We start from the raw sequence: 112,966 nt of genomic DNA, 5'->3' as shown, positions 1-112,966 counted from the left end.
GTTCGTTGTCACTAACGCAGAGCACACTGGAACATGGTAGTGACCCGGGACACTGATTGAGCTCCTGGATCCTAATAAGTCTTCTATTAATACATGTCAGAAATATACTCTGAGTTGTTCTGCTGAGGCTGATAGATTCCCTGACCACTCGTTCTCTTTTGGATGCAGCCTGGGCAGGTGAGGCGTGAGGGGCTGATGCCCAGGTGGTGTGCTGGTGTGCACCGACCCTGACGGCCCTGCTGTAGCCCCAGAACCAGGTCAGAGTCCCTTTCCCATCTAGTTCAGCCTCTCGTTTGATTGACAGTATAAATGGCATCACTGAACACTGAGGCTCTACGTGGGGACTGAGGCCACCTGGGGTGGGAGTGGTAGGAGCTGATGGAACCCGAGTTTCTTTCTTTTTTTTTCCTTTTTTAAAAAAAATATTTTTATTTTTGGCTGCATTGGGTCTTTGCTGTTGTGCGCGGGCTTTTCTCTAGTTGTGGTGAACGGGGGCTACTCTTCGTTGCGGTGCGTGGGCTTCTCATTGGGTGGCTTCTCTTGTTGCAGAGCACGGGCTCTAGGCGCGCGGGTCAGTAGTTGTGGCATGAGGGCTCAGTAGTTGTGGCTCGCAGGCTCTAGAGTGCAGGCTCGGTAGCTGTGGTGCACAGGCTTAGATGTTCCGTGGCATGTGGGATCTTCCCAGACCAGGGCTCGAATCCGTGTCCCCTGCATTGGCAGGCGGATTCTTAACCACTGCGCCACCAGGGAAGCCCCCGAGTTTCTTTCTGCTGTGGGGCAAAGTCAACCACATGCTGGAATATTCTTCCCTTCACGGATTCAGCCTGTGATATGCGGCTGCTGTGAGCAGGGAAACTTCTGTGCTTCCACGTATTAAGTGTCAGTCAAGAGGACAAATGTATCCACACTAAGATGTCTGTTTCCAATAGCAAGTAAAGGGAAACCAACCTCACGCTGGTTTAGACAGTTAGGAAATCAGCTCAACAAGAAGTGGGAAAGCAGGGCAGGTTCAGGGCTAGAGAGTATCCCCCAAGCTCCAAGCTCTTTGGGTTACTGACCTGTCGTCCATTGTCAGCTTGATTCCAGGGCTGGTTCCCAAGAGGCTGACCGGTGACCGCCCCCAGTGATGCGAGCTACCGCTGGCCTATTCACAGCCCCCAAGGAGGGGGCCCAGCTCCCTGTAGCTTCTTCTTAGAAGCACCCAGAAGACCCTCCACACGGCTCCAGGACCACACTTACTGAGCTGTCACTGCCAAGGGCACCACTATGACTGGCAGAGACCAGTCAGCTGGGGGAGAGGGAGCTGGTGGAGGCGGCTGGGGGGATTCACCCACAGTGGCCACTCTCTGGACCACATCTTCTGGAAAGGAGACTATGGTTTGGATTAGTGTAGTGCACGGGCTGTGCCTTGCCATGGATTTGGGGGATGTTCTGTGATAGAGTAACTTACACAGCCATCATTGGGGCATCTATTATATATTTGCTGAATATTACTGTAAGTGGCATTGGGGAGGCTGGTTTGATGTTATTGGTATTTTAAGCCCCTAATAAACACAATTATTAAATCAGCAGCCAAACAGCACTGATCTCTCATGGGCTCGTAGAAGACCTTTGTGTGATTAACAACAAATGATAGCAAACATCTCGGCACGAAGGGCTCTAAGCACCTTAACCCCGCTCCTCCATTTAATTCTCCCAAGGACCTGTTGAGGTGAGTTGTTTTTCTATTATTATCCCCATTTTGCAGATGAGGAAACTGGGGAATAGAAATGTTAGGTCGCTTGCCCGGGGTCACACACTCACAGTTGGCAAACCCATGCTTGTAACTGCTCCCCTGTGGTGCCTCCCTCGAATGTGTGTGAGCTGATACTCGGCAATTTTCTGACACTTGCAACATGAAGTCCCTCCTAAAATCAACAGAAATCTCTAACTGCCCAGGACCAATCAGTAGGACCTTTTTTCCAACAGTATAACAAACACAATGTTGAGTCAGAGAAAAATTGTGCATTTTTTTCTCCAAGCAGAATCCTTAGATGTTGTCACGTAAGGTACCATCCATGTACATAATCCAGTGTTTTCGATATACTAATTGCAACAATGAATACAGTTCTGTTTTTTCTGCAATCATATGCACAAGATTTACCTCAACTTAAAATGGGGATCTGGATATTTAAAACCCAAAGTACACATGCTTTAAAAATAATTTAACATTTCACATTTCTAGGGTTATTCAATAATTGACATGTTAGAATGCATACTCAAATATGAGGGATTTTTAAGGTAAGTAACCTTGGGGATTCAGCCCGTTTCTCTCACATAATGGAATAGCTTAGAATTCCTATTATGGATTTATAAATAATAACCTAAAAATTGATCAATTACTTGCTATTCTCAAACCCTTTATGAATTTACGTCCTGTGGTGAAAAGACAAGCCCGAAGGTTATAGTTAACACGTTTCCTATGAGAATGGACAAGAAGTCTTATTTTGGGAAGGAAGCCATCATATCCTTGCCACACCAGTTCCAAGGGGAAGAGAGCACGTGTTCACAGAACACTTCTGTGTCCTGGGGGGTTGCACCCCTAAGGGAAGGGGGCTATTTCCAGAAGTGAAATCAAGCCAGTGCAAGCAATGCACAGCCCGGGGTGTGTTGGTCATGTGAAGCCAGAGCAGTGTGTCGGGGTGACAGACCACAAATGTACAACTTGCTGCAGCCAGAACCTGGGCCACTTTACCAAGGCTGCCCCCTTGGGGTGCAGCGGGGAACAGCAGAGGGAGAGCTGGCCCTGGGGACAGCTGCATAGGTTCTGTGGTCTGAGACGGCTGCCCCACTATGCATGTGTGGGTGGCTTCAGGCTCTTCCCGCGGCCCACCCCTCTCCTCTGGTGTGCCCCTCTCTAGGTCTACAACTGCCCTCAGGAAACTGTGGACAGGCAAGTTGGGGATCCAGGGTTGGGAGGGTCTGGGAAGGTTTTCAGAGTAAAAACTTAACTTAGTCCGTGGGCAGGGACCTCAGCTTGTGGCCAGGCTTGGAGTCTGTGGTACCAGTGTACAGGGTCTATCTGCAGTGTATAGTCAGATCCTGAGCTGAAGAAAATGAGACCCGAGAGTGTCTGAAATGATGTTTTAGGCACAAGGGCTGTCACTAGTTATCGTCAGACAGGACTGCAAGGCACCTTTTAGAATTCCACACTGTGCCAAATGTTATCAGGAGGAATACACTACTAAGGTAGTGAACATCTGAGGGGAAACCAGCCTAACCGAGCCAGACGCCGGACTACAGAGGCAGTGCCCAGCATCACAACATCCCCTTCCACCAGATCTCTCTCTGGAGAAGCTTAAGGCCCCGTGGCCACCCTCACAATGTCCTGGTGATCTTGGAGTGATTTTGCAGACGAGTTCTCTACATGGTCTGGGTCTTTTCGGTGCACAGATAATTGACGATGTCTTACAGGGAAGGGCATTCTGTGTTGACAGAGCAGAATGACGGCGGGCCTCTTCTCTACTTTGATCATCTTTCAAGGGTGCCGTTAAACTAGAGCCAGTGTAGAGAGCAAAAGAGAGGCTTGGACAAGAGAAAATCTGTATTAAGAAAGCACAAGACAAAAGAGAAAAGGAAGAAAAAGAAAAAAGGAAGAAAGCACCATAAATGAGTTTCTTTTATTCTTGTTTTTCAAACTGGACAGTCTCCCCCAAGTTCCAAGTGAGTTATGGAATCAATGTAATGGGTCACAACCAGGACCCGACCCCTGCCCCACACACCAAAGAGCGGAGTAGAAGGCAGCAGAATATTCCATCATCCTTAAGGACCATTTTATGACATTTTTGTTTCAATCATACGTTTATGTATATACTATATGTGATATGCTGCTTGTTGATAAAAATGTATTTATACTTATAGATCACGGTCAAAAAATTTTTAAACCACTAGCCTAAGAGTATCAGGTAAGGAAAAAAAAATAAAGAGCACAAAGTTGCAGTCAGACACATAATGAGCCAAAGCAGAAGAACTAAAGACACATATTCAAATGTAATGACACTTCCAGTTTTATTTTTTGAATGCTTCAAAATATTACAAAGAGGAAAACATATAAAATTCATGGAAAAGCTACCCAGATTCTTTCAGTTATTCTGGAAACTGACTTTATATCCTGTGGTGAAAAGACAGACTTTGCTGATTGAAACTCTGATACGCTCATAAACAATGACTTTCCTAATACAGAGAAATGCTGATTTACCTAAGTCATTTCTGAAACGTCTGTGAACAAGTCAAATTTCACGTTGAAACCTGAGTCTCAAGAAACACCTAGATAATCGCGAAACATGCATTTCTTGGCTCCTCCCAAAACCTACTAAAAGGACAGTAAATGAATAAAGAGATATAACCTAAAGGACAAAGAAAATCCAAGAGGCATAGGGTATGGAAATGGTCAGCTCATTTTTGGAAGATATAACATGCGTGGACAGTGGCAGCTAACTTGGCAGAGGAGAAAGCTAATACCATAGTGACCCCTGGGAGAGATGCCAGTGAGACATATCAGCCCCTGCCTCCGGAGAGGCTTGGAAGCCGGAGGCACCGTATCTGGGAAGGCCATGGTGGGACTCAAGGCCATGGTGGGACTCAACAGGAGCACCAGTGGAGTCTCTGTAAGGAGTCATGAGACCCTCATCCCCTGACTCCACCCTACAGACAAGTGACTGCCCTGGAAGGAGACAGGAAACACACACACACTTTGGATTCAACTTTTTTTTTTTAATTTTATTTATTTTATTCTTGGCTGCACTGGGTCTTTGTTGCTGCGCTCGGGCTTTCTCTAGTTGGCAGTGAGTGGGGGCTACTCTTCGTTGAGGTACACTGGCTCTAGGCGCGTGGGCTTCAGTAGTTGTGGCTTGTGGTCTCTAGAGCGCAGGCTCAGTAGTTGTGGCGCACACGCTTAGCTGCTCCGCGGCATGTGGGATCTTCCTGGACCAGGGATCGAACCGGTGTCTCCTGCACTGGCAGGCGAATTCTTAACCACTGTGCCACCAGGGAAGTCCCTGGATTCAACTTCTAAACGGGGGGCTCCTGTTTCCTGCCTGCGAAGTTCCCGCTCCTTGAGATGAAAATGTGTGCTCAATAGAAGGAATCAAAATTCTTGAGTTCAACAGTTTTTTTGTTGGGAGACTACCCCTGAATGACGCTCTAATCTGAAGGTGGCTGAAAAGACCCATTATGAAGGACTTTCATTTGCCCTGACTGAGGAGTCTGTATTTTATCTGATTAGTCCAAGGTCCTAAACTGGTTCTGAGGCCCAGAACCATGCTTAAGAGACGCTGCTTGGCCTGCACAGTTTAAAAACCATTTGCAAATTGCTAACATTTTAAAGTTAAGAAATTTTTATGTTTACAAATCTGGATTTCTGGTTTCTCTTGAGAAATCTGAGATGCGTCATCTCTGGACCACATTCCAGGAGCTGATGAGGGGCTCTACCCCTTTAAGTGGGTACTGAGCTCTCCAGGTGTCACTACCACCATTTAACATACTAACTGTGTTTGTATCAGTTTATTAACCTCCCTTAGATTGTCTGCCAGACTCCTACACCCTCCCCCAAGGCCCCACCTGAGGCATCTGAGGTTTTACTTCAGCCCTAAGCAATGCAGAACTATTAAAGACCTTCATAAATAGAAGAGGGCTAGGAGAGGCTCTGTTTCAGCAGCAGCACAAAGGGAGCAAGGATGAATGAATGAGGAAGGCAGCTAGTTAGACTGGTTAGGAAGGCTAGGAAACTACACAGCGGAACTACACAGCTGCATAGAGATGAAGATAAGACCTAAACTAGGGACCAGTAGAGGAGGGGCCAAACTTGAGGGTAAAACCAAGGGGATTTGTTGTTTAGACCCTCAGTCTTAACAGTGTAACCAGAGGCTCCTGAAAGCCAGAAGCCTCAGGCAGCATCCCATCTCTCCCCAAGGGAAAGGGCAGGATCCAAAGCAAAGCACTTAAGGGAGAGGCTTTTCCAAAGAACTTCTGCTTTGAGGTGCATTCCCTCACCTGCAGTGAACAGGCTGTGGGGTGGAAATAATTTCTTTAAGAAACTCAAGGAATGCTACTATTTAACTTCTAGACTTCATCAGTGAAAGGCTGGTAGTCCCAAGTGGGTTAGCTCTTGAGGTGGTGCTGGGTTAGTAAAGAACTCCAGGCCTGGGCTTCCCTGGTGGTGCAGTGGTTGAGAGTCCGCCTGCCGATGCAGGGGGCACGGGTTCGTGCCCCGGTCCGGGAAGATCCCACATGCCGCAGAGCGTCTGGGCCCGTGAGCCATGGCCGCTGAGCCTGCACGTCCGGAGCACCCGCAACGGAAGAGGCCACAGCCTAAACACTGAGAGTCCCAATTAGACGACATTTAAAAACAAGACATTCTCCTGAGCATATTCTAAAATGGAACTAAGGGCAGGTGCATTTTTCTGATAATCTGATTTTCTATCATGTTTCCAAGATACCTGAGCCAAGTACAACTTACTAAGGCATGGGAAGCCCCAGGTCAGAAACCAAACGGTCATAACTCTCAATAAAAGCCATTCTGGAGGGGCTCAGGACTCACTCTGGCAGTGTTCCTGTGTTCCAGAACCATCCATCCACCGCAGGGTCGGTCTTTCTCTTCCTGGGAAGAACAAGGGCCATTGATACAGAGGTTGAGACCTCCGCAAGTAACCTTCTACTGTGACAGAGCTTGACTGTGACAGAATCACAGAGGTGGGCAGAAGAGGGTTTTCTTCCTTTCGAAGTCCTCAAGGACAAAAGAGAAGAAATAAGCAGAAATAACTATTAATAAACGTTCCACCACCTGCTAGCCACGTGACTTTGGAGAAGTTATTCTTACTCTGTTAAAGGCCTCTGCCTCTTCAGTTGTAAAAAAGAGAAAAAAGATAACACTATCTACTGCACAGGGTTATTATGAAGATTAAACAGGATAATGTGTAAGTGTAAGGAATGTGCAATCTGATATTCAATGATTATGTCTCTTCAGATACCAAATTCATAAAAAAAAAAGGCTAGCAACAATTACGTGAGGTTTAAAAGTTTATTTTATAAACATGTCAATTATACAAATGAGAAACAAGTTTCAGAAACTGATTACTGTATATAGTAATAAAGCATAAGCTATTATAGAAAAATTGACATATAGATGTACGTAAGTACTTACAAAGGTAATTATTGTCTTCCTAGTCTATGAAAATAAAAAAAAACATTACTTACGCTATCACAAAAGCCATACCCTTACAGGTAAAAAAAAAAAAATCTCTACTAGATAATAGTAATTTAAAAAATTTAGCACATCTACAACTATTTAGTCAAAACTTGGTTTTCATTGACTCAACATTTATCATTTAAATGCAAATTCAAAATAAGCTTGGATGGCAAAAAACATTTACTCTGTTAGGTACAAAATGAAACCGCATGATCTAGTTCCTGCTCTCAGTTAATGACTGCAGAACAGACTGCTTAAGTGTTGTGGGAAAAAAGACCTGCCCGAGGACCAGAGGAGGGAACACCTCGATCTCATTCACAAGTACTGTGTAGGGAGCTAGAAGCCCCAGGCTCATATCTCAGCTCCAGGAAGTCACCAAAACCTTTACAGAGTTCATCTGTAAAAATGGGATGATGATATGAACACTGTTTACCATACACTGTTGCTGTGAAAAGCATTCATTCAATAAATGCCCACTGCAGGACTTCCCTGGTGGTCCAGTGGTTAAGACTCCACCTTCCAACACAGGGGGTGCGGGTTTGATCCCTGGTTGGGGAACTAAGATCCCACATGTTGCACAGTGCGGCCGAAAAAAAAAAAGGAAATAAATGCCCACTTCATGCCCATTCTGTACTTCTGTACTAGGTACTGTGTTAAGGGCTGAGACAGAGCAGGACAAGGCACATTTCGATACAGGGCTCAGGATGGGTAGGTGCTGAGGCGATGCACACACAAGGGCTGGGTACTGCTGGATATATCATTCCCACTGAGCCACTGGCCCTGTCAATGAGTAATCTTCAGGCATAGTTAAGGAGTTAAAAAAGATTCTTTTAAAAGGTTAAACAAAAAGTTTTGTCTCTTTTTTCTGCCACACATTTTTGGAATTAGATCAGTGATTTGGGCCTGTAGTGTGCATCAGAATGATCTGTGATGCTCAGTACAAGTGCTGATGCCAGGCCCCACCCAAAGCTTACAGTTTCAGACCCAACGGGGGGCCTGGCAGTTCTGAAGTACACTCTGCAATTAAGAACACTTTATTTTAAAGGCTGATAAAACGTTAAAAGCACTGTTAATGCAAATGTGGATACATCATATTAACAGTCAAAAAGTATAGCTAGTATAACACAAAATGTATAATATTTTTGTGATTATAAAGTCCATCAAGTGTTACAAAGCCATTTAAGAGTTCTCACTAAAAGCTTCTACCAAAAACACAATGGAACAAAAAATAGCACTGTGGCAGTGGTGCCCTCAGCTTGCAGAAGCCTTTTACCTGCTGATACTGTTTGCAATCTGTGTGTGTATGTACATGTGCTTCTGTCCTTCAGGGGACGAAAAGAGCTCAAGCCCATCAAGATTGTGAACTTTGCTATTACTTTTAATATTGAACAACTAACCTTTTAACCCAGTGGTCCCCAACCTTTTTGGCACCAGGGACCGGTTTCATGGAAGACAATTTTTCCACAGAAGGAGGGGTGCGGGGTGGTTCAGGTGGTAACGTGAGCGACGGAGAGCGGTGGGGAGCGGTGGAGAGCGGCAGATGAAGCTTCGCTTGCTCACCCACCACTCACCTCCTGCTGTGCGCCCGGTTCCTAACAGGCCATGGACTGCTACTGGTCCATGGCCCATGGGTTGAGGATCCCTGTTTTAACTGGAAATTTTACTGAATACTACTACGAACAAAGCAAACTGATGCAGCATGGTTTACAACATAAACCTTAAGGTGAAAAGGACTAGATTAGAGCCCTGGCTTCACTTTCTGCACCTGTAGCACTGGGAAGGTTGCTTAACTTATCTGGGTGTCAGTTCCTGCGCCTTAGTAAAATGAAATAACAGTGCCTTGCTCCAGAATTGCTGAGTATTAAATGGAGAAAATTAAGAAAACTATAAGCCATCATAGAAACATTAACTATTTTTAGTATTCATTTAAAAATCTAGAACAATTATAATTTGCCAAAAAAACCCTTAAAACTCATTTAAGTGTGTATTTTAAAACTATATCTGTAAGTATTATATAACATTAAAAACAATTTTTGGGAAAAAAAGTACACAATTACAAAGCAGTCCATGTTTACAAGGATTTACCATCAAAGCACTGTGTTCCCTTAGGCATATCATTTGACCTCTTTGGTCTCATCTGCCTCTCCTGTAAAATCTTTCTGCCAGAAGAGGATTCAACCATATCATCTCTGAGACCCCTTCCAGCTTCAGGATCTGTGGTTCACCACGACATTATAAATTTAACTCTTTTCCCCACTTACTTCCTTGCAAGGTGAAAACAAGGAAGGAAAATGTTTAAAGCATTTCCTATCAAATAAAAATTTTACAAGATTATGGACAAAATACTCAAATCTGGGGTCACACTGATAAAAGCCCAAATGGCCACTGTTTAAGAAAAAAGCTTAAACCATCCACCTTGGAGTCAGTAATCATAATAAAGATGAAAAGTGCAGGAAAAAAATCAATTAGCAGAGGATCTTCGGCCTACAGAGAAAGCATGGTGATCAAGGAGTCTGGCCTAAGCACTTCAGGGCATCCCTGATAAAACAGTGGTCCACACCTTCCAAAGCAAGTCAAAACCACTTAGAAGAGAGAAGTAGCTAATGAAAACCTACAACCCAAGATTCATAGGCTCAAGAGAAGCAATTGTATTTATATAATTTAAGCAATCCTGCAAAGAGTTTTTTAATACACATTTAAGCATGGTTTACTCGTTTCAAATCGCGATACTCTTTATGCACTTGACCTGATACTCTCAGAAACTGGTGCCTCCTCGGACCATCTATACCGAGTAGGGCACAAACAGTTCAATACCCACCCAACAAACCACCCGCTTCCGACCTACAGGCTCTCCGCTCTCTCATTGCTTCCTCAATCAACACAGAGGTTTCAGCTCGGCGGGGGCCGGGGTGGAGGACGTCACAGCGAGAACACAGCCCCTACCCGGCCTCGAGGAGCTCGCGGGCTCCTGGGAGGGACGGGCTGGCCCCTGAATAACGGTACCCGGCGTTCCTGGCCTTCGAAAACGACCAACCAACCCCTTACCCCGACGACCTCGGCATTTAACCTACATGGTGGCCCTGCAGCGGTGCGGACCCAGCCGGGGCAAACACCCCGGCGACTGCGCGAAACCCTGCGCCCTGCGCCCGCCGCCGCCGCCGCCGCCGCCGCCGCCGAGCCGCCAAGGGGCCGGACGGAGCAGCGCGACCGCCGCGTTCCGTTGCGCGCGCGCGCCTCAGCCAATCGCGTGCTCGCCCGCCCCCCGCGGCCGCAGCGAGGCTGGCTCTGGGAAGAGGAAGAAGAACATTCGCCCTCCTCCTACCAGCGCGCGGGCGGCGGCGGCGGCGGCACCGGGGTCACGAACTCTGACCTTTCACTGACAAAAACAATAACAAACCCCTCCTTCCCCGCGACCCCGGCGGCGCCTCCGGGCCCGCCCTCGCCGCCCCACTCCCACCTGGGCGTCTCGTCTCTCGCCCGCTGACCTGCGAGCCCGCGGCCCGGGGTTCCCGCCATCCGCCGACGCCGGGAAGCCGGCCTCCCCGCGCCCTGCCCTCCGCGCCGGGGGCCGCCCGCCGCAGACACGGGACCTGCTTCGAGGTCGCTTTGGCGCCAAATCCTGAGGTAAAATTGAAAAAAGGCCGGGGCGGGCTCGGGCCGGCGGCGGAGGGGGCGGTCCTGGCGCGCGGACATGGAGGCGCCGCGGCGGCGGCTGAACCCGACCCTTTTACCTTTGCCACGGGGCGGCGGCGCCGGCGCCAACCGCTTTGCATAGTGGGCCGGGCCGCTCCCCTCCCCTCCCCGCCCGCGGCCGGCGGAGCGAGCGGGCTACCCCTGTCCGGCCCGGCCGGCACGAGGGTGGGGGCGGAGGGGGATGGCCGCGGCCCCGCCTCACAGTTGGCCCTCCGCCAACGCCGCCATTTTGTTCTCGGCGGAGATGGCTCCTGCTGGGCCACGCTCCCCTCCTCCTCCTCTATCGCCTCCTCCTTTCTGCAGTCCCTCCTTCTCTCGCTCCCCGGCTCCTCTACCCTCCGCTTCCCGCCCGCAGTTGGCGGCCGCTGCGGCCCAACCGCCGTTTTTTCCTGAAGGGGAGGGTGGAGGAAAGGGAGGAAGGCGGGTGCGGGCGCGAGCTTGTGAGCGACAGCTGGGTGGGCCAGTTGGCGCCCAGATAGGAGGGCCGGGGCCCCGCGGCGCCGCCCCCCGAGGCTTTGCTGACTGGATCTGTCGGCAGGGGGCGGTCCCCGTGCGTTGCGGGAGCCCTGGCGGGGTGGGAGCAGAAGCCGGGGCGCGACGTGGGGCCGGGGCGCGACGTGGGGCCAGGGCGCCGGGGGCGGGGCGGGGGCGCGGCCGGGTGAGCGTGAGGCGCGCGGCTAGGGCCCGGGCGCGTCCTCCGCGTGGAACGCGTCCAGAATGAGTGCTGTGGAACAATAGTAATAAAGGTGTTGAAGCATCCTGAACCCAGGGCGCTGGCTCGTGGGAAGGGCTTTTTGGAATCTGGACACCTTAGGGCTCCTGCCCGTATGAGGCTCAATTTCATCGACTGTGAAATGGGAGGATGGGCGTTCTTGCCAGGCCGGACCTCCCTTCTCAGATCGTTTGAGGGGCTCAACTCAGAAAATGGAGTCCAGGCTACTTTCCGAACCTCAGAGTAATGGAAAAATGGTGTTGTTGTTGAAAATGGAGTGTGGAGCCACCCGGAGTGGAAAGCCTAAGGATATTGAGGGCTTGAGAGAACAGAGGAGAATCTGGAGTGTTCTCATCATTCGTTGATTACATACGTATTTGCTTAGTCTGGGGCACTGGGGATACATCCAGAGAACCAGCTAGACCAGGCCCCTGCCCTCCTATAATTGGGGGTAGGGTGAATAGACAATTAAAGAGGTGATTTCGGAGAGTGGTAAATCCTGTGAAGTAAGTGAAGTGAAACTGCATGTGTTGAAAGCCTGACGCAGCTGCGATTGAATGGTCGGGGAAGGGCTCCGTGAGGACGTGATGTTTGAATGGAGGAACCCAAGGAAGGAATAGCGTGAGAGAGAAAACAGCAAATGCAAAGAAAGCCCCAGGAGGGAAGGCGTTTGGTGTGAGTGAGGCTGGAGAGCTCGTTCGTTGTCCCGTCCATTATTCCCCTCTACCTCCAGGCTGAGGTATGTGAAATATGACAGAGGTGGTGGAGAATAAATCTCTAATTTAATAATCAACGAGAGAGTCGAGGAAAATATAGCCGTGAAATGAATACCTGTTGAATACATGACTTGGTGGAAAGCCTCAGAAAATCACTTTACTTCCAGATTCAAATCCTTTGTCATTCCCTTGTGTTCATCCTCAATTCCTCAGATATTTCCTGAACCCCCCTATTACCCAGGCGCTAGTTGACTAAGACATTGGTGGGTGTCAAGTATGTGAATATAGTTCTATACACCTGAGTTCTGTTCTCTCCCTCTTTCCCTAATACATCTGCATACATACACATACCCACACAAATGTTGTAGGCAGAAGCTAAATAGTGTTGTGGGTAACAGTGCCAATATTTACTAGCCCTGTGATTCTGAGTAAGTTATTTAACTTTTTTGAGGCTCATTGTCCTCATCTGGACAGTAAATAGAACCCTCCTTCTAGAATTGAGGATTAAATGAGTTTAATGTAAATAAGGAGCTTAGAAAAGTGACGTATAGTAAATGCTCACAATTGGAGTTATTGTTGTCATGAAGCACTAGCTGTCTGGTAAAGACATTGGACTGGTTAAGTGATGCAAACAATGAGATTTTTAGGCAGTGTGGTGTAGGGGCAAAACACTGCATTAGAACACTGGGGTACTAGTTTTGGCTCTTCTGCTTTCAGCTAGTCACTTGGCATCCAGACCAGAAGTTTATTTAGAAAACAAAGTAGTGTAACTAATACTATTAACAAAAGTGTGGGGTGCTTTACAGTTTACAGAATTCTCTTACAGGCATTATAGTGTTAAAGCCCTAGCAGGATATAATGGTAGAGGTCCTTTGCCTGCTCCCTATTTTAAAACCTTTCTAAGACTTTACGTCATTTTCTTATCCCTGTATCCCTAGCTCCCTGTGCATGAAACACACTGGCCTGCCTTCAGTTTTCTTGAAAGTGTGGCTTACCTTTACCCCAGGCCCTTTCAGATGATGTTCCCTCAGCCTGCAGTCCTCATTTGCCCCCTGCCCCCCCGCCCCCCATACACCTTAGTCCTGCAGATGTCAGCTTAAGCATCGCTTCCTCAGGGAATCGCTCTCTGATGCCCAATGCCAGTCTAGATCAGATTCTTTTTCTTTACATTGTGTTCTTTTCCTTTTTTTTTTTTTTTTTTTTTGCGATACACGCTCACAGGCCCAGCCGCTCCGCGGCATGTGGGATCCTCCTGGACCGGGGCACGAACCTGTGTCCCCTGCATCGGCAGGCGGACTCTCAACCACTGCGCCACCAGGGAAGCCCTTCTTTTCCTTTTTAACGTTTATCTCATTTCATAGTTACACTCCATAATGTGATTGTTTGATTGATACCTGTTCCCCTTACCTTATGAGAGCAGGAATCATTTTGGGCACCATTATATTTCCAGCACTTAGCAGAGTGCCTGGCACTACTTGTTGAGTGAATGAATAGTTTATAATTTATGATATCACTGCTAACTAAGTTGCTGCTCATTGATGGTGCCTTTTTATGTGGGCTTGTTAGCAATTCAGAAGCAGTGCCGGCAATAAAATAAATATCTGTTATGGTATTTGGATGAATTCAGGAAGTGGTTCCTCACAGATATGGCACTGCCTGCAAACTTGAATATGGGTAAGATAACCCACATAAATCCTTTTTTACACACTTAATATGTTGATTTATGGGCGGTCTTTTTGAGACAAGAAATAGATAATTTAATAATTAGTTGTATTACAAGGTAAATTACATGAAAGTTAATGAGTTCGCATGGAACTCATTAGTAAACAGCCAAAAATAATCATGCCATTTACTTTAACTGAAAAATCAAAGCACCAGTGTGATTTTCTTGAAATAAAAAATGCTGGTCTTATTCTATCACAGGAGATCAAAGAACAGAGAAGAAGACTTAATGGGTTTGCAGAGAGTTGGGAGTTCAGCCTCTGTAGCCATTAATTTAAAATAGTTATCTTGGGCTTCCCTGGTGGCGCAGTGGTTGAGAGTCCGCCTGCCGATGCAGAGGACATGGGTTCGTGCCCCGGTCCGGGAAGATCCCACATGCCACGGAGCGACTGGGCCTGTGAGCCATGGCCGCTGAGCCTGCGCGTCCGGAGCCTGTGCTCCGCAACGGGAAAGACCACAACAGTGAGAGGCCCAGGTACCGCAAAAAAAAAAAAAAAAACTTTCCAAAGATAAATTGATTCATGCAATGGAATTATTGAAAATCACCTTGTGATTGCTTTACCAAGTTTAAAAGCACATTTTGCCAGGTATATATCAAGCTTCTGCTTAAAAGCATGGTAAATAGAAAATTTTTGTTGACTTATATAATACAGATTTTACAAATAAAGTGTTGTGGTATTTTTAAAACAACAGCCACCCTTTTATTTATTTATTTTTGGATGTTTCTTTTCTATCCTGTTGAAGGATTTTTTGGTATCACTTGTTCAATCCAACACTTTTGATTCCTTGAACTACCTAATTCAGGGTAACCAAAGAACTGATAGTTTAATGAAAAAGCTAAATATATATATATATTTATATGTATGTGTATATTATCTTATAACATTAAATTACTTATTCATTGCTTTCAACAGTTGTATTTATGGTGACCTTGAAGTTTTGTTTTCATGCACATGCCTTTACAGAAAGAAGGAAAACCTATGTGTAATAACGTCACTTCATGAGGACTTCTGGGAAGTTTTAGCATGTGTCTCCAAGGAGTCAAGTGACAGTGTATCGCCTGTCTCTGGAACCTTGAGTGGGTAGCCTCTCTGAGGCTTATACATTCCCCAGTTGTAAAATGGGGAGGCGGGGAGCCAACACTGAGATTTGGGTCAGAAACAGGGACCACTTGTTATCCAGATGGCATAGAGAGCAAGGCAGGTGGGCCTGTGTGGATCAGCCCACCTTCAACTTTGGCCCTGAACACTGGCCTCATGTGTCTAGCTGCCTGACTGTCTCCACGTATTAAGGGCTTTCATTTGGGATTTTTATCCCTGAGTTTGCTTACCTATGTGCCATGTGCTCCTTTAGTCCCAAAGCACCTCGTAGAGCAGATACTAGTCCCCCTTAATCAATACTGCATAGGGGGAATTTGGGAAGGAATCAGTCTTAAGGCTCATCAAGTCTAGCCTCACACCTGATGCAAAACTCACCTGTCAGAGGTTAGTTTATCTCTTTTCACTTTATTGCTGGTTATGAGCAGCTTAGATGTAGACTTTTTCCCTCCATGTATTATTATCTTTAACCTAATCTGTCACACGTTGTAAAAGATATGCTCTTACCTGTTGGAGTTTCACTTGCCTCAACCTAATAGGCCTGGGGGCTGAGATTCTCTTTGTGACTCTGTCCCATCCTGCCATTCCTTCCCCATATCCCTCGTCACGCACTGCTGCTACTTGCTTCCCATTCTTTCTTCAGGTGCCCTGAGTGCTAGAGCTTTAAGCGGCAGGGGCTCTGTACAAAAAGGCAAGACTCCCTGGGAACAGTCAACTAGCATAGCTCACAGTGATGGTGGGGGGAGTGGATAGAAGACATTAAAGTCCAGATCAGGGCATTGGCATAGGGTACTGTTAGGGGGACAGAAAGAGCAGATTCATACCCCAGCATCTGGGAGTCTTGGAGCAGAGGGATGGGAAGGGAATTGTTAAGGATGGGAAAGGAACAGGCTAGCTCAGATGCTCAGCTATCTTTCTGATTACCCCTGGGCTCCAGGTAGCCTATAATCATGAAACCCAGCCTCAGGGACAGAGTGTGATACCTCTTCCACTCTAATAAGAGGCCTGAAGTCCATAATAGGAGGTGAAACCTTTCATTCCAAAATTATCGACAGTAACCCTGATGATTCTAATCCCTGGAAGTGTTAACATGTTGATAGGGGGGAATTTCTGCCAATGATAGAAGAGCATATCATTCTCTCACTGGATTAGTGGAAGGTATGAGAGACGGTGTTGAGGCCTGGAAAATGAAGTGAATGCTATTCAAAGAGTGGGGAGAGAAATGAGAGGCTGGCAGGGCCAGACACAAACTTGAAGGTTTTATGGTTTTACTGGGAGCCACCTTACTTACCTTTATTGTTCATGTTTGAATAGAAGCTACGCCAAAAAAAAAGTTTCTTACCTGGCTGCCCACACATGCACCTCCAATAAAAACTCCAATAACTGCCTACCTCTATGTGGCAGGCAGGTCTCCACTGAGAAAGATAGACAGCTGAGATTGGATGGCTCTTAAGAAGTTAAACAATGTCAGCAGGCTTCAGGATGCATTTCCCCTGGTGGTATTTATTGTACAGTGAATCTGATTATGTATTATTTGTAGAACATTACAGAAATGTCATTTGTACTGCCCTCATTCTCTTTCTCTCCACTCATCCATTGCTTCTGCAATAATGCTTCCTTCTACTAGGTTGATGAGGTGAATAAGCCTGGAATTACTGAAAAGTCACCTTTTACCAAGATTAAAAGCACAAATCTCAAAGTGCATGTCAGCCTTTGGCTGAAAAGAGTGGTAATTAGGATATGTTTGATGACATAATTAATACAGTACAGATTTTTTTTAAGAAATTTTAAATTTATAACATATGTCTCTTTTCTGAAGAGGTAAAAGACAGTTTTTTAAAGTAGGAAAATTTTCAAAAGGCATGTACAGATCTTCCTTGACTTATGATGGGGTTATTTGTAAGTTGAAAATATATGTCAAGGGGACTTCCCTGGTGGCGCAGTGGTTAGGAGTCCGCCTGCCAATGCAGGGGACACGGGTTTGAGCCCTGGTCCAGGAGGATCCCACATGCTGCAGAGCACCTGGGCCCGTGCGCCACAACTACTGAGCATGCTCTCTGGAGCCCACAAGCCACAACTGCTGAAGCCCGTGTGCCACAGCTACTGAAGCTTGTGCGTCTAGAGCCTGTGCTCCACAACAAGAGAAGCCACCGCAAGGACAAGCCTATGTACCACAACGAAGAGTAGCCCCCACTCGCTGTGACTAGAGAAAGCCCACGCGCAACAACAAGACCCAACGCAGCCATTAATTAATTAAAAAAGAAAATATATTCGAAAATGCATTTGATATACCTAACCTACCAAACATCGTAACTTAGCCTTGTCTACCTTAAACATGCTCAGAACACTTACATTAGCCTGCAGTTGGGCAAAATCATCTAACAGAAAGTCTATCTTATAATTAAGTATTGAATATCTCCAGTAATTTATATTGAAAGTGAAAAACAGAACAGTTGTAAGTGTAGTGGTTGTTTGATCACGTGGCTGACTGGGAGCTGTAGCTGGCACTGCCCAGCATCATGAGAGAGGATCGTAACTTTATACTGCTAGCCCGGGAAGAGATCAAAATTCAAAAATCAAAGTACAATTTCTACTGAATGCATATCACTTTCACACCATGATAAAGTTGAAAAATCGTAAGTCAAGCCACCCTAAGTCAGGGACCATCGGTACAGGAGTGTTCATAGGAACACCAGTCATAAGAGCTCCAGACTAGAAACAGTCTAAATGTTCATCAGCTATAGAATGGGTAAGTAAATTGTGGCATAGTCATATGTTGGAATACTATACAGGGATGAAAATGCACTGACTACTCATGGTTATCACAACAATGAGGAAAAGAATCCAGACACACAAAAAATATATTAACATACAGCTCAAAAACAAGCAAAACGAATCCATGATAGTGAAAGTCAGGAGAGAAGGGAAGTAAGGGACTCTGAGGGCGTACAAGGGAGCCTTTTAAGGTGCTAGTAATGTTCTATTTTCTGATGTGAGTGGTGTTCTCTGAATGAAAATTCATTGAGCTGTTTCATTTATGATTTGTACACTTTTGTATTTGCATGTTATACTTCAGTAAAAAATTTTACTTTAAAAATGATGATAAAATTATCCTCACTGTTTGAATCAATATGATTATTATGTAGGTAAAATTGTAAGGGAAAGGTGTGTTCAAGTTCTAAAGGAACTGTCATGTTACTGTCCTGGTGGAGCTAGATCAGAAATTTCTGTGAGTAGTACTGAAACATCAATCATATATTTAGGAATTAGTGGTTATATAAATGAGTTATTAAATCATCAAGCTTATTGATGGAAGCAGCTTGTTCCTTTGGATAATTAATTGGTCTCCTGTCACTCTTTAAAATTCTCTTCTCTTGACTTCCTCTTCTGGGAAACTATTTTGAAGGGCGCTGTGGTGCAGAGGTTTTATTTTTTATTTTATTTTTTATTTTATTCACTCATTCATTCATTCATTCATTCATTTATTTGACTGCGCCGGGTCTTATTTGTGGCATGGGGGTTCTTCATTGCGACATGCGGGATCTTTTAGGTGCCGTGTACGGGATCTTTAGTTGCCGCATGCAGGATCTAGTTCCCTGACCAAGGATCGAACCTGGGTCCCCTGCATTGGGAGCACAGAGTCTTAACCACTGGACCACCAGGGAAGTCCCTGGTGCAGAGGTTTTAGAGTCAAAGAGACCTGAGTTAGAATCCCAGGTTTACCTCTTTCCAGCTGGATGACTTGGAACAAGTTGATTAAACTTCTGAGTCTCCGTTTTTTTCTGTCTGCATTGGTGCAGCTAATAATACCTACTCAGAAGGTATGTTAAGGATTAAACGATGCCTAGTTTGATATAAGGCACGTTGTAGGTTCTCAGAAAATCTGTCCTGCTTTCCTTCCATCCGTCTACCCCTGGGTCACACTAATAGAAACAAAGAAGGTGCATTTCACCCTTACACTTGGGCCCTTGGTGAAACAGGAAAGCTACCCACACTGTACAATGATACTTTAGGAAAGGTCTCCACACACAGACCTGTAGCACTGCTCTGGTAGCTAGGAACTCCATGTAGATGAGAGCCACTTCTCTTCCCTGCAAGTCACTGCTCACCCATCTCCCCAGCCCCCACATACCATCGCTGCCCCTTTCTCGTAGCCCAGACTTGTAATATGGAAGAAACAAGTTTCCTGTGGGGGCAGGATATCACCTTACCCAAAAGGTAAGTAATCTTTGAGTCTAACTAGTGTCAGGGTTTCTGACAGACAGGATGTATATCTCAACTTGACCTTAGAGACATCCCCGTAAGCATCTTTTATGTTGATGAACATCTACTAAATTATACTAAATCTGTCACTTGATTTCCATTTCCTGTTTTCAAGTCTTGATCTATGATTTCAAGTCTTGAGCTATGTATTTCTCATTTTTTAATTCTTAGGCTATTTATATTTTTGTTTTTATTTTCCCATGAGTATAAAGAGAATTCTGACAATCTTAGCATAGTAAAACTTACACTGAATACCTTGTGCCTATCAAGAAGTTCTGTACCCAGTAGTATTTTGCAAATAGTTATTCGGTATTGGTTTATTTTTAAATATTTGTGAGATTTATCCTAATTCAGCCATTTCATTTCACTCAGTTGTGCAGTTTAATAGAATCAGTTATAAATGCTGTATGAGCATATAATGCATATACATATGTAGTTAAATTTCATGTGGATCTTATGTCAAAATGAGAGACATATTCCTAATTATAATATGCATTTTACAGTTTGTTGTTGCTTTCAAATGTCTTTGAAATTTGTGCTAGTAGTAGCTCCCATGCATTGCATGCCTGCTGTGTGCCAGGCACAGTGTTAGGCCCTTTACATTGTATTAAGATCTATTCTGGGCTTCCCTGGTGGCGCAGTGGTTGAGTGTCCGTCCGCCTGCCGATGCAGGGGACACGGGTTCGTACCCTGGTCCGGGAAGATCCCACGTGCCGCAGAGCGGCTAGGCCTGTGAGCCATGGCCGCTGAGCCTGTGTGTCCGGAGCCTGTGCTCCGCAACAGGAGAGGCCACAACAGTGAGAGGCCCGCATACCACACACACACACACACAAAGATCTGTTCTTTTTTTTTTCCTTATTAATTTATTTTATTTATCTATTTTTGGCTGCGTTGAGTCTTTGTTGCTGCGCACAGGCGAGCGGGGGCTACTGTTCTTTGAGGTGTGTGGACTTCTTATTGCGGTGGCTTCTCTTGTTGCGGAGCATGGGCTCCAGGCGCTCGGGCTTCAGTAGTTGTGGCGTGTGGACTCTAGAGCACAGGCTCAGTAGTTGTGGCGCACGGGCTTAGTTGCTCTGCGGCATGTGGGATCTTCCCGGAACAGGGCTCAAACCTGTGTCCCCTGCATTGGCAGGAGGATTCTTAACCACTGCGCCACCAGGGAAGCCCCATGTATTAAGATCTATTCTTAATGATAACTTCATGCAGTTCAGTATCAGAGAAATTAGTGCCTGCCAGAGCCTCTAAACCCAGTATATTTGTTTAGAAGAGAAACTACCAAGGCAGTAAATATTTTGAATGTTATATGATTATGGGCCACGTAATACGTAAATAAGGATGATGTGAATCAGTTGATTGTGAAGGGAAAGGTAGGCTCACCCATTCCTGTCAGTGAAGACAGAGTTTCCTTGTCCTAGGATTTGTTTATTGTTATTTGAGACATTGGCCTCTCAGCCTGCCCCTGTGGAGAGCATAGCTGGGCTGTTCTCTAACTCACTGGGATTCAGGTGCTCCTGGGCCGAGCCTAGCTTTCACTGCAGGTCACTGGGGTTTGTAGCCCTCCGCTGAAAAGTTTGCAAAGTTTGGTCAGCTGTACACTTTTCGTAAGTCTGGAAGAGTTGATTAAAGTCACCATTGTGTTCTCTGTATCTTTGCTGTTAAGAGTTATATTGATCTACTTGTATTTGAAAGAATTTATGTTATAAAACCTACTGCCACATGAGGCCAAGCAATAATAGTTTTACTTGCGCCATTCTGTGATCTGTATGACAGTTTTTATATACTGTGCCTGTTGTCATTTCTGTGCTATACAGCAAGGACTCACTAGTTCAGGTTAAGTTTAAGAGTCTGCCTGCATCCATAGTCTTTGTTGCCACCACTTTCTAACTGGCCTCCCATAGACCGTCCTTTTCTATCATCTCCACACTGTCGCCCAAAGGATTTTTTATTTTTTTTTGAAGATCCAGATGTGATCACTACATTTCCCTACCAAACTTCTGATAGTTCTCATTGTCTACAGTGTCAGCCTCTCTCCTCCCATGACCTCTCCAACAATCCCCACCAGATTGCCTGCTGTTCCTCTGCTGTGCCATTCTCATAACCTGCAGTTTGAGCTCTGCTTAGAATTCTCTCCCATCCGCCCTCTGTTTGCTTGCTAAATTCCCACTTTCCTTCAAGACCAGTCTAAACAGCTCCTGTCCTGTGAAACTGTCATTGCTCTCAGAGGTGCTTCTTCCTTCGGACACTCTGTAGCATCTACATGGCACAGCTCTTAGTAGTTTCCTTCTTAAGTTCTTCAAGGACAAGGACTTTCTCCTCCTCTTCCTCCTCTTTTCCTTCTTATTGTTGTTACTAATTCTCAGCAGCCAACTTATTGCTTAGTTATTTTTAAAGGGTTGATGGTGGTTGAACTTGATTAGTTTAAAACCACCATAGGAAAATATTCTGTAGTGTTTGTTGTTGTTGTTTTGTTTTAACTTAAGGTACTTGGTTTTATAGCTCTTCGGTTAATGAATTGGGAAACATTGTGGTCGTTGGGGGCAGTCCTTCAGGGTTAGGAGCTGAGTGGGTCAAGCACCAGCCTTTGAAGACTCAGGTTTCTGTTCCCAGAGCTGCTTTAGTGTTCAGTCCAGAGTACTTATGAATACAGTGCCTGGGGTATAGTAACCACTCAGTAAGTGTTAGTTACTCTTTACATTAGCCTGCTCAGCTCTACCAGCAAGGCTGTTTTGAAGTGCTTTGTCTAGTTTGTACTGGCAAAACAATAGGATTTTTCTGTTTTTCAAATTTCAAATGCAAAATTATATTGTGCTAGTGAATATGTAGACACGACCCACTGTTCCCTGGAGCTTTTCATTCTTGAAGGACACCCCCTCATTGATAACCACCTCCCAGTACCCTTTCCAAAGCTTTACCCTTCCTTCTCACTATGTGTCTCAGCCTATGGCTGCGGTAGCCAGTAAAACAGGCTCTCAGGTGAATCTTACTCCCTGATATCCTGACATCCAGACACCCATAGTCTTTGTTAAATGTTTTCCCTCCCTTCTTAACATCACCAGAGGATGTTGTTTTACTTACTTCTTACATTGTGATACCTTAAAACTTGGAGGATCAAGCACCTCTTTTAGGGAAACCCAATAGAAAGATATGCCTTTCTAATACTTTGTTATTTCTGTACTCTAATACTCACTAATATTTCCCTAACAATATTTTTGTAATACTCAAGTTCATGTATTTCTTGCATAAAACTGCAGTTAACAGCAATAGAAATGCTAATAACACCTAAAAGTGATAAAATTAATAATCACAGCTGCATATTTGGGTTTTATTTCTTAATATAATCTATTTGCTATCTTCATCCATTTGATTCTTTAGAGAGCTCTTACTTACTGTTTTGAGAAAAAAAGATTAGAACTCTGGACTTTTTACATGCAATAGTTGTGTTTTTAACAACAGTTGATTGACTTTTCTGGTACATGTGAAGTGATGCTTTTTTCCTCTATGCCTTATTAGTTGGAATCAAACTGTGAGTAGGGGAAAAGACCAGTGTTTCTCTGTGCTTTTTCTTCTAGAAACAAAGAAAAGTAAACGAAAGTTAAAAGTCTTGAAGACTTATTAAAAGAATAAATAGCCAGAAACACTGCCTCCTCAGTCTTGGTCCTAATCCTGTTCTTAGAAGATGATTCACTGGCACTGGTGACCTGGTATCGTTATAGCAGTTGATGCATTATGTACTCTTAGAGGATATTGATCCTTGAAGGCAGGGCCGATTTCTTTTATATTTATATTTATATATTTATATATATATAAATATATATATTTATATATATTATATTATATATAAATATATATATTTATATATTATATATTTATATTTCTTTTATATTTGTCACTCAGGGTTTCCCATTTCTCTGTCATTACCATTTTGCCAATAAAATAATCTGAATAATGATAATAGAAGTGGCTGTCTAATACTGGATAGAATAACGTAGAAAGTTACCAGAGAGTGAAAAAGTTTATAGACATCAGTGCTTATAAATATAATACTTTAGGTGAGAACTATAGGAAAGTGTTTTGTAAAGTTGCATTGCAGAATAGTCCAGTTTGTGATTGAGGAGGGGCCAAGCAAATAAACTGTGTGTGCATTTTATGCATTACACACTTGGAAGGACTATATAGATTTTTTGTATACATGCTGAAAATAAATTATACAAGAGCTTTAAACTCCTATTAACCATAGGATCTGTGCAGTCAATAATGAAGTCTTTGCTTTGTCCAGGAATTAGGTCCAAAGTGGAATCCCTTTATCCTGAATTCTTTGTGGTAGAGTTAATTGGAAAAGGTTTAGGGACTATTCAGGGGATCTTTATGTCATGACCTGAAGAGACCAGGGGGTCTGTTTCATCAACACTGCTTGCACTCAAGTGATTCTGACCCAGGAGACTAGCATGCTTTTTGGACTTTAGATGAACTTCCTCAATTTAAGGCAAATGATGACATAATTTTTCTAATAATATAAAGCTGAATTATCTGGGTTTCTAATTTAATGAGGACTTAAAAATATAAATTGATAAATTTATGAGTACCGTGTTCTTAGCCCACTTTAGTAATGCAGTCTCCTTACTTCTTTTCTTACTTTGTTAGTGATAGTGTTTGCCTTTAAACCCATGAGTGAGGTGTGTTAGCACCTGGGCAGGGTTTTGCTCCTTGCTTGGTCACTAGTAACAGAAGTACAGTTGCTGATAGCAATCTAATGCTCTGTATTGAAGTTGATCTTACACCTTTCTCAGATAGCCACCTTCTTATTCAGCACACTGTGACAAGGAGCTATCCAAAAAGGTGCGATTCCCACCTGCCTGAGAGGTGAACTGAGCTGTTAGAACCCAAGAGAACTGATAAAGTTCCAGATTCATCTTGTCTGTATTTACCAGGGCAAGTCTTGTTTCCCAGTTGAAATGTTACTACTGATTAATATTAGTACCTGTAATTGAAGAAGCCGGTGCAGCCTATCCAGATATGCTTAGTCTGCTAGCTCGTTGTCTGTGGAGGGCAAAATCTACACCAGATGGTACCAAAAAAGGATTTTGATTACTGATGTTTTTCAAGTAGGCTGGTTTCTCTCCACCTGATAGAAGTTGCTACATCTTTCCAAACAGGTTCTCTAATGATCTTGCTTCACCATGGCTACAAATATGGAGGGGCTGGTTCAGCACAGAGTGGGGACCCAGCAGGTGGCTGAGGTGAGTGACAGGGGCTAGCAAAATAGCTGGCACCCTTGCTTTTAAAAGGAAAAGTACATCAGTGTGTGCTGTTCTTTCAAAACAGTCCCAATGAAGTCAGCATGTGAGCCAGATCCAAGCAGGATGCTGCCATTGAAGAAAAATGAAAATGACAAGAACATTTGCTCCTAAAGTTTCTTTGCATGAATAGGGTGGCCTAGCTGCATACGATGAGGTGACTTTAAACATTTTACTTTGAACAAAAACTAAGAGTCTAATGATGCTTGTCAAGCTTGTGAGTATAGTTTTAAGTCAAAGGCTCTTAGTTTCTTGCACAGTTGATACTCTGTTAATACTGTGTATGGTGGAAAGCGGATTCTGTGCATTCTACAGTCATTGTTGACCTTCTTCCATGTACTGGGGATTTTGCTAAGTGCTAAGAAATATGGAGGTGAATGAGCCATTGGTCCTTCCTTTAGTGTTCTCTGGGCCTGGTTAAGGAGTAATTATAAAATGGTAAGACGTGAAACTCCATGTGAAGAAGGTAATCCTGGAGGTGGGTCTTGCATTGCAAGTAATCATTTGTTAGGCAGACCTAAGGAAGCAGGGTTGGAAACTGGCAGATGCTGAGGAGGGTATCCTAAGTCAGAAACCTATGCAAAGACAGGACAGAGACATGAAGTAGCTTGGAATGTTCAGGCAACTCGAGGTGTAAAGGAGGGAAGTAGGGCCAGATCTTTTCAGTCTGTACCAGGCCCTCTGCAAGGACTTCAGTCCTCAACAACCTTTTGAGGTTTGGTGTGATCGCTAATTCCCATTTAATAGGTGAGGAAACCAAGGCTCAAGGACAAGTAACTGGCCAAGGGCACACTGACCCAGTTCTGTTTCACTTCTTCCAGAGCTCCTCCAATAAACCATGCATCATGCTGCAAACAGGAGCCATTAGAAGGATTCAGATTTGTGTTTTTGAACCAATAATCGTATTTCTAAGGTGAAGACACAGATTTATCAAAGGATGGACATTTAAAGAAAGGATTTTTTAAAATAAAAAATAAGTACACGAATGCCAGTTTATACCAGTAAAATTGGTGAGCAGACTTTTCAGATTTTAGATCAACCATTGACTTTAAGGCAGCAGTATAATAATCATCCCTTTCACCCGGCAAATAAGGGTTAGTGTTAACTGAAGATGAAAGCAGATAGATTTTACAAATTTTTAAATATATTTTTGGAAGAGCTAAAGAGCTGTGAAAGTATTGGGGTTAAAATGCTTGTGTTTATAGTTTGTCTTAGGAACAATTACCTTGAAAATCACTGTTGGCTTTTCAAATATTTAGGGTTATTTTGCATTTAATACAGTTTCCAGTTGAGACTGACTTGGAGACTAGTATGTGGATCACTGCCTTAAGAAGTCATCACTAATTCTTTAGGAGAAGAGGTTAGTATAGTAAGTAACCTATAGTACTGACCTATAGTAATTTATAGGATAATACAAGTTTTGTGTATGTATTCAGAAAATTTCCTAGGTAAAATTTTCTGTCAGATGCCTTACTTCCATCAAGAAATGGAATTTCATGTGTTAATTTAGTGCAACTATTGTTTCCCATGGCGAAAAGCACATTTTGAGGAGACATCCAAAATAGTAGGAGGCATTATTAATTTGGAGAACAAAAGCAATCTTCCTATTTAAAATATTCCCTAGATTTCCATGCTGTTATTTTGAAATTTCAAGTTTGATGACTTTAAACTACATGTGGTAGCTGTATATAATATTAAATCAGCGAAATGAGTAAGAGAGCCTACAGTTCATCATGTTGGTGCTAAACAATAATTGAGTGGGAATGAGGTTTTTAAATTAGGGGTTATTAGCAGTCATTTGGGGACAGTTGTTTATTCAGTCAGCAGACAGTGAAGAAACATACCTCTTCCCTGCCTGTTTGCCAGAAGCACACACAGGTGAGTAACAGGACTGGGGATCTGCTCACCAGAGCTCAGTGTTGCAGGGATCAGGCATGAGACAGGCTACACCAGAGGACAGGCTCTCCATAGTGGAAAGGGGGCTCTCTAGGGATCAGACAGATTGGGGTTTAAATCCAGGTCCTGCCATTTGCTATCTGGGTGACTGCCTTGTTCCTCAGTTTTCTCATCTAGAAAATGGGAGTAGTACTAGAACCTATTATCTCATGGGATTGTTTTGAGAAGTCATTGAAATAAAAACATATAAGGAGGGCTTCCCTGGTGGCGCAGTGGTTGAGAGTCCGCCTGCTGATGCAGGGTACACGTGTTCGTGCCCCGGACTGGGAAGATCCCACATGCCGCGGAGCGGCTGGGCCCGTGAGCCATGGCCGCTGAGCCTGCGCGTCCGGAGCCTGTGGTCCGCAACGGGAGAGGCCACAGCAGTGAGAGGCCTGTGTACCGCAAAAACAGAAAACAAAAAACAAAAAAAAACGTATAAGGAGCTTTAGCAGGTCCCACGCTTTTGCTCCATAAATGAGATAGAGCAACATTGTCAATAGTGTAAATGATTTTCTTTCAAGTCCCCAGGACAACCTTTTTCCCTATGGACCAGATAAGTCACATTACCAAAATAAACTACAAAAGTTGGATCATACAAACGAACAATTTGATGTCCCATAATGTGCTCCGATTCATTCAGTTATTCACAGAGACAGTTTAATATAGTGGTCAAGAGTATAGACTCTGGAGCCAGATGGCCTGGTTTAAATCCTGATCCTGCCACTTGCAAACTGTGTGACCTCTCTGTTTTTTGGAATTGTTTATGAAGAGCTAATATTAATTCTTCTTTAAATGTCTGGTGAAATTCAGCAGTGAAGCCATGTGGGCTTGGGCTTTTCTTTGCAGGTAGTTTTTTAGTTCCAAATTTAGTCTCATCACTTGTTATAGGTCTGTTCATATTGTCTTTTTCTTCTTGAGTCAGTTTCAGTAGTCTGTGTCTTTTTGAGAATTTGTTTGTTCATCTAAGTCATCTAATTTATTGTCACAACAGTTGTTCACGGTATTCTTTTATCCTTTTTATTTCTATTAATAAGGTCAGTACCAATTTCTCCTCATTCATTTCTGATTCTATTTAGTAATTTGAATCTTTTTCTTGGTCAGTCTAGCTAAAGATTTGTCAGTTTGTTGACCTTTTCAAAGAACCGCCTTTTGATTTCATTGATTTTTCTCTATTGTTTTTATATTCTCTGTTTCATTAATTTCCACTCTCGTCAAAACCACAAGGAGATAACCATTTTACATCCACTAGAATGGCGGGGGGTGGGGTGGGGGGAAGGTCAGATAGCAAGTGTTGGTGAGGATGTGGAGAAATTGGAAACTTCCTATATTACTGGTAATAATGTAAAATGGTGTAGCCACTTTGGAAAACAGTATGGCAGTTCTTCAGAAAGTTACATATGAAGTTACCACATGACCCAGCAATTCCATTCCAAGCTATATTCCCAAAAGAAATGAAAACATACGTCCACACAAAAACTTGTGCACCAATGTTTATAGTAGTAGTATTCAAAATAGCCAAAAGGTAGAAATAGTCAAATGTCCATCAACTGACAAATGAATAACAAAATGTGGTATATCCAGACAGTAGAATATTATTCAGCTATAAAAAGGAATGAATTACTGATGCATGCTACAGCATGGATGAACCTTGACAGCATTATACTAAGTGAAAGAAACTAGTCACAAAAGACAACATATTATATTATTCCATTCATATGAAATGTCCAGAACAGGGAACTCTATAGAGATAGAAAATAGGTTATAGTGGTTGCCTAGGGCTGGATTTTGGAAGTGATACCTAAAGAGTACAGGGTTTGTTTTTGAGGGGATGAGATTTTTCTAAAATTTTCTGTGGTGATGGTTGCACATATGTGTGTATATACTAAAAACCATTGAATTATACACTTCAAATGGGTAGAATGTATGGTAGGTGAATTAGAGCTCAATAAAAGTATTTTTTAAAAACAATACATAACAGCAACCAGATGCCACTACCAAAATTAAGAGGTATTTTCCAAAATAAAAGAACAAAAAGAAATGGAGAAAAAAAAACTAGAGGAATTTGTGACTTCTACTTTTTAATTAGAATTATATACTTTCTAAAACAGTAAAGCATGATTACATATGCAGTATATACAGTTTGATTCCAGTTTTGTAAGGTATTTATTTCTCAGATGTATCTGTAGCTACATAATACAGTGTGCCAGGTGTTATGCTCAGCTCATCACCTCATTTAATACTTCAGTTAACACTATAAGGAAAGTATTATTTTCCCCACTTTAAGTGGGGGAAACTGAGAGGTAGAGAGATTACTTTGCCATATCTGAGTGACTTAAGAGCCTAGACTTTTACACTACACAGTAAGTTCGTTTTTTATTTTATTAAAAACATTTTTTCTTCCAATTTTTTTTTTAATCAGTGTTAGACATTGCCCTTTTTTGGGAGAGAGGTTTTTTTTAGTTTTAATTGTGGTAAAATATAAAATTTGCCATTATAACCATTTTTAAGCATATAGTTCTATGGCATTAACTACCTTATTCTGTAACCATCACCACTGCCCATCATCAGAACTTTTCATCTCCCCAAACTGAAACTCTCTACCCTTTAAACACTAACATCCATTCCCTATTCCCCTCTACCCCTGCAGTATTTTATTCTTTTTGAGGCTATTGTAAATGGAATTGTTTACTTAATTTTTTTGAGCATCATTGTTAACGGTGTAGAAATGCAACTGATTTTTGTGTTGATTCTGTATCCTGCAACTTCGCTGAATTTGTTTATTGTGTGTGTGTGTGTGTGTGTGTGTGTGTGAGACATCTTTAGATTTTCCTATGTGGAAGATCATGTCATCTGTGAATAAAGATAATTTTACTTCTTCTTTCCCAATTTGGATGCCTTGTACTTATTTTTCTTGCCTAATCATTCTGGTTGGACCTTCTAGTATATTGAGTAGAAGAGGTGAAAGCAGTCATTCTTGGCTTCCTGATCTTAAAGGAAAATTTTTCAGTCTTTCATCACAAAATGTGATGTTAGCTGTGGGTTTTTCACAAATGACCTTTATTATGTTGAGATAGTTTCCTTCTATTCCTAGTTTGTTGGATGTTTTTATCATGAAAGGGTGTTGAATTTTGTCAGGAATAAACCCCACTTGGTCATGTGTATAATCTTTTTTTTTTTTTTTTTTTTTTTTTTTGCGGTACGCGGGCCTCTCACTGTTGTGGCCTCTCCCGCTGCGGAGCACAGGCTCCGGACGCGCAGGCTCAGCGGCCATGGCTCACGGGCCCAGCCGTTCCGCGGCATGTGGGATCTTTCCGGACCTGGGCACGAACCCGTGTCCCCTGCATCGGCAGGCGGACTGTCAACCACTGCGCCACCAGGGAAGCCCAGTATAATCTTTTTAATATGCTGCTGATAACAGTTTGCTCGTATTTTGTTGAGGAATTTTGCATTGGTATTCGTAAGGGATATTGATCTGCAATATTCTTTTCTTGCAGTGTCTTTGCCTGACTGGTATCAGGGCAATGCTAGCTTCATAGAATGAGTTTGGGAGTGTTCCTTCTTCCTCAGTCTTTCAGAAGAGTTTGAGATGGATGGTGTTAATTCTACTTTAAATGTTCGGTATAATTCACTAGGGCTGCTCCAGGGCTTTTTGAGGGGTGGGGAGGCTTCATTACTGATTCAATCTTCTTACTAGTTATAGGTCTACTCAGATTTTCTATTTCTTCATGATTCAGTCTTGGTAGGTTGTATGTTTCTAGGAATTTGTCCATTTCATCTCAGTTATCCAGTTTGTTGGTATACAGTTGTTCATAGTACTCTTTTAAAATCCTCTTTATTTCTGCAAAATCAGTAATAAGTTCATTTCTGGTATTAGACATTTTTTGACTTAGTATATAAATAAACTTTAGTTTTCATTCAGTTCCTCACACGCCCATATCTTCCCTTCATTCTCCCAATAAAAGTGTATCCTCTTTGCATAAATTAATGTTCTGTTACCTAACTATGACATTATCACGTATACTTCCTAGTATCTCCAATATAGTTGTAGAACCCTCTGAATACTATTCTTCATACAAATACATCAGAGGAATTTTCAGTTTCCTTTATTTTCCTGTGAAAACATTCCTCCTAAAGTCCTCTGACCTGCTCCAGTCCCTACTGATTGCTTTTTAAGCCTGCTGCACAGCTGTCATCCTTTATTTGTCTCTTGTTTGGGATTCTTTCCTTGAATTCATGGTTTTTTTTCCTTTTTTTAAAAAAATGTAAATAACATGGTCCAGAAACGTCCTAAGAAAGAGTGCATCAGAGATGAATTGTTTTTAGATCTTGCATATCTAAACGTGTCTTTATTTACATCCACATGCTTGAGTGATAGTTTGGGGATAGAAATCTAAGTTGAAAATAATAATTTTACCTCAGAATTTCAAGGCATCATTTTATTGTCTTCCAGCTTTGAGAAGGCCATTTACATTCTTGATTCTCTTTAAATGTCTCTCTCCCTCTTTCTCTCTTCTTGCCTTTTCTGTCCCCTACCTCCATGGTTAAGATCTTTTCGGGGCTTCCCTGGTGGCGCAGTGGTTGAGAACCTGCCTGCCAATGCAGGGGACACGGGTTCGAGCCCTGGTCTGGGAAGATCCCACATGCCGCGGAGCAACTAGGCCCGTGAGCCACAACTACCGAGCCTGCACGTCTGGAGCTTGTACTCCACAACAAGAGAGGCCGCGCCAGTGAGAGGCCCGCGCACCGCGATGAAGAGTGGCCCCCGCTCGCCGCAACTAGAGAAAGCGCTCGCACAGAAATGAAGACCCAACACAGCCAAAATAAATAAATTAATTTTTTTTTAAAAAAAGATCTTTTCCTCATCCCTTTTGTTCTGAAATTTCATAGTAATGTCTCTTAGTGTAGTTTTTCTTTTATACATTATACTGAGCACTCAGAGGGTCCTTTCAATCTAGAAACTCACGACCTCCTGTTCTATGAAATTGTTTTACAGTAGTTCTCTGATAATATCTTCCCTCAGTATTTTTCCAGTCTCTTTCCAGAACTCCTAATTAATTGGATACTGGAGCTCTTGAACTAATCATTTCTTCATTTTTTCTCTTCTGTTTCTAGCTCTTTCTGCTGCTTCTACTTTCAGGGAGATTTCCAACTTAGATCTGTCTTCAGGTCTTACCAGTTGCTTGAGCATATTATTTAACCTTGCTGTGCCAGTGTCCCCAACTATCAAATGGGGTTAATGATGATACTTATTGTAGAGGATTATCGTGAGAATTCAGTTAGTGTGTCTAAAGCATGTCACATAGTAATAATACAGTGTGGCGAGTAGTCACTGCCCAGCTCCTGCTGCTGTTGCTGCTGTTGTTTCTTCAACATTGTTTTCTTCTTTGCTATCTTATTTTTCATTTTAGAAACTTTTTTCTGTTTTTCTTTTATAGCAACTTTTTTTTCTTTTATTTTCCTTTCTTAATTGAAATTTTATTGGTTGTTTTGAGCATCAGTACACAGACATTTCAGTTTGTACGCAATTTGTGACATATGTACCGAACATCTAAAAAACCATGTAGTTGTCTTTCTTAAAGTTATTGCAGCTTAAAATTTGGCAGCAAATTTTTCTGTAAGAGGATATCAAGTACCAGTATCTTCAAGTGTTGATAAACTGTTACATTTTAAGTCCCATTAATTCACAATTTTTAATATCATATACATACTCCAATTTTCGGTCTTTCACAGCACATTAACAAAGTTACTAGGAAGATGGACTAGCATGATGAAAGATGTTACAGAGAGCAGGCAGTTCTAACAGGCAGGGCCAAGATCAAGGGGTGGTTTTCTTTAGGAAACAATTTTACTGAAAACAACATGAGAACAGAAGTAATTTTAAATGTTCAAGGCGTATTAAATGCACGACTGGGACTGCAAGTTGTCATTTAGTATGATTTGTATAATAGGAAATGAAAAGGACCCCCATCCATGGCATGTTAAGCTGAACATCCAAGACAATCAAAGCCTCCTGCACTCAATTACCCCACTATTTTCTGGTTGTATCGAAAAATAAGCAACAGCAAATGACTCACCTCTCAAAAAAAAAAAAAATTGAATCTTGAAAAATTGGATGTGGTGGGATTTCCTCCTTAGAAATGTTTCTAGATATACTTTAAAAAAACCTTGTGTTTACGAAATAGTTGATAACGTTATTCCTCCGCGTTGTACAAGAAGTGAGACAGGGACCACTCATAAGACTTAGTGTGTGATATTCATCAGACTTGGCTTCTTTCTCTCCTGCTTCATCAGAGGCTGGACTCTCCCCCTTTCAGTTCTGTTTTCTGCAGGTAAACTTTCTTTAGTTTCTTGGTTCTTGAGCCACTTTGACCTGTTTTCCCTTTGCTCCCCTGTTCTCATTTCCCTTTTTGGCTTTGTTTCCACTTTTGCAGGAGCAGGTTTAGCTGATAACCTTGCCCATCTCTTGGGTACCTCCATCCCTGCCCCTTGGGGAGAGCTGCCCTTCCTTTGGGTGGAGCCTGGGCCGCTCCAGATCCCCGAGGAACTGGGCCCCCTGCGCTGTCCCTTCCTGCCCTCTTCCGCCCAGGCCTTGCAACCCGACGTGGAGCGGTGGGAGAACCAGACCAAACCGTGTGGCAACTTTTTGTTGTCTCATGTATGCAGTAGTTTGTCCTCTTTTTGTGAGGGTGATAATTGCAGTTTTTTGCTGTTTTTAGTTTTCTTTTGCTGCTTCCATAGGTGTTGTTTTATCCAAGTTCCTTCTTGTTTCTTTTAGTTCCTTTACTTCATAAGGAAGCTTTTCTCAAATGGCTAATGATCCTTATTGTTGGTTCACATTTTAAAATGAAGCACTTAAAACTGAAAACAAAAACAAACGTTTTTTGTACAGGAGTAAGGCTTGTCAACTTTTGGTTTGATTTTACTTTGGGGTGATTAGATAGGCACCCACACATTTTGTTTGGAGGGTGCTCCAAGTGTCACTATCCATAGGTTTCTTTTCTGGGGCCATTCAGGTTTTGGAGGCAAGAATTCTTTGGGGGTGGGTGTGATTTATGCCTTTTCTCCAGTATTTTTATTGTTGTTGATTTTAAAGTTATGGCACAAAGTGAGGGTTTGAGGTTCAATATTTAATCTACTCTTTGCAAACTGAAGAAGGGTGGCTCCCTCCTCGCTGTGAAGATGTTTTGATGTCTCTGGTCTGGGGCCTGGTAGCTGCACTTTCCCTGCAAGGGAATGAGGAAGTGGTGGTCATGTGATGAGTCACATGGCTGCACCACAGGTATTCAGCCAGCCTCTGGTTTTCAGCCTATTTCTAAACCCAGCTTTCTGTGGAACTGAGGGATCTTACTGAGCCCTTCCAGGGTTCTGGGGGTGGGTGGGGGGGAATTAGCTTGTTTCTCATTAGTATTCCCCTCTATAGTCATTTGGAGTTCAGCTTTGTTCATCCTGCTGAGTCAGTTTCCACTCCACCAACTACTTTCCCTGTTCCTAGCGTTTGTTAGTATTTGTGATCCACTGTCATCTCCTTGACTATTCTTTTTGTCCTTGTGGATCTGTACATTTTCTTAATCCTTTACTCATGCTTAAATGTGATTTGTTAAAGGAATAGAGATAATAAATGCATGTGTTTGCTATGTTTAACTGGAAGTAAGGGAAAGTCTTACTAGTAAAGCAAATTAAAGTTGTTCACTGATAGACTTCAAGGTACTTCATAAGTATGCACTTATCCATTCAACAAGTATTTAAGGAGGGCTTACTGTGTGCCGTGTGCTAGACATTGTTCTAGTTTTTAAGATACTCGGCTCTCATGAAGCTTCTATCCTATTGGGAAACAACCAACATCTAAACAAATGAAAAATGTCAAGAGAGCAGTAAGTGCTATAAAGAAAAGTGAAGAGATAGAAAGTGATAAGAGTATTATCTAAGCACATTCAGGGAAGACTTCTTAGAAGGTGACATAAATTTTTTTAAAAATTATTTTTTAAAATTTTTGGCTGTGTCAGCTCTTATTTGTGGCACGTGGGATCTTCGTTGAGGCATGCGGGATATTTTGTTGAGGCACATGGGCTTCTCTCTAGTTGTGGTGTGCAGGTTTTCTCTTCGCTAGTTGTGGCACGCAGGCTCCAGGGCGTGTGGGCTCTGTAGTTGTGGTGCGCGGGTTTCAGAGTGCATGCGCTTTGTAGTTTGCGGCACGCAGGCTCTCTAGTTGAGGTGCACGAGCTCAGTAGTTGTGACGCGTGGGCTTAGTTGCCCCGTGGCATGTGGAATGTTAGTTCCCTGACCAGGGATTGAACCCGCATCCCCTGCATTGTAAGGCGGATTCTTTACCACCTGGACCACCAGGGAAGTCCCAGAAGGTGACATTTAAATGGAAACCTGAATGAAGTAAGAGAAGTGATTCAGATAAGAGTATCAGGGCGTGGGGTAACATTCCAGGTAGGGGAGAGGGGAGCGTAGGGGAGAGGGGAGCTCAACGTACTGAGCGTTGGCACAGTAGAGGAACCATGAAGAGACCTGTGTGGCAGGAGTGCAGGGGGCGAGGGAGAACGTGGTGGGAGATGAGGTCAGTGGGGTAGGTAGGGCCAGGTCTTCTTGGATTATATAGGCTATGGTCAGGAATTTGTATTTTATTCTATGTACATTGGGGAGCCATTGGAGAGTTAGAGCAGGAGATTGGCCTGTCTTTGAGGGTTGAACTAGGAGCCTGCTGATTGTGCAAACTGCTGCACTCAGACCCTGACCTGACAGACCATACTCTCTTCATTGAAGGTGGGCAGTTTGAGGTACTCCCTGGTTTTAAACCATGGCTACCCATAGTCCCTGCTGTGGAATTACCTGCGTGGCCATGTCCATAGCACATTACCCCTGGTCTCCTTGGTCTACAGCTGATTCAGCCAACCTGTATCCCTGATGGACTGATTGAGCTGATAAGATTCCTACTCTTAAGAATTGGAAAACAAGCATTTTTGTTTTTACACGAAATATGCGTTTCTGGAAAACCTTGTGTTCTACACACTAAAAATAACAGAGCTGGGCTTCCCTGGTGGCGCAGTGGTTAAGAATCTGCCTGCCAACGCAGGGGACACGGGTTCAAGCCCTGGTCTGGGAAGATCCCACGTGCCATGGAGCAACTAAGCCCATGCACCACAACTACTGAGCCTGTGCTTTAGAGTCCACGAGGCACAACTACTGAGCCCGCACGCCTAGAGCCCGTGCTCCACAACAAGAGAAGCCACCGCAATGAGAAGCCCGCGCACCACAATGAAGAGTAGCCCCGGCTCGTTGCAACTAGAGAAAGCCTGTGCACAGCAACGAAGACACAGCACAGCCAAAAATAAAAATAAATAAATAAATAACAGAGCTTATGGAAAAATAGCATCCAGCGTGGCCCAGAGCACTAACAAAAATAATAACAATCCTAATAAAAATGCTAGTATAGTTAAAAAGACATGTTAAATTCCTAATAATCAAACATTAGAGTAAGTATAGGATTTTGTCTTAAAAACAAGGTGAAAGCTTTATGGAAGAGGATATAAGGAGGAAAGGTTAAAGATGGTGAATTATTGAATAAATGCGTAAAGATTAGGGAGAACCATGCAATGAGCTTTTCCAAGACACAGAACACGTGGCCAGAATGAGACAAGAGGATGAACCTGGTTATGAATAGGCATCGTGCATGACACTGAATTCCTGTTAGCTTAGATGCCGATGTGCTTTGCATTCTGTGGCTCTACACTGTGATACAAAGCATTAAGGAATTGGGAGCAGTCACTTGTAAATCAGTGTGATTTCAAGTGTTATACTGCCATCATTTCTCTGTTTACAATTTTGTAGAATCAGAATCGCATTACAGAAATAACGTTGCAACAGAACATACTTTGCTAACAATGATACCTGTTGAACCCTTACTATGTGCCAGGTACTGCACATAAGCTCTGTATCATCTTGCTTAATGTTAACATAATGCCTGTGAAATGGTGCTCTCACTTTTCATAGTTAAGGAAGCTAAGGCACAGGAGAGGGTTAAATAACGTGTCTGCTGGCATATGGTCAGTAAAAGGTGACATTAGACCCTGGAGTTAAAAGATCATACAGTGTCAGGGCTTGAGGTGATGCCATGTGTAAGCCCAGGTTGTTGCAGAACGTAGAAGCAGAGAAAGGTGGTCCTCAGAGAGAAGCCGGAGAGTGACTCTCAGACTCTCAGAAAAAAGCAAAGGGGGAGTGAGCAGGTGGCCTGAGAAAGAGATAGAGAAGCTGCCTCACAGCTCTCCCCTTCCCAAATAGCACAGTCGTACATCCTGAGACTGGGTTCTGTGAGTGTCCTTCCAACAAATTTCCCCTTTCATTTGAGTAAGTTTGAGTGTCATTTGTAACTAGTCACTGACAAAAGCACCCAAACCCTCCCAATTCTATTTAATATGTATCTGGCATGTCCCATTTTGGGGATATAAACTTCAGTTTTCAGTAAGTAGATTAATTTGACTCATTTTCCCTATGAAATTGAATAAGTTATCTCTTGGGGTTCAAGCCCATGGCTCTCAGATACGCACATGGATTGGTTTTGGGTGGGGAAGGTGCTGTGGAGAGGGGGAAAGTCAGGAACAGAGGGAGAGGGCTTGAATTAGCTCCAGTGTTTTGTCTTAGTTTCTCTTTGAAGGGTCAAATGAAATCTACTCTGAAGTAACAGTGTGTGGCTGTCGTCCTGAATTTTATGGAGCCATTTCCTTTTGTCTATGACTTTACCACCTATGTATATATTGCTACATGCTTTTTCATTTTTAATTAATTTTATTTTTGGCTGCATTGGGTCTTTGTTGCTGCATGCGGGCTTTTCTCTAGTTGCGGCAAGCGGGGGCTACTCTTCGTGTGGTGCTTGGGCTTCTCATTGCGGTGGCTTCTCTTGTTGTGGAGCACAGGTTCTAGGCGTGTGGGCTTCAGTAGTTGCAACATGTGAGCTCAGTAGTTGCGGTGCACAGGCTATAGGCGTGCAGGCTCAGTAGTTGTGGCTCACGGGCTGTAGAGTGCAGGCTCAGTAGTTGTGACGCATGGACTTAGTTGCTCCGTGGCATGTGGGATCTTCCCAGACCAGGGCTCAAACCCGTGTCCCCTGCATTGGCAGGCGGATTCTTTTTTGTTTGTTTATTTGTTTTTGCGGTACGCGGGCCTGTCACTGCTGTGGCCTCTCCCGTTGCGGAGCACAGGCTCCAGACGCGCAGGCTCAGCGGCCATGGCTCACGGGCCCAGCCGCTCCGCGGCATGTGGGATCTTCCCGGACCGGGGCACGAACCTGTGTCCCCTGCATCAGCAGGCGGACTCTCAACCACTGCGCCACCAGGGAAGCCCAACCTTTCTTTATTACATGAATAAACATGTTCTTTTTTGGTCTTTTTTTTCACATGCATGTCATCCAGTTGTAATCATCCTGTGCATACAACTTTGTATCTTTTGATTTCACAGAATGTTAATTTCACAGACTAAATGTCATCATCCTTTCCACAGGTTACTACATAGCCTACGTGACCATCATTTTTCATAGCTACATAATTTTGTATCAAGGGAGCATAGCATAATTTACTAACCCATCTCCTAGTTTAGGACATTTAAGTTGCTTTTGACCTTTCTGTATTATAAATTAACACTGATAAATATATCCATGCTTTACCAGTCAAGGAATCTAATAGCAAATAACATCAGAAACCAACTGTTGCTGATGTAAAGAGAAATGAGATTTTTAAAAAACATTGACTTAAAATATATGTGAGGATGGATGGATGGATGGATAGATAACTTACTTGACAGAGTTACCAGGAGAGGTGGAGAACTAGCTTTGCATCTAGGAACTGCACCCAGATCTCACTGAAGAGCTGGTCTGAAGCTGTGGCTGCACACCACACCCCAAGGCCAGACATGGAGCTTCTGCTGCTAGTGCAAAGTCTCCACATCTGATCAAACCCCTGCCCTCCTCCAAGGGAGGCCAGACCTGCAAGTATCTGGCATTTTCTGCCTCTACAGTTGGAGATGGGCTCTGCCTTATCTGAACCCCTGAGAGAGGAAATTCCATATTCCCTAGAAAAATAATTTAGGATTACACACTGATAAAGCCATTTCTGTATTTAGGATAGTTTGTGTAAGGTGGTTTCCTGAAAGTAGAATTACCAAGCCAGAGGGCATGAACAAATTTTTTTGATGAGAGGAGCAGACCTGTTGACCTCAACAGTTGGGCCTTGGAGCTTTTTGCTTCCTTAGATTAATCTTTCCATTAACATGTCATTTACTGGCTGTACTTAGTGAATAGAGTGTTATGTTTCTTAGGACTTTAAGTAGTTGTTGAGGTGGAAGGACTTTTAGTCACTGCTTTAATAAAGGATAATCATCTTTTTTACTCTTGATTAATTTTTCCCCTTTCGGTTGGGGTGCCTAGGTTTGTGCTAGAATCTGAAAAATGGATGGCATATTCTTTTAACTTAGATTGTTTTAAGTTTCCACTCCACAAACTTGTGGAGTGGAAATTCATTACTTACGGCAGTGTGAACTTACTTCTTTTTAATTTCCTTCCTCTTTCAATCCCCTCCTCCCATCCTACATAAAAGTAAATATCCATATATTTCTTCCTACTCTTCCCCCAGGCTTTGATTTGTTTTGTTTGGTTTAGGGTGATTGACCAGCATTCACTCCATGTCAAACAGGAGGCAAGTGCTCTTATCTCCCAGCCCCACCTCTCTGTGACCTCCCCCAGGAGCTCCCTTTCCTCTGTGGCCTTGGGGAAAGGGGGGAGGGCTTAGATTTGAAGCCATTCCACAGTCTCTCATTTGCCCTGACTACCCGTGTTCATCTTCTCACCAGAATAGGAGGCTTTGGAGGCTAGAGTTCTGACCTGTATTCACATGCCTGTTACGTGTTGGGTGGATGTAGTAAAATGTTAAAGGAGCCTGGTGCTGTTATTCTTATGGGTGTTTTTATATGTAATACAGATGGTTATGATGTTGCCTTCCCTTTCAATGAAGGAGGAACTTGCAAAGACCCCATGTCTTTAAAAATATTGACTTAATGTACTGTGAAGTTGAAAATGCTATATGCAGAATGTGGTATTTCTGAGTTCTCCAAATCTTCCCTTTACTCCTTATAGTTTTAAAACTGTTTTGAGTTGGTTGTACTCCAAGGTAACGTTCTCCTGAGCTCTCAGTTCAGGAAAGGTGGTCTGGGGTGGGGGCCAGCATTTAGTAAAGGCAACAATCTAGGTGAAGGGAGAACTTGGTAAAGCAAAGTTACATCTTCCCTGGAAACAATTAATCATATTATTAGACAAACTGCCTCAGCAGCTGGTGAAACAGCAAGAACATGATAATTTTGCTTCCTTAGTTACAAGGAGTGATAGTGTACTTGACCTTCAGCAGAGCAGGGTCATAGAGAGGGCATCTTTAAACAGCTCTGTCTGGTTTTGGTGAATGGAATCTGCACTGACAGTTTGAAAGCACATGCCGATGAGTTCCCCCACCAACCCTGGCTGTTTTGGTTGGACTCTGGCTGGGCAAGTTGCTGAGAAAAAATGTAAATAAAGCTGCAGAGAGCCACTGGCATGGTAAGTGTAGTGTTCTGCAGAAAAATAAGACTAATTTTGAAGCCTTTTCTCGTTCTGTTTCTGGAGGCAAGTCTCCTTGTAATGCAGTATATTTCATAGGCAGTTATTTTTATAGCAGGTGGTAAAAAGCAGTGGATTTAGATGCCTAATATGTATTTGAAGGAAATCAATTTAGTGTCTATTGCTATGCTTAGCACCTAGCAAATTATTTCTTCATGGGAACTTGTATTTGAGTGTGCTGGGTAGACCCAAGTGGAGCAAGAGCTGTTTGTTTGTGGTGGTTGTTGTTGTTTTCAGTAGGTTAACCTGCCTCTGAACAGAGTATGTGAACCTGTTCTTAAATACCTCTCTGTTTTATATAATTGGGGGTAGTAGTCATTGATTTTGGATCTTTGTTTTTGTGCCAAGAAATTTAGGGCTGTAGTTTTATCTTTTTAAACATACTATCAACTTGAAAATTTTCAAACTGGTTAATCAATTCTGATTTAAGTGAGGTGGATTTATTAATGTTGAGGTTTGATTCTTCCACTGGCGTTAGTATAACGAAGAGCTGCCCTTGCCACTCAACAGGAGTAATTCTTTAGGAACATGGACACTTGGCAGTATAAGGTTCTGGTCCTTTGTATGAGGTGAGCGGCCGAGCACTTTCAAGACCAGCAGCCTCCTCTGGCTTCCTCCCTCTGTGGTACAAGTTGCTGCACAAAGAGAGGTTAACTCTTTGCCCATTGACCCTTCACCACACTTATTATTTGGTGGTCCTTTGAAATAAAAATAAAAGGAGGGTGTGGTACATTTCAGTTCAGGCTGGAGGTGTCCCCTGCCTGAAGCCCTTTACCCACTTAGGCAGTTGTTTACATTGTTCATTATTTCACTAGGAATGTTAAGGAGAAGTGGAAGTTCCTGATTGAGATCCTAACATGTTGAGTCTGCAGGATCTGTTATTTCCCCCCCACACACAGGGTGTGAACTTTGTTGCCCTATTAATAACCCATGGGAATGTTGCAGCCAAAAATCAGAATCAGAATAAATTATAGATTTAGAAACTTAATTTTTGCTTATTAGCTGAATGCTTTGGGCATTCTGTTCAACCTAGATGTTCATCCTTTACCGAATGATTGCATGTTAACACAGAAATTTTTCCTAAAAATTATTCCCCCAAAAATGCTGCCAAGGCAGTGGCATGTTATGGTGAAATAGAGAAGGTTCTCACTCCAGGTTAAAAAGGTATGTACTTTCCCATCAGCCACATATACTCGTGTGTCAGTGGAGGCAATATGCCTTGGTTTATTTATATGATAAACTGCCAAGGCAGGTGTTGTGCATACTTGCAGGATGTTTAACTAGCAGATAGTTACAAGAGTGGAGTAAAACAAAAAGAGGTCTAGGCAGAGTCCCAGCATCAGGACTGTAAAAAAGACGACTTCTTTATTCTTGAAGTTAAAAAGTACTCATTCTCTAACTAGTCATTTTGGGCCTGATATGTGCCTGGCCTTAGGAGTAAAAGGAACTGTTCCTTCCTGCCCTCTGAGGTAGACTTGAGCAGGTACTATGAGGGGCCCTGTGGAGAGTGCTAAGATACAGGCACTCTGGGAGCCCAAAGCAGGACTCGTGCACCAATCCGGGGGGTCAGAGACAGCTGACCAGACGAGCTGGTCTTTCATGAACTCTTTAGACAGTAAACATTTGTGTGTTGGGTAAAGCATGGTTAACTTTAGAAAGGATGTGAAATGGAAGTGCCGATTTTACCCTTTAAGTGTGAGTCAGACACCATGCCCTGGAAGACATGTATCCAAATGTATTTTCACACTCTGCTTGCTCATGTTTTAATTGAGTCCTTTGGAGTAGCTGTTTCCGTGTCAAAGTGCAAGCGCTCTGGCCAGGTATAATACACACCTGGGTGTTGCTGGGCGTTTACACTTCACTGTGAACTAAATGAGCGTGTCCTTTGCAGCTGGAGCAAATTGAAGGGGTAGAAAGTAAGCTAAGGCAGAGGGCCAAGACCTACTTCAGGCACTGAAAAGGTAGGCAGGAAAGGATGGAAAGGAGATGCTTCTGCTGGTCAGAAATGCATCTAATATTTTTATGTCATTGACTTTTTTTTTTTTTTTGCGGTACATGGGCCTCTTACTGTTGCGGCCTCTCCCGTTGCGGAGCACAGGCTCTGGACGCGCAGGCTCAGCGGCCATGGCTCACAGGCCCAGCCGCTCTGCGGCATGTGGGATCTTCCCAGACCAGGGCACGAACCCTTGTCCCCTGCCTCGGCAGGCGGACTCCGAACCACTGCGCCACCAGGGAAGCCCCTGTCATTGACTTTTTATCATTGTGCTAAATGATATTCAACAGAATGCTTCAGGAAAAAAAGTGGACTTCCTGCTTTGATGTCTGTTCATAATATTAGGCTCAAAGTTCACACAGCTGCAAGAATTTCTGGGCGATCCCATCAAGACATCACTTTGCCTTCAAGCCAGATCATATCTAAACTGCTCGTGGTGCCAGTAGAACACACCTTCTTTCTAAAGGCCACAGGAGTAGGGGATCCCAGGTATTTTCCCACTTACCTGTCACTTCTGGAGTTAAGCATCCTTCCCTTGAATCCCAGGGATATTTAAGACTGTTCACCCAATCTAAATTTATTACTGAGGGACTTCCTTGGTGGTCCAGTGGGTGAGACTCCGCGCTCCCACTGCAGGGGGCCCGGGTTCCGTCCCTGGTTGAGGAACTAGATCCCGCATGCATGCCGCAACTAAGAGTTCACATGCCACAACTAAGAAGACTGCGTGCCTCAACTAAGACCCGGTGCAGCCTAAATAAATATTTTTAAAATAAATTTATTACTGAGCCCATCGCCAGCATGACCCTTGCCCCCTCTCAGCAAATCTGTGGAGGTCTTTGGGATTCTCATATAAAAGTAATCATAAAATTTGCAAGCGTATTCCTTAACGTGGGGCAACCAGAGTCCAGGGGGTTTAAACTGGAGCTCAGGCAGGGTAAGAAAGCTGGCAAATAGTCTTGGCACCCAACCCGCACTTCCTCCCCTGTAGCTGTCCACCCACCGCCGCAGTTGCTGGAAGGCAGGGCCACTTCTGGTTGCTGTGCACACCCAGTGCGCAGCCCCAGGGTGGCACAGGGTCAGTGCTTAGCAGGTTCCAGTGAAGTGTGGACAAGGGTCACTTTGGCCTACTGACTTAGAAAGTTTCTCTGAGTCCCTGTGAAATACTTTTTGAATACTGTTATTCTTTTAAATAAAGTTTTTATTGTATAACATACATAGGTTCACAATTCATAAGTGTGTAACACAGTAAATTATCATAGAGGGAACATTCCCATGTAACCACCACACAGGTTAAGAACAGAATTTCCTGTCCTCTCCCAATCACTGCCCCCACTCTGCTCCCTAAAAATGACCTTTTTTTAAAATTAATTAATTAATTTATATTGGCTGCACCAGATCTTAGTTGTGGCACGTGGGATCTTAGTTGCAGCATGCATGTGGGATCTAGTTCCCCGACCAGAGATCGAACCCGGGTCCGCTGCATTGGGAGTGCGGAGTCTTACCCACTGGATCACCAGAGAAGTCCCAAAAGTTTTTAATTTTGACAAAGTTCGTTTTATCTTTCGTTTCTTTATTTTGCTTTAAGTGTAATAGCTAAGAAATCATTGCCTAAGGCAAGGTCATGAAGATTTACACCTGTGTTTTCTAATTTTTGTGTATAATGTGAGGTATTCTTTCTTATAAAAAGAAAATAAGAATTTTCCATTCAAGAAGCATCTCACTAGTACAATTAATCATGGTAACAAAGATATTTATACACTGTTTATAACTCAGGCTTTAGAAAAAATTTTCAGAAGTTTGTGATAGTATTAATAGTAACTATGTGATGAATAGAATTAATACTTAACATATTATTTACTAACCCTCTCATCAATCCCATAAAGTAGTAACAATATGTCTATGTTGAATTTGAGAAAACCGAAGTTTAGAGGGTTTAAATGACTTTCTCAGGGTGACAGTATGTGTTTCAGAGCCTAGGTCTATCTGATTCCATAGCCTATGGGTACTCAAATAATGTTGATTCCTTTAAAACTTCTAAAAAATAAAGTGAGTCAGAAAGGCAGAATATTATTCTATCAGTTAAGAATTCAGAATATCTGAAATGGGTGGAATTAACTTGCAGAGTAATAATAGACTCAACCAGAATTCTAAACGTTCATTACTAAAGAAGGATTTAATGCCTATGCACTGATAAAATGACTGGCCAGCCTTTTCTTCTTAATTACAAATAAACAGAGCTAAGAAATATATGTACATGGATGCTGGGAGATATATTCTGCAAGATTTGAGCCTCATCACACCCTCTCTAAAATGGTTTGTGCCTATTCTGCGTATCTCTTAACCAAGAGAAAACTAATATATACAAAGCATTTTGTAAACTAAAAGTCACTATGAGAATATTGCATTCTGTTGTCTGTTTTTTTTTTGAGGTACGCGGGCCTCTCACTGTCGCGGCCTCTCCCGCTGCGGGACGCACGGGACGCACAGGCTCAGCGGACATGGCTCACAGGCCCAGCCGCTCCGCGGCACGTGGGATCTTCCTGGATTGGGGCACGAACCCGTGTCTCCTGCATCAGCGGGCGGACTCTCAACCACTGCGCCACCAGGGAAGCCCTCATGCTGTGCTTTATAAAATTGAGATATAATTCACTTACCGTAAAATTCACCCTTTTAAAGTGTACAGTTTAGCAGTTTCGCAAGGTTGTACAGCCATCACCACTGTCTAATTCTAGAACATTTTCATCATTTCAGAAAGAAACTCCAGGGAATTCCCTGGCTGCCCTGTGGTTAGGACTCCACGCTTTCACTGTGAGGGCGTGGGTTCGATCCCTAGTCAGGGAACTAAGATCCCACAAGCCACGCGGTGCGGCTAAAAATAAAAGAAAGAAACTCCATATCTATTAGCAGTTATCTCCCCTTTCCCCCATCCCTTCAGTCCCTGGCACCCACTAATCTACCTTCTATCCCTATGGATTGCCTATTCTGGGCATGTTATAGAAATGAAATCATACAATATATGGTCTTTTGTGACTGATTTCATCCATGTTGTAGCATGTATCGGTACTTCATTCCTTTTTATTGCCAAATAATATTCCATTGCATAGACATACCACATTTTCTTTATTCATTCATCAGTCTATAGATATTTGATTGTTTTTACTTTGGGGCTATTACAAATAATACTGATGTGAACATTTCTACACAAGATTTTTGTAGAGATATGTTTGTCCTTCTCTTGGGTATATACCTAGGAGTGGAATTGTTGGTTTATATGGCAACTCTGTGTAACCTTTGAGAACTGACCACACTGTTTTCCAAAGATGCTGTACCATTCTGTATTCCCTCCAGCAGTGTATTAGAGTTCATTTTCCCACATCCTTGTCAACACTTGTTATAGTCTCATCTTTTTGATTGTAGCCATCCTAGTGGGTGTGAAGTGGTATCTCATTGTGGGCTTAAATTGAATATCCTTAATAACTAATGATGTTGATCATCTCCTATGCTACTGGTCATTTGTATATCTTCTTGGGAGAAATTTCTACTCAATTTCTTTGCCTCTTTGTTTTTTTTTAAATATTATAATAGTTCTTTATAGTCTATATGTGCATGTCCATGTATCAGATACATGATTTGCAAAATTTTTCTCCCATTTTGTAGGTGTCTTTCCACTTTCTAAATGATGTCTTTTGAAACACAAAACTTTTTAATTTTGATGATGGCTACTTCATCTAATTTTTCTTTTGTTACTTATGCTTTGATATCATATCTAGGAAACCATCACCTAATCCAAGTTCACGAAGAGTTACACTTATGTTTTCTTCTAAGAGTTTTATAGTTTTAGCTCTTACATTTAAATCTTTGATCCATTTTTTAATTGTAATAAAATACATATAAAATTTACCATTTTAACTATTTTTAAGTATACAGGTCAGTGGTATTAAATACACTCATAATGTTGTGCAACTTTCACCACTATCCATCTCCATAACGTTTCATCTTGTAAAAACTGAAACTCTATACCCAGTAAACACTAATTCCCATTGCCCACTTTTCCTAGTACCTAGGAACCACCACTCTACTTTCTATTGCTATGAATTTGACTACTCTCAATACTTCATATAAGTGAAATCATACAATAGTCGTCTTTTTGTGACTGGCTTATTTCACTTAGCATAATGTCCTCAGAGTTCATCTGTGTTGTAGCATGTGCCAAAATTTCCTCATTTTAAAAAGCTGAATAATAGTCCATTGAACGCATATACCACATTTTGCTTATCCATTCATCTGTACATGGACACTTGGGTTGCTTCCACCCCTTGAGTATTATGATCAATGCCGCTGTAAATGTGTGTACAAATCTCTCTTTGAGGCACTGCTTTCAACTCTTTTGTGTATATCCCCAGAAGTGGAATTGCTGGATCATATGGTAATTCTAGTTTAATTTTTTAAGGAACCACAATCCTGTTTTTTGTAGCCGCTGTGCTATTTTATATTCCCACCAGCAGTGCACAAGGGTTCCAATTTCTCTGCATCCTCACCAACACTTGTTATTTTCTGGGGTGTGTTTTTTTGGTTTTGTTTTTGTTTGTTTGTTTTTTGATAGTAGCCATCCTAATGGGTATGAGATGGTATCTCGTAGTTTTGATTTTTATTTCCCCAATGATTAGTGATGTTGAACAGGCTTTCGTGTGCTTATTGGCCATTTGTGTATTTTCTTTGGAGAAATGTCTGTTCAAATCTTTTGCCCATTTTTTAGTCAGGTTGAGTTTTTTTTTTTAATGTTGTTGAGTTTTAGAAGTTCTTTATATAATCTGGAAATTAATGCCTTATGAGATACATGATTTGCAAATGTTTTCTCTCGTTCTGTAGGTTGCCTTTTTACTCTGTTGATATTGTCTTTCGATGCGCAAATTTTAAAAGTTTTTATGAAGTTCATGTTGTGTGTGGTTTTTTTTCTTTTGTTGCCTGTGCCTTTTGTGTCATTTTCATGAAATCATTACCAAATCCAATGTGTGATACTTTTCTCCCATGTTTTCTTCTGAGAGTTTTATAGTTTTAGGTCTTTGATCCATTTTGAGTTAAATTTTGTGTATGGTGTGAGGTAAGAGTCCAGCTTCATTCTTATGCATGTGAATATCCAGTTTTCCTAGTACCATTTGTTGAAAAGAATGTCTTTTCCACATTGAATGGTCTTGGCTCCCTTGTCAAAAAATCATAACGTTATATGCAATGATTTATTTCTGGAATCTTTTTTCCTTTGGTCTGTATGTTTGTCTTTATGTCAGTACCACAGTTTTGTGACTATAGCTTTGTAGCACGTCTTGAAATCAGGAAGTGATCCAGCTTTGTTCTTTATCAAGGTAGTTTTGTCTATTTGGGATTCCCTTGAGATTCCACATGAAGTTCAGGATGGATTTTTCTATTTCTGCAAAAAAAGAGAAATCATTGAAATTTTGATAGGAATTGCATTGAATCTATAAATCACTTTGGGAAATATTGACATCCTAGCAATATTAAGTCTTCCAACCCCATGAACATGGAAAAGGTTTCCATTTATTCTTTAATTCCTCTCAGCAATGTATTGTAGTTTTTAAGGTACAGATCTTTTACCTTTTACTTCTTCTTTTCCAATTTGGATGCCTTTTCTTTCTTTTGCTTGCCTAATTCCTCTGGCTAGAACTTCTAGTACAATGTTGAGTAGAGGTCGTGAAAGCAGGCATCCTTGCTTTTGTTCCTTATCTTAGAGGAAAAGCTTTCAGTCTTTCACCATTGACTGTGATGTTCACTGTGGGTTTTTCATACATGGCTTTTATTATGTTGAGATAGTCTACTATCCTAATTCCTTGAGTGTTTTTATCATGAAAGGGTGATAAATTTTGTCAAATGCCTTTTCTCCTTCTATTGAGATGATATTGTGGGGTTTTTTCCTTCATTCTGCTAATGCAGTGTATTACAGTGATAGATTTTTACGTGTTGATTCATCCTTGCATTTCAGGAATAAGTTCCACTTGGTCATGGAGTGTAGTCTTTTTAATATGCTGCTGATACAAGTTTGCTTGTATTTTGCTGAGGATTCTTGTATCAGAGTTCATGAGGGATATTGGTCTGTAGTTTTCTTGTAGTGTGTTTGCCTGGCTTTGGTATCAGGGTAATGCTGGCCTCAAATGAGTTTGGAAGTGTTCCTTACTCTTCAGTATTTTGGAATAGTTTGAGAGTGCTTCTTTAAATGTTTGGAAGAAATGACCAGTGAAGCCTTTGGGTCCAGGAGTTTTCTTTATGGGAAATTTTTTTTTATTATTATTGATTCAGTCTCCTTAGTAGTTATAAGTCTCTTCATGTTTTCTATTTCTTCATGATTTACTCATGGTATGTTTTGTTTCTAGGAGTTTGTTCATTTTGTCTAGGTTGTCCAATTTATTGGCATACAATTACTCTTTCTTATAATGTTTTATATTTCTGTAGAATTGTTAATAATGTCCTCACTTTGATTTCTGATTTCAGTAATTTGAGTCTTCTCTTTTTTTTCCTTAGTCTGTCTAGCTAAAGATTTGTCAATTTTGTTGATCTTTTCAAATAATCAATTTTTAGTTTCATTGATTTTCTGTTTTCTATATTTCTGTTTTCTCTTCTCCTGCCAGCTTTGGATTCAGTTTGTTCTTTTTTTATTCTAGTTGTAAAAGTTAGTTTGCTCATTTGAGATTTTTTTTTTTTAATGTAAGTACTTAGAGCTCATAAATTTCCCACTTAACACCACTTTTGCAGTGTCCCCTAAGTTTTGGTATGTTGTGTTTTCGTTTCCATTCATCTCTAAGTTTTTTATAATTACCCTCGTGATTTCCTCTTTGATCCATTGGCTGTTTAAGAATGTGTTATTTAATTTCCACAGATTTGCAATTTTTTGCAGTTTCCTTCTGTTGGTGATTTCTAACTTCATCCTGTTATGGTCAGAGAAGACACTTTGTATGGTATCTGTCTTTTAAAATTTGTTGAGATTTAATTTGTGGCTGAACTTATGGCCTGTCCTGGAGAGTGTCCCATGTGTACTAGAGAAGAATGTGTCTTTGTTGTTTCTGAGTAGAGTGTTCTGTATAGTGTGTTCAATCTAGTTAGTTTTTATTGTGTTAAGTCTTCTATTTCCTCATATATCTTCTGTCTAGTGGTTCTGTCCATTACTGAGATTGGGCTATTGAAGTCTCCAATTATTATTGCAGAACTGTCCATTTCTTCCTTAAGTTCTATCAGTTTGGGCTTCACATATTTTTCTGGTTATTAGGTGTGTAAATGTTTGTGATTGTTATATCTTCTTGCTGTGTTGATCCTCTTATTAGTATCCTTCTTTGTCTCTTACAACCTTTTGAAATTTAAAGTCTATTTTGTTTGATTTTAGTACAGCTACCTCTGCTGTCTTTTGGTTTCTATTCGCATGGTCTTTTTCCTTTCATTTTCAGTCTATTTGTATCTTTGGCTCTAAAGTGAGTCTCTTATAGGCAGCATACAGTTGGAACACAGTTTCTCTATAATATTCTGCCGTTATCTCCTGATTAGAGAGTTTAATCCATTTGCATTTAAATATTTACTAATGAGGAGGGACTTCTGTCATTTTGCTCTTCGTTTTATATATGCCTTACAGCTTTTTCTGTCCTTCATTTCCTGCATTCCTGTCTTCTTTATGTTTAGTTGATTTTTTTGGTATTGAAATGTTTAAATCATTTCTCATTTTTTTGTATATATTCTATAGCTGTTTTCTTCATGGTTACCATGGGGATTACATATAACATCCTAAAGTTACAGATTCACTCTAGTTTGAATTTATACCAACTTAACTTCAATCACACAGAAAAACATTCTTGCTTTACAGCTCTGTCCCCATCCCTTTCAGTTGTTGTTGTCACAGATTACATCTTTATGCATTGTGTGCCCAAAAACATAAGCTAATAATTCTTTTAAATACATTAGTCTCCTATGTAGAAAACAAGAGTTAAAGTCACAACAGTACTAGCTTTTACACTGATAATTGAGGGTTTTTTTTTCTTTAAATGTATTTGTAGAAAATAAAAAGTATAGTTGTAAACCATCACTACAATAATACTAGCTTTTATAATTGCCCACGTACTTACCTGTATTGAAATCTTTATTTCTCCAATGTCCTAGTGTTTTTTCCTTTCACCTTGCAGGACTCCCTTGAGCATTTCTTGCAGGGCAAAGCTAGTGATCACAAATTCCCTTGCCTTTTGTTTATCTGGGAATGTCTTGGTTTCTCCCTCTGTTTTAAAAATATGTATTTATTTATCTGTTTATTTTAATTGAGGTATAGTTGATTTACAATGTTGTGTTTCTGGCGTACAGCAGAGTGATTCAGTTTTTTATATATATATTCTTTTTCATATTCTTTTCCATTATGGTTTATTACAGGATATTGAATATAGTTCCCTGTGCTATACAAAAGGACCTTGTTGTTTATCTATTTTATATATGTAAATATATGTAGTATATATATGTGTGTGTGTGTATAGTTTGCGATAAAAGAAATTTTCACGTATTGAGATACAGGGAAGTCATTCTGGCTTATGCATGAGTTAACCTGAATTTTATGCTAACTAAAATAGCCTGTTTGTGGCGTATCAAACATACATTGTACATATGCTTTAATTATTAAAGAAAAGGGCACACTGACCAGAAGTAAAGAATGTCCATGTCAAAAATAAAGATTCCTCTCTTCCTTAGGTGCCAATGCTGGGCCTTCTTTGATGATAAAACTCCCTTCCCAGGTGCCAAGGCCATGCTGACTTACTGATCACTGATCTTTGTGGGGTCTTTTGTTTTTAAACCTTGAAGAAATGTAATGTTCTTTGTTCTGACAAGATATAAAACTGTGCTGGAAATGATGCTTCTCCAGAGGAGCTTCTCAGACTAATCTGGGAAGCTGGCTTTTGGGCTTGTCCTTAGTTTGGCTCAAATAAAACTCTTCTTACTATAGATTCTTTATTGATTATTTTCATTGACACTTGTATCTGCTAATCCCAAACTCCTAATTTATCCCCTTCCCCTTTGGTAACCATAAGTCTGTTTTCTACGTCTGTGAGTCTGCTTCTGTTTTGTAAATAAGTTCATTTGTATCATTTTTTTTTAAAGATTCCACATATAAGTGATATCATATGCTGTTTCTCTTTCTCTTTCCCACTTACTTCACTTAGTATGATAATCTCTAGGTCCATCCATGTTGCTGCAAATGGCATTATTTCATTCTTTTTTATGGCTGAGTTGTATTCCACTATACACACACACACACACACACACACACACACACACACACACACATACACACACTGCATCTTCTTTATCCATTCATCTGTTGATGGACATTTAGGTTGCTTCCATGTCTTGGCTATTGTAAATAGTGTTGCTGTGAACATTGGGGTGATGTTTCTTTTTGAATTAGAGTTTTCACCAGATACATGCCTAGGAGTGCGGTTGCTGGATCATATGGCAACTCTTTCTTTTAGTTTTTTAGCAAACCTCCATGCTGTTTTCCACAGTAGCTGCACCAATTTACATTCCTACCAACAGTGTAGGAGGGTTGTCTTTTCTCCACACCCTCTCCAGCATTTATTATTTGTAGACTTTAAAAAAATTTTTTATTTATTTTTATTTTTGGTTGTGTTGGGTCTTTGTTGCTGCACAGGGACTTTCTCTAGTTGCGGCGAGCGGGGGCTACTCTTCATTGCAGTGCACGGGCTTCTCATTGTGGTGGCTTCTCTTGTGGAGCACAGGCTCTAGGCACGTGGGTTCAGCAGCTGTGGCTTGCAGACTCTAGAGCGCAGGCTCAGTAGTTGTGGCGCACAGGCTTAGTTGCTCCAAGGCATGTGGGATCTTCCCGGATCAGGCCTCGAACCCATGTCCCCTGCATTGGCAGGCGGATTCTGAACCAGTGTGCCACCAGGGCTTCTATTTGTAGACTTTTTAATGATGACCATTCTGACTAGTGTGAGGTGATAACCTCATTATAGTTTTGATTTGCATTTCTGTAATAATTAGCGATGTTGAGCATCTTTTCATGTGCCTATTGGCCAACTGTATGGTTTTCTTTGGAGAAATATCTATTTAGGTCTTCTGCCCATTTTTTGACTGGGTTGTTTGCCTTTTTCTGTTATTGAATTGTATGAGCTGTTTGTATATTTTGGAAATTAAGCCCTTGTCAGTCACATCATTTGCAGGTATTTTCTCACAGTCCGCAGGTTGTCTTTTTGTTTTGTTTATGGTATACTTTGCTGTGCAAAAGCTTGTACGTTTTATTTTTGTTTTTATTTCTATTGTCTTGGGAGACTGACCTCAGAAAACATTGCTACGATTTATGTATGTTTTGCCTATGTTCTTTTCTAGGAGTTTTATGGTGTCATGTTTTATATATGTCTTTAAGCCATTTTGAGTTTATTTTTGTGTAGGGTGTGAGGGAGTGTTCTAACTTTGTTGAGTTACATGCGGCTGCCCAGTTTTCCCAACACCACTTGCTGAAGAGAGTCCTTTCTTCATTGTGTATTCTTGCCTCCTTTGTCGAAGATTAATTGACCACAGGTGTGTGGGTTTATTTCTGGTTGATCCATATGTCTGCATTTGTGCCAATATCATGAGATTTTGATTACTCTTGCTTTGTAGTATTGGCTGAAATCTGGGAGGATTATGCTTCCAGCTTTATTCTTTTTTCCTCAGGATTGCTTTGGCAGTTCTGAGTCTTTTTTTTTTTTTTTTTTTTTTTTTGTGGTACGCAGGCCTCTCACTGTTGTGGCCTCTCCCGTTGCGGAGCTCAGGCTCCGGATGCGCAGGCTCAGCAGCCATGGCTCATGGGCCCAGCTGCTCCGTGGCATGTGGGATCTCCTGGACCGGGGCACGAACCCGTCTCCCCTGCATCAGCAGGCGGACTCAACCACTGCGCCACCAGGGAAGCCCTCTGGGTCTTTTATGGTTCCATAAAATTTATAGGAGTATTCGTTCTAGTTCTGTGAAAAATGTCATGGGTAATTTGATAAGCATTGCATTAAATCTGTAGATTGCTTTGGGTAGTGTGGCCACTTTAACAATATTAATTCTTCCAATCCAAGAACATGGGATATCTTTCCATTTCTTTGCATTATCTTCAAATTCCTTTATCATTGTTTTATAGTTCTCAGCATGTAAGTCTTTCACCTCCTTGGTCAGGTTTATTCCTAAATATTTTACTTTTTAATGCGATTTTTAAAGGGTTTTTTTTTTTTTACGTTCTAATATTTCATTGCTAGTGTAAAGAAATACAACTGATTTATGTATGTTAACTTTGTATCCCTGCTACCTTGCTGAATTCACTTATCACTTCTAGTAGTTTTTATGTGGAGTCTTGAGGGTCTTCTGTATCTTAGTACCATGTCATCTGAGTATAATGACAATTTTACCTCTTCCTTCCCGTTTGGATACCTTTTATTTCTTTTTCTTGTCTGATTGTTGTGGCTAGGACTTCCAAAACTTGTTGAATAGAAGTGGTAAGAGTGGGCATCCTTGCTTTATTCCAGATTTTAGCAGGAAGGCTTTCAGCTTTTCACCATTGAGTATTATGTAGGCTGTGGGTTTGTCATAAATAGCTTTTATTATGTTGAGATATGTTCCCTCTGTTACTTGGCAAGAGTTTTTATTATGAATGGATGTTGAATTTTATCAAATGCCTTTTCTGCGTATATTGAGATGATCATGTGGTTTTGTCTTTTCTTTTGTTGATGTGTTGTATCACACTGATTCATTTATGTATGTTGAACCATTCTTGTGACCCTGGGATGAATCCAAGTTGGTTGTGCTGTATGATCTTTTTTATGTATTGTTGGGTTCAGTTTGCTAATATTTTGTTGAGAATTTTTGCATCTGTACTCATCAAAGATATTGGCCTGTAATTTTCTTTTTTGGTGGTGTCTTTGTCTGGTTTTGGCATCAGGGTGAGGTGGCTTTCTAGAACGACTTTGGGAGTGTACCCTCCTCTTCACTCTTTTGGAAGAGTTTGAGAATGATTGGTGTAAGTTCTTTTAATGTTTTGTAGAATTCCCCAGTGAAGCCATCTGGTCTTCGACTTTTGTTTGCAGGGAGTTTTTTAAATTACGGATTCTATTTCACGTCTAGTAATCAGTCTGTTCAAATTATTTCTTCTCGATTCAGTTTTGGTGGGCTGTATGTTTCTAGAAACCTGTCCATTTCTTCTAGTTTGTCCAATTTGTTGGCATATAGTTGTATTCTTTTATGTTTTTTTGTATTTCTGTGGTATCAGTTTTTACTTGTCCTCTTTCGTTTATTTTGTTTATTGGGTCCTCTCTCTTTTCTTTATGGTGAGCCTGGCTAGAGGTTTGTAGATTTTGTTTACCCTTTCAAAAACCCAGCTCTTGGTTTGATTGTTCTTTTTCTGTTGTTTTTTTAATCTCTGTTTATTTCCTCTCTGGTCTTTATTATTTTCTTCCTTCTGCTGACTTAAGGTTTTGTTTGTTCTCCTTTTTCTAATTCTTTTAGATGGCAGGTTAGGATGCTTATTTGAGATTTTTCTTGTATTTTGAGGAAAGCCTGTATTGCTATGAACTTTCTTCTAAGGACAGTTTTTGCTGCCTCCCATAGATTTTGTATGGTTGTGTTATCATTGTCATTTATTTCAACATATGTTCTGATTTCATCGTTGACCTATTGATTTTTTAGCACCATGTTGTTTAGTCTCCATGTAATCGTTTTTTTTTTTTTCTCATTTCTCTTTCTGTGGTTGATTTCTAGTTTCGTGCTGCCATTGTGGTCAGAAAAGATGCTTGAAATGATTTCTATCCTCTTAAATTTGTTGAGACTTGTTACGTGTCCTAGTGTATGGTCTATCCTAGAGAAAGTTCCATGTGCACTTGAAAAGAATATGTATTCTGGGTTTTTTTGATGTAGTGTCCTGAAAATATCAATTAAGTCTAACTGTTCTATTGTGTCATTTAGGATCTCTGTTGCTTTATTGATTTTTCTGTCTGGACGATCTGTCCACTGATGTCAGTGAGGTGTTAAAATTTCCTACTATTACTGTGTTCTCATCAGTTTCTCCATTTATATCTGTTAGTATTTGTTTTATCTATATAGGTGCTCCTATATTGGGTGCATATGTTAATGAGCATAATAGCCTCTTCTTGTATTGATCCTTTTATCATTATATAGTGTCCTTCTTTGTCTTTCTTTATGGATTTTGTTTTAAAGTCTGTTTTGTCTCATATGAGTATTGCTGCCCCTGCTTTCTTCTGATTTCCGTTTGCATGAAATATCTTTTTCCATCCCTTCACTTTCAATCTATGTGTGTTCTTCACTCTAAAGGGTTCCTTGTAGGAAGCATATTGTAGGCTCTTATTTTATTATCCAGTCTACCACTCTGTGTCATTTGATGGGGGCATATAATTTAAGGTAAATATTAATAGATATATATTTATTGCGATTGTAAATGTTTTCCAGTTGATTTTATATTTCTTCTTCGTTCCTTTTTTTTGTTTTTCCTTTTGTGGTTTGATGGTTTTCTTTTATATTATGCTTGTGTTTTCTTATTTTTAGTTTTTGTGAATAATGTTTTTGATTTGTGGTTACCCTGTTTTTCAGGTATGCTAACCTATTACTGTTATCTACTTGCTTTAGACTGGTTGTCATATAGGCTCCAAATACATTCTAAAAAAAAAAATCTACAATTTCTTACTCCCTTCCCCACATTTTATGATTTTTATGTCCTCTTTTTTTTTTTTTTTTTTTTGCGGTACGCGGAGCTCTCACTGTTGTGGCCTCTCCCGTTGCGGAGCATAGTCTCTGGACGCGCAGGCTCAGCGGCCATGGCTCATGGGCCCAGCCACTCCACGGCATGTGGGATCTTCCCGGACCAGGGCACGAACCCGTGTCCCCTGCATCGGCAGGCAGACTCTCAACCACTGCGCCGCCAGGGAAGCCCCTATGTCCTCTTTTATATCTTCATGTTTATGCTTTTGCTGTTCATTGTAGTTATCACTTTCACCCCCCAAATTTTTTTTAAATTTTTTAATCTGCATACTGGCTTATTTAAGTGATATACTTTTCAATTATGTTTTTTTTAAGTAATTTATTTATCTATCTGTCTATTTTTGACGGTGTTGGGTCTTCATTGCTGTAGATGGGCTTTCTCTAGTTGCAGCAAGTGGGGAGTACTCTTTGTTGCGGTGTGTGGGCTTATTGCGGTGGCTTCTCTTGTTAAGGAGCATGGTCTCTAGGCACGTGGGCTTTGGTAGTTGTGGCATGCAGACTCTAGAGCACAGGCTCAGTAGTTGTGGCACACGGGCTTAGTTGCTCTGCGACGTATGGTATCTTCCCAGACCAGGCTCGAACCCCTGTTCCCTGCATTGGCAAGTGGATTCTTAACCACTGCGCCACCAGGGAAGGCCCCAATTGTGGGTTTTTTTTTTTCTTTCCTATAGATTCTTGCTGCTGCTGCTGCTTTTTTTTTTTTTTTTTTTTGCTTCTATCTTATTTAGAGAAGACTTTTTTATATTTCTTTCAGGTTAAAAGTTTAGTATTGCTGTATTCTTTTAGTTTTTGCTTGTCTGAGAAATTCTTTGACTCTCCTTCTATTCTAATGATAATCTTGTTGTGTAGAGTATCCTACGATGCAGGTTTTTCCCTTTTAGGACTTTGAATTTATCTTGCCACTCCCTTCTGACCCGCAGCATTTCTGTAGAGAAATCACCAGATAGCCTTATGGGGGTTCCCTTATAAAATTAACTCTTTGTTTTTCTCTTGCTGCGTTTAGAGTCCTCTCTTTATCTTTAACTTTTGCCATTTTAATTATAATCTCCCTCACTTTTGAAGGATAGTTTTGCCGGGTATGGTATTTTGGGTTGACAGGTTTCTTTTCTTTGAGCACTTTGACTGTATTGGCCAACTGCCTTCTGGCCTCCAAAGTTTCTCCTGAGAAATCTGCAAATAGTCTAATTGCAGGTCCTTTGTATGTGATCGTTTGCTTCTCTCTTACTGTTTTCAAGATGTTCTCTTCTTGTCTTTTGAAAGTTTGATTATAATGTCTTGATTTCGGTCTCTTTGAGTTCCTATTACTTGGAGTTTGGTGGGCTTGGATGTTTATGTTCATGTCTTTGATCAAATTTGGGAAGTTTTCAGACATTATTTCTTCATATATTCTTTGCTCACCCCCTTTTTGTCCTCCAGACTCCCACAATGCTATGTTGGTCTACTTTTTGGTATCCTGTAGGCCTCACAGGCACTGGTCAGTTTTCTTCAATCTTTTTTCTTTCTGTTCCTCAGACTCACTACTTTCTATCAAGGTAACTGATTCTTCTGCTTGTTCAAATCTTCCTTTGAATCCTTTTAGTGAATTTTTCATTTCAGTTATTGTAGTTTTCAGCTCCAAAAAATTTTTTTTGGTTTCTTTCTAGGTTTTATATCTGTTTATTGGTATTTCCATTTTGTTCTTACATCGTTTGTTGAGTTTTCCACGTCTTCCTTTAGTTCAGTCTTTGTCTAATACATTTGACATGAGATCTTTTTCAGGGATAACTTAACATTGATTTTTTTTTCCTTTGAATGGATCATAATTTCTTGTTTCTTTGTATGCCATGTGGTTTTGTTGTTGTTGTTGAAACAACATTTGAATCTGGACATTTAAATCTAATAATGTGGTAACTGTGGAAATCAGATTCTCTCCCTTTCCAAATATTTACTGTTTTTTGTTACTTTATTGTTTTTGTTGTAAGCTGTTTTCCAAGGAGCATCCTGACATGTAAACTTAACGTCTTTTCTAGGGTCTTTTCTGAACCTGTGCCTTTCTCTGAGCATGTGTATTTACTTTCTAATTGTCCCTGTATATGCAGTTAGTTTTGAATGTCCTTGTCTTTAATGTCTGGTTCCCAATAGAAGATAAAGAGAAAAATGGGGAGGTGGGGGAAGCAATCCAGTCTTTTAAGTCCCCTGGAAATCACTTCAGCAGAAATGGAGGGGCTTGCAACAGTAGGAAGAAGTACAAAGACAATGGATACCCCTTCTTTGTCTGCACCTGTGGGATCAGAGGAAGCAATCATTGATTGGAGCACAGATCCCCAGTATTTGGAGGACAAGGGCCCTTTTTGCCCACCCTGGCTCCCACAAGCTGTGTGCAAGCTGCTTCTGGAACATGTGCACAGGTGCCTGTTATAGGGTGGATGTGGGGAATGGGTAGCTGCTGCTACTGTGCTAGGAGCTGGAGTTGACCAAAATTAACTGCAATTTATGGTCCAAGGCTTCCCTTGGAAATTGCAAGCCTCCAGTAGACTCCTGAGTTCCAAAATAATTACATCAGACAGATTCCACTAGTGCAATTGTGGTCTAGGTAGGGAAAGAGATTCCTGGTGCTTCCTACTCCACCATCTTCCCAGAATTCTCTCTCTTGAGTTAATTGTTTTCCATATAGTAGGAGGGAGGGGTCCAGTTTCATTCTTCTATGTTGTGTCCAGTTGTTCCATTACCATTTGTTGAAAATACTGTTCTTTCCCCATTGAATTGGCACGCCACTTTTGTCAAAAGTCATCTGACCACATATGGGAGGGTTTATTTCTGGGCTCTTTGTTCTTTTTTGTTGGTCATTGTGTCTGTTTTTATGCCATTGCCAACAGTTTTGATTACTGTAGCTTTATAATAAGTTTTGAAGCCAAGAAGTGTGAGTCCTCCAACTTTGTTCTTTTTCAAGATTGTTTGGCTATTCTGGGTCCCTTGCATTTCCATGAGTTTTAGGATGAGCTTGTAAATTTATGCAATGTAGACAGCTAGAATTTTGATAGCAACTATATTAAATCTGTTGATCAATTTGTGTAATATTGTCGTCTTAACAATATTAAATCTTCTGATGAATGAACACAGATGTCATCTAGATCTTCTTTAATTTCTTTCAACAGTGTTTTGTAGTTTTCAGTATACAAATACTACACTTTTGTTAAATTTATTCCTAACTATTTTCTTGTGTTTGATGCTATGGTCAGTGGGATTGTTCCTTTAATTTTATTTTCTGATTGCTCTTTGCTAACTTATAGAAAGATAACTTATTTTTATATGTTGATCTTGTATTCTGCAACCTTGAAACTCATTTACTAGCGCTAATAGTTTTTCTGTGGATTCTTTCAGATTTTCTGTGTGCAAGATCGTATCATCTGCAAAAAGAGATAGTTTTTCTTCTTTCCAAATCTGGCTGCTTTTGTTTCTTTTTCTTTCCTAATTGCCCTGTCTAGAACTTCCAGTACAGTGTCAAGTAGACATGGTGAAAGCAGACATCTTTGTCTTGTTCCTGATCTTAGGAGAAAGCTTTCAGTCTTCCATCACTAAGTATTATGTTAGCTGTATTTTATAGATACTCGTTATCAGATTGATGGAATATCAGTACTTCTATTCTTTTTTTAAATATGTACTTTATTTTATTTTTGGTTGCATTGGGTCTTTGCTGCTGCAAGCAGGCTTTCTCTAGTTGCAGTGAGCAGGGGCTACTCTTCGTTGCCGTGCACAGGCTTCTCATTTCAGTGGCTCCTCTTGTTGCAGAGCACGGGCTCTAGGCACGCGGGCTTCAGTAGTTGTGGTGCGCAGGCTCAGTAGTTGTGGTGCACAGGCTTAGTTGCTCCTCAGCATGTGGGATCTTCCCAGACCAGGGCTCGAACCCCTGTCCCCTGCATTGGCAGGCGGATTCTTAACCACTGCGCCACCGGGGAAGCCTAGTACTTCTGTTCTTATTTTCGTGAGTGTTTTTATCATGAAAGAGTGTTGAATTTTGTCAAATGCTTCCTCTGTACGTTGAGATGATCATTTGGCTTTTGTCCTCTGTTCTTGGGTGTGTTATATTGTTTGATTCATATGCTGAACCAACCTTGCATTCCTGGGATAAATCCCACTTAGTCATAGTGTATGATTCTTTATATGCTTCTGGATTCATTTTGCTAGGGTTTTGTTGCAGATTGTTGCATCTATATTCATAAGGAATATTGATCTGTAGTTTTCTTGTGATGTTTGTCTGGTTTTGGTATCAGGTAATCCTGGCCTCATAGAATGAATTGGGAAGTGTTGCTTCCTCCTCCTCCTCCTCTTCTTCTTTTTCCTTTTTTTGTTTTTTGTTTTTTTGAAGTTTGAAAAACATTGGTTCATGATATACTTTTATTCAAGGAAAAATAATATCTGCTCACTTCAGGTGCCCAAGTGACCATTCAGAACCTTGAACCTTGACTTTAGTGGGTATTGACCTTGTGTTATTGATGAGCTTTTTCCGATTTCATCCCAGTGAGGATGGGAGGTTGCCCGACTCTTTCACAAGTATTAATCCCAGTAGTTTCCAGTGTAATTCTGGTTGTTTGCCATCCTCAACAGTATTGTGAGAGCCTGTCTTCTGGAACCTGTCATCTTAAAGGAGTGCTTTATAGCTGGCCTTAGAGACAGTGAAAAAAATTCAAAGATGATCTCTAAGAAGTTATTTTGGTAGCTTTTTATTTTATTGATGCTGTGCAGAGCAGACCTGAAAATACCTTTCATTTTTTTCTTGCATTTTCAACATTAGAAACAGCTATTGTAGCTGTTTCTTAGGATCATTCTGTGGAAATATCTCATTGATTCCTTTGTCATCGAAAACTATACAATTTTATCACTCAAAAAGCTACAGTGAAAGCAACAGGCATGGTCCTCAAACCACCACTGGGCATCTTTCTAAGCCCCCTTGTGATGCAGCCCTCTTCTCACCCACAGGTACCACGTACACAGACTTCTCGGCCGGAATCTCCAGGGATGACCAGCCCCTCCCCGCGCATCCAGATAATCTCCACTGATTCTGCGGTAGCCTCACCTCAGCGCATTCAGGTACCTGCACCAGTCCCACTTGGTTCCAGCCACCTGCCTGAGGGCAGACCTGCCTTCCCTGAATCGTTTCCGAAAACAAACCTGCCTAAGGGTTTCACTAAGGAGCTGTGCTTCTTAGGCATCAAGTATAGTACAATCTCACTTATTTTTTTAAAAGATAAAAGAAGAAAGATTTTACATTTACTAAGCTGACTTACTTTCAATCTAAAAGTCTGAACTGTCACTTCAAACTATTGGAATGAAGTACCATTTATTACTTATGTGCTTCAAAATTGAGAGGTAGTATGTCTTAGTCGTTAAGAGTGTGGACCTCCACTTGAAGTCAAATCCAGTGCCCCATTTTATAGCTTTTCTAATGTCTCACTGTTTCCATTTAGAAAATGTACATAATAGTAGTACTTATCTCATAAGGTTATTAGGAAGAATCAGTGACTATTGCTTGTAAAATGCTTGAAACGGTGCTTGGCACATAATAACATTCGGTATGTACTAATTATCTATAATAACTATTATTGCTAGTATTGTTGTTAACTAATTGATGATATTCACTTATGGGAGGTTTAGTCTTCCCAGGGCTCTGAACCTGCCTCTTTCCCACTGAACAAAAAGAAGGTACATGTATCATGATCAACAAGCAAGAAGAAGGGAAAATTATTGATGAAACACATACATTAAAGATTCATATACACTACCAAATGTAAAATAGATAGCTAGTGGGAAGCAGCCGCCTAGCACAGGGAGATCAGCTCGGTGCTTTGTGACCACCTAGAGGGGTGGGATAGGGAGGGTAGGAGGGAGGGAGACGCAAGAGGGAAGAGATTTGGGAACATATGTATATGTATAACTGATTCACTTTGTTATAAAGCAGAAACTAACACACCATTATACTCCAATAAAGATGTAAAAAAAAAAAGAAGAGATTCATAGTTATCTCAAAAGGCCAAACCAAAACACATGCACGGAAATGAACGGCAGAGAAAACTCTAGTTATGTAACGTAAGTTTGAGAGAATAGCAGGTGGACAGGTATTTGAGTGAATAAGTAAAGGATTGCTTTCATTTACAGTTTCTTTATTTTAAAACTCAGTATTAAGTGAGTAGTATGCTGTAATAAGTAGATGACTTCCATAGTGTTCACCCATTCTTAAAAGTGATTTTATGGATTATTATAAACTAAGCATAGAAGAGTTCTAATAAGTAAAGTGAAATGAGTTGATAAAAATTATATTTCCATCATGTCCGTATTACATAATATTTTATCATAAATAACGAAGTTCATACACTTCTTTTCTTCACACCAAGTAGGAAACACATATCTGAGTGTCTAGAAATTCAGATAATTGGTCCAACGTTAATGAGATTTTACTATTCCTCAGAATTAGAAACTTTATATAACTAAGTTATTTTTTTCTCTTTTGCTTTGTTCTTATTTGCTGATTGTGACTTGAAAATGAGTCCTTTATAGTTTTATGTAGCAGGTGTTAGGATCCTGCCTACATAACTCTCCCAACTCTAACTAACTAGGAACTAACTTTGTACGTTTAACCATGGATGTTATATTATGGTTTCACAACCATCTGAGGGCAGATGAGAACATAGAAAGTTCTTCCAGAAAACTCCATCGGTAGCTAGTTTGTGTTTCAAGAGAGGGTATACAGCCCCCTGTATTGGTATAAGAAGGATCTTTCTGTTTTCCCGAGGGGTATTCAGGCATCCCATTCCGTACAGTGGGGCTGTTCCCATGCCCTGGTGCTTGGCCCATGGTTCCACCACTGTCCTGGCTAGAATGCAGTAAGATTCTTGAGCAGCAGTCTTGTAGAATAGATCTTTGGCATTGAGCTTTCAGTTTCTTTAGAGAAGATAACCCATTAGCAAGAGTTTTATGTAAAGTAAGTATAGTTGAAAATCTTTTCATTGTGTACTGTCAATAAAATTAGACATACCTTGGGACTCCCCTGGCGGTCCAGTGGTTAAGACTCCATGCTTCCACTGCAGGGGACACGAGTTTGATCCTTGGTTGGGGAACTAAGATCCCGCATGCTGTGCTGTGGGGCAAAAAAAAAAATTAAAAAAAAGAGACCTACCTCGGTGCAACAGAACTGACTGTTTTTCAAGGTTTGGTTTTTTTGAAGGAAAGTTATAGGTCATAGGTTGGTTTCTGGGTTCTTGATGTTGGTGCTGTGGCTTTGATGAAGTTTTCATTTCTAGTCCTGACTTCAGTAATGGATCTCTGATCCCCTGAGGTGTGGGGAAAGAATACATTTTCTGATATTTTAATGAATAACAGTGCTCTGAACTCAAATAGTGGCTTGTGTGATAAGGTTGGGAGGGAAAGATTATTCAGTAAGGATGGCAAGCTATGCAATATTTAGGAGCTTTGGCTCTGAATGGAACAGATTTTAGGGTCAAATCTTGCTTCCACTCAGCACTGTGACCCTGGGAAACGTTTCTGTAACATCTATAATTGTAAAGTGACAGCAGTAATAGTACCTGTTTTATAGGATTGTAAAAGGATTAAGCGATACTACCTATAAAGCTGTAGGAAGTAGATGTCAATAAATGTTAGCATCTGTGTTATATAATTTTTTAATGTTTTACTTTCTTATAAGTTCAAACTTAAGGAAAATAATACACATAAATCCTGTGTCCCCTTTACACAGATTCACCAGTTGTTTGCTGTAACATTCTGGATGTATGTATAATGTGTTTTTTCTGAATCATTTGAGAGTAAAGTGGAGACATCATGCCTCTTTGCCCTGGATACTTCAGCATGTATTTTCTCTTACATAATTACAATACAGTTATCAAAATCAGTAAATTTAATATTGAAACATGCCATTATCTAGTCCATAGTCCATATTCTAAAATTTCATCAGTTTTCCCAGTTAAATCCTTTATAACTATTTTTCCCATTCCAGGATTTATTTTTGTTTTTAATAATGATAGCAAAGCCGGGCGTGGTGGCGCGCGCCTGTAGTCCCAGCTACTCGGGAGGATGAGGCAGGAGGATCGCTTGAGCCTAGGAGTTCTGGGCTGTAGTGCGCTATGCCGATCGGGTGTCTGCACTAAGTTCAGCATCAATATGGTGACCTCCCGGGAGCGGGGGACCACCAGGTTGCCTAAGGAGGGGTGAACCGGCCCAGGTCGGAAACGGAGCAGGTCAAAACTCCCGTGCTGATCAGTAGTGGGATCGCGCCTGTGAATAGCCACTGCACTCCAGCCTGGGCAACATAGCGAGACCCCGTCTCTTAAAATAAAATTAAATAAATAAATAAATAAATAAATAATGAAAGCAAAAATTAAGGTGTCAGTCAACACAAGCCCAACATATCTAGTTGTGCAGACCAACAGAGGGCTGATCTGATGATGGACTTGTGTTCATCAGTATAATGTCATCCTAATGGCTGCAAAAGGGCTTTGGGGCCAAGTGCGAAGGGTGGTGGTCCTCAGAGCAGGAGAGGTAGCCTTGTGACTGGGGTTGAGAGCTGTTGTTTTTTGGGGTACAGAGGTCTAGGGCAGAAACTATGGGAGGAAGGAGATGGAGATAAGAAAAGCTGTAGGAGAACACCTGCTTGTCTGAAAATGAAGCTTAGTCGGAGCCATGCCATCACAAAATCTAGCTTCTCAGTAAATTTCATGGGTTTTCATCATATGTAGTCTTTTTAGGCCAGTGGTTTTCAAACTGTGTTCTTTACTGTTTCCCAGATTACACAAACATTATGTTCAAGTTTCATTTTTTAGTCCAGCTTTCAAAGCAATTAAAGTAGATTAAAAGAAAAATACACTTGAACATGTCACATACTAAATTTGACGTGCTGGAGGTCACTGGTGCACTCACTTGTAATCTGTGTTCATTCCCTTTGGGGCAGATCTTGGCTTAAACCTTCTTTTGCCATCTCCATGGATTTTAAGGTTTTCCAGAGCTATTCCTCCACACTCCCCATTTCACATTTATGTTTTCAGGAGAGCATAATTATACTTATTGTTTGAAGGAAATGTTTAAATTTGAGCTTATAAAATACATTTATATAATACAGTGCTTTTTTATCTACTTTATTTTTTGAGGTTTCACATGTTACTAGAAAAGACTTCTGCTGTATATATGTTTTTTAAAAGTTTGAAATCCTTACTACATTCCCCAGGGGACTGCATCTTGGGCTCTTGTAGCATCCTCCTTCCCTAGGTCTCTCTTCCACCAGCTCTTTATTTCTGCACACCCTTCTTGAGCAGCCAGTACCTGTTCTCTGTCCTTTCTCCATCCGCAACCATCTGATATTTCCTTTCTTGCTCTGATATTCTAGTGGCCCCTCTCAGGTACTCGTAGGAGTTGTCTGTTTGTACGTGCTGACTGGGTAGTAGTTGCACACTGTAACAAAGTCACACCATACAGAGTAAAAGACGAGTCTCCCTCCCTCCCTCTTCATGGAGTCACTCACGTCTCTCCCAAGAAAAGCCACTGTTACCATATTGCATATTCATTCTTTCAGAGATGGGCTGTGCATCTACACCTGCAAGCATACATGTAAACAATACAGCATATTTTTACACTCCTGTCGACATTCTGCCCACACTGCTCTGGACTTCACTCTCTTTTGGAGGTATTTCCCTGTGGTACAAATAAGCTGCCTCTTTCTCTTGAGTGGCAGTTTGATATCCCATTTTTTGGATGCTGCAATAAATAACATTTTACCTGCTTAATTTAAGACATGTGAGAGTATTTCTGTAGGATCCGTTCCTCAAAGTAGGATTGCTGGAAGGGTGTGTCATGTGTAATTTGTTTATTTTGTTTTTTTTTTTTTTTTAAGAAGGAATGTTATCTTTTATTTATTTAGTTAGATTTGGCTGCATTGGGTCTTCTCGTTGCTGCACGGGCTCCCCTCTAGCCTCAGCGAGCAGGGGCCACTCCTCACCGCGGTGTGCGGGCCTCTCATCGCGGTGGCCTGTTGTTGTGGAGCACGGGCTCTAGGCGCGCCGGCTCAGTAGTTGTGGCTCACGGGCTCTAGAGCGCAGGCTCAGTAGTTGTGACGCACGGGCTCAGCTGCTCCACGGCATGTGGGATCTTCCCAGAAGAGGGATCAAACCCGTGTCCCCTGCATTGGCATGTGGACTCAGAACCACTGCGCCACCAGGGAAGTCCCTTATGTGTAGTTTTGACAGTAGTTGCCAGACTGCCTTACAAAGAGGTTCCACCAACTTATACTCCCACCAGCCTGGTATGAGAGTGCCCATTTCCTTACACACTCAGCTATATATTTTGATATATATATGTGTGTTTGATACATATATTTGTGGCCCAGAATGTGGTCTGTCTTAGTGAATGTTCCATGCAGGCTTGAGAAGAATGTATATTCTGCTGTTGCTAGATGGATGAGTTTACACATGTCAGTTATATCAAGGGGGTTGCTAGTGCTCCTCAGGTCAACTATATCCTTATTGATTTTCTGCCTGCTTGATCTGTCAGTTGCTTACAGAAGAGTGATGATAACTCCAACTATAATGGTTGATTACTCTATTTCTTTTCGGCAGTCCTATCTTTTTTTTTTTAATTTAACTTATTTATTTATGGCTGGGTCTTCTTTGCTGTGCACAGGCTTCCTCTTGTTGCGGTGACCGGGGGCTACTCTTCGTTGCGGTGTGCAGGCTTCTCATTGTGGTGGCTTCTCCTGTTGCGGAGCACAGGCTCTAGGCACACAGGCTTCAGTAGTTGTGGTGCGCAGGCTCAGTAGTTGTGGCGCACGGGCTTAGTTGCTCTGTGGCATGTGGGATCTTCCTGAACCAGGGCTCGAACCTGTGTCCCCTGCATTGGCAGGCAGGTTCTTAACCACTGCGCCACCAGGGAATCCCCTTAAAGGTCTTTTGGCCATTCACTTGGAAGCGATGATGTGCTGGGACTCGTGTCCAGCCTGTGGCTCTCTGGTCTTGCATTCACTGGGCCCTCAGCCTGCAACCCACTCTGTCACAGCTCTGCACGGCTTCCTCTCTTGCCTCATTTGGGTCTTTGTCCACCGTCACTCCCTCAGAGAGGTCTTTGCTCTTGAAGCTGCCCCCCTGCCTCCTTCCCCATATTTTGTTCTGTCCATTATCCTGCTTTTTTGTTTCCTCTGTGTTTCCTTCCTGCCTCTTCATGTCAGGGTGCACAGTCTGTCTTTCCTCTAGCAGGCGAGCTCCCCGCCGTGTTCACACTTCCATCTCTAGTACCGAGAATAGTGCTGGTCACCTAGTGGGTGCCCAGTAAACACGTGTTAAGTAATTGACTCTTTCCTTGCTTGTGTCATTTTCTTTTGAACCTACCAGCATTGTTGGATTTTCCGTATTGGACTGTTGGCAAAGCTGTAGGACTCTGTGTGAGTTTGCTGTCTGAACCTTGGGATGCCATGACCCAAAGCAGTTCTATCAAGAGGTGGCGCAGATTCCAGATATGTTGTCCATAAATGTGCTGTAGGGAGCTGGGATACAACCAGAGACACAGTATGTCTCCCCTTCCCAAGGCCCAGCGCACGCACCGCAAGAGTCCTGTCTGCAGTGAGGGCCTGCTGGGGGTCCTCAGGGAAAAGGTGGCCCCATGCTCCAAGTTGGGCACTTGGCCTGGAAGAGAGACAGGAACGGGCTAGAACAGCTTCAGAGAACTTCACGAGCAGGAATAAGAGAAGTTGCTCTAACGTAGCAGCTATCTTAATTGTGACTGATGCACTTAGGCAGGGATGCAGGGAAGAGGTGAGCTATGGCAGTGGGGCTCATGACTGGTGGCCATCCCTGGAGAAATGAGGCTCAGGGCTTCTCCGGAGTCAGCGCCCACTGCCTCCAGGGCTTCCACAGTCTTTTATTCACATCTTCTCTCCATGTGCCAGGCCCTGTGCTGGCCCTGGGGATGCAGCCCTGAAACAGGTGTTATCTCTATGCTTAGAGACCTCAGAGTCAAGAGGTGGGAGAAGTTGGATGTGTGTCAGCAAGGGACTCCCTGCATTCTGTCACTGCAAGCCAGAATTATTTATAGGACCTTCCCTTCAGAAATAGCCCTTTAAAGCAGCCATTCTCAGGTTTTGGGGTTTCAAAAAGTTAGGGTAGGGAATTCCCTGGCGGTTCAGTGGTTAGGGCTCCACGCTTCCACTGCAGCGGGCCTGGATTCGGTCCCTGGTCGGGGTACTAAGATCCCGCATGCTGTGCAGCATGGCCCAAAAAAAAACAAAGTTAGGGTTGCCCACATTTCTTATTATGCCTAGGACAAGAATTTTTTTTCTTGTTTTTTTAGTTAAACCTATCATCTACTATTTATTACTGTCTTCATTTCATAACAGAAAGGGCCTTTCTTTGTCCAGGTTTATTGAACTGTAATTGATATGCAGCACTAAGTTTCAGGTATAGAACATAATAACTTGATTTACATATATGGTAAAGTGATTGCCACAAGTTTAGTTAACATTCACCATCTCATATACATGTAGAAAAAAGAAAAAGGAAAAAAGTGTTTTTTTCCTTGTGATGAGAACTCTAAGGATTTACTCTCCGGACACCTTCAAGCTGACCACCTTCATACAGTTTCCCTTCCCTCCACTTCCAAAGGGCATTTTAATTCTAAAAGTAGGAGGGATGATATCATCCTAGAATAAAATTAGCTGTATGAAAACCAGTTTCTGAAAAGCTCCCTGTTGTTTTCTCTTTCCCATTTCACCGGCACTGGTGAAACTGTCCTGGACCAGCACTGACTCCGGGCCGGCGTTGGCAGCCACTGCACATGCTCCGTGAGAGCAGCCTCCGTGTTGTGTCTTGTAGATCGTGACAGACCAGCAGACAGGACAGAAGATCCAGATAGTCACCGCAGTGGACGCCTCCGGATCCCCCAAGCAGCAGTTCATCCTGACCAGCCCAGATGGAGCTGGAACTGGGAAGGTGATCCTGGCTTCCCCGGAGACCTCCAGTGCCAAGCAGCTCATATTCACCACCTCGGACAACCTCGTCCCTGGCAGGATCCAAGTAAGACCTGTTGACAGGTGTTTGTTTCAGCACTTCTGCTACTGCACTTGTTCTTGACTCTTACCTCTACCGTGGAGGCCAAATCCATCTCTAGTGGGCCCTTTGGGGACCTGCAAACATGGTGGGTTGCTGCCTCGGCTAAAGTAAAAAACCAGCAAATGAGTGGCGAGGCCCAGAAGGCAGCCGCTGCAGTGCTCAGATGGATGGAATTTGAGCCGGCAAATCAGCGGTCCCACAGGAGACTCACCTGAGCAGTTGGCATGAGCCACTGGAGAATGGTTCTCAACCAAGGCCATGTGGTGGCAGCCCTTGGCCTGTGATGCTTTAGGGGCACCACCAAGGGCTGACCACAGTCAGATGAGGACCGACTTGTTCTCTTACCTTGGACTAGCCCGGCTCTTTATTCTGATCTTGTTCCTGTGAACTGCTGCCTGTGGGCCCCTCCGTTCTGCCCTGGTTCTCCCCGCTCTGGCAGGCGGGATGGGGTTAGGGCAGGTACAGGAAGGAGGAGAGCAAGGGCTGGAAGAAGAGCAGGGTTATTGGGAAGCATTGAACTTCCAAGTCCAACACTCAGAGAAGCAGGGACTCAAGGCCAATGTCCCATGGTGGCCAAGCATGGAGCATGTTTAGTCCAGGTCAGGGTGCAATCCATGGTCTTGTTTGGTTCTGGTTTTTAAGTTTTTTAAAAATTTGTGGTAACATATAAAATTTACTATCTTAATAGTTTTTAGGTGTCCAGTTGAGGGGCATTAAGGACATGCACACTGTTGTGTAGCCATCACCACCACCAATCCCCAGAACTCTTCATCTTCCCAAATTGAAACTCTGTCCCCACTGAACAACTCCCGTTCCCCACCCCTCAGCCCCTGGCTACCACTATTCCACTTCCTATGGGTCTGACTACTCTAGGGACCTCACATAAGTCAAATCCTGTAATATTTGTCCTTTTGTGACTGGCTAATTTCACTGAGCACAATGTCCTCAAGGTTCATCTGTGTTTTGTCTTATGTGTCAGAATTTCCTTCATTTTAAAGGCTGAATAATATTCCAGTGTATGTATAGACCACGCTTGGTTTTTCCATTCATCTGTCAGTGGACACTTGGGTTGCTTCGACCTTTACTTTGAATAATGCTGCTAAGAATCCATGTGTTTTGCAGGGAGATTTCTACTATGGAGAAAATTCAGGAAGGAAAGGGTTTTTTTCCTTCCGCTGCAGCTGGGTTCAGAACACCAATATGTTCAGCTTCCAGAGCTGTACTTTTGAGACACCTCATAATGCCATTAGTAAATACTTCCTAGTGTACATTCTGATCATCTGGAATCAGAGTTCCTCCCTGCTTGCTTCGACTCCTTGTTTTTGAAAGGATGGCTGGTGATTCTCTTGCATGTCTTATAAGAGGTCATTGCACATAATGATGTCTGTATATATTCTCACTGTACATAAATCATTTTAAGGCTTATTGTTAGTACATGATTTAATAACAGCTATTTTTCACTTTTTCATGTTGAAACCAGTTACATTACTCTTCAGATGAGCAGCACTGTGGGTCACCTAGAAAGTCACCTACAAATGAAGGAGAAATAGCAGGTTTCAGAGGCCACCTATCCTAGTCCCTCCACTGCCAGCTGCCTCACGAGAGAGCTAGTTATTTAGTCAGTAAAGCTTAATTACTTCTCTGCCAAGTAAGCCTCTCTGTGTACTTTCAAGCTGTTTCATGAGAATAGAGAAGCAACCAAAAAGACCTCGAGTATCTTCATGTTGGAGCATCCGCCTGTGAGTCCCCACACGGCCCCTACTCCTAGGTGGTTGGGGTGGCCAGATAGGAGGGTAGGTCCCTGAAAACCAGTGTCTGACCCTGGACAAGCCCACCGCCACCCACCACCGCTCAAGGGGCTTGGTCCAGATGAGCGGCCACGCCATTCCTGGTGGCATATTCAGTTGTCACATGGCATTTTCCCAGTTCTGCCCAGAGTTCTTAGAAACCTGAGATTAGGAATTCACAGTTCAACATGACTTTGCTTAGTGCTCTGGTTTTTCATCAGCACTCTGCTTATTTCCTGATTCTTCTTAGATCGTCACGGACTCTGCTTCTGTGGAGCGTCTTCTGGGGAAGGCCGACGTCCAGCGGCCCCAGGTGGTAGAGTACTGTGTGGTGTGTGGCGACAAAGCCTCAGGTGAGTAACCAAAGGCCATGCTGGGTGCACATCAGGGGCCAACATCATGCACCAAATCTGGGGCGGGGGAGGGTTGTAGGTTTCAAAACATGAACTCCACTCTTCTTATTGGGGTGGTGATGTAAATAAGCAAATCAGTTTGTCAGATTATAAGAATCAAAAGGAAAAATCAAGAAATTATTTCTGTGATTTGTAAATCTTGGTTGGGTGTCAATTATTTTTGTACTAGTAAGAAAGAAATTGGGACTTCTCTGGTGGTTCAGTAGTTAAGACTCCGCACTTCCACTGCAGGGGGTGAGGGTTTAATCCCTGGTCGGGGAGCCAAGATCCCACATGCCACGCACCTGCCCCCCCCCAAAAAAAAAGAGCAATCATTTCATTAGTCTGGTTAATATCGGCTCAGTTCTTTGCTGTTTCACAAGATGTGTTTGTTGTCTCTCCCTCCCTTGTCCTAACTGTAGCTGCCTCTGTCATGCCCCCACTGTAACCCAGTGTGATAAATAGGAGGGGGCATGCGATTCTGGCTGGAGTCCCAGGGTCAGGAAAGGCCTGAAGTCACATTGGTGACCTTGATGGTTGAGTGTGTGCTGTCAGGTAAAGCAGAAGGGTGTTCCAGCTGGCGGGACCAGGGCCTGGAGAGTTTAACATCCATACCCACCATGTCTCTGGGGAAGCACTCCTGGGCTTCCATGGTTAGGAGGTGGGTACAAGGAGACTAAAGAAGATGTCTGGCCCCAAAGCTCAGACTTCAGCCTGCTAACAGTGGGAGCCATAGAGGGTAAGTGATGCTAGGGACACTGACCTGAGTTCTGAGATGACCACTTGGTTCTGCTTTATTCTGTGGTCACTACATTCGTAGGAACTTTGGATACTTTGTGGTCCTGGTTTTAAAAAAAAGAAAAAGTGCTGAGCCAAGCCTCTTAAGAGGAAGACAACCCCAGGCAAGCACCAGCTGAAGGCCGGAAGCTCCAGCCCCGCCCGCTGATGCCTCAGGTGCTGTGCTCTCGCCCCTTTTCTGAAGCCCTCATCTGCCCCAGCAGGCAGGGGCCAGCGCTGCCTCTGTCCTCATCACCCTTTTGTTCAGATCTCTGGGCACTGGATGTGTTCTTTTCTAGTTGCTTCCTTACAGGCCTGTCTTCCCCTCCAGAATGTGCTCTTTTTTTTAGAGCAGGAACCGTGTCTGACCCCTTCATCTCTATATCCGCATCTTGTTGCTCAGCAAGGAGAGACATTCTGCAGACTTTCGGACAAGTGAATGAAGCATGTGCATAGCAGAGGCCACAGAATCTGCTTGGCTTACCCTTCTGCGCGTAAAGCTCATGACAGGCTTGCAGTGCCATTGCCTCCAGATATTAGAGATCACTCTAAGGCCTAGAGAGCCCAAGGAAATCCACTGCAAGCAAGGAAGAATGATGTCCACAGAGTCATTTCAGCATGACTCTTCTTAAAGGCACACAATTGAGACCCTCTAAGTGCAGAGTTGGAGAACGGCTCCACGTGCCAAAGCTTAGGGCTTAGGGCCATGGGTTGCTCTGCAGCCGCCGTCCACAGTGACCCTGTGAACCCTGACCCTGCAGTGTAGTTGTGACCCTGGGTTACATGAGACCAAACCAGGAGAGCATACGCGAGGACAGTCCCAGCTGGGAACGTGAGGAAGGGTAAACTCACGTACAGCTCTTTTTAATGTGGGAGGGGATTAGAACTTAGAGACCCCCAAAGTAAACAAGCTTAGAAAAAAGAACTGGCGGCCTTCCTTTGGCCTGGGCTCACACAGTCACGCCCCCCACCCCGGGTCAGTCTGGGGCCCAGGACGTGACGCACACAGAGGGAGTAAATGCAGGATGAGACTCTTTGGGCTAACAAAACACAAGCTTGTGTTTGCTCTTTGACACTCTTGACGGGACAGGGGAGCTGAGGGCCTTCACCAGGCAGGTCTGCAGAGCCGGGCCCGGTGAGTACAACGGATGATGCAGCCCAGCCATCATCCGCAAGCTCCTGCTGTGCACTCGGAGCACCGAGGTCATGCCATTTACCAGCGGCCACATAACCTGTCTGAGCTTCCATTTGTCCATCATGACCTCACAGGGCTACTTTAAAGATGGTAGAAAAATGTGAAGGCCCTGGGTGCCATGCTTAGCACTCAGGCCTGTGGTTGGCCCATGGCTGCTGGCATCAGACCCTGCACACCAGTCCCCGATAGACTTACCTTTCTCTTTCAGGCCGTCACTATGGGGCTGTCAGTTGTGAAGGCTGCAAAGGTTTCTTCAAAAGGAGCGTAAGGAAAAATTTGACCTACAGCTGCCGGAGCAATCAAGACTGCATCATCAATAAACACCACCGGAACCGCTGTCAGTTTTGCCGGCTGAAAAAATGCTTAGAGATGGGCATGAAGATGGAATGTGAGTAACTATTAAAAAACCATGTGAGTTAATAAGGAGGGCAAAAGTGAGGTTTCCATGCCTGGCCTTAAAATACTCTTAACAGTATCTGCTGAGGCTTCATTTTGGTTCACCTTCAGGGTCAGCTCAGTGATGCGGCGCTGATACCACTAGGATTGGTTGGTTTCCACAGTGGGAACCTAGTCCAGATAATTTGGGAGGCAGCATGTGGAGTGGGATGAACACAGGCTTTGGGGTAAAGCTGATACCACGTCAGCTCCAGCCCTGCCCCCAGGAGCCGGGAGGCCTTGGGAAGTCATGTGGCCTCTGAGCCACAGGTCCCCATCCATGAAATAGCACCCTTGCCTTCCTTACATGATGTGTCTGGGGTCCTCTTTTCTTCTGCAAAGGTCTGTTTTCTTCATTTGTTTCTGGCATGTGTTCTTGCTCTTGTACCAGATGCTGAAGGAAGAGGTCACTGGTGTCACGTAAAATGGAGCCCCACTGACAGCAGAAGCTGTCCAGCTCGAGTTGGGCATTAGGATGCTTCCTTTTCCACGTGGGGCATGGGCAGCTCTCTGTTAAGGGCCCACCTGAGGGGGTGTTTCTCCTCCTGGAGAGAGTCCTGTGAGCAGCAGGAAGTGACAGAATGATACCCACACAAACGCCACTCGGTCCTTTCTTGGCCATGGCACCCGCCATCTTGAGCTCCTTTAGATTTGACAACACTTTGCCTTTGAGCCTTTCTCTCCTTTGGCTGCGAAATCCACTGTGGAAGTTGAGCCAGGCGTGTCTAGCACCGAGCTTATCCCGACAGCAGTGGGCTTAGTCAAGAGGACTCCTACCTCTCCCGTGAAGGATGTGGTTTTTAAACATGGGTATTTCTGTTGTGATTTAAGCTGTGCAGAGTGAACGGAAGCCCTTTGATGTGCAGCGGGAGAAACCAAGCAATTGTGCTGCTTCAACGGAGAAAATCTATATCCGGAAGGACCTGAGAAGTCCTCTGATAGCCACACCAACATTTGTGGCAGATAAAGATGGAGCAAGGTCAGTCCCTGTGTTGACAAAGGGCGACACTGTAATCAGCCTTTGGAGCTGATTAGGGGAAGCACAGATATTCCTTGGAAAGGGGGCTTATGTGGCTCCCCACCTGAGGGCCACAGCCTTGAGTCTTGTCTTGCCTTATCCCACCCTTTTTGGAGCCACTCTAGTCACACCTCTGTCCAGGCCTGAGGATGGTTGATTTAGGATGGGGTCAGAATGTCTCCTCTCCCAGGTGCTGGGATTATGTGCTGTAGTTCAGGCATCATTCTTGCAGGAAAACAGTTGTTCCATCACTCAGGAATGGGGCTTTTTTGCAGTAGAGATAAAAGGCCTAAGACCCAGGTGTGGTCTAGATGGTGCCACAAGTCAATTTATATGTGTTTTTTTTTAATGTAATCTATCAAACTTAAAGGAACAGAAAGAGGGAAACAAGAAATCCAAAATGTATCATGGCAAGCGCTAGAGTTGGGAATGCCCTGGTGATACTCTGAGATCAGGTTAGCATTCCTGGCACAGCAGTGGACGTGGAAGCCTGGGGGGATGTGCGGTCTGTGTCATCCTGTCTCAGGCTGCAGACCCGGCTCTGCACATCTCATTGTAGAGAGAAGGGGGTTGGTGAGTCACTCGGTGGCTGAGTCTAGTGAGCTTTTCTATTGCTCAGCCTTGCAGATGTAGACGGGACAGGTAAACGCAGCCTGATCACACTGTGCATTAAATGTTGGAAGCTACTCTGGGTTTCTTTATGTCTTAAATAGACAAACAGGTCTTCTTGATCCAGGGATGCTTGTGAACATCCAGCAGCCTTTGATACGTGAGGATGGTACGGTTCTCCTGGCCACAGATTCCAAGGTGATGTTCTCTCCTCATGCCTTCTCCACTTTTATGTCTCAGTGCAGGCTGCTTCTCTGAATGTGTGCACCCACCTTCTTCTTGGCCTTCAGACTAAGTTGAGGCCGTGGCCTTCTGCATCTCCATTTACTTCTGATACAGCCGTGCTGTGATTCGTTTCAGGGATGCCAATGGCTTTTTGGCAACTCAGTCAGAGCTGGCTGGTCATGGTCACTTAACATGTCAGGGTCTAGAGTTCAATTTGGTGAAAATTCTGTGGTTCACTTCTAAGATTTTCCCCCCTAGTGACGCACATTGGCAAACTACGGGCAGGCTGAGGAAGAGCTCCTTATCCTAAGATGGCCTTTTGCAGGAGTCCCTGGTTCCTTTTTATTAGATGACCTGCAGGAAGAAGTCCAGCCAGGATTCTGGCAGCTCCAACCCGGACAGAGCAGGTCAGCTACAGGGAATCCAACTTGCGGACAGAGATGTTTGTCATCCCAAGAAAGAAACAGCTGGCTGCCTCCCGTGGAGATACGTGAGGAGAGGGGGTTTTATCCAGGCAAGGGAGCCCATTGCTTCTCTCACCTTATTGTCCCTGATATAACTCGAGCAACGACGAAGCGGCGGCAGCCCCACTGAGCCCCAAAGTCTCTGCTCTGGAAGGAGCGACTTAGAACAGCGCTGGCGTTGCTGCCGCCCTCAGAGCCAGAGCTGGGCCTGCAGGCTCCCCTCTCATCTGCTGTCATGCACATGTGGCACGTTAAGGAACGTCCTCTTCTGGGAAAGGAAAGGCAAAAATGAGAGCCGATGGACAGCTGCCCTCCACCCATTGGTCCCTGGCTGGGCTTTGAGCCTGTTGTCCTCGGGCGGTGGTGATGAATCATGCCTGGCTCATTGCCTTAACCCGGCAGACGTGCAGGACAGTGACTGACCACCTGGTGGGGTGGACACACCGTAAGCCCGAAAGTAAGGCCTGAGCACCCTGAACTCCTGATGGCAGGGGGTTGCGCAGCCGCTGTCCCGTGTGCCACCCGCACAGAGGCTGGTACTGAGCCGGCCACCCCATGCCCTCCCGTCCCCACCCCAGCGCCCACCAGGCAGGGGTGTTGGGAAACCCGAGTAAGTTAATTTGGTAAAGCATGCAGTGCCCACTGCGTAAACGCTGGCTGCTAGGAGTTGTTGTGGTCGCTGCACCGAGGAGAAGGAGCACCAAGCTGTGCGGTGGTGAGTGAGCTGTAGTGAAGGCAGCAGCTGCAGGTCATAGCCAGGCCCTGCCCGCCGCTCCTCCAGGACGTGGAAGTGACAGGACCCACCCCAGAAGCTTGTCATGAATAATAGAACATATGCAGAGCCCCTTAAAGGTAGCTATTTTCAGAAGCTGATTTTTAAACTTTTACTACGAAACAATTATACATTCAAAATCATTTACTTTGAATAAATACAAAGATACCACAGTGCTGCATGCTCCCTTCACCCAGTCTCTCCCGGAGGCCGTGTCTTGCAGAGCCATAGCACAGGATCAGGACCAGGGCAGGATATGGGGACAGGGGTGGGTATCGTTCTTTTTCTTTTTTTCACCCTTCAACTTTTTCCCTTCAACATATCTATCATGACGACCTACATCTTTCACCAGCTGCATGATATTCTGCTGTGGTGGTTCTGTGATTTATTAACCACATCTCTGTTTATGATCTTTTCTACTGATTCTAGTTTTTCATTTTTATAATCAAGATACAGCAGACATGTTTGTATACGTATCTTGGTTTATTTGTTTGAGTATATCTTTGGCTTTCTTTTTTTTTAGTTGAGATGTAATTCCCATACCAAAAAATTTACCCTTTTAGTGTACAATTCAGTGGTTTTCAGTATATTCACAAGATTGTTACAACCATCCCCTCTATCTAATTCCAGAGCATTTTCATCACCCCAAAAAGAAACCCTGAATCCATTAAGCAGTCACTGCCCCTTCTTCCCACTCCTGACCCCTGCCAGCCACTCACTTTCTGACTATGGTTTTGTCAATTCTGGACATTTCATATATAAGGGGAAATCATACAATATGTAGCCTTTTGTGACTGGCTTCTTTCTCTTATCATAATGTTTTCAAGGTTCATCCATGTTGTGGCCTGTATCAGTACTTTATTCATTTTTATTGCCAAATAATATGCCATTGAATAGCTATATCATGTGTTATTTATCCATTTGTCAGCTGATGAGCATTTGAGTTGTTTCTACTTTTTCCCTATTAGGAATAATGCTGCTGTGAACATTGTGTACAAGGTTTTCTGTGCACATATGTTTTAATTTCTCTTACATATGTACCTAGGAATGGAATTGCTGTTGTCATATAACAGCTCTACGTTTAAACTTTTGAAGAATGTTTTCCATAGCACCTGCACCATTTTACTTTCCTTCCAGCAGTGTATGAGAGTTCCAATTTTTCCACATCCTCGTCAACACTTGTAGTTATCTGTCTTGACTGTGACCATCCTAGTGGGTATAAAGTGATATCTCATTGTGGTTTTTATTTGCATTTTTAACTAGCTTATTTGTCTTTTTCTTATTAAGCTGTAAGAGCTCTTTAGATATTCTGGCTACTAAACCATTATCAGATGTATAATTTGCAAAAATTTCCTCCCATTCTCTGGGTTGTGTTTTGTGTGTGGGGAGAGAGAGATTGTCTTTTTACTTTCTTGATAATGTCTTTTGAAGCACAAAAGTTTAAATTTTGGTGACATCCAGCTTATCTGTTTTTGTTCTGTCATTTTATCGCATGCGTAGGTTTGTGTAACTACCATCACAATCAAGATACAGAACTGTTTCATCACCAAAAAGCTCTTCCTCTCACTGCCCCATCATAGCCGTACCCCCATAGAAGCTGTTTTTAAAGCAACATTAAACCTTCATTGCCCTGAGAGTCTGGTATATGTGTTCATCTTTAACATTATTATTTTCTGATTAACAGGCTGAAACAAGCCAGGGAGCCCTGGGCACACTGGCAAATGTAGTAACTTCCCTTGCCAACCTAAGTGAATCCCTTAACAATGGTGACACTTCAGAAATGCAGCCAGAGGACCAGTCTGCAAGTGAGATTACTCGGTACGAACCCATGAGGGTGGAGGCCCCTCCTGACATACACACAGGCATGGCGTTGTGAGGGTGGGTGGCAGCATTTTGACACCCACCCTGTATTTAATCAAGGATTGCAAAATTGTCCCAGTGCCCCTGCATGTCTGTCTTCTTTCAAATTTTAACTATGGGAATGTGGATGCATTTTATTACATGACATAAAACAGTCTAAAAACTCTTCATTCCAGATAATAAACTAAATTGAGTAACTCAGTGGAAGCAGGGGAAGAGATGTTACTTGGTCACTGCTTATGGTGCCTAAACATCAGTAGTGCATCCCCTTTCCCACTTCTGTTTATCTTATGTATCTTTTTTCCAAGTATTGAGTTTAGAGCTTAAATCGATTCATCAGGGTAGACAGAGATGAGCTGTTAGATGGCACCAGCTGGTCCAGACACCTGTTCCCGCTGCCAAGGGTGTGTTCTCTTTGCAGCTGGGCCGCTAGGTTTGCTCCTTTCCTATTGGGCCGGCCACTCCTGCCCCTCTTGCCAGGCCAGGCAGGTGCATGGCCGGGGCCACTCAGGTGCACCAGTCCTCATGTTCACTTGTGGTCTGGTAGAAAATTAAAATCTGGATCCAGTGGAAAGAGGATGGGATTTGAGTTAGGTCGAATTCTGGTTCTACCACTTACTAGTTGGGTGTTCTTGGAAAAGTTAGCTTTCACATCTGTAAGATGGAGAGAATTCTACCTTGGAGAGTAGTTGTGAAAAACAAATTACATGTGAAAATAAATATCTAGCTTAGCACCCAAGGCACCATGGAGACAGCATGGGGAAGCCGCCGCCCCTCCTCTCAGCATGTCAGAGTTAATTATCTTTTCCCCAGTGTGTTGTTCCTTAAATTACGTCTCAGCTAGAGCTCTTCTCCTCATAGAAGCTGTGGACTCACAACACTTGCTTGCTATGTTTTTGCTCGCAGGGCATTCGACACCTTAGCTAAAGCACTTAACACCACAGACAGCTCCTCACCTCCAAGCCTGGCGGATGGGATAGACGGCAGTGGAGGAGGGAGCATCCACGTCATCAGCAGAGACCAGTCCACACCCATCATTGAGGTCGAAGGCCCCCTCCTTTCAGACACTCACGTCACATTTAAGGTGAGTGTGTGTAGCTGGGAGAGGAGCTCTGTGCCCAGGCTGGTCTCAGTTAAAAAAATGAAACCTTGAAGTGAGCTCATTTTTCATACGGTTGTGTTTGATCAGGATCTTGTGTTCCAGAACAATGTTCCCATTATGAAGCATTTTCACTGTCTTTTGCTCACTTGGCTGTTTGGCTCTGCCGGTAACCCTGAAGCAGGCGTGGCCACCTGTCACGGCCAAGACAGGCTGATGCGGGCTGCTCTGCCGTCCGCCTTCCCATGATGACCTGGCTTCAGCATAGGCTCAGGCAGGCCCTTTGTCTGTTCCAGCAGGCGTTCCCAGCCATTGGGCCTGACCTCTTGCCCTCTAGAGCCACAGAAAGTAGATCTCAGATATACTTGAAGACTGGGTCAGGTCCCCACAGTCTTCCCTGCACTCACCTCCCCGGCCTCACTTCTCCAGGACACTGCCAGCCTCCCTGAGCCCCTGGTCTCTAGGTCTGCAGATTGAGTCTTCAGTTCCCCTCGTATTCTCCACTAGAGAGATCTGGCCAATCACTTAGGAAGAGTGAGTCCCTGCCATAGTTGTCCAAGGGTGCCAAGAACACAGGTCACCAGTGGGATTCCAGCTTCAGAGGCATTCAAGCCTCTTCTAGACAGTGGGGCTCCCGGAACCCAGCCCGACATCCTGGTGGTGTTGTGTCCTCCTCCTGCCATCTGGGCTCCTGCTCAGCTCTCATTCACTGTTCCCTGAGGCCACCTGCCAAATCCCTGCTAGCCTGTGGAGCCGACCCGTCCCCGACTTTGAGTTAGACTTGAACCTATGGCTCAAAATGGAATTGCCTTAGAACAAGTACCAGTGTAGTTGAAGCAGAGTTGAGATGTATGTCTTTGTGAGGATAAGCTGGGAGGTCCCCATCCTCCCACATTCTAGGGGCCATCAGACCCTAGTTCACTGGGCAGGACCCCACAGGGAGTCAGTGCCGGCCCCCCTGCAGAGGACATATGTTTCACAAGGATGCTCTGCACGGGGGCTTCAGTGTCAGAGACTGGTGTTGACGAGCTGCCCCTGTCACTTGGTCACCCCCGTGCTGTGTGCTCTCTCTCGCAGCTCACGATGCCCAGCCCGATGCCCGAGTACCTCAACGTGCACTACATCTGCGAGTCCGCGTCCCGCCTGCTCTTCCTCTCCATGCACTGGGCCAGGTCCATCCCGGCCTTTCAGGCACTTGGGTAAGTGGCTTTTTTCTCTGTGTGTATCGTTGGGCAGGGCCTTTCCTGCTCTAGGAATGGCCTGGAAGATCTCTGAGGGCCCTTCCAGTTTGTTCCTTTGGCCCGATTTGCTTGTTAAATACAGTTGGTGGACTGGTAGCAAGGGGACAACCTTGGTGGCCAAGGCTGCAGTGTTCCTCAGACCTTTATTGTGCCTTCTCCATGTGCCTTGGACTTGGTGCTAGGAGCAGGGGATGGACTGGAATGGAAGGCAGGAGTCGTCCTGTGATCTTGAGACAAATACAGGGTACTGCGTCTGGGGGCTTCTGAGATGAAGACAGATTGTCTCGAGGTGCATCAGCCGTGCTGTCCTGAGCGTAGATTCCCCCCTCCTCCCTGCTGCAGCCCCAGCTCCTCCCTGGCAGGCTGGGTGTGTCTCTACCTTTTGGAGCCCACCCTCGGGCTCTCAGTCCTTTGACCGCTGCAGCCTCTTGTGACAGAACCATACCAGGGCTGTTAAGGGAATAGTTTCTCCTCAGAGGGACTTCAGTTAAGGCAGTCACAGACAGTGGTGTTTGTGAAGAACAATCCTGGGCATTCCATAGGCCTTCAGCAAATACATGGTGGCACAACTTGTTTGGGACACGCGGGGGCTTGGAGGAGTGCCACCGGACCCCGCACCCACCACGCCTCTGTGTCCCCAGGCAGGACTGCAACACCAGCCTGGTGCGGGCCTGCTGGAACGAGCTCTTCACCCTCGGCCTGGCCCAGTGCGCCCAGGTCATGAGCCTCTCCACCATCCTGGCCGCCATTGTCAACCACCTGCAGAACAGCATCCAGGAAGGTAGGGCAGGGGCTGCGGGTGAGGACGGCTCCGTCTCAGCTGGCCCTCCGCATAGCCAGCCTGTGTCCCACAGCGTCCCTTACCCGTCAGAATGTTTAAATTTCTACCCGACTGCCTTCTTTTCATATAATGAAGAGGAAAGGAAAAAAATAATTGGGAAAAGGTGCTGATTTCCGACATACAGACATTGAGTGATGTTTGCAGAACAGTCACAGCTTCTGTTTTCAGCTTCATTGACAGGTTGCCCTTTCATGTATCTCACAAATCCTCACAACCCTGTACAGTAGAAACTGTTATGTCAGGGTTACATATGGGAAGACCAGGTCCCAGTAAGGTCCCTGGCTTGCCCGGGATAAAGCAGCAAGTGGAAGAGCTGGGGACTGGGGCCCAGACCTGGGTCATGTGACCCCCTAGTCCAGAGCATGAATGAACAAGTGAGTCTCTTATTATGAGATCTGTGCAACCACCTGACATCGGGTGGTCAGGTTCCAGCCGTATCAGGGCTGGGGAGTAGCCGGGGTGGTCTCCACAAGCTGCACATCCGCAGCACACTGAAGACACTGTCAAGGGAGCCCACGCTGCCCAGTGTCTAGACTATCCCTGCAGATCACACTTGCATCTGAGGTGGAGTTGAATTGCTTTTTCAATCAGTCATCCCAGTGTTTGAGACCTAGGAGTGTGAGTCACCTAGTCACACCTTCGTTTTTCTAGTTATTCCTTTGGAATAGTTATATAATGGTGATTTTTAAAACGCTGTAACATTTTATTGAATTTTAGGTTTGTTCGCAAACGAGCTTTAGTTTTATTTTTAACTGAATATAATAATACTGCCTTCAGCAAGATACTGTCATGAAGACTAAATCAGACAACGGATAAAATTATTTTGACAACTAAAAAATGCCAACGTGTTCAGGTTGGCAAATGTTTATTCAGTGCCTGCAGAGACTTGGAAAGAATTGACCTTGATAAGAACTGGCATGTGGGCCTTCAGCACCTGCAGGCCAAAGGTGCTGCCCAGGGTGGGGCCGGGGAGAATCACTGGTCTTGGAGGTCGTTACTAAGGCAGAATATTAACAGAGTGGAATCTGAGTGCCTGTTGTCACTTCACCTATAACTGGAAAATGAGGCTCTTGAGATAACTGGTTTTTCATTTAAAAGTGAAATTATTCTCTCATTTTTTTCAATATGTGGCCCCTCAAAGAAGCTCATGTTATTGCTCTCATTAGCCTTTCTCAGAGGATCTGTGATGTTGATTTCTAGATAAACTTTCTGGCGACCGGATAAAGCAAGTCATGGAGCACATCTGGAAGCTTCAGGAGTTCTGTAACAGTATGGCGAAGCTGGATATAGACGGCTATGAGTATGCATACCTTAAAGCTATAGTTCTCTTTAGCCCCGGTAAGATATGCAGTGGTCACGGTCACTCAACGACGGTTTTCCACCTGTGTCTACTGATATTTCTGAACATGAGCATGTTTGTCAGGTTATCAGCAGTGTAGAGAGAGCCCTGCCACACTGTGTGTGACTGAATGTTCCCGTAATGTGTGCTTTGCTAGCTAACATAAATACATACGTTCTTTTAAAGTCCTGTCTTTATATTCCCAAAGAAATATGCTGTAGTGCCGGGTAACTTCATATGCTAAATAGATATCATCTGTATCCTAACTAAGCCATTGGCTAAATAAGACTACAGCAAACAAAATTGAGTACACATTTGGCCCTCTGTATCCACGGGTTCCGTATCAGTGGATTCACAACCGTGAATCAAAAATATTCAAGGAAAAATATATTCCAGGAGTTCCAAAAAGCAAAATTTATTTTGCCACGCACCAGCAACTAGGTACAACTATTTACATAGCATTTATAATGTATTAGGTATTAGAAGTAATCTAGAGGTGATTTAAAAGTATACGGAAAGATACGTGTAGGTTATATGCAAATACTATACCATTTAACGTAAAGGACATGAGCATCAGTGGATTTGGTATCCATGGGGGGTTCCTGGAACCAATCCCCTGTAGATACCGAGGGATGACTATACTACCACCCAGTGTCCTTTTTTTGTTTTGATTTGTTCTGTTTTGCTCTTTGCTAATTTTTAGGTATGTTAGCACTTATAATCCAGTACAGATTGAAACTGCACAAGTTCACCCACAGTCTCTGTAGGGCAGTAGCAGCAGCAGCTGCAGGGCATGCCAAAAGGTGTGGTCACAGCAGATGAAGAAGAGGCAGCGGGACTGTTGGTGGAAAGTAAGAGTCGACCGGGCTGGCCTCACTCACTCCCCGTCAGCTCTTCTCTCTGAGCCACCTGAGAGGCCACTTGGTGACTGTTGTCCTTGACAGCAGGGGTGGACCCAGCTTAACCTCTCTGTCCCACTGCCCTGGTCCCCTACTCATGAATAACAAAATAGCTAATAAAAGTGGGAGACACTATGTGATTAAATATCTAGAGAGCAGATGATAATTTCTAATTTCATGTGGTATATGTTGTCTGGAGTAAGGAAGGAAGCCACAGGTCTAGAACCAGCCCCAGTGGGGCTGCTGAGGCTGGTGTGAGCACCCAGGGGCCACACCTCTCCTGGGAACCTTCAGGTGTGGCAGAGCACAGAGGAAGAGCCAGTGTTCTAGCAAGAGTATCCAAACTAGACCAGCCTTCAGAGCTCAATCTATTGCACTTGAGAAATTTGTCAGAAGTTTTACTAAAAATAAGTACTGAGACGTCTGCAAATGAGGCTTTCCAAATACAGAAGACAATTTGGGGTACTTTTATTTTTTCAGATCATCCAGGTTTGACCAGCACAAGCCAGATTGAAAAATTCCAAGAAAAGGCACAGATGGAGTTGCAGGACTATGTTCAGAAAACCTACTCGGAAGACACCTACCGGTGAGGCACACGGGCACGATGGGGGCGAGGCTGGATCTGTAGCTGCAGATATCAGTTACATTGGCCTTCCCATTGCTGGCAGCCTGGTAGAGCCTCCATTTGATCACACTTTAATTCTTGCATTTTACGGCTGAAAATGGAGTGGGGAGGGTCAGGAGTCCTAGGCCATCCCAGTGTTGCTGGGTGACTGGGTGAGACCTTGGGTTATTGCTCTTTAATTTGAGGGGTTGGGAGCCGTGATCTCCTTTGGGGCTGATGTTGTGTGTGAGATGAGTTCTTACGGAGACTCCGCTTGTCCAGAACAGTCGGCAGCTCTGCCCGCCTGCCCCGCATTCACTGAGGAGACGGTGCTAGACAAAAGGGTTTCCTTGACAGAAGCCAAATCTGACCCCTAGAAAGAGTGACTGGGTTGGACAAAGTAGTAATTTAATCCTCACATAAACTGATTTTTTCAAGTTCCTTTATTTGGGTGAAAATTTATGATGTTTGGGCAGCAGGAAAAAAATGTTATCTGTATGCCTTTCTCATGCAGCTTTGACCAGGAAAGTTGTTCTGAAATAGGGCAGAATGTGCTGGCAGGCTTTCCCTCCAGCTGAGGAGTGGAAGAGCTCTTTCCTCGTGACCTCTTCTAACCCACTGGAGGCTATGTGAACTTCTGGGGCCTGTCAAGCATAGTGTTTCCCTCCCCACCTTCCCCCATCATGTCCTCTGCAGACAGACCTCAGTCAATAGGTGCCCTGTGGGCCTGAGTGCCCCAGCCCCAGGGGGACAGTTTCTCTGGTGTGACTGGGGGCCTGTGGCGGGCCTGGCTGGCAGAGAGCCTGCCTCTGCTTTAGGCACGCCGCCATGGCCAGACACAGCTTTTGCCAAAGCAGGATCCATTTTCTACTGGAGTCACTGAAGACCTCACAATGAATCTAGAATGGTTTCAGTCTCATTGCATACAAAGTGGTAACACACCCACACCAGAGCTCATACAGCCAGGCGTGTGGGCGTGCTGTCCCCTGAGAAGGCTCTGGGCCCAATCCACACAGAGCCCGTGGCCAGAAGAGGCTGAAAAGGCTCCTCTGGGGCTGCTGGCAGAGCACCAGCACACAAGAATTGCCTTGACGATGGCAGCTCTCTGGCCTTCGAAAGTACATGTTTCTGAAAAATTCCTGAATCACTACTCCTGGTCCAGTCAAGGACCCTGGGGGAGAAGAGGGCAAGCCAGGTAGGTGATTTGGGGCCAGAAATGAGAGCAGGGGCGCTCTCTCATAGCACTCGGGAACACTCAGTTCCCAAAGAAAAGGCCCTAGAATGGTTGCGTCCTGTTTATACAGTCATTGCTTTACTCTGTCCCATCCTTAGGCCTTTTCTCATGCTGTTTGTTCCTCCTGAAATCCTCTCCCATCCTTTGCATCTCTGCTGATAGGAACCTTAGCCAGCGTCTAAGGCCCAGCTAGATATCCTCCCTGACTGGCCTTTGCTGACTTCCCGAGACCCTTCAGCCTGTCGGCCCCTTGGCACCTTTGGGTGCCCTGCCAGACACCATGGCTGGGCAAATGGATGATGGTGCTGGAATACTGCTTTCATAATACAAATATATTTTCCCCTTTCAAAAATAACATTCAGTGTAGAAAAAATTAGAACATTCTGGAAAGCAAAAAGAAAACTTTTAGCTCTTTGTAAATACCACTTCCCTGTTAACGTTTTATGTATTTACTTCCAGTAATTTCTTAGTATGTGCAACTGGAATCAGAAAATAGAAAATAAGGTTTCGTGACCTTTTTTTCACTTAATATTCAGTGGGCATGTATACATTCTTCTAAATCATTTTCCATGGCTAAGGAGATGCCATAATTTCATCATTTCCCTACTTATGAAAATATCAGTCGTTTCAAGACTGGGCTGGCCTGCAGTTTGCGTCCTGGTGCCCACCGCTCTGGATGCTGGCTATGGAAATGGCCCATCCACGAGATGCTTCAGATAGTGTTCAGTGACCTGCCAGGACAGGGTCATGGTGTGCCCTCCCGGGGTTCCTTCCAAATAAAAATCTTATTGCTTTATTTTTAATTACAATGCTAAAAGAACACTGGAAATTAGAGCAATATAGAAAAAGTTTTAATTGATATAATCACTTCAAATCCCAGTACCCAGAGGTCAACCATTAGCATTCTGGTGACCATCCTTCCAAGTACTTTATTTACACACATACGTACAAAGGAATATACGCAAGTGAGGTCACGCTGTACTTGCTGTTTCACATCCTCTTTTATTTTTTATTTTTGGCTGCCTTCGGTCTTCGTTGCTGCGCGCCGGCTTTCTCTAGTTGCGGTGAGCGGAGGCTACCCTTCGTGGCGGTGCGCAGGCTTCTCGTTGCGGTGACTTCTCTTGTCGCGGAGCACAGACTCTAGGCGCGCAGGCTTCGGTAGTTGTGGCACGTAGGCTCAGAAGTTGTGGCACACGGGCTTAGTTGCTCTGCAGCATGTGGGATCTTCCTGGACCAGGGCTTGAACCCATGTCCCCTGCATTGGCAGGTGAATTCTTAACCGCTGAGCCACCAGGGAAGCCCTCACATCCTTCTTTTAAGTTTTTATTCAGCTGTATGTCATGGAATTCTTATCAGTGGATATAGACCTTTATTATCCTCTTTAATGAATATGTAGTGATTCATTATATGGAGGCACCATACTTTATTTTAACCTACCCTCCACTGACAGGTTTTCAGATTTTTCATTTTGGTGGGGCTGAGGAGAGTCGTTATAAACAATGAAGGGAACGTATCTGTACATAATCTTTGCACTCATGATAAACTCCTACAAGAGGAACTGTTGAAATCAGAAAAGCAAGGGTGGGACAGTGAATGTGTTTGTTTGGTTCAGTTCCGAGCAGTGCAGACAGGGCCCCTGGGAGCCTATCCAGGGTGAAGTCTGAAGTGCAGCGAACCCCCCTTTCTCTAATGACCCTTCCTCTTACAGGTTGGCCCGGATTCTCGTCCGCCTGCCAGCACTCAGGCTGATGAGCTCCAACATAACAGAAGAACTTTTTTTTACTGGTCTCATCGGCAATGTTTCAATAGACAGCATAATCCCCTACATCCTCAAGATGGAGACAGCAGAGTATAACGGCCAGATCACCGGAGCCAGCCTATAGCGCACACCTCACACCTGCCGAGGAGCACAGGATCCGCCCAGGACCGCTCAAATACAAAGAAAATAAGTAGTGGTATTTTGGTATGTGCAAATATTTCCAGTATCTTAGCTATTTCCTACCTGGTTTCTTCTTATCTGTTAATCCCAGACAGTAGCAACTAAAAGACTAGTAGGATCCTTTCCTGCCATAAGAAATGTTTTAATGCCTTTTGATGAAGCAGCAGATATTGGAACAATCTTTTAACTCAGTTTTTATTTAGAAATTCTCAAAGGGCAAAAAAAAAGCAAAGTTTTGTAACGTCAGACTAGTTAAAGAAAACTAAAAGAACCTAAGAGAACAACAGTATGTGTGTATATATTAAAAACGTCCTTGGAAATAATAGCTACTAATTACCAGGGTAATGATATTAGCACTTTCTAAGCACTTCTTATCAATGTGTAATGTTAGCAACATCTTGCCTGTGTGCAGGGCAAATGGAAAACTGTGTATGTCTTTTGCCGAAATACTAATGATTTCTGTGAAAATGCAATAGGGTTACAGGAGACAATCATTTATGCTTAAGGAAGGAAGGCGTCATTCCTAACTGTACGCACATGTTGCTGGTGTAGAGCTAAATTCCCGGGAATGAATGAAGATGCAGCTTATTGTACGTGCAGTCAGGGGGAGTGTGGTGGCACAATCATGGTGACCTGAATTCGAAGCTTCCTCAGCCAGAGCTGATGCTTGTCAGGTTCCCTGACCTCTGGTCCTGGTCTGTGACGGGCATCTGCAGGCTCCTCTGAACTCGGGCCTCTTCTGGTGACTGGTTCTCAGAATTGGATTAAACCAGTAAGATGTTAACTGCCAATTCCTGCAGCAACTGAAAACATCCACGAATCACCTCCATCACTTACAGCAGTTGGAGCGTTCTGACCAAAAAGTGCAAGGTGAGCATTCTGAACCCTTGCCGGGACCTCCCGACTACAGTGTGGCGGGGGGTTGCATGTTTTTCAGGTGGAGGAGTGCGAGGGCTCCCTTCTCAGCAGTTTCCATCCCAAATAACCCTTGGGAAGGGCCTGTGTTCCTGCACTTCGGTCCGAACTGGGAGGTGGACTGTGGTGCGGGTCTTGCTGCCTGCCTAGGCAGCAGGTGTGGTGGAGCTGAGTGGCATGTTTCTCAGTGTCTCCAGGCTCAGCACCTCTGTCAGCAGGTCTCTCAATGATCCTGGCGTACCACGCACTTGGGTTCCCCCGGTGTGCCAGCAGACGAACTCTGGAGCGTTTTACATGATGGATGTAGAAGCAGGCTGCATGCTCCTTAAAAACAACCTTTAATCCCCAAAGTTATCATCTTCTTTCTCCTTGTAAGTGATAGTGACCATTGTTTACAAGAACAGAATGCGGTTATTGGGAAGTTTAGTTGGAGAAAAGCGCCCATAGTTCCCCTGGTTGTGAAGCAGCAGCTCACATTTCCATTTGGGAAAAGTAGCAAGGCTGCCTCAGGTACCTGTACTTTCTTTCTGTGTAGCCCAGATTAAGAAAATACAGTGTGAGGCTAAACTTGTATTTCTGGAACCTTTTGATCAGATGATACCCCAAAAGACCCCAGTGCACTCACTCCCCTGCCTCCAGGCATCCACGGCCGTGTAAAGCTGAGGAGAGCAAGGTGGGTGCCGGGCTGCCGCCACGGGCTTATGGCAAGACGGGACTCTATTCCGCAGTTGGCGGCGGCACTTATGGAAGTCATTAGTGGGAATCAGTGGGAACAGTGTCTCCAACTTGGAAATTCCTGTTTGGATCTGATTATGTCATTTATCATTCATGCCTTGGGAGCAAATTTTGGAGAATAGTGGGGGTACCTGTTATAAAATAATGGGAAGGATTTAATTTTGACAGCTTAAATTTTTGGTTTTCTAACTTTGAAGTGATTTAAGTTTCAAAATTAAGGCAAAAAGTGGCTAAGGATTTTCGCAGAGGGTATTTTGTAGCACTTGTGTGCATCTTACATAGCGAGTTGCCTGTTTTTCTGTTCTTTTGACTTTGGATGTAAGCATGTCTGTTGATCCTGTAGCAGCTCCCTGGGAACACGTATTGTGTCACACATCTTTCAGGTCTGAGCTCTCGGTGATGGTGAAAAGGTCCACACTGGCCGGCTGCCCTGGGCGTCCTGTGTCTGTGAGGCTTTTACACTCAGGTTGCTAAGGTATGAGGGCAGCTTAGCCAAGACCTAGACTGAAGTCTCTGCTGGGAACAGAAGGTGGTACCAGCAGGGAGCCAGTGAACACCTGGATAAGCATATGCCCCACTCCAGCAGGACAGCTCGGGAGAAAAGCTGATTCTAAGCTGGTCCTGCTCCCTGAGTCCCTTCACTGCTGATGGCTGATTCTAGTGGACCATTTTGGGCTTTGAACACTCCTCATTAGTTTCCTAGATCCCCTTGGCCTTACTTTGAAGTGGACTTTTCCGTAAAAATCAGCTCCACACTACCTGAATTCTCGCCACTCCAGATCATCTCAAGCCTTTGACAGCAGGTCCATTCTCTCTTGTCAAACTGGTTAAAAGAAACCCAGAGTCAAGAATTATTTAAAGAGATTGCAAGTAAATATTTGGGCTCAACTTTGACCAGGCTTTTAACCCTTGTTAGTAGTTTTTGAAACTCTGATTTAGTACAGTGAGACCAGCCCTGAGTAGTCTGCATCTGAGTGAAATAAGCCAGGATCAGGATTCTTTGCCACGAAAATCCTGGCCCAGCCACCCCTCCCTCCGTGAGGAAAGTACCTAAGGGAGGTGGGGACAGACGTACACCACTGCTTCTTGACGAAGTGGGCTCTTTTCCATCGGTATTTCAGATAATGTTGGACAGTTATCTATTGAAATTTGTGGAGTTCATTACATATAATCATAAAACAGGACCGGAAGAGATGTAGAAAAAGACCAAATTACTCAAGCAAATATTTTCCATGTTATTCCTTGAAAGTATTTTTAAGGAAGTATGTTACCACCCTTCTGATTTGTGTGTGTGTGTGTGTGTGTGTGTGTGTGTGTGTGTGTGTGTATGTGTTTGGGGTGGGGCGGGGAGGCTACCTTATTTATTGTCTAACCTCTGCCTTGAGGCTGTGGTCAGGGTTCTTTTGTTGTTTGAGTTTTTATATTTAATTTCAGGTGTAGTCACTTGTAAGATGTTATGTAATCGCCCTCAAGAGGGATCGTTTTCTAGCCTGTCAGCGTCAGTATTAAATGCAGACTCTCTCCCAAGGTGGTGGCAATGGACACGGCTACCAATGGCTCCCTGATCGATGTGGCGGCAGCACCCTCGCTGGGGCACAGGGCTGTAGCCACACTGCATACTGGCTTTCTAGCTTGTTTGGGGGTAGCCACGGCAGGGAGCCAAGAACTAGAAGGGCTCTCGTTGTACCTAGTGCTCTTTATCCTGATCCTTTGAGGGAACACCAAGCAGAGCAGTCTTGCTCCCAGCCCTGCCCTCTGCCTGACAAGCAGCCTTTGGATGGGGATCCAAGTTCCAGGGCCTGATCAGATTAGAGCCTGGAAACGCATTGCCCACTTTCCAGTGGAAGTGGCCTTATGTGCAATGGGGCTGAAGGTGACATTACAACTCTTCTGAGTCCAGGTCATGAAAGGCGGCATCTTCTGATGCTCACCTTTATTTTGGAGGATGGTGCCCTTCAAAGCCTGGAAAGGCCGGAGAAAGCAGGGCACACACTCACATCCTTCACTGTCCCACTTCCATTCTCCATAGGTTGTGCGGCTCTTGGAAAATGTCTTAACTTTGATGTTAAATTTGCAAAGCTAGCTCCGCATCATGACCGAGTGGGATGAGTCTTTTGTACACAGAGTCCTGGGCCTCCTCACCTGTGCCTCCCACCAGCAGGCACTTCTGTGTGTTCAGCCCTGGGGTCCCTTCGGCGGCATTGTGTGTGTACAGATTTATAGGCTTGTGTGACTGACTGAATGTACATGTGTTTATACCTTCTCTATATGTACAGTGTATATAGCGTATGTGTACATAGATGTATATATTATGTATACAGACATGTAGCCACGTATCCAGACTTCCCTTTTGTTTTACAGAGAATCTATGATAGAGTTTCTACAGTAAATTGATGTGGGTGTTCCATGGTGCCCTCAGCAGGATGGATTTGCTGAGACTTTAACTCCATTTTCCTTTGGGTGAGCCTGGCTGGGAAAGGCCCTGAGGTCAGTGTCCACTCTGCACCAGGGCAAGTTCCAGACAGAAAGGCCCTGGCAGGATAACATTGCTTTCTATTCTCTAGGAAGCATGAATGTTGATGGCTGATTTCTATGGTATACAAATTACAAATCTTAAATTATCTAACTGTATATATAGCATGTGAACGAAATCCACTGACCTTATTCCTTTCTATGAATTATGATTCTAAAATTTTTAAATTTCAGATAAAAATTGCATTTTTATACAGATGTATACCCTTAAAGCTACAAATGCCAAATCTTCCTTGTCCAGGTCTATTCTGAGGAATTTTCCCATTAATCGGGCTTTAACTGAGATACAGCACTCAGGAGCCAGGGCCCAGCCCAGCAATAGTTGCTCATGCACCTGGTAAGCAGAGACCTGAATGGTGGGAAGGTTGAAAGCTGGCCTGCTGAAAGAAATCACTGGATAACTGCAAAAACTCACATAATCCACAGGTTACTTTTTTAAAAAAATAAGCTTACTGAAATGTTTGAAAATACTTCATTGAGACCACAGTACTCGGTGCCTTTTGTGAGATGGTGGGTCGTTTAGCCTTCAGCTTCCCATAGCTTTGATGTGACAAAAGCTCCTGCTACTTCACTGGCCTCATCCCACAGTGATTGTTCGACCTTTCCCGTGTCCTTGCCTGTCGTGACAATCGCACTATTTGAACGTGGCTCTCCAGTTAAAACAAGTGGAAGCCTGACAGTCTCTAAATGAATCTTTAAAAGTGTTCCTTTGGGGCTATTTACCTTAACTTTAATCTAAGAATAATTAAACTGTGAGTTTAAAAAAAGTATCTTGGGGGTGAGGAATGTCTGAGATATTTTTAATGCCCAGCTATACTTTCAGTTAAGAAGCCAATAATAATTCTGATAATAATGCTGGGAAAAAAGGCTCAGCAATATTTATCGATTGACAGACTGTGATAAAGCTTAACACTTGGATAACAATTAGAAATGGCAGTCTTTACATTAAAAATGGCTTTTCTTTAGGAAAGTGTAGTCAATTATCATTTTAACAACCAGAGCACTCATGGATTCTAAATGCTGCTGCCACACACAACTCAAGTGCTGGAGTATTTTTCTACACTCTCTCCGTTCTCCCAATTATCTTGTAAACCAGTGTCCAACTAGTTTTATAACTGAAAACTGCACATTTTCATAGTACAAACCATAGTTTTTACCTGTAGTTTGGAGCTGTCTGTTAAAATGTAGCTGCACTACCAGCCCTTTCAAAAGAAGTGTGTTAAAGGAAAATTTGGGTGTTAGATTTTTGGGACCGTTTCTGTAACCTCTGCCCTTCACAATATAGAAAATATTGTTTATGCCATCACATTTTAATTCCAGGTTTAAAATCTGTCGAAAGCTGTATAGCTTGAAATCAGCTTTGTTTATGCGATGGCATTTAAAAAACAGCATGTTCTTTTTAAACTGAATTTTATATCTAATCAATGTCTTCAGTCTCGAAGAATTTGCATTGTTGTGTTTGTATATAGAGTATTGCAGTGCATGAGTTAGCTTTATGCATTTTATTAAATGCTGTTTCAATGTGGCATTATTGTTGTGGCTTAATACTACTACCTAAAAGAGGTTTATACTATTAAAGTGAATTAAAAACTAATGTGCATCCTGCTCCTCATTTCTCCTCGTAATAGTAACATCGGTAACGCCTGACCCCCAGAGGCACCCAGAATGCTCTGCCTGAACCCCAGGTAGGTGGCAAGGAGGCACCCTGGTCGTCAGACCCCTACAGCTTGCACCCCACCTTAGCCTTGCCCAAAAGTGACTTAGCCCTTGATGGTCCATTTGATTGGTCCACTGGATTGTAAATACCTTTAACGAAAATGCTGGCGGGACCATCCCCTCTGCGTCCTCCCAGTGGAGCCACTCCTTGGTATGGTGTCCAGAAGCCACGCAGACTTTCCTGGAGCAGAGCAGAGCACAGCTTGGGCCTCCGGACGCACAGATCGCTGGCACAGACAAATGTGCACAGAGCCAGGCCTCAAACCGGCAGACGCTTCCTGTAAGGATATTTGCTATCCAGGGTAAAAACGTCTTCTTAAAGTTTCAGAAGTTTAGAACTTGCTCATTATGTCATCTGACCTCTCATTTTACAGATGAGGATTCTAAGGTCCAAAGTCAGATTCATGGCAGAACCCACAGGCAGCCAAATAGCTTTAAGTGGCTTTGCCAGGTAGAACTCAAGATGAGAAGAAAACTGGTCACTTCAGTAGAACAAGGCCAAAAACCATCTGGTGAACACTGCTTATGCAGACAGAATTAAGAAAATGTGTCAATTACAAGATCCTCATATGAGAGGACTGGGATTGACATACACACTTATATAAAATGGTAACTAATAAGAACCTGCTATATAAAAAAATAAAATTAAAAAGATCCTCATAGCAATCTTCTCTACTAATTTCTTCCCATTTTTGTAAATTTAAACCCATCTTTTTACCACTAATAAAGTAGGAAATAGATGACAAAGGAATAATGCCCCCCAGTGGTGTTTATCTCCATGCATGTTACCTGCTACCTATAAAATAGTCCACGCAAACAGTAACAGCAGCACCATCGTGTCAGGCACTGGACATTTATTCTCTCTCTAAAGAGGGATCAAAAACTAGCTTAGTTCAGGGCGATCCTCCTATTTAGCAACCCTGGGGGCGCCCTGTGGACCATGGAGGGAAGGGCCATTTCTGTAAGTCCTTCTGTCTCACTAGCTCTGGAGACAAGGCCAAGAGGAACCAACTCTTTCTGAAAAGCCCAGTCAGCCACTGTGAAGGCCATGGCTGCCACCAGCTGGGAGCAGTATCAGAAACATGGCAGGAACTGAGACCAGCACCCAGGGAGGGATTAGGATGGGGGACAGGTTTTTCTAGCCGCCCTCGGAAATGGTGACGGGGGAGAGAGCACCAAAGTGTTGAATTTCAGTTAAACAACCCTCATAAGCCTGTGGTCATTCAGGACAGCTACCCATTATACATCAGACCCACATGCCCACCTCCCCCCAACCCCGACGTTTACACCATCACCCCGAACACAGGTCTGGTACAAAATCACATAACCTGAGCACCATATGTGAAAGGAGCCAAACTTCCCCCAATTTAATGAGGTAGTCTACAACACTTATATAAAACATCCCAGTCGCACACTGGGACAAGGACTACCTTTCTTCCCATCTCACAGGGAGCTTTTGGCTTCAGCCCAAGTCCTTCACTCCTGACCAAGTAAACCTAATCTTAAGGTGACCCTAGAGGGCCCTGGTGTCTCCTGAGGAATGAAACCAATACAACTGAAGTGACAGCAACATCAGTGTCCTGTGAGGAAAGAACTCCCAGGCAGACCCCCAGTGACACCTCACACCCTCTTCCAAACCTCAGTAAATGAAGGCTGACCAAGCCAGAGGGTAGCGCCCTCCACCAGGGGGCGCCCTCTCCTTGCCAGGGAGGCAGGTCTGAGCCTCCACTGGGACCTCTTGGCCTCTGGCACAGCCTCGCCCCAGTGGTCAGTTGGCTTTAGTTTAAAAAGCGAGCGCTGCACACAGGCTTGCCCTGGGATTTCTGAAAAATCCCAAAGAGCCTGACTGGAGAGGACGTCTATACCACCAGCCAGACAGCTCCGGCCAGACCGCGACGCGGCAGTTCTTCATTATTCTCCAGAGCAAGGCCTGGAAGAAGAGTCGAAGCCAGTAGAGACCAGGAAAGGGCTGCAGGACTGAGACGAGATGTCACCAGGCTGCGGCCTTACACCTTCCCTCCCTACAAAGGCCTATCAGACCGGATTCATGCCACACTGCTCAGTGATCCTGAAGCATTTATTGCCCTGATGGCGCAGGGTGTTCACTGGGCAGCTTGGCTACAGCCCAACTCCTCCCCTCCCCCCCATACACTTTTACACAAGTGTGTAAAGGAGACCCTTTTATTGCAAAGAGATTTTCAGTCTTTCGGGGAATAGGACCAGGGGCTTTTCTGGGGCCTCAGTCTTGGGCACTGGCTTTCAGAGCTGCTTTGTACTTCCCTGTCATTTCCCTGGGCAATGGCACCAGGCCCGGGCAGGGCACCTGCCCCTCCACCTCACAGATGCACTCCCGCAGGCAATACTTTCGGGGGCCAAAGTGGGCTGGGTGAGAAAGCTGTTTTTTCTCCTGCTCCTCTCTCTCGAGGGTTTCCCTGCCAAAGAACACAGACAGCAACAAGGCGTGGGTGACACAGCTCCAAGCTGCTGGGAAGTGCGGGACTTCTCAGCCGTGAGCCCCAGCATCTGCCAGGGAGACCTCCTACGCTGCTCCCTACTCCCCCCGGGCCTCCGGGGCTTGGGAGTGCGCAGGAAGGCCTGCACCCTGGTGAAGGGTAGCAAGGGGTGACCCCAGCTCTGAGGACAGGCAATCAGGACCAAGGGGCCTGAAGTGCCTTCGTGCGCTTTCTCAAGACAGACTTTCCCATCTTCCCTCCCTCCATTCATGGGAAGAAAAGGAATGTGTCACAGCAGGCCCTGGGGTTGGTCACCCACTAGCTCCAAGCTGAGATTCCCCAAGAGGGACATGGTCACAGCCACAAGGGCGCACATTTCAGATGCCTCTCAGCTTCCCGTGGACCCAGGAGGAAAGGACCATCTTTGTCTTCACGGTGCAGGGAGCTGCAGCTCAGAGGTTCAGGCGCACAGACTCCGGCCCACTCTCTGGTCAGCATCCGAGGCTCCTGCCAGAGTCCGCCCTCTCAACACCCCTCCCAGCACGCCCATCTCCTCCCTCTCAAATCTCTGGGTCAAGACGTTTGCACCTCTCCAGGTCAAGCCCAACAACTCACTCATTCTTCCCCAGAATCTTTTTGATGTGCTCCATGATCTCCTTATTGCTCTTGGTCTCCACGTCCACAAGGACTTGCTCCCCGGAATCTGGAAACAGGAGGAAGAGGGAAAGAAAGCTGAGAACACAGCAAGACACTCCCTGGCCTCAAATGGTGGTGATTTGGGATTTGCTTTTAGAGGAGAAACATTTTAATGGTCAAACAAGTGTTTATGTAACCAATTATGCTGCCCTTTTTCCGTATTTCTTTAGATGTGAGCACACATAAACTTTAGGTATGTACAAAAGCATGCATACTATTTTAAATAGAAACTCCATGTTCATGGATAGAAAGATTTAATATTGTTAAGATGGCAATCCTCCCCAAATCAGTCTATGGATTCAGTCAATCCCTATCAAAAATCCTAGCAGGTGTTTTTGTAGAAAACTGAAAAATTGAGCCTAAAATTAATGCAGAGGACCCGAAACAGCCAAAACAACCTTGACAAACAAGAAAATGGGCGAACATTCACTTCCCAATTTCAATTTTACCACAGGCTACAGTAATCAAGTCTGTGTGGTACTGAGCAAAAGAACAGCCTAGAGCAATGGAACTGAACTGAGTCTAGAAATAAACTCTTACTAAATTTATGGTCAACTTATTTTCAGCAAAGATGACAAGACAACTCAGTGAGGGAGAAGAGCATATATCTGATAAAGGACCTGTAGCCTGACTAAAGAACTCTCACAATTCAATGTCAAAAAGACAATCCAAAGAAAAAATGGGCAAAATATCTGAATAAACATTTAACAACAACAAAAATGGATAATAATAAGCACATGAAAAGATACTCAATATCATCAGTCATTAGGAAAATACAAAATAAAACTACAGTGAGATATTAAGGTGGCTAAAATTTTTTTAAACACAATACCAAGTGCTAGTGAGGATGCAGAGTAACTGGAACTTTCCTAAATTACTAGTAAAAACGCAAAATTTTACAGCCACATCAGCTAGTGAATTAAGACACACACAAAAATAATTAAATGATTGGAAAGGAAGAATTTTATTTGCACATGTAATGACTGTGTATGTAGAAAATCCTAAGGAATTTAGAAAATAAAAACTTCTAGAAATATGAATTACCAAGATTGCAAGACACAAGGCCCATGTACAAAATCAGCGGTACTTCTACAAAGTTGTTTGGTGCTAACCAAAGAACTGAAAAATGAAAATTTTAAAAATACCATTTACAGTAGTCACAAAACATACTCAATATTATTAAAATGTCCAGGGACTTCCCTGGCAGCGCAGTGATTAAGAATCCACCTGCCAATGGAGGGGACAAGGGTTCGAGCCCTGGTCCAGGAAGATGCCAAATGCCATGGAGCAACTAAGCCTGTGCACCACAACTACTGAGCCCGCGTGCCTAGATCCCATGCTCCGCAACAAGAGAAGCCACTGCAATGAGAAGCCCATGCACCACAACAAAGAGTAGCCCCCGCTCGCCGCAACTAGAGAAAGCCAGTGCATAGCAACGAAGACCCAGTGCAGCCAAAAATAAATTTATTTTTTTTAAATGTCCATTATCCTCAGTGATCTATAATTCCGAACAAAATCCCAGCAAGCTTTTTTTCTAGAAACTGGCAAGCAGATTTAAAGTCAGAATGGAAATGCAAAGAACCTACAAGGGCCAAATTAATCTTGGAAAAAAAAGGGGGGGTGGGGAACAAAGTTGGATTTACACTTCCTGATCTTAAGACATATCATGAAATACAAAAACCAAGACAGTGTGCTATTAGCATAAGGACAGACATACAGCTCAGTTAAAGAGGATGAAGAGTTCAGAAATAAACTCGAATAGCCAAAACAATCTTAAGAAAGAAGAACAGAGCTGGAGGAATCATGCTCTCTGACTTCAGACTACACCAGAAAGCTACAGTATTCAAAACTGCAAGGTACTGGCACAAAAAAAACCAGACACATAGACCAGTGGAACAGAACAGAGAGCCTAGAAATAAACCCACGCATTTATGGTCAATTAATCTACCAGAAAGAAGGCAAGAACATACAATAGAGAAAAGACACTCTCTTCAATAAGTGGTGCTGAGAAAACTGGACACCTACATGTAAAAGAATGAAATTAAAACATTTTCTAACACCATCTACAAAAATAATATGGATTAAAGACCTAAATATAAACACTAGCTACCATAAAATTCCTAGAAAAAACATAGAACACTCTTTGAAATAAATCGCAGCAATATTTTGGGGGGACCTGTCTCCTAAAACAAAGGAAATAAAAGCAAAAATAAACAAATGGGACCTAATTAAATTTAAAAGCTTCTGTACAGGGGCTTCCCTGGTGGCGCAGTGGTTGCGAGTCCGCCTGCCGATGCAGGGGACATGGGTTCATGCCCCGGTCCGGGAAGATCCCACATGCCGTGGAGCAGCTGGGCCTGTGAGCCATGGCCGCTGGGCCTACGCGTCTGGAGCCTGTGCTCCGCGATGGGAGAGGCCACAACAGTGAGAGGCCTGCGTACCGCCAAAAAAAAAAAGCTTCTGTACAGCAAAGGAAAACATAAAACAAAATGAGGGACTTCCCTGGTGGTCCAGTGATTAAGACTCTGTGCTCCCAATGCAAGGGGCCCAAGTTCAATCCCTAGTCAGGGAACTAGAGCCCACATGCTGCAACTAAGAGTTCGCATGCTGCAACTAAAAGTTTGTGGCAACAAACACCTGGCACAGCCAAGTAAATAAATAAATACTTCACCTGATTAAAAGATCGGCAGGAGAACTGCATAGACATTTTTCCAAAAGGAAATGCAGATGGCCAACAAGCACATTAAAAGATGCTCAAGATACCTAATCATCAGGGAAATGCAACTCAAAAAACCACAATGACATATATCACCTCACACCTGTCAGAATGGCATTCATCAAAAAGACCACAAATAACAAAGGTTGGTGAGGATGTGGAGAAAAGGGGACCCTTGTACACAGTTGGTGGGAGTGTATACCGGTGCAGTATGGAGGTTTCTCAAAAAACTAAAAATAGAACCACCACATGACCCAGCAATTCCACTCCTGAGTATATACCCGAAAAAAACCACACTAATTCAAAAAGATACATGCACCCCAATATTTAAAGCAGCATTATTTATAATTGCCAAGCTATGGAAGCATCCTAAATGCCCATCAACAGATGAATGCATAAAGATGTACTATACACACACACACAATGGGATATTACTTAGCCATAAAAAAGAATGAAATTTTCCATCTGCAGCAACATAGATGGACTTGGAGGGCATTATGCTAAGTGAAATTAAGTCAGACAGAGAAAGACAAATACTGTATGATAGCACTTATTTTTGGAATCTAAAAAATACAACAGACTTGTGAATATAACAAAAAAGAAGCAGACTCACAGATAGAACAAACTAGTGTTTACCAGTGGGGAGAGGGAAGGAGGGAGGGGAAACATAGGGGTAGGGGAGTAAGAGGTACAAACTATTATATATATATTTATTATATATAAAATAAGCTACAAAGATATACTGTACAATATGGGGAATATAGCCAATATTTTATAACAACTATAAATGGAGTATAACCTTTAAAAATTGTGAATCACTATATTGTACACCTGTAACTTACATAATATTACTGTACATCAATTATACTTCTTTTTTTTTTTGCTGTGCCATGCAGCTTGCAGGATCTCAGTTCCCTGACCAGGGATTAAACCCGCTCCCTTGGCAGTGAAAGCACGGAGTCCTAACCACTGGACCTCTAGGGAATTCTCCCATTTTAACCAGCTTAAAGTGTAAAATTTGGTGGTTTTTAATGCCTTCACAATGTTGTGCATCCATCACCACTATCTAGGTTCCAGCACTTTCTCATGACTCCAAACAGAAACCCTGTACCCATTAAGCAGTCACTTCCTATTCCCCACACCACCCCAGCCCCAGCCCCTGACAACCACTTCCTATCCCTATGGCTTTGTCTGTTCTGGACACCTCACACAAATGGAATGATACACTATATGGCCTTTTGCATCTGCCTTCTTTCCGTTGGCATGTTTTCAAGGTTCATTCGTGTTGTAGCATGTGCCAGTACTTCATTTCTTTTCATGGCTGAATAATATTCCACTGAGTGAATATACGGATTTTGTTTATCTTTTCATGGCTGAATAATATTCCACTGAGTGAATATACGGATTTTGTTTATCCATTCATGGTCAATTTTTCTGACAAAGGTGCCAAGGAAATTAAATAAGGGGAAGCACTGTCTTTCAACAAATGGTGCTATAACAGCTGAATATCCCAAATCTAAAACACCTAAAATAAACCTCAATCCTTATCTCACTTAATACACAAATAACGAGATCATAGACCTAAATGTAAATCTAGGACTCTCCCAGTTTTGAAACACAGGAGAAAAATCTTTGTGACTTTGGGGTAGGCAGAGATTTCTTGGACAGGACATAAAAAGTACTAAACATAAAAGAAAACAACTGATAAGATGGAATTCATCAAAATTAAAATTTCTGCTCTTCAAAAGACACCATTAAGAAAATGAAAAGGCAGCCACAGACAGAAAATATTCACAATACATCTCACAAAGGAACCAAATACAGAATATATGAACAACTCAACAAGAAAAGAGCCCCCACTTTTTTTTTTTTTTTTTGCGGTACGCAGGCCTCTCACTGTTGTGGCCTCTCCCGTTGCGGAGCACAGGCTCCGGACGCGTAGGCTCAGTGGCCATGGCTCACGGGCCCAGCCGCTCCGCGGCATGTGGGATCTTCCCAGACCGGGGCACGAACCCGTGTCCCCTGCATTGGCAGGTGGACTCTCAACCACTGCGCCACCAGGGAAGCCCCCCACTTTTTTTTTTTTAATGGACGAAAGATCCAAACAGACTCTTTACAAAAGAAATAAATGAATGGCCAATAAGCACATGGAAAGATACAGGGAAATGCAAATTAAAATGTCAAGGAGATATACAGGCACTGGAATGGCTGAAAAGACTTATGTGATGACAAGAATGGCCCCCAAAGATACCCCCACCTAGTCCCCCAGAACTTGTGAATATGACACCTGACGTGGCCAAGGGGCCTCTGCAGAAGAAATTATACCTAAGGACCCAGAAATGGGGAGATTCTCCTGGATAATCTTACAGTCCCATTAATCACAAGGTCCTTAAAGTTGGAGACCTTCCTGGGCTGTGGTCAGAGGGACGTGTGACTGTTGGAGAGGGCCAGACACGAACACAGCTGGCTTCGAGGATGGAGGAAGGGACCACGAGCCAAAGCATGTAGGGGTCTCGGGCTTCCCTCGTGGCGCAGTGGTTAAGGATCCGCCTGCCCGTGCAGGGGACACGAGTTCAAGCCCTGGTCTGGGAAGATCCCACATGCCGCAGAGCAACTAAGCCCATGCACCACAACTACTGAGCCTGTGCTCTACAGCCCGCGAGCCACAACTACTGAAGCCCGCACGCCTAGAGCCCATGCTCCGTAACAAGAAAAGCCACCGCAATGAGAAGCCCACGCACCACAAAGAAAAGCAGCCCCCACTCGCCGAAACTAGAGAAAGCCCACGTGCAGCAACTTAGACCCAACACAGCCAAAAATAAGACAGAAAGAAAGAATTTAAAAATAAATAAATTAAGAATGTGGGGGCCTCTAGAAGCTGGAAAAGGCATGGAAATGGATTCATCCCTAGCGCCTCCAGGAAGGAAGGCTCTGCGAACACCTTGATTTTAGCCCATGTTGGACTTCAAACCTACAAAACTAAGATGAGAAATCTGTATTGCTTTAAGCCACCAACCTCGTGGTGATCTTACAGCAGCCACAGGAAATGCAGATGAGCAATAGGACCAGTTTGGGTGAGGATGGGGGGCCAGCAGGACCCCTCACCCTGTGGACTGCAGAGACAAATGGCATAACCATTTTGGAGGCCTGTCTGGGTGGTTTCTAAGGTCACGTGCCTATTCTGTGGCCCAGCAAGCCCATCCTGAGCCTGTGCCCAGGAGAACTGAACACCTAGGTCCACAGCGACATGCACCTTCCCAAAACCACCCTCGGCAGGCAGCCGCTAACACCCACCTTGAGCAAGACCCTCCTTGCAGGAGTCTCTGAGACCCGCTGCAGCAGCAGCAGAGCCAAGCCCACCCGGCTCTCCCAGGTCCACGTCCAGGACCTGCCGCTTCTGCCCAACACGCAGCCAGAGCTTCCTACCGACCAGCCCCGACTTTCTCATCTGAGGCGTCTCCTGGCCAGACCTCCTTCCAGAGATGTCAGACGTGCTTTGCCATCTGAAGACTCCCTGCCTGCCCCCCATCTCCAATAAACCTCATACTTGTAGCTCTGTCTTGGCATCTATAGAAAACCCAAATGTTCATCAACAAATAAATGGATAAACTGTGGTATGTTCTGATAATGGAGCACTATGCAGCAATAAAAATGAGTAAGCTACTGATACACATAACATGGATGAATCTCAAAAAGACAAGTGAAAACCAGACACAAAAGAACGTATACTGTGAGATTCTATATTAGGTTCTGAAACAAAACTAACTAGTCTATGGTGAAAGAACTGCTAACAGAGGGAATTCCCTGGCGGCCCCAGTGGTTAGGACTGTGCTCACTGCTGAGGGCCTGGGTTCAATCCCTGGTCGGGGAACTAAGATTCCACAAGCTGTACAGTGCGGCCAAAAAAAAAAAAAAAGAACTGCTAACAGTGGTTGCCCCTCTTGGGACTGGGAACTGGAAAGCAGTACTGGGAGACTTTTTGGGGCTTCACTGGGAAACAGTGACACAGGCCCGTCACATCTATCAGAACTCATCACTCCATGCACGTGAGACCTGTCCATTTTATTATGGGTAAATTATACCTCAATAAAGTTAATTTTTTAAAACGCCAACACGAAATATATACACGAAATTGCCAACGACCACCATTCTCCTCGCCTCCACCTTGCTCTATTTTTCTTTTCTCCATAGCACTCATCTTCTAACAAACCATGTTATTGAGTTTCTTGTTCATTCTATCTCCTCCTGCTGGAATATCATCTCTACAAGGCTAGAGATCTTTGTTTGTATGGCCCCCTGACACCCCAAGCACCTAGAACAGTGCCTGGGTCCTAACAGGAACTTGATACATATTTGCTGAACGAATGAAAGAACATCATCATTTTCTTTCCTGACGAATTTCCCAGTCTATACTTCATTTGATTCTCGTAACCGTGTAAGGAAGATGTTTTGCCTTCCCCTAGAAATATGTAAGTGGGAACATTACTCGCTCAGGATCAGAATGACTGAGTAGAGAGTTGGGCTAGAATATATGGTCTTCTGACTTCCAGGCACTGAGCCCAATTTAACTGAATACATCTTCATGTTTGCTCCTCACAGGGACAGGAGAGCATCATGTAAATGCATATGGTCCATAGAGGACACACGCAGACACATACACTGTTCAAGAGAATGTGGCCAGCACTGAGAGACGTGCCCTGAGAGAAGGGAGAGTCCAATCTAAGGTGTAGGTAAGGTTTCCTGAGTGAAATGGTGCCCAAGCTGAGTCCCAAAGGATTTATTTTTTAATTAAGCAAAGAAAAGTAGAAAGGGGATTTCCAGCAAAGGAACCGACATGAGCAAAGGCAACAAAGCACAGTGCAGCAAGGGAATTTGGAAAGACTAGCCCATATGACATGAGGCATATGTAGGAGATGTGGCAGCAACAGGAGATGCGGCTGGAGAGGGACAGACCAGATCTGTGCAGTCACTGTGTGCCAGGTATAACAGCCAAGGTGACAGGACCAACGTAGGTTTACAAGTGCTCCCATCTCAGCCCCCGCTGACTGCCACACAGGAGGAACATGGGAGGCAAGTCAGGCCTGGGCCATGGCAGAGGGCCCTGCGCTCACCTAAATAGAACCGCAGGAAGGGTGTTGGCGTCATGTTCTTAAACATCATGATCTGTACCCAGGGGTTCTTATACTGGATCTGAGGTATGTTGAAAAACACGAATTTCCTGCAAAACAGAAGAAATTAAACCCATGAGAGTTTTTAACCTAAAATTGTATGCACCTGTATGTTCTTCTAAAGAGAAAGTCCAGAACTCTCATCAGATTCTAAGAGGACCCTGCCCCCCCGCGAAAAGGTGGAGGTAGGAAAAGCAGGTCTCAGGAATCCACTAACGTGTTGTCTTGAATGTGGGTGTTAGGACTCTTGGTTTGTCATTTTAGGGAAAAGAAATCTATATTCCTACCTCATGTTGCATATTAGCCTAAAACTCACCAAAACAGAAGTATATATATAAAAATGAAACCATGAAATGTCCTCGGTCTTGATTGGTGTGACAGCTGCACAGTGTACTCATATGAGAAGCTGTGTATCTACAGGTGAGCACTTTATGTAAATTATACCACAATTTAAAAATAAATGAAACCATGAAAACAAACATGGGGAATACTTTTACAATCAAGGAGTGGAGAAACCTCTAAACTCAGAAGGTTTAAAACACAGATAAATTTGATTACATTAAAACCTTTGCAAGGGATTTCCCTGGTGGCACAGTGGTTAAGATTCTGCCTGCACCTTTGCAATTAGTCTCTTGATTAAAGCCTCCCCAATGACCCGAATTTAAATGCATTCTCTGCTTCCTGCTGCCACCCTGCTCCCCATACCAGACGATGGAAAGGTGCGAGTGGTACACGGGTAGAAGCATGGTTGCCTGGCTTCACCACTTCCCAGCTGTATATAACCCAGAGCAAGTTACTGCTGTGTGCCTCAGTGTTTATGCCAACATGATGGCAACGCAGGACAACCAGTCCAGATAGCAGCTTGTAGTTTAGTCTCAAGAAGAAAAAGACAGGATCAACAGAAGGTCTGACTGTGTGACATTTGCTTGGGGAGATGTCCATAATTGGGGCAGAATCTGCAGTTAAAACAAAAGCAATGACAATAACTCCAGGGAAAACAAAAAACTGCAAAAACAAAAAGGAAAAATAATCAAAGTATTTGACTCAACTGTGTACAGTGTTTACAAAGTCATAATAATTTAACAGTGAATACTGATTTATCCAAAATTCTTAAATGACTATATTGGGAGGATGGGGGGGCGTCGAGTAGTATGCATGTGCTGCGGTAGGGAACAGCAATGCTTCTTGAAGAGCTAAATCCTTGCCTTCCACAGTGACAAGTCAACAGATAAAGCCTAAAGCTAAGAAAGTAAGGAGCTCTCTAAGTATGGTATTTAACTATATGGGAGTAAAACTCTAATCAAATGGTTAGAGTTGAAAGTTGTTGCCTCTGGAGGATATACAATGGAGAAAAGACAGCCTCTTCAATAAGTGGTGCTGGGAAAACTGGACAGCTTCATGTAAAAGAATGAAATTAGGGCTTGCCAGGTGGTGCAGTGGTTAAGAATCTGTCTGCCAATGCAGGGGACACGGGTTAGAGCCCTGACCCGGGAAGGTTCCCGCATGCCGCGGAGCAACTAAGCCCGTGCACCACAACTACTGAGCCCGCGTGCCACAACTACTGAAGCCCTGTGCCTAGAGCCCGTGCTCCACAACAAGAGAAGCCACTGCAACGAGAAGCCTGTGCACCGCAACCGAGAGTAGCCCCCGCTCACCACAACCAGAGAAAGCCCACATGTGGCAACGAAGACCCAACACAGCCAAAAATTAAAAAATTAAAAAAAAATAAATTTATATATAAAAAAAAGAATGAAATTAGAACACTCCCTAACACCATACACAAAAATAAACTCCAAATGGATTAAAGACCTAAATGTAAGACTAGGCACTATAAAACTCTTAGAGGAAAACATAGGAAGAACACTCTTGGACATAAAACACAGCAAGATCTTTTTTGACCCACCTCCTAGAGTAATGGAAATAAAAACAAAAATAAACAAATGGGACCTAATGAAACTTAAAAGCTTTGGCACAGCAAAGGAAACCATAAACAAGACGAAAAGACAACCCTCAGAATGGGAGAAAATATTTGCAAACGAATCAATGGACTACAGATGGCCAAGAAGCATATGAAAAGATACTCAACATCACTAATTATTAAAGAAATGCAAATCAAAACTACAATGAGGGGGCTTCCCTGGCGGCACAGTGGTTAAGAATCTGCCTGCCAAAGCAGGGGACACAGATTCGAGCCTGGGAAGATCCCACATGCCGCAGAGCAACTAAGCCCGTGCACCACAACTACTAAGCCTGTGCGCCTAGAGCCCGTTCTCCACAACAAGAAGCCACTGCAGTGAGAAGCACACACACCGCAACGAAGAGTAGCCCCCACTCCCCAGAACTAGAGAAAGCCCACGCACAGCAACAAAGACCCAACGTAGCCAAAAATAAATAAATTTTAAAAAAACAACGAGGTATCACCTACAATGAGTATCACCTCACACGGGTTAGAAAGGGCATCATCAGAAAATCTACAAACAATAAATGCTGGTGTGGAGAAAAGGGAACCCTCTTGCACTGTTGGTGAGAATGTAAATTGATACAGCCAATATGGAGAACAGTATGGAGGTTCCTTAAAAAACTAAAAATAATTACCATATGACCCAGCAATCCCACTACTGGGCATATGCCAAGAGAAAACCATAATTCAAAAAGACATATGCAGGTCTTCACAACTAGAGAAAGCCCGCGTGCAGCAATGAAGACCCAACGCAGCCAAAAATTAATTAATTAATTAATTTTTTAAAAACGGCCAGAAAAGTAAACTGCCCTGGGTCACATGACCAGTAAGTCAAACAATCAGGGCTGTGAGCATTGGGCTCCATCACTATCAAATTCACCTGGATCCTGAGGCACAAGGCTGGACACAGAACTCAATAAATTCCAGCAGCTGTTACTTCTCCCATTGCATCTTAAGGGCAAGAACACCTGGCAGAGGTGAGGAGGAACTTAGCTCTCAGACTCTGAATAAGGCAGCTCCCCACACACCCAGCAAATACCCTAAGACTTGCTAGCCAGGTGCTGTACTGGCCACTGGCACTTGGAATGGAGGGCCAGATGAAGTGCTGAGGGCACATGAACAAGCAAAGAAAGGCCGGTGGGGCTACAAAGAGCAAGTCTGACAGGCTCAAACCCGAAGGGCACCGGTGGGACAGTCAAGCCCTTATCACTAGGAACAGTGAAACACAGAATGGCTGTTTGGCTCCTATTTACCCAGAGAGTATGAAAATACTTGAGCATGCGAGTATGTGCAGGCCTATTTTGATTGGCTGACCATTTAAAAACCACAGATTTACATAAAAATCTGAATTTCTGGCTCCTTGACAGGTCAGAAATTCTCCATGGAGCCCAAAGAGCTAAGATGTAGCCAAGCAGTGAATGGCCCCGTGAGGCAGGGCACGTTTTCAGTTTACTGCAGGCCCATCCAGACTGTCTCTCTCCTTTGTTTGTACCTGCCTGGCCTCTGCCTTGTGACTCCTGGTGCGGATGGATGGATGGATGGATGCAAAGTTGGTTATGCAGGAGTATCTGGGTGCCTATTCAGCCCTAAGACTGAGTCTTCTAGGAAGCCCTCATCCCAGCTGACCCCACGCCAAGTAGGTTCAAGTTCTTGCGTTGACCTGTGGAAAGCAAACGGCTAGGGGGTAGCTGCTGGCTCTCCTGAACAGCCCTGCACTGAAGGCCGCGCCATGGTGGGACCACCCTCCACAGGGAGTTGCTCTCCAGGCTCACTCTGATCCATCCCACACACCCAATCCCAAAGTTTCTGTAAGACAGGACTTGAATTCCCAGCAACAGCACGAGGCACTCAGTAAATTTATGCCTAACACCTGAAAAGCCGAAAGCACTGCTGCTGCCTCGAGGTTCAGTTCAAACCTTTCACTTGCAAATCCATTCAATGAGTCCCGACTCTGCTGCGGGCTGAAAAGCATTAAGAAGTTGGGGCGGGGGCCGCTGCGCAGCTCACAGTCCCTTCACTCTAAGGGTCACGAGTCCTTCGAGAACCCTCACCAGCTGACTATGGTACCCTGGACAAGCCAGTTCCTTAACCTCCTGCGTTCCTTCATCCCTGGAGTGAAGAGAACAGCGAGGTTTCTGTAGAAATCAAACGAGCTAGTGCACGAGGAGCATTCAGAAACGCGCTGCACGTACGAGGACTCAATAAATGCCAGCAGCTGTTACCCCTGCCATGCACCCCCAAATCGGCCCTGAGACATAGGTATCACCCCGGTCGCAACACTGAGGAAAAGCAACTCTCCCAAAGCCAGCAGGTGGAAGAGCCCGGACCCCAGCGGGTCGGTCGCCCCGGGCTGGTCTCCACCCGGACCGCGCGCCGCCCGCGGGGCACGGGTGGCTGAGGAGGCTTCGGCCTCCCCGTCAGCGCCGCCCCCACCCGGCGCGACGAGGCCCTCAGGTCCTCTTCTGCTGTGGAACCCCGGGGCAGCTGCCCGTCCGTGCAATGGGGGCCCTGGCGCCAGCGCAGCGCCGGGTCTCAATGACTCGCAAGTTATTGGTGGGACCCGGCGGCTCGGACTGACCTGGCGCCCTCGCCCAACTCCCCGTGCGTATTGTAGTTCACCGTCATGACCTTCACCGACTCCTTGAACACTATGTCCCCCTGGCCCAGGTACTGCAGGGTGCGGAGTATCGGGAAGCGGCCCTTCATGGACATGGCGGCTGCGGCGGAGGGGCCGGACCGCCGGCCGCGAGCCCAGCAACGCGTAGAGACGAGCTAAGCTGACGCCGCCCGGGCGGCCCTCTCGCCGCTTCTCCTCAGCGCCGATTTCCACTTCCCGCGCAGACTCACAGGAGACGCTTCCCGGCGGGCAGCGCGCGCGCCGCGGAGCGGCCTGGGACTTGTAGTACTGGCTGGCAGAGTTTTCCTTAGGCGGGGGCGGTGGGAGCCGGCACGTACGCCTAAGCGTTAAAGCTCCTGTTGGAACGTTAAGGTTTTCACGATTTGTGAATCAAGTCTTTCTCCCCTCCGCCAGGGGAAAATATTTTATATAGGCTCAAACTCAATCATTCAGACAACAAACTTACAGTAGGAAATAATTCAGGAGAGCTGAGTTTGAACACCAAGTCGGCTAGTAACTTTCTGTTCAACCTCAAATATGTCAGTTTTGCTCTCTCAACTTCTCCAGTTTTAAAGTGAAGGGTTAGAACTAAGCAATTTCTAACATTGACTTAAAAAAAAAAACAAAATTAAAAACCTGACTTGCAAAAAGGAAAAAAAAAAAGGAGATTTTGGGATCCACTCCTTTCTAGTTTAGCCACTTGAGAGCTCTGGACCTCAATTTCTTGAAAAGCAAAAGGTGGATGAGATGCATTTCCTACTGATCTGAGAACGTTCTCCTTCACTTTTGAAGGATAATTTTGCCAGATATAGAATTCTAGGTTGGGGGTTGGGAGGCATCTTTCAACACTTTATTTCACTCCACTCTCCTCTTGCATGGTTTCTGATGAGTAGTCAGCTCTCTTTTTTCCACTATAGGTAAGATGGTTTTTTCTTCTGGTTTCTTTCAAGTTTGTCTTTGGTTTATAGAGTTTGAATAAGATATACCTAGGTGTATATTTTTGGTATTTATACTGCTTGGTGTTCTCTGAGCTTCCTGGACCTGTGGTGTAGTGACTGTCATTAATTTTGGAAAGTTCTTGACCATTATTACTTTAAATATTTTTCTTTAGTCTCTCGTTTTTTTTCTCCTTCTGGTATTCCAATTATGCATGTTTTACCTCTTCTGAAATTGTCCCATAGTTCTTGGATGTTCTATTCGGTGGTTTTGGGTTTTTTTCATTCTTTTTTCCCTCTGCTTTGCAGTAGGGAAGTTTCTATTGACCTATCTCCAGACTCACTGATTCTTTCCTTGGCTGTGTCAACTGATGAGCTCATCAGAGGCATTGTTCGTTAGTCTTTTTTATTTCTAGCATTTCCTTTCAATCTTTCTTAGAGTTTCCTTATTTCTGCTGACATTACCCATCTGTTCTTGCATATTGTTTACTTTTACCACTGGACTCTTTAACATATTAATCATTTAGTTTTCTATCTGATAACACCAACATCTGTGTAATATCTGAATCTGGTTCTGATATGTGCTTTGTCTTATCAGACTGTGGGGTTTTCCCTTACCTTTTTTAGCACACTTAAAATTTTTTGTTGGAAGTGAGACATTATTGGCTGTATTAGGTAATAGGAACTGAGGTAAATAAGCCTCTACTATGAGGGGTTATGTTATTCTGGCTAGAAGTAGAGCTGTGTTTGTTTGCTGTAGCTGTAGGCCCCAGAGGCTTCAAATTCCTCTAGTGTCTGTTTTTGTCTCTCTTGACTTTGGGCTTCCCTAGAGTCTGTGTTTTGTAGCTCTTTTAGCTGTAATGCATCCTTATACTGGAGTTCTGTTGGTGTGGTAGTAAGGTGTGGTAGCAGGGAAGCATTCTGTAATTTTATGGTGAAATTTCAGTATTTTAGTGGGTCTGTGTCCTTGGGCTATGACCTTCCTGTCTCTGAATCCCCCTCTGTGATAAAGAATAAGAAATATGTTTGGTCTTTGTTCCCAGCTCCTGGCCAGAGCTCCTAAAACTCTTATAATTTCCTTAATGATAAGAGTGATAGGAGCTTCTTTTGTCATATCTAATTTTTGTCCCTGTTCCTGAAACAGCTCTGGAAAGATGAAGGTGAAAGGAGTGGCTTTTGTTATTCATAACAAGCCCCTTTCAACCTCTGACCTCCAGGAAGGTAAGGGGCTAAGGGTTGAGTTAATCGCTAATGGCCAAAAGATTCAATCAATCACGCCTATGTAATAAAGCCTTCATTATAAAAACCCTAATTTAGGGAGTTGGAGAGCTTCCAAGTTGGTGAACACACCATGGTGCTGGAGAGTGATGTGCCCAGAGGGGGGCATGGGAGCTCCACACCCCTTCCTATACCTTGCCCTATGCATCTCTTCCGTCTGGCTGTTCCTAAGTTGTCTTCTTTTACAATAAACCAATAATCTAGTAAGTGAACTGTTTCCCTGAGTTCTGTGAGCCATTATAGCAAATTATCGAAACCAAGGAGGAGTTGTAGAAACCCCTGATTCATAGAAAGTCAGAAGTACCCGAGGCCCGCACTTGTGATTGGCATCTGGAGGGGCAGTCTTGGTGGACTGAGCCCTTAACGTGTGGGATCTGATGGTAACTCCAGGTAGACAGTGTCAGAATTGAACTGAATTGTTGGACACCCAGCTGGTGTTGGAGAATTGGTCGTTGTGGAAACCCCACCCGTCCCGTATTGGGCTTCCCTGGTGGCGCAGTGGTTGAGAGTCCGCCTGCCGATGCAGGGGACACGGGTTCGTGCCCCGGTCCGGGAAGATCCCATGTGCTGCAGAGCGGCTGGGCCCGTGAGCCATGGCTGCTGAGCCTTCGCGTCCGGAGCCTGTGCTCCACAACGGGAGAGGCCACAGCAGTGAGGCCCGCGTACCGCAAAAATCAAAAACAAAAACCCCGTATTTAGTGTCAGAAGAGTGTATGAGTAGAATGTATAGAAAAACATGAGTTTTCAATTTTACCCTCCCCACACTTGGATGAGACAGGAAGGCTAGAGGGGACTAGTGTGAAATGCCCTTCCCCACGTGGGGTTAGACTCTGGTAAACCTCCCAGCCCCCCAACAGGCCTTTGTTATGGAGAATGCTGAGTTTATTTTACAAAGGTAACTCTTCCCCCTTTCCCTGCCAAAGCAATTAGCTATGAAAACCAGGTGGGGTTCCAGGATGTAAAACCCGAGAGTGTGGGGTGTCCTTAGGCTGACCCCCAGGGGTTTCTTACTCCCATGCTAGTCCACACTCAGCCTCCAGCAATTCAGCGAATTTTCCTAGCAGCTCTGGCTCCAGTGGCTTCTGCTTCAGGTAAGCAGATCTTGGCTGCGATTCTGCATTCACCTCTCCACATTTCTAGGTGGCAGTAGGCCCTGCAAACTCAGTTCTCTGATGGATCCAAAGAGTCACTGACTTTCAGTTTGCCCAGCTTTTCCTTGTGGTAAGGACAGGAGTGACAACTGCCAAACTCTTTGTATGCCTGAGCTGAAGCCAGAAGTCCTTTCTGAAGTATTTTTTAAAACCATGCTAGGCTACTGAAGAGTTTTAGTCAGAAGAGCTTTTGACCTTAAAGTTCAGAGGAGGTGCT

At 43.7% G+C, this 112,966-nt stretch overlaps 2 protein-coding genes across 2 annotated transcripts; one reads left to right on the top strand and one right to left on the bottom strand.

Moving 5' to 3' along the window:
• Positions 1 to 10,754: 10,754 nt before the first annotated feature.
• NR2C2 (nuclear receptor subfamily 2 group C member 2) lies at positions 10,755 to 87,821 on the top strand (the record flags this gene model as incomplete). The annotated part of the gene is made up of 14 exons (XM_082663938.1): positions 10,755 to 10,849; positions 61,031 to 61,141; positions 68,911 to 69,111; positions 71,185 to 71,287; positions 73,507 to 73,686; positions 74,565 to 74,712; positions 75,465 to 75,558; positions 78,506 to 78,639; positions 79,588 to 79,765; positions 80,858 to 80,979; positions 81,663 to 81,802; positions 83,063 to 83,200; positions 84,581 to 84,686; positions 87,647 to 87,821. Exons 2-14 carry the CDS (start codon positions 61,070 to 61,072, stop codon positions 87,819 to 87,821), a joined length of 1,791 nt encoding a protein of 596 aa, XP_082520064.1. The 5' UTR covers positions 10,755 to 10,849; positions 61,031 to 61,069.
• Positions 87,822 to 95,853: 8,032 nt separating this feature from the next.
• MRPS25 (mitochondrial ribosomal protein S25) lies at positions 95,854 to 109,608 on the bottom strand. The gene is made up of 4 exons (XM_082664126.1): positions 109,347 to 109,608; positions 104,752 to 104,858; positions 96,844 to 96,931; positions 95,854 to 96,207 (listed from the first exon to the last, which is right to left on the bottom strand). The coding sequence occupies exons 1-4, from the start codon at positions 109,478 to 109,480 to the stop codon at positions 96,015 to 96,017; spliced, it is 522 nt and encodes a 173-aa protein (XP_082520252.1). The 5' UTR covers positions 109,481 to 109,608; the 3' UTR covers positions 95,854 to 96,014.
• Positions 109,609 to 112,966: the final 3,358 nt, after the last annotated feature.

This window comes from Grampus griseus, assembly GCF_964374135.1.
Source record: "Grampus griseus genome assembly, chromosome: 10".
Lineage (NCBI taxonomy): Eukaryota > Metazoa > Chordata > Mammalia > Artiodactyla > Delphinidae > Grampus > Grampus griseus.
Note: the sequence above shows the minus strand (reverse complement) of the source record. Positions and strands in the feature narration are given on the sequence as shown.

Excerpts from the sequence above, each read along its gene's own strand:
- MRPS25 (XM_082664126.1), bottom strand. The coding sequence starts at position 109,480 with ATGTCCATGAAGGGCCGCTTCCCGATACTCCGCACCCTGCAGTACCTG. Across the intron at positions 104,859-109,346 it reads GAGTTGGGCGAGGGCGCCAG|GAAATTCGTGTTTTTCAACA; the intron begins GTCAGTCCGAGC and ends TCTGTTTTGCAG. Across the intron at positions 96,932-104,751 it reads CTTCCTGCGGTTCTATTTAG|ATTCCGGGGAGCAAGTCCTT; the intron begins GTGAGCGCAGGG and ends TCCTGTTTCCAG.